This window comes from Mirounga angustirostris, unplaced genomic scaffold (genome assembly GCF_029215605.1).
Source record: "Mirounga angustirostris isolate CCGP_5_RB_7025 unplaced genomic scaffold, mMirAng1.0.hap1 SCAF_17, whole genome shotgun sequence".
Lineage (NCBI taxonomy): Eukaryota > Metazoa > Chordata > Mammalia > Carnivora > Phocidae > Mirounga > Mirounga angustirostris.
In genome coordinates, this window is record NW_026991725.1 from 47083501 (window position 1) to 47203029 (window position 119529).

At 58.0% G+C, this 119529-nt stretch overlaps 11 protein-coding genes across 33 annotated transcripts; 3 read left to right on the top strand and 8 right to left on the bottom strand.

The window, feature by feature from the left end:
- Positions 1-13063: 13063 nt before the first annotated feature.
- ASGR1 (asialoglycoprotein receptor 1) lies at positions 13064-20123 on the bottom strand. Of its 2 annotated transcripts, XM_064582629.1 has the most exons (9): positions 18834-20101; positions 17122-17211; positions 15995-16111; positions 15745-15840; positions 15588-15659; positions 15407-15493; positions 15168-15319; positions 14983-15089; positions 13066-14885 (listed from the first exon to the last, which is right to left on the bottom strand). In XM_064582629.1, exons 1-9 carry the CDS (start codon positions 18892-18894, stop codon positions 14729-14731), a joined length of 939 nt encoding a protein of 312 aa, XP_064438699.1. In that variant the 5' UTR covers positions 18895-20101; the 3' UTR covers positions 13066-14728. The 2 variants fall into 2 exon arrangements, with proteins under 2 accessions (XP_064438698.1, XP_064438699.1); XM_064582628.1 differs by having other exon boundaries at positions 13064-14885; positions 15168-15493; positions 17122-20123.
- On the bottom strand, positions 17141-48647 carry DLG4 (discs large MAGUK scaffold protein 4). 13 transcript variants are annotated; one of them, XR_010408485.1, is made up of 23 exons: positions 47765-48647; positions 47469-47567; positions 47178-47218; positions 38327-38491; positions 34918-34972; positions 34723-34781; positions 34406-34530; positions 34138-34307; positions 33879-34015; positions 33585-33729; positions 31208-31503; positions 31011-31113; positions 30771-30885; positions 29523-29699; positions 29294-29330; positions 29178-29205; positions 29001-29048; positions 28775-28876; positions 28301-28473; positions 27271-27380; positions 26647-26738; positions 24023-24120; positions 17141-17211 (listed from the first exon to the last, which is right to left on the bottom strand). XR_010408485.1 is itself a non-coding variant. In XM_064582582.1 (22 exons), exons 1-22 carry the CDS (start codon positions 47781-47783, stop codon positions 24080-24082), a joined length of 2337 nt encoding a protein of 778 aa, XP_064438652.1. In that variant the 5' UTR covers positions 47784-48647; the 3' UTR covers positions 23354-24079. The 13 variants fall into 13 exon arrangements, 11 of the variants coding, with proteins under 11 accessions (XP_064438652.1, XP_045745970.1, XP_045745968.2 ...); XM_064582582.1 differs by lacking the exon at positions 17141-17211 and having other exon boundaries at positions 23354-24120; XM_045890012.3 differs by lacking the exons at positions 17141-17211; positions 24023-24120 and adding an exon at positions 25461-26431 and having other exon boundaries at positions 34723-34773; positions 34919-34972; positions 38426-38491.
- A 132-nt stretch (positions 48648-48779) lies between these two features.
- Positions 48780-54227, top strand: ACADVL (acyl-CoA dehydrogenase very long chain). 4 transcript variants are annotated; one of them, XM_045890003.3, is made up of 20 exons: positions 48781-48940; positions 49027-49102; positions 49369-49434; positions 49523-49595; positions 49699-49763; positions 49875-50009; positions 50449-50593; positions 50851-50980; positions 51086-51211; positions 51569-51767; positions 51942-52046; positions 52472-52558; positions 52643-52705; positions 52806-52907; positions 52978-53075; positions 53162-53234; positions 53342-53414; positions 53505-53577; positions 53690-53765; positions 53840-54227. In XM_045890003.3, exons 1-20 carry the CDS (start codon positions 48879-48881, stop codon positions 53978-53980), a joined length of 1968 nt encoding a protein of 655 aa, XP_045745959.1. In that variant the 5' UTR covers positions 48781-48878; the 3' UTR covers positions 53981-54227. The 4 variants fall into 4 exon arrangements, with proteins under 4 accessions (XP_045745958.1, XP_045745957.1, XP_045745956.1 ...); XM_045890002.3 differs by having other exon boundaries at positions 48780-48940; positions 50851-51211; XM_045890001.3 differs by having other exon boundaries at positions 48780-48940; positions 51569-52046.
- Positions 54163-61574, bottom strand: DVL2 (dishevelled segment polarity protein 2). The gene is given in 16 exon segments (XM_045890005.3): positions 54163-55113; positions 55230-55445; positions 55725-55904; positions 56041-56172; positions 56284-56412; positions 56581-56648; positions 57163-57239; positions 57317-57456; positions 57534-57603; positions 57747-57837; positions 57946-58081; positions 58201-58310; positions 58433-58506; positions 58508-58579; positions 58868-58937; positions 61107-61574. Coding segments are annotated over 16 exon segments (2205 nt in total). The 5' UTR covers positions 61301-61574; the 3' UTR covers positions 54163-54667.
- Positions 61575-62055: 481 nt separating this feature from the next.
- On the bottom strand, positions 62056-66383 carry PHF23 (PHD finger protein 23). Of its 2 annotated transcripts, none has more exons than XM_045890056.3 (5): positions 66165-66383; positions 64568-64599; positions 64301-64393; positions 62960-63797; positions 62056-62858 (listed from the first exon to the last, which is right to left on the bottom strand). In XM_045890056.3, exons 1-5 carry the CDS (start codon positions 66196-66198, stop codon positions 62644-62646), a joined length of 1212 nt encoding a protein of 403 aa, XP_045746012.1. In that variant the 5' UTR covers positions 66199-66383; the 3' UTR covers positions 62056-62643. The 2 variants fall into 2 exon arrangements, with proteins under 2 accessions (XP_045746012.1, XP_064438682.1); XM_064582612.1 differs by lacking the exon at positions 66165-66383 and adding an exon at positions 65187-65234.
- Positions 66384-67297: 914 nt separating this feature from the next.
- GABARAP (GABA type A receptor-associated protein) lies at positions 67298-69854 on the bottom strand. The gene is made up of 4 exons (XM_045890129.3): positions 69146-69854; positions 68491-68569; positions 68242-68360; positions 67298-67788 (listed from the first exon to the last, which is right to left on the bottom strand). The coding sequence occupies exons 1-4, from the start codon at positions 69233-69235 to the stop codon at positions 67723-67725; spliced, it is 354 nt and encodes a 117-aa protein (XP_045746085.1). The 5' UTR covers positions 69236-69854; the 3' UTR covers positions 67298-67722.
- A 625-nt stretch (positions 69855-70479) lies between these two features.
- Positions 70480-76860, bottom strand: CTDNEP1 (CTD nuclear envelope phosphatase 1). 3 transcript variants are annotated; one of them, XR_010408514.1, is made up of 9 exons: positions 75965-76860; positions 73661-73926; positions 73310-73376; positions 73103-73221; positions 72829-72900; positions 72310-72426; positions 71965-72076; positions 71453-71808; positions 70480-71149 (listed from the first exon to the last, which is right to left on the bottom strand). XR_010408514.1 is itself a non-coding variant. In XM_064582643.1 (9 exons), exons 2-9 carry the CDS (start codon positions 73763-73765, stop codon positions 71089-71091), a joined length of 738 nt encoding a protein of 245 aa, XP_064438713.1. In that variant the 5' UTR covers positions 73766-73926; positions 75965-76851; the 3' UTR covers positions 70480-71088. The 3 variants fall into 3 exon arrangements, 2 of the variants coding, with proteins under 2 accessions (XP_064438713.1, XP_045746051.1); XM_064582643.1 differs by having other exon boundaries at positions 71453-71537; positions 75965-76851; XM_045890095.3 differs by lacking the exon at positions 73661-73926 and having other exon boundaries at positions 71453-71537; positions 75965-76849.
- A 300-nt stretch (positions 76861-77160) lies between these two features.
- ELP5 (elongator acetyltransferase complex subunit 5) lies at positions 77161-84279 on the top strand. Its single transcript, XM_045890048.3, has 8 exons — positions 77161-77333; positions 77458-77518; positions 77613-77693; positions 79389-79609; positions 80716-80897; positions 81393-81488; positions 81584-81684; positions 82295-84279. Exons 1-8 carry the CDS (start codon positions 77291-77293, stop codon positions 82407-82409), a joined length of 900 nt encoding a protein of 299 aa, XP_045746004.1. The 5' UTR covers positions 77161-77290; the 3' UTR covers positions 82410-84279.
- On the bottom strand, positions 83152-89870 carry CLDN7 (claudin 7). The gene is made up of 4 exons (XM_045890115.2): positions 84692-89870; positions 83585-83749; positions 83412-83496; positions 83152-83314 (listed from the first exon to the last, which is right to left on the bottom strand). Exons 1-4 carry the CDS (start codon positions 84912-84914, stop codon positions 83152-83154), a joined length of 636 nt encoding a protein of 211 aa, XP_045746071.1. The 5' UTR covers positions 84915-89870.
- An 8044-nt stretch (positions 89871-97914) lies between these two features.
- On the top strand, positions 97915-104114 carry SLC2A4 (solute carrier family 2 member 4). Of its 3 annotated transcripts, none has more exons than XM_045890033.3 (11): positions 97916-98186; positions 99504-99620; positions 99734-99906; positions 99998-100122; positions 100238-100353; positions 100452-100614; positions 100708-100895; positions 101025-101129; positions 101233-101334; positions 102201-102404; positions 102855-103913. In XM_045890033.3, the coding sequence occupies exons 1-11, from the start codon at positions 98154-98156 to the stop codon at positions 103056-103058; spliced, it is 1530 nt and encodes a 509-aa protein (XP_045745989.1). In that variant the 5' UTR covers positions 97916-98153; the 3' UTR covers positions 103059-103913. The 3 variants fall into 3 exon arrangements, with proteins under 3 accessions (XP_054367090.1, XP_045745989.1, XP_045745988.1); XM_045890032.3 differs by lacking the exon at positions 97916-98186 and adding an exon at positions 98357-98519 and having other exon boundaries at positions 102855-104114; XM_054511115.2 differs by lacking the exon at positions 99734-99906 and having other exon boundaries at positions 97915-98186.
- A 229-nt stretch (positions 104115-104343) lies between these two features.
- Positions 104344-110059, bottom strand: YBX2 (Y-box binding protein 2). 2 transcript variants are annotated; one of them, XM_064582615.1, is made up of 9 exons: positions 109722-110059; positions 109042-109105; positions 107612-107645; positions 106636-106725; positions 105856-106140; positions 105603-105703; positions 105163-105376; positions 104818-104902; positions 104344-104720 (listed from the first exon to the last, which is right to left on the bottom strand). In XM_064582615.1, exons 1-8 carry the CDS (start codon positions 109996-109998, stop codon positions 104852-104854), a joined length of 1116 nt encoding a protein of 371 aa, XP_064438685.1. In that variant the 5' UTR covers positions 109999-110059; the 3' UTR covers positions 104344-104720; positions 104818-104851. The 2 variants fall into 2 exon arrangements, with proteins under 2 accessions (XP_064438685.1, XP_045746013.1); XM_045890057.3 differs by having other exon boundaries at positions 105199-105376; positions 109722-110054.
- Positions 110060-119529: the final 9470 nt, after the last annotated feature.

Here is a 119529-nt window from a genome sequence, read left to right on the forward strand (position 1 = left end):
GGAGTCTGCTTCTCCCTCTGACCCTCCTCCCTCTCATGCTCTCTGTCTCTCATTCTCTCTCTCGCAAATAAAAAATTAAAAAAAAAATTATTAAAACATTTTATTTTTTTATTTATTGTGAGAAAGAGAGAGAGAGAGTGTGTGTGGGCACAGGGGGAGGAGCAGAGGGAGAGGAAAAGAAGACGACTCTCTGCTGAGTGGGGAGCCCAACCCGGGGCTCCCCTCAACTGTGGGATTTTTTGTGGGACCCCAAGCCCCCAAAAGAGGCAGCCCCTACCTCCTCTTGCCATGCCCCCATTTCCCTTTCTCCTAACCCCAGGTTCGGCCTTGTCCGATTTTGGAGTCTGTGCATAGGTCTAGTTTCCAGTTTCACTGAAAATGGAATTTCTTTCTTTCTTTCTTTCTTTCTTTCTTTCTTTCTTTCTTTCTTTCTTTCTTTCTTTCTTTCTTTCCTTCCTTCCTTCCTTCCTTCCTTCCTTCCTTCCTTCCTTCCTTCCTTCCTTTCTTTCTTTTTTTCTTTCTTTCTCCTTACTCCTTCTAATATGCCTTACGGGCCACGAGTTTAAAGCCGATTTATGCAGATGTGTTCCTGTTGGGGACGTGAAGATGTTCACAGGACTGCAGGCTCTGTGACTGTAGGCTTGCGGACAGGTGGGCCTGGGGGTGCAGCCCCAACAGGCAGAGGACAGGGAGGGTGTGGGAGGGTCCTAGCCGCCTGCAGTTCCTGCCAGGAGTGTCAGAGATCAGCTCCCTCCCTGCCCTGCCCGGTTTGGTTTTATGAGTCAATAAATTCTTGTTGCTTCTGTCACCCCCCACCAACCCCCCACCCCCCCGGGGAGTTCTGACTAATGCAGGAAGTAGCCACACTCTCCGGTAACCTTGTCCTTGTGTGCCTGGCTTCTCCAGGTCCCGCTGCCCCAGCCTGGCACCTAACACAACACTCTTGTCCCACAACAGGGGCTGAAAATAGGCCTTTGCGAGGGGCTAGCATTACACAGGCAGGAGGTGAGGACCGGCCGGCCAGCCAGCCAGCCGCTGAGCCTGCCCTCCCCACCATGTCTTCCGGCCCTGTGCTCCCTCCCATCCACAACATCATTTCCAGGCGGGCTGTGGTTCCCAAGGCTGCATCCGTGCTCTCAGAGGGACCTGCGGGCCGCAGCGCTGGGCCTGCAGAAAAGGGATTTCAGGGGCACCTGGCTGGCTCAGTCGGACAAGCGTCTGCCTTCGGCTCGGGTCATGATCCTGGGGTCCTGGGATCGAGTCCCGCATGGGGCTCCCAGCTCAGCGGGGAGCCTGCTTCTCCCTCTCCCTCGGCTCCTCCCCACCGCTAGTTCTCTGTCTCAAATAAATAAATAAAGTCTTTAAAAATAAATAAATAAATTCGCCAGTAGAATGAGCCTGCACAAAACCCTAAGCCCCCACCCTTGACCCCGATAAAATCCCCTGGCCGTGCCTGCTCTCACTGCATCTGCCGCCTTGCTGCATGGCCCCAGGCATGCTGTGTAGTCTCCGGGTCTTTTGTAAGCAATAAATCTTTGTTTTTTTAAGGTTTCCTGATGGTTGTTGCCGAAGGGCATCTTGAAATCATAGCAAGAACCGCGATGGTCGGTCCAGTCATAACACCGGTCTGAAAAGGGGAAGCCATCGATAACTGTAGCGGGATGTCCAGAGGGGGCGTGACTCGGGAGGGAGAGGACGCACGTGGGTGGGTGCAGAGGACAGCCCCGCCCCGGAGCGTGCTGGTGGGTGACAAGGGAAGGACAGTGCGACAGAGCCGTGGGAGCCCCTGCGATGTCCCTGAGAGCCGAGCTCCCGCACATGGCCGGGACCAGTCGGGGAGCCTCTGGAGGAAGACTTGAACCGCTGGGCCTTGCAGATTTGCTAAGAAGCAATGGTTCCCCGGGGCAGGAATCCAGGCCCTCTGCAGAAGCGTGACCTCCTGGCCATGCTCCAGGCGCATCCCCGGGATGGCAGGTGGGTTTAATTTTCCAGGCGGGTGGAAAGTTGCCTACAAGAGCTGTGGGAGGCAGGTTTGTTTCTCCTTCAGTTTGCCGTTCTCACTGGCTACGTCCAAGCTCACCGTCAGTGAGCAGAGGACACACGGAAAATCCCTAAAAGCAACCGGTTACTTAACGAAGTCAAGAGCAAAACTGAGGAGGTGGCTCCATGCGTGAGGACCAGCGTCCCAGTGACTGGGGGATTTTTACAGAGGCTGTGGGCTGGGCGCGGCATCCCAAGGGGGACAGTTTCAGGTCCGTCATTCCTGGGTGGGTTTTCCCCTTTCCTCTTTCGTCAGGAGGTGTCACGTTCTTCCAACCAGCAGCCTGCTCACTCATGAGACACGGCCTCTCCCTCTCTCCCCCAGCCCTCCTCCCTGCCGTGGCAGGTGGAATGGCTTCCTGTAGGCATTGGTGGGTACCGGTGAACCACTGTAGCCCTAAGATGCACTCGATGGTGACAGAAGAGATGACAGACGTGCCATAGACCCTCTTTGCTTCTGCCGGCACACCCCTGGCCCCCTGGCCTGGCTAATCTGCAAGAACGTTTCTTCTCCCCCGAATGAGACAGTCATGACAAGCTGTCGCAGGTCTTCTCCCCACGGAGGCTGAGTGGATCCTCAAAGGCTGCCCCAGACTGTTGATTTGGAAAAGAAGGAGCAAGTGCATACGGGCTTTGCTGTGATTACCTCGTGGGGACGCGCTGAGTGCGTTTGCCTTTAAGGATGACGTAGCTCAGTGTCTCGGTGCCTCCCTTCCTTTCCTGTTGGTTCGAGATTACAGAAAGGGCTCTGTGTACCTGTTATTATCCTGCTGAAAATGGCAGCTTAAGCACCAGGATTGAAAAATCTGAATATAGAATACATTTATGCTACAGGCATGCACTGGGCTGAGGATACTGGTTCAGTGGAAGGGGGTTAGGGAAAACCAACCGGGAGGAATACTTGATTAACAGACTTCCTGAATCCTGTCGAGGCATTAAGATATAATCCGTGGGGTATTTTCCACCATACAGGTGGAGTGCATTCCACGGCATTTCAAAAGAGTTTATTTATGATCAAACGTGTGACTTCGGGGGCGAGAGGCAGCTCTCTGGTTTTTATTTCATAGAAAAGGTTTTCAGCTTTGAAATTGGAAGTGTTCTTCACCTCCTATTAAAACATTAGTGGTAGGGAGGCCTGGGTGGCTCAGTCAGTTGAGCTTTTGCCTCCAGCTCAGGTCATGATCTCAGGTCCTGGGATCGAGTCCCCGCACTGGGCTCCCTGCTCAGCGGGGCGTCCGCTTCTCCCTCTCCCTCGCCCCCCCCCACCCCGCCCCGCTCGTGCTCGCTTGCTCTCTCTCTCTCAAATAAATAAATCAAATATTTTACAAAAAAAAAGAAAGAAATGTCTCATTTGATCCAGACTTTTTGAGAAGTATCGTTCTAGCCATTCAGAATCGAGAAAGATAGCACATAAGGAATAAACGATTCCCATCATCCAATCTTTTTTTAATTTGACGAGGTCAGTGAATGAGATAGCAACTGTCTCACCGCCATGTACTACACCTGTTCTTCTCTGATTTGCAACTCGTCCTTCATTGTTAAAGGAAAACTCTCGTTTCCTCTACTCGCAGCACTTCTGACACCAAGTGTAGGCGGTGGGGGGGAGGTTCCCACACCAACCAATTTTCCAACTCTGCAGACACCAACTGAGCATCCTACAGTTCCATTATGACCCTAACTACCCAGAGTTAGTGCAGACCCCATCGGTAAAGTGCTCCGTCCCACGAGACTGCCTTCCCTCGACTTCGGCTGCCATTTGCAGTCCCAGATTGTCACTTGCACTTGTGACCAATCAGCTATAAATCAGGTGTGCCCACGACCCCCTCTTCGGATTTGATAGTTTGCTCTAATGTCTCACAACACTCAGGGAAACACTCACACGTATAAAGGATATGATTAAGGACACACATGAACAGCCAGAGGAAGAGGTATATGAGGAGAAGTCCAGAAAGGTTGCAAGCGCAGGTGTTTGGAGTGGGGCCATTCTCCTGGCATGTGAATGTGTTCGCGGACACAGAAGCTCTCTGAACCCCATAGTGTAGAGATTAGAGATTTTTACGGAGGCTTCATCACATAGGCATGATCAATTATTAACTCAATCTCCAGACCCTCTCCCCTGCATGGAGGATGGGGGTGAGCTGAAAGTCCCGAGCTTCTAAACATGGCTTGGTTTTGGGAGTGACCAGCTACCAATGTGAAACTCTCCAGGAGACCACAAGGCCACCTCCTTAAGAGCAAAAGATGCTCCTATTGCCCAAGAAATGCCAAAGGATTTAGGAGCTTGGTGTCAGGAACTGGGGACAGAGACCAAATATCTATTTCTGATTATGTTCCAACTAGCCACTAAATTCTTATCTATATTTTTGATGTAATAGATATCTGCTGTATGGTTGGCCCGCGCCCACCTCCAACCCCATCCCCCCAGGTCGCCATATTTCCATGATCTCTCCCTCTCCCTTCCATGTTCACTCTAGCAGCCACCATGACATGACCTTGTCCTTGGCTCCAGTTTATTGGCCCAGTGTTAGCTGACCCGGAGAGAGGCAATCAGTGTCTTCCGTCCATGGGAGTTTGGAGAAGGGGAGAGAGGAAGAGAGAGACAGAAGGAGAGGCTATGAGACCCAGGGTTTTGGAGGCTGGGAACTGAAGCACGGAGAAGCCCGTCTGCAACAAGAGAACACAATGAGCTGGAGCCCCAGAAGGAGTAGAGCTGATACCCACAGAGAACTTCTGGGTGGGCCTGCAGGGCACCAGCCCCCTTGTGGACTCATGAGGCCCAGCTGCCCCAGAGAGCCCATGAGCTACTCCACCATCCTGAGATGCTCCTTTCTTTGCTTGAGCTGGTTCCCCCTGGATTTCTGTCACAAACAAAACAGTCCCTGTTAACTCTCTGCATCCAGTTCTAGTCTGTTCCACGTCACTGATCCATCTGCTCATTCCTGAGGCCAGGAATGCTTTCATTATCTCCTTTATATTTTAATATGTGATAGGATAATCCCCCCCGCCCCATTACTGTTCTTAAAATTTTCTGCTGGCTATTCTCACACATTTTGTTCTTCCCGATAAATTTAGAATCCTGGGGCACCTGGGTGGCTCAGTCGGTTAAGCGACTGCCTTCGGCTCAGGTCATGATCCTGGAGTCCCGGGATCGAGTCCCGCATCGGGCTCCCTGCTCGGCAGGGAGTCTGCTTCTCCCTCTGACCCTCGCCCCTCTCATGCTCTCTCTCTCTCTCATTAAAAAAATTTAGAATCCTGGTGTCCAATTCCAAAAAAGGAGAAAAAAAATTGCATAGGAATTTTGATTCAGATAACCTTGAACTCGCAGATTAACCTAGGGAGAAGAGACAGGGCCGCACTACTGGGCTCGTCCAGTCCAGGGCCAGCAGGGGCCCGGGGCCAGCACGCACCCAGCCCGGAGCCGCTGCGGAGCTCGGAGCTCGCCCGCGCGGGGAACGGGGCTGCGGGGGGACCGCTCCCGCGCTCGCCCCACGGCTCCGTGCGCCTGGAGACGCCCGCCAGCCCCCGGCCTGCCTCCCTTTATTCCCGAAAACCGTTAGCTTGAGGTAGCAGAGGAGCATGAAGCAGTGGCTGGGAAGGAGCCAGGGGATCCAGCGGGGATTTTTTTGGATGGGAGAGTCTTTGAACTTGGAAAAGATGCATGGGGGTGGGGTGGGGGGTGGGGAGAGGCTGAATACACTGGAGAAAAGCAACAATCTCTGGGTGCGAGTGAAGGAAATATATAGAACTCGTGGGCGTTTTTTGGGGGGGGGAAGCTACAGAGATGGGATTATATTGTATATATTATGTTGCAGACTGAATCTTTTAAGCTTAGTTCCTTTAAGCCCCTAAAAGCATAATCCTCCCCTCCGCACTCCAAGTATGACCACCCCACCCGTCTGCAGCGCCCACTGAAGACTCCACGGCTGGGAGAGAGGAGTCAGCTACTCGGAGGGGGGCGGGAGCGAGGATGCCCCTTTGGCTCCTTGTGCCCCGAGTTTGCACATAATGAAGGATTCCCTAAAACAGAGATGACAAATATTTACTATGATATCCTCTTTCTCTGTTGGGTTTTTTTTTTTTTCCTTGTTATTTTGTGGGAGTTCTTTATATTCTGGACATCAATTACTTGTTACAAATGTTGCAAATAGTGCATCCAAGTCTTCTGCTTGTTTCTAACTTTAGTGACGTCAGCCTTTTATTTTTAAGATTTATTTATTTTAGAGAGAGCAAGCATGGGGGGAGGGGGGGGTGTGGGCAGAGGGAGAGAATCTCAAGCAGACTCCCCGCTAAGCCCGGAGGCCAAAGGAGGCTCAATCTCACCACCCTGAGATCACGACCTAGGTGGAAACCAAGAGTCCGTCGCTCAACCGACTCAGCCACCCAGGCGGTGGCTGTCCCTCTTTTTTTTTTTTTTTTTTTTAAGATTTCATTTATTTTTAAGTAATCCCTACACCCAACGTGGGCTGGAACTCACAACCCCGAGATCAAGAGTCACATGCTCCTCCCACTGAGCCACCGGGTGCCCCCGAATCTGTCCCTCTTTTCTGTAGAAACAAAATCTGACTCCCCCGTACTGCACTTTTAACAACTCTATTATGTCCTATTTTTCAGTTAAGTCCTATCTTTAGGCCCTGCCATTTTTGATTCTGCTCTAGTGAACAAAGTATGTCCAGGAGTTGAGAGACTAGCATGATGAACACCCACAAGGCGCCACTCACCTCAACAATTATCCACGTGTGGCCAGACGTGTCTTCTGCGCCACCCCACCTCCCCGCCCCCCACCCCACCCCGCTCATTTAGTTCAGAGCAAATCCCAGGCACACCATTTCGCCTGGAAGTATTTTGGCATATGTATTTCTAAAATAGAGACTCTTGTTCTTAATGAACCACAATACTATTATCAGACCAGAAATCATTGACAATAATGCCTTATCTAGTTAGCAGTGCAATTCACCTGACTTTCCCATAATGTCTTTTTACAACTGGCTTGTTCAAATCAGGATCCAAAGTCCCCGCACTGCATGTACTGGGTATGTCTCTTAAGGCCCTTTTAATGAAAAATTCTCCCCCCTCTCGGTTTTTTTCCCCCCCTGCTCATTTACTTGTTGAATAAATCAGACATGGGCTTAATAAAATCTTCCACCTCCAGGATTTAAGGGAATGCACGCCTGTGTGCGCGTTCCCTGCCCCGCTGAACTTCCTCTAAACCGGTAGTTAGTGCTAGGAGTTCAATCGGATTCAGGTTCAAGGTTCCCTTAGAAGAACATTTCACAGGTGATGCTGGGTGGCCCCCACTGCATCAAAATGGGACATGCCTAATGTCTGCAAATTAAAAAAAAAAAAACTGACCTTCTCCTTTCTAATATTTTTATTCTTATTACTCACTCTGGATCCACCTCCGAAGTAGCCCAGATGGTCTGGGTCCTGGCTCCAGTGGATTGTTCTCATCTCTCCGCGTTAAGGGTCCTGGCGGCGTGCAGGTTTTGGGGTACTTACACACTTTTCCTTCTGGACCAGACGTGAGGTTGCAGCTTCCTGCCCTCAGCTAAGCCACACTCTCAGCTCCAGTCTGTACCAGGCTGTCCTCACGTCTTGATGTTTCACTTCCCTCTGGTTGCACCTCCTCTTCTCCTCCCTTCCTCAAGCTCGAATGGGTTTCACGTGTCCTTGAAAACTTATGGCTCCTTGAAAATCATGTAGTGCTGCTGTGGGTGTAGGCTGTTGCTTTTTTATCGATGTGACTGTGTGCTGGGCTGCATTCTGGTTTTTTGCTTTTTTTTCCATTCAGTGCTGATTTGAGGGCTCTCCAACATTGCTTGGGCATACATGTGGTCACTGTTCATTTTTTCCATGAAATATACTTTTGTTCTTTTTTTCCAGCTTTTTTGAGGTATGACTGGCGAATAAAAATGATCTGTTTCGGTGGTACAGTGTCTTTTAAGGGGGCAGTGTGATGACTTCATACACATGTAAGTCATGAAATGATCCCAACGATCAAGTTAATTAACACCTTCATCACCTCACATGGTTACCGTTTGTGTGTGTGTGAAAAGAACACTTGAGATCTGCTCTCTTAGCAAATTTCAAGCATATGGCACAGTATTATTAACTATAATCACCATGCTGTACATTAGGGACCCAGAACCATCCATCTTATAACTGAAACTTTGTACTCTTCGACGGGCATCTCCCCATTCCCCAGCCCACCCCCAGCCCCTGGCAACCACCATTCCACCCTCTGCTCCTATTAGTTTGACTTTTTAAAATTTGTCCTTCCCTGTCTGGCTTCTTTCACTTAATACAATGCCCTCCGGGTTCATCCAGGTTGTTGCAAATGGCAGGAGTTCCTTCTTTCTTTTGTGGCTGAATGATATTCCCTGTGGTGTGTGCATCCCACATTCTCTTTATCAGCTCATCCGCCGATGGACACTTAAGGTTGTTTCCATGTCTTGGCTATTGTGAATAACGTTGCAGTTAACGTGGGGGTGCAGAGAGCTTCTTGAGATTCCTTCAGATAAATGCCCGGAAGTGGATTGTGGGAGCACATGGTAGTTCTAGGGTTAAATGTCTGAGGAGTCTCCATGCTCTTTGCCAACTGGCTGCGCCATTGGTCACCATCTCCAGATGCTGGGCAATATTCCATCAGGCACACCCCCCACATTACACTCTGGGCAGACACGTAGGGCACCTCCAGTCCCTGTGACCCAATGGCACTGCCATAATCATCTTCGTGGTGTCCCGGAATGGAGGGACATCTGGTATGTTTGCCCAGAAGTAGAATTGCAGGGATCAAGGCAGATATGCATTCCTGATTCCGCTAAATACCTTGCAGAATGGCTCTTCGGATGCATGCTCCCAGCAGCAGTGCCTAAGGTTCTCACTTCCCCACATCCTTGCCAGCACTTGACTTCGGCTCTTTTTTGTCACTCGGATGGCTGTCAAGCGAGGGCTCATTGATGGTTTACGTTACACGACATTACATTAGACTCAGGAGTTCCTTCCCTGTGGACGGCATCTTTATATCCTTTGCTACTGCTGAAATTTGCCCTCGGCCTCCGGGCTCCTTCTCCGCTGGGTGTCTGCCCTTCTCCACACCGCCGTTCTTTGGCCTCGGAGGCTGAGCTGTTTGGCTGCATCAGATCTCTCCCTTGCCACCTGGCTTCCGGTGGCAGCAGGAAATCTGAGCGAGGAAGAGGGGGGAAGTGAGGATATTGACTCTTCCAGGTCCTTCCCTGCCGACCAGCTGGGAGCTAGCTGCCTCCGGGAACCGAAAGTCACAACGGACTGACAGACGCAGCTCCTGTTGGGGGAAAGGGGGGGTCTCTCCATGCAGCTTTCTCTCTTCTTGGGTTCCTGGAGGTGCTAACAACTGCCCCCTGTGGGATACCTGGGTCCCTGTCCTATTTCTTGTGGCTTCCCTAATCTTGCTCATCCTTCGTAAATCATTGTTTATTAAAACATCCTCCAGGGGCGCCTGGCTGGCTCGGTCGTGGAGCGTGCAACTCTTGATCTCAGGTTTGTGGGTTCGAACCCCATGTTGGGTGTAGAGATTAGAGATCACTTAAAAATAAAATCTTAAAAAAAAAAAAAAATCCCCCAGGACGCCTGGGTGGCTCAGTCCTTTGAGCGTCTGCCTTCGGCTCCGGTCATGATCCCAGGGTCCTGGGATTGAGTCCTGTGTGGCTGGGGGGGGGGGGGGGGGCTTGCTCTGCGGGGAGCCTGCTTCTCCCTCGCCTGCTGCTCCCCCTGCTTGTGCTCTCTCGCTCTCTCTCTTTGGCAAATACATGGATAAAATCTTTTTTAAAAAAATCTTCCAATTAGCCATTTCATGTATGCTGTCTGTTTCTTGCTGGGTACCTGATAACACCATCACTGAGCTGAAATTTTTCATTTTCATGCAGTCAATTTCACTAAAATTTTTTTGGCTTTTGGGTATTTGCTTTAGAGGTCTTATTTATGAAGTCCTTCTGTACCCCTAGATAACAAGACTATCCTTCCTTCTTTTTTTTTCTTTTTTTCTATTACTTCTGTACTGTACTTTTATCTTTTCTATTTAGATCTTGAATCTATCCAGCATCCACCTTTGTATGTGATGTTAGGTATGATGAGTGGGGAAACAAAGGCAGAAGAAGAAATTATTAAATTTCCTTACTATTTACAGCCCATTGACAAGTCTTAAAACAGGCAGAGTGACCTTCCTCTAGAGATTCAGCTGCCTCGATGTTGACACTTTGCTAAGGGCAAAAGGCAATCTTAGCCCAACCCCCAGGATCCTCTAAGTCTACTTTAACATATAAAAATTCCTTTGGAAACTTCCTTTATCTCTACCCCCCAGGATACAACTTGGCAATCACCCCCCAAGCATATGACCCACGATAGACATCTGAAGGGGCTCGTGACTCAGGTTTTATGAGAGGTCGGTCATAAATGACCTTTTCCCAACAATAGCCAGCCCCCTCAGGGTCCTGGAAACCTTGCTTCCAAATTCCTTAGAGACCTAACACTACCCCTAACCCCTCCCAACTTGAAAGTTTATAATGGGCCACTCCTCATGACCCCGGCTGCTCTTTTCTGCCCACGGGTCCTGGCACCATGCTTTAATAAAACCACCTTTTTGCACCAAAGAAATCTCAAGAATTCTTTCTTGGGCGTTGGCTTTGAACATTAACGTCTTTCCTACATCAAGACACGGATTTTTTTTCCCTTCATGTGGAAAACCAGCTTTCCCAGCATCCTTCCTCCACCAATTTGAGGTGTCCATTTACTGTATATTAAGTTCTAATTTGTGCATATTCTGTCTCTGAGCTCCATCTTCCATACCACTGGTCTGTTTTGGTATTGTTACCATATCGTTTTTACGACTATGCCTTTGTAATATGTTCTAATGTCTGGTAAGTCTGGCTTCCCTTTCTCCTGATTTTTGCTTCCTTTTTTCCCCAAATTGATTTTTATCTTTCTCTCTCTATATATATATATTTTTATTTTTATTTTAAGTAATCTCTACACCCCCACTTTCTATATTTTTGAAAAAGATTAAGTTGCTTTTACAAATCCAACTGAAATGTGTATGTTATTGCATGGAATTTATATATTACCTTGGAAAGAATTTTATTTTTGTCTTGTATATTCTTTGTAGATTGAAGTGTTGATAGCTGACCAATGCACCTGCCAAAGCTTCTTGTTAGGTCTAATTGTTTGTTGATGGTGTTGACTTTCCGGGTAAATGATCGTGTTGTGTTATCTCTTCCTTTCCAATTCTTACACCTCCAATGCCTTTTCCTGCTTTCTGCAGTTTGGTCAGGATCCCCTGATGGTTGTAAAACAACAGCACTAATAATAGTGGGGAATAAACTTCTAATTGACCCCAATCCGCAGTCTCCCCCTTACGGTACACCAGGAGTCAGCAAACGTTTTCTGCAAAGAGTCAGACAGCAAATATTTTTGGCTTTGCTGACTTTGTCCTAACTACTCAATTCTACCTCTAGCCTGAAAGCAATCACAAGCAGTATGTAAACAAATGAGCATGGCATGTTCCAATAAAACTTTATTTACATTCGAGTCCCAGTGGAGTCACCAAAAAAACAAAACAAAACAAACACCTTTATTTACAGGGGCGCCTGGGTGGCTCAGTAGTTAAGCATCTGCCTTTGGCTCAGGTCATGATCCCAGGGTCCTGGGGTCCAGCCCCACATCGGGCTCTCTGCTCTGCCGGGAGCCTGCTTCTCCCTCTCCTGCTCCCCCTGCTTGTGCTCGCTCGCGCTCTCTCGCTCAAATAAATAAATAAGGTGTTTACCTTAATTTACAAAAACATGTGAGGGCCACCATTTGCTGATTCCTGTGCCACATCAGTAAAATCCCCTTGCTTTTAGCTGAAATCTGACCCCCTGGAGTATAGAGTCCACTTCTCAGCCCCATTTGGGGCTGTTGCCTTGGGACCAGTTCTCATCGAAGAGATGCAAGCTGAAGTGCTTCCAGAAGTGTCCTCACAGAGAGGTACTTTTCTCTGACTCTTTTCTCCTTTCTCTTGCCTGAAAGGTGTCGTGGCTGGAGCGGGGCAGACGTCTTGGAAGACTGACAGAATCTATATAGTGAGATTGTAGCTCAACAAAAAGAAGTAACTGAGGTCCTAAAAAAGGTTGCCAAGCGCTTTTTCCACATTATGCAATTTTGTTCTTTTGTACTCCATTGGTCTTCTGTAATCCCTAAGTCTATTTTATTAATAGATTTTTATTTTAAACCATCTCTTAATTCTTTCTTTTTCCAAGTTTTTATTTAAATTCCAGCTAGTTAACATATAGTGCAGTATTAGTCTCAGGTGTAGAATTTAGTGATTCATCCCTTCCATACAACACCTGGGCTCATCACAAGTGCCCTCCTTAATCCCCAACACCTGTTTCACCCATTCCCACCCACCCCGCCCACCCCCACCCCCACCCCCGCGTGACCATCAGTTTCTTCTCTGAAGTTCAGAGTCTGGTTCTTGGTTTGTCTCTTTTTGTTTTCCCTTTGCTCATTTGTTCCATTTCTAAATTCTACATATGAATGAAATCATTTGGTATTTGTCTTTCTTTGACAAACATGTGTTTTTGTTTTTATTTATTTGAGAGAGAGAGTGAGAGAGAGAGAGCACAAGATGGGGGAGGGTCAGAGGGAGGAGCAGACTCTCGGCTGAGCAGGGAGCCCGATGCGGGACTCGATCCCGGGACTCCGGGATCATGACCTGAGCTGAAGGCAGTCGCTTAACCAACTGAGCCACCCAGGCACCCCAAACATGTTTTGTTTTAAGATTTTGTTTATGTGGGGCACCCACTCCCCCTGCTTGTGTTCCCTCTCTCACTCTCTCTGTCAGATAAATAAATGAAATCTTTAAAAAAAAAAAAAAAGATTTTGTTTTTTTATCTGACAGAGAGAGAGCACAAGCAGGGGGAACAGCAGAGGGAGAGGGAGAAGCAGACTCCACGCTGAGCAGGGAGCCCGATGCGGGGCTCTACCCCAGGACCCCCGGATCGTGACCTGAGCCGAAGGCAGCCGCTTAACTAACTGAGCCAACCAGGCGCTCCTATTTATTTATGGGGGGGGAGGGGCAGGAGGGAAGGGGAGAGAATCTCAAGCAGACTCCCCACTGAGCAAAGAGCCTGATGTGGGGCTTGATCTCATGACCCCAAGATCATGATCTGAGCTGAAATTAAGAGTCAGACGCTTAACCAACTGAGCCACCTAGCCTCCCCAACGTATTTTTTTAATACATCATTTGATTGGGTTTGCTAATGACTTATATAGGAATTTTATCTTTCTGGTCCTTATAGTGGAAATCTCTATTCAAAATTTGTTAAAACTCGCTTGATGGCCCAGTATTTGCTCATTTTTTTAAATGTCCCAGTGTACTCGAATAGAATACATACACTGTGGTTGATGATTTGTTAATAAATCCCTGCTTTCTATTCTGAGGGGTTTTGTTCTTTTTCAAGTCCCTTGAGTTGAAACTTAGCTTATTTCCATTCAACCTTGTTTTTTATTTTTTTATTTTTATTTTTTAGATTTATTTATTTATTTGAGACAGAGAGAATGAGAGAGAGAGAGCACATGAGAGGGGGGAAGGTCAGAGGGAGAAGCAGGCTCCCTGCCGAGCAGGGAGCCCGATGCGGGACTCGATCCCGGGACTCCAGGATCATGACCTGAGCCGAAGGCAGTCACTTAACCAACTGAGCCACCCAGGCGCCCCAACCTTGTATTTTAACAAATGTACTTCAGTCTATATACCTTTCCTCCCGAGAACTGCTTTAGACCATCCCACAATCTCAGTATGTAGTGCTCTGCTCGTTCATTTCTCAATTACCTGACTGCTTCACTTTTATTTTCTCTTATAGTCAAAGTTATCTGGAAAGATGGTGAGCCCTTCATATGCTGATAGATCTGTCTCTGTCTCCACTTTTGTGTTCATTCAATGTTTGCTGATAATCTAGTGAGTGTCTGCAAAGTCTTAATCTGTTCGTTCCCGCGAACTCCCATTCTGGGTTGTGGATTCCGTTTATTTGGGGGCTTCTCTGCCTCGCTCCTGGTTTTCTGGCTTTCTTTGCAGGTTTAGCGGTTCTCGGTGGTAGGCTCATCTTCATGTTCACTGTATTTGTTGCCTGTCTGTGGATACTACCTCTGTCCACTGTAATGCACGCAGCGGACATCAGTGAGTTTCATTCAAAGCCTCTGAAGCACTGGACACATCGGGGTGACTCTGGTCCTAGGGGAACTGCTGCAGGTGCGGCGGTCCCCAGCAACGGGACACCTTTACCGGGGAGACTCAGAACAGGAGCCCTAACTCCCATCCCTGTAAGCACCAAAGCCCATGGGGTTCTCACCGGGCCCCGCGGCCTGCCCCAGGCTTCCCACCAACCAGCCCACTCCCGATTCCTAATGCCCAATAACCAGACAACGCATGGCCCATTTAGAGTATTTCTGGTCTTTTTACTCTAAAAAAGGATGACCATACGCTGCAGGCTGCAGCAGGTGACAGGGACTTCGATCTCCCCGCCCCGCCAAACGCGATCGTACGTTCCTCAGACGGCGTCTTTCCCCTTCCCTCAAAACCCTGGATGAGCCATCCCGAGACAGTGGAGGAGCACCCCCGCCCCCGACGGGAGGGTCACGGGGCAGGTGGAGGCACGGAGGAAATAAATTAGGGGAGAGGAGGCTCCTAGCGGGCCGGCTCGCGCGCGGTCTCGCACACCCAGCGGTAGGGTCTCTGGCACACGTCGTCGTTCCAGCGGCCGTCGTCGGTGAAATGCGCGCAGTCCTCGCCTCCCCCGAGCCCGTGGCCGTACCAGTCGTCCGGCTGCTCGGGCCTCCAGTTCCTGCGGAGACGAGCGGATGGGCGCCCCACCGCCCCCCCCCGGCACCCCCCGGCCCCCCCCGGCCGAGCCCCGGGGCCCCGGGGGCGCGCACACTCACTTGAAGCTCGTCTCGTAGTCCGTCCCGTCCACCCACTTCCAGAGCCCACTCTGGTCGGTGAGGCCCATCCAGGTGTTCACAGGACCCATGTGGTGCTGGACAAACTTCTGGGGGCAGGGGAGGGGTGGTGAGCGCTCCCCGGAGCCGCCAGCCCCGCCCCTGCGCGCCAGCCCCCGGGCGCTCACCTGCTCCTCCCAGGAGCCCACCACCACCAGGTGCGCGCCCTCCAGCTGGCAGTACCGGTCCGCCTCGGCCCAGGACTTCCCGGAGCGGGAGAACCAGTAGCAGCTGCCCCCGTGCTCCAGCCAGTTGACCGGGCAGCAGGCCCTCGCCGAGCCTGGGGGGCCGGGGAGGGCGGGGGCGCTCAGGAGCGGCCGGCGGGGCGGGGGGCGGCCGCGCGCGCGCGCCCCCGCCTCCCCCTCACCGTTGCCGTGGAGCACGGCCATCTGACAGCTCAGGCTTCGCAGGTCCGACACGAACTGCTTCACGTGCAACAGCAGGCCCGCGTGATCTGGGGGGCGGGGGCGGGGGTCACTCGCGCGCGCCGCCACACCCCTGGGTTTGGCCCGAGGGGCCCCGCGCAGCACACCCGCGGGGTCTCTGACCTTCGCTCAGGTCCTGCTTCTGTTTCTCCAGCTGGGACTCCAGCGACTTCATCTTTCTGCCCACACTTCCTCCTGGGGGAGACACCTGCTCAGCGGCCCCCCCCCCCGCATCCCTAGCGTTCCACGGCCCCCCAGCCCCAGCCCCAGGCCCCCTCACCCTGGCTGCTCAGGGCCTTGACCTCGACCTCGGCGCTCGCTGTTAAGTTGCTGAAGGTCTCTCTCAGGGCCTGCAGCTCCGCCTGCAGCCTGGAGTCTGGGCGGGGGAGGGGGAGACGGTGTGCAGTGGGCAGAAGGAGGGGGCCGCGTCCGCCGTCGCGGAAGTCAGCCCTCTCCCACCCCTGCCCACCCCCCCCCCCGCCCCAGCCCCCGGCGCGGCTCCCCTCCCAGCCCACTCCCAGGGCACCCACTCTGGGATCCGATGACACAGACAACCACCAGCAGCAGGAGGCCGAGGCCCAGGGAGAGCCGCAGGAGGCAGGGTCCGGAGCAGAGCCGCCGGAACAGCGGCTGCGAGGCGGGTGGCCCTAGCAAGAGGGGGGGGCATCGCGGTCTCAGGGACACAGGGGCAGCCGGGCAGCTCTGGGGCCGCCGGACGACAGCGGGCTAAGGCTCCTCTCCTGGACGAGGAGGAACCATAGGGATTAAGAAGTCCGGGTGGTTGGGGACCCTGAGCGGCCAGGGGCAGCTGGAGGGGGGCCCCCAGCTTGGCCCCGCCCCAGCCCGCGCGGGCCCTGAGCCTCTGCTGACACCTAGTGTCCGGCCTGTGTCACAGACGCTGATGAGTCTCTTCGAGCCTAGAGCTTGCCGGCCGCAGCCCGAGGAGTGGGTGGGAGGACGGGGTCGCTGCCCCCAGCCCACCCCAGAAAGGGGAGGAAAGGGGAGGAGGTTTCTTCCTCTCCCCATGAACCCCACTGCCCTGGCTGGGCGCAGGGACAGAAGACCGAGCAGCCAGAGCCCCCCGAGTTGCCCCCACCTGCAACCCTCCCCCTACACCCATCCCCAAGGCCCCTCCTGCTCAGCCCAAACAGCATCCCTGCTCGCAGGAGAAAGAAGGGGGGCTTGTTTCTGTTGGATAGGGGCCTCATCTTCCTTGGATACTTGGTCCCTTGGCCTCCTCACCGAAGTCTGACCCCTTGACCAAATGGCCCCGGGCACCTGGGGCACTCACGCTCATACACACTCACACACGGGGCCAAGCCTCACCAGGTGTTCGAGGGAAGAAGGGGGACCTAACACTTCCCGGTCACTCCTGGGCCCCTGGATCCGCACCCCCCCCCCAAGCTCCTGAGCAGTGGGCATCGTGCGTGGCAAGGCTCAGGAGGCCTGCGGAGGCCTGGGAGTCCAGTCACAGAGAAAGGGGCTCCAGCCCCACAGCCTCCACGTCCCCCAAGAGGGGACGGCTCAGACCATCTCCTGGTGAGTGGGGCAGACCCAGGGACAGGGGCAGGGTCACAGGAGGAAGGGGGAGCTGAGGCAAGGGTTCAAGAGCCACCTCACGCTCACTTTTCAGAACTGGAAGGAAGCGTCCCCTTACCTTGTCGGAGCTGATGGTCATTGTCCTCGTTGTCCAGATGCTGAAGATCTTGATAGTCATTTGTCATGGTAGGGTTGGCTGGACCTGGGCCTGGGACAAGGCTGGGGTTAGGGCTGAGGCTGGGGCCCAACGGAGCCAGGCTGTGGGGTCCAGTCCGTTTCTAAGCGATTGGTGGCTATAGGAAAACATTCTTTCTCCCATTCGCTCCCAGGCCTGACATCCAGACTTCTTCCTCTGAAGTTTTCCTGCCCAGCACCCCCCGCTCCACTCGTCAGTCCCGGTCCCCTGCCCTTCCTCCCCTTTTACTTGCTGACGGTCTTGAGGTTGGTTCCTGGATCCCTCAATGCTGTGCAGATCCTAGGCTAAGAAGGGGGCTGAAGCCTGGAGGCTTGGGATGCACGGACAGCCCTGGACGGTGGGAGGGGAGGGAGCAGGGTCCATACGAGGGCCCTGAGCGCTGCGTGTCTGCGTCTGCCTGTGCGTGTGCGTGTGTGTGTGCGCGTGTGTCCCAACACTCGGAACCTGGCATCCCCAGTGCCCGGGACTTTGGACAGTAAACAGAGGTGAAAAAGGATTTGGAACTCAGGGGATGTGTGGAGTGGGAGTGGGGGATGGGTCGCCCCTGCTTTCCTCCCCAGGGAGGGGGAGTCGCCTGGTCTGTCCCTCTCCCCCTCACGCCCCTGCCAGTCACCCCACTAATCTCTGCAGGATTTGGGATGGGGAGCCAGTCCAGAAGGCGCCCTGGGAGCATGCACCCTGCCTCCTTTCACTTCCTGCTGCTAAATTTCTCAGAATTGTTGGTGTTTCCAAATATCCCTGACCAGGAAGAGGGGGCCTCACGCTCTGCTCTTGCCCAATCCGGGCTCTGACCCTGGCATCTGAGCCTGGGCCCCAGCCTCCCGTGGAGGCTCAGCGGCCAGGCTCTCCAGGCTCTCGGGCTTGGGGCTCGCTGGCTTCACTCTCCCAGGGAGCAAAGTCCTCCAGGCAGCATGGGGGTGGTGCGGGGAGAGACAGGTGAGCAGTTTTTTCCCACCCCAGCTGGGATTGGTGCCAACAAGCTCCCATCGGCTCCTACTGTGTGCCCAAGGCTTCTCATCAGGGAACTCCTCTCATGAACCCCAGAGCTTAGTCCCATTTGCAGATGAGGGAACAGGCCCAGCAGGTAAGAGCTTACCCAGGGTTATAAAGTGCAAGGAGGAGCAGAGGGAGGTCTAGAATGTAAGCCTTCCGGCTCCAGGAACTGTGCTCTGTCCCCAAGCCACACCCAGAACCGGGATCCCATGCCATCACCACGGCGGGGCCCTGGGCTCTGCGAGAAGCTAAAGCGCAGACCCTCACAGCCCCACGGGGGTTTCAGGGAGGAGTGTGTTGGTTTGAATTATGCTAAACTGGGAATTGGGCAATAGTAAAGATGTTAATTAGTCTCGCTTTAGGCCCCACATGAGAGGGTGTGCAAACCTTATGTTACAGTCATTTCAGTGACAGAACTAGACTTTATTATGAGAGTTTCACATTATATGAGACCTTAGGAATGTGGTCCTTGCATGAAATATGAAAGGCCTGGGCGCACCCTCATCTGTCTGTGTCCTGAAAAGCCCCCTGTTGTTTGCACGCACTGGGACTGTGGCCAGTCATCTTGGGGACTGTGGGGCTGTGAGTTTAGCATCCTCTGATATCATCACTCGCAATCTGGTTAATTCAGGCAAACAAACCTATGCTGCTTTGAGCACAATAGTAGTTAGTTTTGCAGAAGCAGTGACTGGCGTTAAGCATCTGCCTTCAGCTCAGGTCATGATCCCGGGGTCCTGGGATGGAGCCCCGCATCGGGCTCCCTGCTCCGCGGGAAGCCTGCTTCTCCCTCTCCTATTCCTCCTGCTTGTATTCCCTCTCTCGCTGTGTCTCTGTCAAATAAATAAATAAAATCTTTAAAAAAAAAAAAAAAGAAGAAGAAGAAGCAGTGACTGGGAGGTAGCACAAGAGGGCTTCTGGGTAACGGAAACACTCAGCTTCTCGATCTGGACCCCGGTTGCATGGGCGTGTTCCATTTGTGAAACTGAAGAAAGCTGTGCACTTCGGATTTATGCCTTCCTCTGTTTGCATGTTACACTGGAATACGATGTTCCTGAAATCTGGTTTTTACCTGTAACCACGAACCCCAAACCCACTGATAAGGGAGCAGGATGCAGATCGGAGCTGACAAATGCTCTCCAAAGCCAATAGCTTTAGAATGGGAGTCTGAGGTGATAAAACAACGTGAAGAAAGCCAGACAAACATGATACACTGACCGACCGGGCCACTAATTTACAAGTGAGTCTCCTGCAAAATACCAGAGACAGTCCGAAGAAACGAAAAAGTAGCCAGAGAGAAAACGACGCCACAATGGTGGTGTGTTTATGCTGAGAACTCACCCACCCCTTACATTTATTCCTTTAATAATACATATCTTGGGGGCACCTGGCTGGCTCAGTCGGTAGAGCCTGCGAATTTGATCTCAGGGTCGTGAGTTCGAGCCCCATGTTGGGCGTGGAGCCTACTTTAAAAAAGGAGAATATACATCTTAAATTATGCTAGGTCTTCAGGGACATAGAGCCTCACGTGTTAATTCTCTACTGCTGAGTAACTAAGTATCACAAACTTAGTGGCTTAAAACACAGTCCAACTGGGTCCTCTGCTCTGGAGAGATCAAGGTGCTGGCAGGACTGTTTTGGTTAATGGAGGCGAAGGAGAAAAAGAACATGCTTCTAACATGTTCAGGTGGCTGACAGAGCCCAGTTCCTTGCAGCTGTAGGACTGAGGTCCCCCCTTCCTTGCTGGCTGTGGGCCAGGGGCTGCCCTCCTCCCCTGCGGGCCACCCACGCTCCTTGTCACGTGACCCCTCCATCTTCAAAGTCAGCGGCAGCACGTGGAATCTTTCTTCTGCTTCAGATCTGACTTCCTCTACGCTTTTATTTTTTTTATTTTTATAAAGATTTTATTTATTTATTTATTTCAAAGAGAGAGTGAGCACAAGCATGAGCTGGGGGAGGGGCAGAGGGAGAAGCAGACTTCCCGCTGAGCAGGGAGCCCATGTGGGACTCAATCCCAGGACCCTGGGACCATGACCTGAGCCGAAGGCAGACGCCTAACCAACTGAACCACCCAGGCGCCCCTCCTCTATGCTTTTAAAGGGGCCCGTGTGATTAGATTAGGTCCACTTGGAAAATCTTTTCTTAAGGCCATCATATGGTCATATATAAGGTCAACTACCTATAACATAACACAATCATGAGAGTGATAGCTCATCGTTATCCAGGTTCCAGGGATGACAGCGTGGGATCTTGGGGGCCACCCTTAGAGCTCTGCCGACCAAACTTCACAGAGTGACCCCACCCCCTCTGAGTACACTTCCCTGCGGGTTGTGGAGCTCATGCAGAGAGCAGTCCAGGGAGGCTGGGCCGGGAACCTGGCACTCCCACCTCCTGCACAATCAAGAAAGGCTCTGGAAAGGAGCTCTATCAGGTCAGCCTATAAAAGCAGGTAGGATTTCATCAGCAGTAATGAGCAAGTGACCCCAGGTAGAGGAGAGAGCAGTCCAAGAGATACGACCTGAGAGGGAGTGGAGGCCACCCAGAGAGCCTTGGATCTCAGGTGGCTGATCTGGGAATGTTATTCGGAAGCTCAGCGTCTCCAATGTGGGGAACGTGAACCCCAGGGGGTCACAAGATCATCCACTGGGAGTGTGGCAAGAAAATATTAGCAAGCCACTTATATACATTTGTATCCTTAGTCTTCAGACTTATACTCCTGTTAGTGACTTGTTGCAACAAGGTGGTCCCTTCACAAGCTAGCAACTTAAAACATCTCGCTCTGCTCCTGAGGGCCAGGAATCTGGATAGAGCTGAGCCCCTTGGCTCTGGGGCGGGTCTCTCATGAGGTTGGAGGCCAGATGCCATCACGCCTACTTTCCTTTGAAGACTTGGACCAAGGCTGCAGAACCCCCTGCAAGGTGACTCCCCACAGCTCCTCACCACGTGGGCCACCCCGCAGGGCTGCTGGGTGTCCTGACAACAGGGCAGCTGGCTGCCCCCAGAGCCAGGGATTCAGGGAGCCCAAGACAAGAGCCACAATTTCTTCCCCTCAGAGTTAACTCTCCATCATTTCCACAGTATCCTTGTGGTGACCCGGGTCAGCCCCGTGCAGTGCAGAAGGCATGGCTCAAGGGTGTGAATGCTGGGAGGTGAGAATAATTGGAGGCTGGCAACATGTCTAGAATTAGTAAATGGGTGACTATATATTGGGGGACGTGCTCGACAACATTTTACAGATGGGGCACCTGAACAACAAAGTTTCAGACCCTGGCTGCAGGCTCCAAGACCCATGAAGAGTTGCAGGCAAGGCAACTTGCCTCAGGTGTGGCCCTGCAATGAAGCGTGCCCCATGAGACACGGTGGGAAGGAAGAAGCCAGGACAGTCCCTGCTGATGAAGGAAGCAGAATAAAGATCCCCAGCACGACCGGTCCAACGGGCCCGGGACTGAGCCCAAGCGCCAGGCTCAGACTGCCAGGGAGAGAGGGGGAAAGGCCTCCAATCATGGGGTGAGTCAGAAGAAGGAAGTGCTTCGGGGCAGGGGGGACGCCCCAGAGAAGAGAGGGAAGGAAGGGCGCTGAAAGCTGGGGGATCCCCAGGAAGGGTGTCAGGGCAGGGAAGCCGAGCAGCAGAATGAGAGCCGCTCTGAGATCTGAGCTCACCTCGCCCTTATCTGGAGAGGGGCTTTAAGGCCCAGCTCAGAGTTAGTGCCGAGGTTAAATGAGAGGATGGGTGAAAAGCGCTTAGCACAGGGCCTGGGACGCACTAGATGCTCCGCATATGCTAGCAATCTGGATTCTTATCACTAGCAGCGCAGCCAGCCGCAGCCGAGAGAGTGGGGCTAGCCCCCCAGGGCCTGTGAATGCGGGCAAGGAGGAAGGCTGGGGTCAGGACAGCCGAGCACATCTGTCCCCATCTCTGGGAGGGTGGTCAGCAACTCCCCTGGGGCAGAGCTGGGGCCTGGCGTGTTGGCTGAGTGTGCAGAAGACGTGGGTGCTGAGCCCCCTCAGCCTCCGCCTACCCCCTCGCAGAGCACTTTCAGGTTTGGGATGAGCCTCCCTGGCCCTTGCCCCCGGCCCCCTGGGGTCTGGACTGCCACTCACATTCTCTGGCTGCAAAGTCAGCACCTGGAAAGCCTCTCGAAGAGGTGACTGAGCTAATGAACAGAAGGCTCAGTGCTGACTTTCCAAAGAGGGTGCCCCGTGGCTCCCCAAATCTAGGAGAAGCTGAGCAAGGCCCAGGTGGAGATGAAGCGGGAGAGGTTAAGGGAGTGGTGCGCGGGGTTGGGGGCTCAGTCCTGGGAGCCCCCACAAGGGAAGAAGTTCCCCCCATAGCCCCTGCTGCTGGGTGAGAACTTTCTCCGCTCTGGCTTCTCAGTGTTGGGCCAGCCAGGATTCTGGGACCCGGGACCCGGTGCACATTTTCCCACCTTTTATTTAGAGGTGTACGTTTAGAAACAATTACAACGCCCCGTTTGCGCGTCTGGGTGGCTCAGTTGGTTAAGTGACTGCCATCGATCGGCTCAGGACTGGAATCCCAGGATGGAGTCGGGCATCGGGCTCCCTGCTCAGCAGGGAGTCTGCCTCTCCCTCTGACCCTCCCCTCCTTGTGCTCTCCCTCGCTCTCATTCTCTCTCTAATTAAAAAACAGTAATAATAATCTTAAAAAAATAAATAAATAAAACGCCCCGTCTCCAGGTTTTATTTAACTGAAGAACAGACCACGAGGCCAACGGCGATCATGGTCCCCACTTCCCAGCCGGGGCAGGGCTGTGTGCCGAGGACCTTGGGTGCGCCGCGCCTTTATTCCTCGCGGCAACCCAGCGAGGTCGGCGGCGGTTCCCGCTTTGAGCTCGAGAAGCCGAGGCTCACACAAGCTGCGCTCTGAGCCCGGCCCCAGCGCCCGGCCACCTCCCGTCCTCGCCGCGCGGCGCCGCCCGCCCGGCTCTCTAGCGCCCCCTGCCGCGCCTTCGCGCCACGTGCAGGGCAGCCCCGCCGCGCCCACCTGCCGCGCGCCGCCCGCTTTGCAGGGCACCTTCTATCAGACCCACGAACCGCTCGCTTCTCTGACCCCCCTCGCCTCTGTTGCCTTCCCCCCGGCCCGCTCCACCCCGGTGACCTCCTTGTGTCCTCCGGCACCCCCAGCTCCTTCCCGCCTCGTCCTTCCTCGCACTCTCCAGCCGGCACCCCAGCCGCCCCGCGCTTCCTCACCCTGCGGGCCCGTAATTCAAGTGCTGCTCCACGGAGACGCCTCCCTGAGCACCCCGTCTACACCAGCAAAGACGCGCACGGCACCGCACGGCCGCTGTCTTTGCTGGCTAGGGCCATCATCATTTTTGTGATCTGCATTCCTGCGCTTCCTGTGCTCTGCCGTCCCCACTGCGAGGACCCCAGGGTCCCGGAGGGCCAGGATATTGCACTCGCAGCACTTCAAACGCTGCTTGGCACCCAGGGAGAGCCAAATAAGTACTTGCTGAAAGAAATCGAGGGGGAGTGAAGAAGAGGAGCCAGGATTGGAACCCCAGTCTGCTTGGGAATCCAGTGCGCCTATCCACTCAAACATACGGTCTCCTTAGCCGGCCAGGGAAGAGCTCTTTATAGATTTGGAAGAACACACCACAAACTGCCAAAGCGCTTCCCTCTGAGGAGTATGTGGAATGAGATGGGGAGGGAACTTCTTTTTTTTTTTTTAACCATATGCATTTCTATATTTATTTGAATTTTTATAAGGTACATGTATTCCTTTCAGAATCTAAAAAGTGATGCATGCAGAATTAGGTGATTCTAACCCCTTCTCAGTGAACTCTCCTTAACCCCTTAGATCCAGACACGTTACCTTGCACACACCTTCCTCAGCTCACAGATTTCTCCCTCCGGCCGATGGCAGAGAACATCAGCACAGCCTCAAACCATCTGCTCCTACGCAGAACCAAGCTAAAAGAAGGATTATTTGAGAAACGTCCTTGGAAGCAATGCTTCTGCACCCAGCAAAACATCAGAGTCACCTGGGAGGTTTCCTGAAATGCAGACCCCCGGGGGCCTACCCCCAGGAGTCAGTGGGCTGGGTTGTTTAGAGCCCTGCACATTAGTTCGTGTGGGGCGATCCACGGACAGGACCACTGTCCTAGATCTCTAGCACGCTCCTTGGATCAGCTTAGGCCCTGGGGTGGATCTTTTTCGTCCAACTCGTAACTTCTGCACTGTTCCGGGCTTAACCATCTCAACTCTTAGCACCCTCCACCTCAGCCTCCCCCCTTGGGGCCCCTGAATCAGAGGGAGCCAGCAATGGTTCATGGATGCTGCAGCTGAGGTCTTCCCCGCAGGGGCCTATCAAGCATATGAACAGCGGCAGAAGAAAAGCCAGGAACCGATACCCTACACAGGAGCATCTGAGAAGCTTCAGCGAGGCTTAGGGTCAGGAAAATCTGACTCCCTAAAAGAACCAGAGTTTTTTTGCTCCTTTATAAGAAAGAACTAGGTAGGGGTGCCTGGGTGGCTCAGTTGGTTAAGCGACTGCCTTCGGCTCAGGTCATGATCCCGGAGTCCTGGGATCGAGTCCCACATCGGGCTCCCGGCTCAGCGGGGAGCCTGCTTCTCCCTCTGACCCTATCCCCTCTCATGCTGTTTCTCTCTCTCTCTCTCAAATAAATAAATAAATAAAATCTTTAAAAAAAAAGAAAGAACTAGGTAATGGACCGTTTCCTTTTTTGCCCTGTCTACCAGGAAGCTCAGAGAGCATATTTCCCCTCATAGCTACTGCATCTGTTTTGTTTTGTTTTGTTTAAATCTTTGGTATTGAGGTTCTATTCTCCTACCCTGATTATTGGCAAAGCTGCTTCGAATCTTTCTATAGAGATGAGACATAAAGAAATCTAGTAACGGCATTTCTTATCAACCAAATCTCTGTAAACCTCACTGCCAGAGCCCAGCTCTGTCCACAACTCTATGAACCTGAACCAAGAAAGTTTCTTCTATATTTTCCTTTCGAGAGCGTCATGCTACCCCAGACGGCCCAGAGGAGTGATCAGGGCTGGGCCAAGTTTGCAGGGACCCTATACCGGTCTGGTGTCTTTCTGGGTCAGTGACTTTGGACAGTGCCTCCAGCCCTTCCCAGGCCCATACTTCACTACTGACTCAGGGTCCCTGGTTTCAGGTTCCCTCCGAGACCCCTTTCAGGGCACTCTCCCCTTTCCGGGCTGGCGTGAAGAAGGATCTGACTACCAGGCCCATCCCTACGCTCCCACCCTGACTCCCTCCTCACCCACGTCCCAAATAACCAGGCCACACACCAGGTTTCAAGTATCTGTCTCTTCCTTTCACTCTCTCAAAAAAAATAATAAATAAATTGCAGAAGGCGGCAGCATTTCCAGTCTTCCCCTGGCTCCCAGATGCCCGACCCCCAACCCCTGCCCCCCCCCCCTCCCTCCCACGCTCCCACTCCCTAGACCCATCCCTCCCCTTTCCCCCCAAAAAAATAAAATAAAATAAAATAAAAAATAAATCCCAGGAAAAAAAAAAAGCCACAGTTAGACCTTCCACTCATGCAAACCAGCAAAGAAAAAAGGTGGGGGGCGTGTGGAAGGCAGGGGGCCCACAGCAGGGTCCCCCCACTTATCCCCCCAAAAAACCACCTTTGAGAAGAAAAAAAAAGGGAAAAAATAAATGCTAAACCAAGGGACCTGGGGAGTTCTGACGGGGGCAGGGGGGCCCCAGGCCTTGCCTCAGGAGAGAGAGGAGGCCTGTGGCCCTGCGTCCCTGCATTGGGGTGCTCCTTGAGGGGGCCCTGACTTCTGGAATGTGTGTGGGAGAAGGTAGGGGAGGGCAGGCGGCCCCTGCTGGGCTTGTGTGTGCGTTGGGGGTGGGCAGGGGCTCAGGTCCTCAGGAGCACGGGCTCGGGACCAGGAGCCCGGCTCCCCACCCCAGACCCCAGGTTCCTGGGGTTCTGGAGCCCAGTTCTGGGGTGCGGGGATACATGCAGGGGAGTGTCCCCCCTCCAGGGCTGGATCCAGTTAGAAAGGAAATAAATAAGAAGGGACGGGAGGGAGGCTAGGGGGCGCGAAGGGCTTGGGCAATTCAGTCCAGACCAAGGGGCCCGCATGAGGGAGGCGGGGCGAGTCCAGGCCACGCCAGGGCGGGAGTCAGAGTCTCTCTCGGGCCGGGACCCAGATGTAGGGGCCTGAGAGGTCCTCGATGACACGCTTCACCTTGTGGTAGATCTCCTCAAAGCTGTCGCCCTCCACGATGGCTGGGGGCGGGGGGAGCAGGCAGTGAGGCTGGACGCCCTCCGAAGAGAGCGGCGTGGGCCCAGAGCATGGGGTAGCTTTGCCTCAGACTCCAGGCCAAGAGCTGCGGGGCCGCACCCACCCAACGAGGGCCTCTTTCCAATCCATCCACCCGGCGCAGCCCCTCGGCAGAACCTGAGCGGGCGGGCGGCGGGGGGGGGGTGCACGGCGGTCTCACCTGAGAAGCACTCTGTGAATTCCTGCTCCAGCTTGGTGGCTCTGTCGAAGGCTTTGCGGGCTTGCTCCTCTGTGATCCGCTTATTGATCTCTCTGTGGACAGCGAGAGAGATGCGCACCTGAGTGTGGGTCCCGCCCCACCTTTTACCTCCTCCGTCCAGGGACCCGACGTGGTCACACTATTTTCTCATTTGGAGCATGTAGCAGAACACACAATTCCCGATGTCCTCCGGGGTCGCGATGACCACCCCCCACCCCATGACCCACCCCAGCCGGGTGTGGCCACTCCGGGGACCTCTCCAGAGCCTCATCCTTCCAGCCTTCAGCCCCAGTGAAGGCACCAGACTCTAACTCCCAACAGCCCGAAGGCCCTGGCTCGTCCCAGCAGGTGTATGCCCCAGGGGCTGCTGGGAGTGGCAATGCTGCTCAGCCGAAGGCTGGAGAGGAAGGGAAAGGCCTGGGATTCCCTGCATCCTCTGGGCTCCAGCTCCAGGGGCAGACCCCCCTCGAGGGCTGCTGGAGCTGCTGTCCCAGGTTCTGAGGGGAGAGTTCAGCAGAGGCCTTCTGAGGCCCCGGGCCACAGGTGTGGGGGGCTAAAGGGGAGGCCCCCTGGGACCATACTCACAGCACATTCTCCAGGGAGCGGGGGCGGATGAAGATGGCGATAGGGTGCAGGTGGGCCGCCTGCAGCCGCCGCACGGCATTGGCCGAGACATCGAGGATGCAGTGCTTCCCCTGGGGGCAGGCAGGGTGGGCGGAGGGGCACCGGCAGGTGGCGGGCAAGGACAGACAAGAGGTACCGGGACAGGACACAGGATGTGGAAAAGTGGGGGATGGGAGGTTGGCCAAAGGGGCAGCGACATGGATGTGAAAAGACAGGTGAGCAGGGAGTCAAGGTGGGAAGGGAGTACAGACAGAGCGAAAGACAGAGAGAAAAAGGAAGGGGCAGACGGAGAGCAAAGGGAGAAGCCAGCACAGGAGGAGGGGGTTGGAGGGAACGAGGGAGGGGTGAGGGACAGGCAGGATGGGGGCCCAGAAGATGGGACAGAGCAAGGCCAGAGGGGCGGCAGTGAGCAGAGAGGGAGTGTGGAGGGCAGGAGCAGGAGAAAGGAAGGGGAATGGAGAGAGGAAGTAGGATGGGGGGGCAGACAGAGGACAGACAGATGGAAGAAACAAGGAGAGACAGGTGGGAGAGAGGAGAGGCAGATGGAGAAAGGAGCCATGGAGGGAGAGAGGGCAGGGTGGGGAGGGGGGGAAAGGAGGAGGCCGAGGAGCAGGAGAGGGGGGTGCAGACCCCCGGGAACAGGCCAAGGCAAAGGGCCACAGGGGGGCGGGACAGAGGGAGGGACCAAGTCGGGGAGGCCAAGCCACCAAGGGCAAGGCCAGGGGAAGAGAGGAGAAACGGGGCAAGGAGGAGGGAAGGGGAGAGGAGGGGACAGATGGTGGCGAGGAGTTTGGGGTCAGGCAGCGAGCGAGGGAGGGTGGCAGGGGGAGCAGGCGGTCAGACAGAGTTGCCCAAGAGGAGAAGGAGGCCGAGGAGGGAGTGGAGACCCAGCAGGGAAAGAGACAGAGAGAGAGAGAGTTAGAGAGAGCTAGGGAAGGCCATGGGGTGGGGAGAGGGGAGGAGGAAGAGGCCGGGCGCCCGCAGGTCCTACCTGCTCGGCCACCTCCCGCACGGACTGGACGCTCGTCCCATACAGATGGCTGTTGTACTGGCCGGCCTCGATGAACTTGTGCGCCTGGATGTCCTTCTCCATTTTCTCCCGGGAGGACACGAAGTGGTAGTCCCGGCCATCTATCTCGTACTCCCGCTTGGGCCGCGTCGTGTCTGCCAAGAAGTCAACCCACCCCCCGAAGATCTAACCACCATCCCTCCAGCGGAAAGCCTGTTTCTTCGTGGAAGGCGGCTGCTGGGGAGACCAGGACTGCGGGGGGAGGGCAGCACTGCCGCCCCCAGCCCCCCTCCCCGGGGCCCCCCTCCCCGGTCCCCGACCTGGGAGCATGAGGGCAGCTGAGAAGCACCCCTTCTCTGAGAACCCCGGTGTCCTCCTGCACCCCGGCCCCTGCGGCCACTCTGCCTGAGGTCCGGCTGGGCCCCGCCCCCACCACCCCGGGGCCCCGGCACTCACGGGGAACACAGGATCCGAACTTGTCGGGGAACTCGGAGAGCAGGTCATCATTGGCTCGGTCCTTAGTGGGCCCAAGGATGATGATGGGGCGAGCGTAGTGCACTGCGGACAGAGAGCCAGCTCAGGCGGACCGCGGGGCGGGAGCGGCCAGGGCGGGGGGCGGGGGGCGGGGGGGGGGGGGTGCCGGCGCCCTCCCCCCTACCCGAGCAGCAGGGCTGGGACTTACCTTCCATCTGCGTCACCGTCTCGTAGCTCAGAACGGAGTCTTCTCGACCTAGTGGGAGGCAGGGCATCTGCGAAGGGCTCTGAGACAGGGGACTCGGGGCCCCGTGTCGCCTTCCTGAGGCTATCAAGAGAAGCTCAGGGCCCCCTCACCCTGGGCTGCCAAACTGACCCTACCTACCCTGTGATCCAGAGCTGGAGCCCCAATCCTGCGAAGGGAGAACAGGCCACGTGGTTGGCAGAGTGCCGCCCCGTGAGGCCCCCGCTCCTCCCCCCCAGCTCACTCCCCCCACCTACCTTGGCCTTTAACCTCGACCACTCGCGTCGTTCAACCCTGTGGTGGACATGGAGGGATGGGAGGGTAGGGAGATGGCTGGCGAGAGGCCCTGCTCCAAAGGCTCACGGGAGGGACAGTGCGCGGCGGACAGAGGCCGCGCCCTCGAGGCTGCCCCCCCCCCCCCCGCCCCCACCACCTCTGGGACCTGAGTGCCTGCGGCAGGAGGGCTACGGGCCCCGGGAGCCTCACCGCCGTTTGCTGGGGATGAAGCCGATGTCATCCGTCTCGCTGTCGGAGTGGACCCGCCGCGCCTGCCACCACTCCTCATCGCTGGCGTCGATCACATGCAGCACGTCCCCGAAGCGGAAGCTCAGGGCCTGGCTCAGGAAGCCGCAGTCCTTGGTCTTGTCATAGTCAAACAGGGCCCTGGAGGGCGGGCGGGCGGCCAGCGGTCAGAGAGCCTGCCCAGGCCCCCAGACCAGGGGTGTGCAGCCGAGCGCAGGGGCTGATGGCCCTCCGACGGCGGGGGCGGGGACGGACTGCGAGGAACCCACAAACTGCGTGGGGACGCTGGTCCGCACAGGGCCCTGGAGGGCGGGCAGGCGGCCAGCGGTCAGCGGTCAGAGACCCCGCCCGGGCCCCCAGACCAGGGGTGTGCAGCCGAGCGCGGGGGCTGACGGCCCTCCGACGGCGGGGGCGGGGACGGACTGCGAGGAACCCACAAACTGCGTGGGGACGGCGGTCCGCAGCTCGCATGCGCGGGACAGCCACAGGGGTGAGGGAGAAAAAGACCAAATTCCTGTCAGGCCGAGGGAAGGAGGACCACTGAGGCAGCCACGGGACTAAAGGGGAGACAGTCTGGGACCCGCCTGGGGGTGCCGGGGAGCCCACTGGCGGCCAGCAGGGAGGGGAGGGCCGAGCCAGACCCGCCTGGAGGCAGGAGTCCGAGCGGACCGGGCGCCAGGTGGCGAGCGAGGAGCATCGGTTCAGCTAGCCCGGGGGCACGGGGACAGCGGGGACAGCGGGGAGCCCAGTTTGGGCATGCGGAGTGTGAGATGCCCGTGGGACATCCCAGGGGGCAGGTCCTGAAAACAGATGGCCAGAAATGCAGGTCCGGATCTGCGGGAAGAGGTCAGGCCAGGGCGGACAGCGCTGAGCACGGCGGTAGAGCCGCGGCCGGGGAGGGGGGCGGCCGGGGAAGGGGGCAGCCGTGCGCGCCGCCGGAGGGCTGGGGAGCCAGGAGCCACGGCGCCCACGAGGCCCCTGCGCGGCCAGCCAGTGACCTCCGCGTCCCCGAGCTGTGGAGGTCCCGGGGTGACCAGGGGCCCGAAGGCAGCAGGGTACTTGGCTCTGAGGCTATGTTCCAGCTGCTACGGGGTCATCTCAAACCGCTAACGTATGCAGGGCAGTGGCAGGCCTGGGTGGGGAGCGGGAGGCAGGCAGGGGAGGGGGGAAGAGCTGAGAAGCAGAAGGAGCCCGGCCGGCGAAGCATCGGACCTGATGTAGAAACCCCGTTTGGGGTTGCTCCGCAGGGAGGCAGTCCCTGAGCCCAGGCTGCTGTTCATGAGCTGTTCCCGAAGGTCGTGGATCTTGGCCTCGAATCGGCTGTACTCTGGGAGAGGACAAGAAGGTTCCCGCGTGCCGGCCGGGCCCACCGCCGCCCCCCTCGCCCCGCGGAAGCCACCAGATCCGAGGACCATCCTCGGCCGGCACGATGGGGAGCCTGCGGCCTGGTACCTTCTGGTTTATACTGAGCGATGATGGTGACCGTCTGCCCCGCGTTCTTCAAGGCAATGGCAGCCTGCTCGTGGCTGGCGCTGCGGAGGTCGACACCGTTCACCTGGAGAGAGGGCAGAGGCTGAGTGGCCGCGGATGGGGACCAGGCTCTGCCCTGAGGGGAGGGAGGGCATGGGCAGAGGCTGGCCTTCCCTCACCGAGAGGATCTGGTCCCCCTTCCGCAGCTCCCCGCTGAGGTCTGCCGGGCCGCCGGCCAGGATAAAGGAGATGAAGATGCCCTCACCATCCTCGCCACCCACAATGTTGAAGCCCAGGCCCGTGGAGCCCCGGTGGATCACGATCCGCCGCGGTTCCCGGGGCACGTCTTCCTCCCCCAGCAGGTCCTTGGCCACCGGGGAGTAGCGCCGAGGGGACGTCGGGGTCATGGCTGTGGGGTAGTCGGTCCCCAGGTAACTGCTGTGACTAATCTCATTGTCCAGGTGCTGGGAATAAGCTGGAAGAAGATGTGGGAGGAGGCATGAGACCGAGCATCGTGAAGGGCAACGCCCAGCACCCCACCTTCTCCCTAGGCAACCAGGAGAGCAGGCTCAGGGCAAGGAGACATGATGTTGCCTGATGGTAGGGCGGGGTGAAGGGGGGGCGCCCCATCCCAGCAACGTTGGGGGGCAGGAATTCATGTCCTGGGTGTGCCTGGGGTGGTCGAGGGGAATATGAATACCAGGCTTTGGGGGTTTTCTTTGTGGTTCTGTTTCTCAAATCTCTTAATCTATAAAATTCCTCTCTCTCTTTCTCTCGCTCCCTTTTTTTCCTCCTCTTGGCCATCCAGCGGTTGGGAAAACTAGGTCATTTGTCTAATAGACTTTCCCACTTTCTATTAGGCAGATTCTAATGGGGAAACCACTGCTAGCATCTTTAATGGTGTTAACATATTCCTCTGTTTCTCCTGTAAACTGGTAACTGGTTCTAGAGACTTCGTCAGACTCAAGTTCAATTCTTTTTTTGGCACAAATACTTCGTAGCCCATGCGGTAGAAATACACAGTTATGCAACGGGAGGCAAGACTATCTGGTCGTCTTAGGTGAGAACGACTGACAGGTTCAGGTGTGGTCAGCTGACCCCCCATTATTATGCTCCCCACCAGCCTTTCACCCAAGAGCTTTAGAGGCCACTGAGGACCATTGCCTGGTTCTGATATTTCACTGGGGACTGCAAAATAGGATATTCTATATACATATATATATATATTTTTTTTTTTTTTGAGGAAGGAGCACTTATCAATAGGAATTATCCTACAAAGAACCTTTCCTTGGGGCGCCTGGCTGGCTCAGTCGGTAGACCGTGGGACTCTTGATCTAGGGGTTGTGAGTTCGAGCCCCACATTGCATGTAGAGCCTACTAAAAAATAAATAAAAATTAAAAAATGGGCGCTTGGGTGGCTCAGTTGGTTAAGCATCTGCCTTTGGCTCAGGTCATGATCTCCAGGGTCCTGGGCTGGAGCCCCACATTGGGCTCCCTGCTTGGCTTCTGTCTCTCTCTCTCTCTCTCAAGTAAATAAATAAGAATGTAAAAAATATATATAATAAAAAAATAAAAATAAAAAGAACTTTGCCACATCAACCATTTGGTAACTCTGAGGTGTGGTTTGTACAGGAAAGCGAGCATAAAAACCTCACTTTCCCTGCATTTGCCAGGTGTCCTAATGAATCCAAGGATGCCCACTTATTCTTAAGCATCATTATGATCTCATAGACTTTCACATAGTTAATGAGTTTTGACTGACTATCCAGTAGGAGCCCCTCCTGGGTCGTTAACACCACCTGGCAATCTTGGATCTCCTCACCACTTTCTGGGCCAAGATTTAGAATTGGCCCCTTCTCCAAGGAGCCTCGATCCACTTGGTACGATAACTACCTTTTATCACGTGAAGGAAAACTTCTGTGTTCCTGGTTTACTATGTTTTCACGTGAAAACAGAAGTTGAATTTCCTCAATGTCTTTCCCAACATCTAGTTAAAACGAGCTTACGATTTTAGTCTCTCAATTGTTCAATACAACAAATCATATTGAAAAGTTTCCCAATACAAAACCACCTTCAGTTTTTCCGAAACAAACCCTACTCTGGATCAATATTACTCACCCCCAACCTGCCACTGTGTTTGGTCTACAACTATGTCACTACAAACTTCCACGTCTCTACTCAGAAGCAAAATGGGGCCTATGCTTTGCTTTTCTTATGTTACCTTCGTGACCGTTTGAAATGCCCTCATACGACGAAACATGAACTTTTTTTTATCCTTTCTCTTGCTCAGAAGGAGCGTAGGAATTATCTATTCCTTGAAGATTTGAAAAAAATGAGCCGCAAAACCATCTGGGCCTTGGGCCTTCTGGGGAAGAGACTACTGACAATCTTTTCTAGGTCTTCCGCGGCGACTGATATTCCATCTATTCTCCAACCACAGAACAGGAGAGATGGTTCCTATTTGGTGGCAAGTATTGGAAGAAGAGCAGTCACCGGGGTGGCCCGGGGGTCACTGGGATGGGGCACGGGGAGCTTTGAGGGTTGGAGGGCGCTCACAGGTCGTGATGTCTGGGGGAGCGTAGCTGTCACTCAGGTAGGCATTGCTGGGCTTGGCCACCTTCAGGTAGACCACGTCATACGTGTTCTTCAGGGCTGCCACGGCGTCCTCATGCATGACGTCCTCCAGCCCCACGCTGTTGACCTGGGGCCAAGGAAGGAGAGAGCTTAGACGGAGCCAGAAACAGCGCCAAGACAGATGCACCGTGGGAATGGTGATGCGGAAGGCGGGGCCTGCCCAGGGCCAGGAGGCGAGCCCCAGGTGCGGGCTGGAAGAGGGATGGGGGTCCTCACCGCTAGAATCTTGTCCCCGATCTGCAGCCTCCCGTCCTTGTGGGCGGCACCCCCTTCGATGATCTTCGTCACATAGATGCTGTTATCTCCAGGGATGTGCTGGTTCCCTACACCCCCTGCGATGCTGAAGCCAAGACCTGGATGGAGGGCAGGGCAGAGGTGGGCGCCCCAGTGCCCGGTGGCTGGGGAGCAGGCTTCGGCGCGGGGGCCAGTTGGGGTGGGCGGGGCGGGGCGGGGCGAGACATGACTAGCTTACTACCTTTAGGGCCCTTGATGAGCTTGATCTCCATGAGTTTCTCAGCGGGGGGCTTCCGGCGCATGACATAGAGGCGGACAATGGAGCCCGCCTCCTTGAGGGCCTCTACTGCAGCCGAGTGGGTCACCTCCCGCACGTCCACTTCATTTACAAACAAGATGCTATCGTTGACCCTGGGGGCAGCAAGGTGGGCCTGAGCCAGGGGCTTCGTGCCGCCCTGGCCCTCCCTTTCCAGGGAACCGGCACCCTAACCCCTATCTCCTCTCCCCACCTGAGGCGGCCATCCTGGGCTGCAGCCCCGCCAGGAATGATCTTGGTGATGAAGATGGATGGGTCGTCTCCAATGTGTGGGTTGTCAGTACCACCCGCGATGCTGAAGCCCAGACCTGAGTTGCCCTGGGCAGGAGGAGGGAAGGAGTGTCAGCCCTCCTCGCTGCCCGCGCAGGGCAAGGTGACTGTGGAGGGCGCTGGGGTTGGGGAGCCGCGACCAGAGCAGGAAGGGGCAAGGCTAAGAGACGGGCCACAGGCACAGAGAGGAGCACTGACAGGGAGGCGTGGGGGCGACCTCAGAGTGGGGAGCCTGCTCACCCTTTCCAGTGTGATCTCCTCGTATTCCATCTCCCCCTCCGTCCCGTTCACCTGCAACTCCAGCACGGACCAGAAACACAAAAACAGTGAGACAGACACCCCTGCCTGAGACCCGGCCCCCACCCTGTGCTGGGGCCCAGGCCCTCCCTCTCTCCCTCCTGCCTTCGGCAACGGCCCCAAAATCTAAACAACTCACATATCCTGGGGCTTCTAGGGTGTCTGTGTTGACAATCACAGGAGGAGAGTTGGCCTGTGAAGGGGAAAGGAGATGAAGAGCTGCCTGAGCCTAGGCTCAAGAGGAAGCCCGTCGTCCTCAGGGCGTCCCACCAGCCTGGTCACCCCTTCAGCCTCTTAACCAAGCCCGCTCCTGAGGCCTCCAAGGACCCAGCTCAACCTCCATCACAAACATGCACGCACCTGTGCCAAGCCCTACCTCGGCCCGGCCCAGGCCCCCTGCACGTGGAAGGAGTGTCTGAGAGAGCGGGGAGGGAGGGAGAGACGGCCAGATGGGGGAGCAGCAGATGGTGAGGGGGGGCCGGCGAAGGGGGGAGCTTCTCACGGGATGTAACACCTCAGGGTGCGAGTGCCTTACGTACTACGCACATACACCCCAGTGCTTCCGTGTCCACCAGGTCCGGCCCCCCACCCCCGACCCCCCACCCCCGTCCCCGTCGGCTTGTCTACACCCAGAAACCTTGACACCCCTCCCTCAGATCTGCCCCTCACCTTCACACACATTTGTCCTAAACCCTGGGTCCCCGGAATGCGGGGTTCCCCCAGCGGCAGGCCCCTCCCTCCCTCTCCCCCACCCGCCGGCCAATCCGCCCCTTCCTCTGAGGCCTGTTGCCTAGCAACGGTATCTAAGCCCAGCCAAGGCCTGGGGAGACCCACCTCCAGAAGGCCCTGTCGCCAGGACAACGGGAGGGGGGAGAGGGGCGTGGCCTAGGGGCGACCAGACTCCCGAAGGCAGAAGAGATCCGCTAGCCCCGCCCCTCCTGCCCTGGGCCCCGCCCCCCGATGGCCCTGCGAGAGCGGTCCAGGCTGAAGAGGTTGGCGGGCGCAGCGCATCCTGGAGAGCCCCTTTGGCCCTCCCTACGCCCCTCACCCTACGCAGGGCACGGGACGTCAGGAAGGGGGAGTGGTGAAGGACATCCGGGTCCTATCTTCTCATCTACTCCCCCCAGCCCACTTCTTGCGGTAAAGGGTTAAAGTGGGGCGTGCCCAGGTCCTGACGTCAGTCGCCTCGACGCAGCAGGGTCTCTAGACTCCGGGGCGGGGCCAGCTTTCGGCCGGTCCTAGGGGCTTCCCCAGTTGCCAGGGCAACCGAAGCCCCGTCTCCATGGCAATGGGGTAGGCGGCCAAGAGCTTCCTTCCGGGGTCCCCCACCTATCTCCTCCTTAAACAAATATTTATTTAGAGCCTACCAAGCGCAAGGCACTCATCCCGGGTTCCCCAGACTCTTTGCTTTCCCCCTCCGAAAGGGCCCCTCCTCCCTCCTACTGCTGTTTCTCAACACTACACATTACTTCTCAACTCTGTCACAGATTTCATTTCATACCCATAAATCTATTAACACCACCAACCTCCGACCCTTCAAATCTCAGCAAACGCTGTTATTCAACCAATGGCCACTGACTGCCCAAATCTCATCCACGTGGCCGTTCTCCATCCCACAGCCCATCCTCAATCCCCACCCCACCCTTAGCCTAGAGCCTCCTTCCCTGGGAGCCTCCTCCTCAACTACCTTCATATGCTTCCCATCCCTCTCTCTACAGCATCCCACACCCTCCACCCGTATCCCTGTCCCACCCTACAGTTTCCACCTTTTAACCCAGCCCTGATCCTCATCCTCATCCCCGTCCAGTCCGTATCCCCCACTCCAGCCCCGATCCCCCTCAGCGTCCATCCTAAGTTCTGACTTCCTAGAGATCAGCACCACTCTCCCTTATCCCAGCCTCAAACCCCCCAGATTCTGTCCCCAAATCAGAGTCGTTCGTTCTCAATTCCACCCCCCCCATCTCCTCTGGTAATCGAGGCTTCTCTTGTCCCCCAGGTCAGGCCTGGTCCCCAGACGTTGCCTGGCTGGCTCAGGGCCTCCAGCACTCTACCCTCCGCTTCCCTTGCTTCCAGAGCCCCGATCCCAACACTCACTAGCCTGAGCCCACTACCACCTCACACACCTCCCTCTCCCATGTCCCCTCCCCAGGGACTTCATGGCCCCATCCCGCCAAGAGCATGTCCAGTCGGCCTTCCTCCTCTCCCTGGTCCACAGGACACTCCGTGCTGTCTCCTCTCCTCCAGGGCCTTACTTCTGTTCCCCTCCATCAGCTCTTCCTGGGTCCTGACTTCACAGCCTTGCCCGGTCCGTCCCTGGCCCTGGGGCCTCTGACCCTTTCGTGGCCCTCCATTTTGCTCCAGCCCAGAATGGTCTTCCCTTCCCTCGGAACCGCTCTTCCTCACCCCAGAACGTACCGCTGCCCCCTCCCTGCCTCCTCATCCCCAGGCTCAGAAACCTCCTCCAGGTCTCCTCTGGTGAAATGTCAGCAGCCTCCCCCCTTCCCAGGGCATCCCTCAGGATTCTGGAATCCCACCCCTGCCTGTCACAGCCTGCCTGGGGTCTTCCTTCCTCCCCATCGTGTGCCCCCCAGGAAAGGAGGCTGAAGGGGAGCACAGTGGGCCGGAGAAGGGGAGGTCTCAGAAACAGGTCTCCCCGGGATGGGAGATGGAAAACACAGTGCGAGCACAGAGGAGGAGGGGAAGGAAACAGGCAGTGGCAATAATGGGGGGACAGGAGGGACCCGAAGAAGAAAAGCTCGGTGGGGGGAGGACGAGAGAGAGGTGTGGCTGGGAAGCAGAGAAGGGAGGAGGAGGGAAGGGTAGCTGCGAGAGGGAGAGCCGGCAGCCCGACCAGGAGGGCTGAGCAGCGCGGAGGGCCTGAGCTGGGGCTCGGGGAGGGAGCAGGAGAGAGCGTGGGAGGAAGAGAGAGACAGCATCCAGAATCAGCAGCCAGCCAGCGGGAGGGAAAGGCAGGGAGGAGGGGAGCAGAGGCTGGGGCCGGGGACCGAGACAGAAAGGCCCCACGACTGGGAGTCTCCGACCAGACAGATGGAAAGGGCTGGAGACGTGGGGACACGGAGAGCCAGGCCCAGAGGCCGGACGTGGAGGGAGGAGGGGGACAAGGGACTAGAGCAAATGAGGGCAGCAGGAGCTGGGAACAGAGCTCAGGACACAGAAAACGGAAACGGAGGTGGGGGTGTGTGAGGGAATGAAGACGGCCTGGCGTGGGGAGCATCCTGGGGGTGCACCCATCTCAGCACACGTGCGTGCAGGTACGCGCGCGCGCACACGCACACACACACACCCAGGCTTTAGGCTCCACACCCACTGTCACTTGTCTGGCCTCTGTGTCTCCTCGGTGGGAACGAGGTGTCTCCGCCCCCCCCCCCGCCCGAGCGCCCCCTCTCCAGGCCCCAGGAGCCCAAGGCCCAGGCGCCCCGTCCCAGCCTCCTCCCACTATGGCTCTCGCCCTACCGGCCCGTGGGGGTGGTTGCCGCTCCGAGGCTCCGCGGGCCGCACTGGGGAGGGGGCCGCCTGAGTCTCCTACCTTGAGGGGGGAGAGGTGGGCGTGGCCCACGACCCCGTGGACGGCCTCGAGGTGGGACAAGTTCCTCTCCGCCACGTGCACCAGCTCGGGGGCGTTTACCTGGTTGGGGAGGTGGGCCGGGCTGTGCTCCAGAGGGGGCGTGTCTTCATCTTGGTAGCGGTATTTCTGGGGATGGGGACGGAGGCGTCACTGGGGCCGGCCCAGGGCCTCGAGCTCCAGGCTGTCCGCCCGGCCGCCTCCTCTCCCCCCCTCCTCCCCCGCCCCCAGTGCAGTGCGGAAGGCCCCGGGGCCAGACCAGTTCCTCCCCTCCCTCTCCCCCAGCCCCCCTCCCGCCTAGGCCGCCACCTCCCGGCTCGTCCCAAATCATCCCAGCCCCTCCCCCAACGCCCCACGTCCCAGGCCCCGGCCTTCCCCCCCGGCACACCCCCTCCTCCGGCCTCCGTTTCTCCCGCCCCGCCCAGGCCTTCAGCTTCAAGCCCCTGTCACATCATCGCCGGCCCTCTGACACTCCGTACCCCCCATTGTCGATGCCCGTCCCCAACTTCTCTGCTTCCCTCGTCATCTTCACCCCACTCCCCAGGTTTGCAAGCTCCCTCCTCCATACTCCAACCGCAGCACTCCCCCCACCCTATCTCACTCCCACCTGCCCTCCCGGCCTCAGTCTCCCCACGGCAGCCTCTACCCCGAGAGCACCCGGCTCTCCGGCACCAACATGCCAGAGGCAGGGACCGCAGTCAGGCCCTTCGACTGGCAGGTACTTGGCATCAGCCCCCCAGGCAGGACGAAGCTGAACTCGTCCAGCTCTTCTTCCACTGGCCCCGCTGGTTCCCAAGTGGTCCACAAAGGGGCCCCCGGGCATCTGGCTCCTTCCCTACAAATGCCCACAGCCCAGCCAGCTAATCGGATACACTAGAAGGGGACGGAGAAGGAAGGGGGAGGAAGGGAGGCAGCAGGGCTCAGGAGGGGGGCAGGGATGGGGGTCGGTTCCAGGTTGGCTGACTGGGGAAGGGGGTAGAGCACAGAGTCTCAGAGTCCATTCCCGGTCTCCCTCTGGCTTTTAGGGGTGTGAAACCCAACATGACCCCTGACTCCCTTCCCAACTGACCACCAGCCATCTCACGGGGCCTCCCATGCTAGCCTGACAAGGACACCAGTAAATGAGATTAACTAGGGCCAGAGAGAGAGGAAAAGGGCAGCTGGAGACGGCAGTGAAGGGCCTCCCGCAATGAAGGGCCTCCCACACCGGCCTCTGCCCTCACACTACTCCCCTCCTCAGGAGCCAGCCCCCCCAGAAGCAGACCCTCCCAAACTGCAAGTTCAGGGAAGGAAGAGGAGAGTACCAAAGGCAGGGCTCCCTCAGAGACTAGAGAAGACAGAAGACACCCCCCCCCCCACACACACACACCACCGGACACATAGGTAAAGAGAGAAGGCAGAAATCCCCTCTCAAAAAAGCATCCGAGAAGCTGAGTCCCCCAACACTGGGAGGGCAACAGTTGCAAGATCCAACTGGAGAAAGCTTATCAAGGTCAATGCCCGATGCCAGAGTAGGATCCTGAAAATTCGGAGGATGTAACCCAAGTTTGGCTGTAGCTAAGGGGGCAGCAAGAGAACGGGTGGGAAATGGGGCTGGTGACACGAAGCCTCTCCCGCCCAGGACAGAGGGATGAGGGGCAAGAAGAGCCTCTAAGAAGGAAAATAGGGGCTCATCAAGATACACTCAGTTTCAAGACCATGGGCACAAAAAGTAGAGAAGAAGGAAAAGGGGGGGGCGCAGAATAAGCTAAATAGTCCCCCCCCAAAAGGCTGGGCCATCTTGGATAACAGAATCCCATGACCTGAAAGGGGTTGTTCACTCCACACCCTGAAACGGGGGTCTGCAGCCTGGACAGCGCCCCAGAACTGGGGGTCTGGGGGGAGGGAAGGAAGCAGCTTCCCCTCTACTTCCCAAGAGTCCCACACCCTGCGTGGTCATGAGGCAGGGCCCAGGGTGGCAGTTTCTAGTTTCTCCCAGTCTGGGGGAGGGTTCAAACCCACTGCCCCTCCCTCTTCAGCCCACCCCACAGAGAAAAATCCCTGAATCTGATGAAGCAATGTCAGGGTGCAAAGAAAGAAAATGGAATCGCAGACATTCATCGTTCATGCTAGAGAGGAAATGAAGGTAAATTTTTCTCACAGTAAGACTGCAGACACCTCTCCCTGCCCCACCCCCATGGGGGGGCTGTCTAGTTCTCAGGAAAGACTCCCCCGCATTAGAAGACAATGTGAGGGAAATGGGGCACAAGGGAAGGGTACCAAAGTTCCCAGAATGTGGCTGAAGGAGGTTAGGGCCTATGTTCAGTCCTGGGAAATTTTCGGAGAACTGTACATGTAGTAAGGGGAGGTGGGGTAAAGAACCGTCTGGAGGAGTGGGGGTGGGGGAGAGTAATTCCCAAATTGCGAACTGGGAGGTGGGGGTCCGGGTCAGCACCTCTCGGTCCCAGATTACAGGACCACTAAAGCACGACAGGCAGGAAAGGAGGATGCCCTCTTTTACCCTACTGGGGCTCTGGGCCCGAACGGCGACAGCTCAGATGCCACTGGGACCAAGTCTGAACCCCCAATACATTAGGGCATGGGCAAGTAAAAGGCCTGGGGATCGCTGTTGTTCCTTCCCCCTTGGCCCTCTCATCACTGAGCCCCAGCTGCACAGAACGACCTGGAACGAGGCTTGCACCCCCAAAAGAGGGGTGTGAGTGAAAGTGGGGATGTTGATAAGAGGGGCGACCCCCTGCGCCTGTCCGCGAGACACTGCAACCCAGAGACCCCGCGCCAAGCAGAAGGAAGAGCGACAGCACTTGAAGCTTGCACCCTGAGATTTGGGGGGTCCGGGAAGAGGGGAGCGGGGCCGGAGCCCGTACCGCGGCACGTACCACGCAGAGACACATGGAGGCGAATCTGTTCCGAGCCGACATGGAGAAGGGGAGGGGGACTGAGGGGAGGGGGCGGGTGGGAGAGCAAGGGTCCCAGGGTTGGGGGAGGGGGAGGGGCAGAGGGGCGGGGGCTGCGGCGGACGCGGCGACTGGAGGCTGCGGCCGGAGGGGGGGGACGGCGCCTGCGCAGTGCGGGAGAGCGTCACGATGGGAGCGAGGGGGTGAGGGGAGACCCTCTTAGCCATCAACTTCCCAGGTTCCAGCTGTTTCTTTGTGGACTTCACCTTCCACCGCATACTCCTATTCCGACCCCTCTACAGATTTACCGATTTACAGCTGTAGTTCTCACCTAATCTCCTGCCCCTAAAATCACTAGGCCCCTAACTACTCCCAAACCTCACTGGACCACTCATCTCCCCCGGACTCCCAAGGTGCGGGAAGGAAGAAGCACTTCTCTCTCACTGCAGAGGGACCCCCCCCCCCCCCACACACACAAAGGATCTAAAATGCCTCCCACAAGCCCCTCCCCAAAGATCGTTAATGCAGACAGCATCCCCTCAGATGCCAAGACATCTCCTATTCTAATAAGCAGTCCGGCCCCACCTGATAGCCAGGCAATGCTTTTCAAGCGTCCCCTCAACTTAAACTGCCCTTTAAGTCATCCCTTTTAAAATCATATCCCCTAATCCGCCCACAGAGACCTTGAAATTAGTGCAAATATTACCCTTGCTCTAATGTAAACATTCAAATAAGCAGTCTTCAAATTCGTTTGGGGTCCCCTGTCCAAATCCTTGCATCTAATAAGATACTCCTGATTTTCCAGTAGGCCCGCCGCGGGTACCACCAGAGGTTTGGCTCAGTGGAAAGAGCATGCAACTCTTGATCGTGGAGTCGTGAGTTCGAGCCCCAGATTGGGAGTAAAGATTACATAAATAAATAAATAAACTTAAAAAAAGAAAAACTTAAAATATATATATATATATATCACCAGACCCCAATTTCTGGAGTACTTAATGTATCTTAAAGCTGACCGTCCAAATTCAATTGCAGTCTCTTCTATCTATTCCCAAACCTTTAGAATAAGAAATACTTCCCTACCCCTTTTCTTCACTCCTCATGTTCATACATTACTCCTTTTTCTGGCTGCCCTTCCTACATCTCACCATCACCTTCATGAATCTGAATTCCAACTTTGTTAGAAGAGTGCTCCCAAATATAACTATCTCCCCCACATCCAAGCCTCAAAAAATATTCACCTAAAGTAAGATCTGGCCTGCAACTGGCAGTGACCCACAAATCTTCCAGAACACCTCAAAACGACTGCCTCTGAGGTTTGCATTTTCCCCAAACAACTGACCCTGAAAGCATCTCTCCCAAATGTTCTCCCATCAAACGCCCACCTTCCCAGCTCTTAGAGCCCAGTGAGCAGCCTCCTCAAATTTGCCTCTCGGACATCTCTATAATGCCCACACAGGGCAGAGAGGACGGACTGCCCTAGAACCTCGCCTATGTCCCTCCCTTCCCTTCCCGTTGATCGGAATCTGATGGGTGCGCCCCCGAGATGACCCCTAATGCCCTAGTTTCATATCTGGATGGAATGCTCGGATCCTCAGAGGGAGCCCAAGCGGAAAGGAGCTGAACTCGAAATTCCTTCTAGAACAGAAAATGCACAGGCCCTAGTTCTCCACCAGTGGGCGCTGTGGCCCCTTAAGACCCTCCCCCATCCCCCATTTCCTTTTTCCCTCCATTTTCCGTTTCCCTGTTGCCTGGCAACGCAGCAATCAAGGCCTTTGCTGTCGCCTAGCAACCGTCTCCCTGGAACATAGAGCTGAGGTAGGAGGTTGTGGTCTGATGAAATGTGAACAGGCCTCCATCTTAGGAAAACTGAGACGTCAGATCGCCCAACCCTCGGATTCTCCTTCCCAAAGACCCCCCCGCACCCCGCAGTTCCTTAGACAACAGGCCCCCCAAACCCCGTCTCCTCTGGGCACATGGGACCACGCCACGCCCCTGCCGGGTCAGCCCCGCCCCCACTTCGGGCCGGTCACCCGGCCCTCAGGCCCCGCCCCTTCCCGAGGGTTGCGGCCCGTCTCCCTCGATAGAGTAAGCCAGACCCCACCCACCTGCCTCAGGAGACCACGCCCCCGTCCACTTCCCGCCCATTCGCTCCCCCGGCCTCGCCCACACGGTCCCTCCGCCGCGCCCCTGTCCGCCAATGAACGAGGCCGCTGGACACCCTGCCCCGCCCCCGGCATCTCGGCTGGGCCCAATAAGGACCACCCGGAGGGTTTAACCGCTTCGCCTCCGGGGCTCCAGCCCAATACCCCCGGTCTTTCCCCGCTCTCCCCCCTCCCCCACCTGTTCTGCTCCGCCCTCCGACACCCGCGCCCGGCCCTCAAGTCCGCCACGCAACTTCAGTCGTCGCCGGTTGCCATGGCAACGGCGGCAGCAGCGCGGGGAGAAGGGGGAGGGCCGGGGGCGGAGTGGGAGAAAGCGATTCTCAGAGACAGACACGGGCAGAGACCCCGGCGCGGAGTAAGCCTAAGTGATCGCTCGGAAGGCAAGAGTTAGCGCAAAGCACAGGGCCTGGCGCAGGGCAGGCCTTCCACAAGTGTTCCCCAAATTACTGCGGCAGGAATCTAAATATAGGCAATGAAAGATGGAGGACACCCAAACGGGGCTGGGAAGCTCAACGACCGCAAAGCCTGAGCACCCCCTACCCCGCCCAGCATGTTGGGGGCGGGGGGCGCTGCGGGGGTAGAGGGGGAGGGGGAGGGGGAAACAAGTGCCTCGTGCCCCCTGCTGGCTCCTCCTGGGCTACCCTCCGCTGCCCTGGATAGACAGGAACCACAACTCCCAACAGCCCCACGGACAGCAACCCTCTTACACCGAGGGCTCTTGTGCCTCAAGGCCTTATGGGAGTTGGAGTCCTCGTCCTCCCGAGACTGACAAGTTTTCCGGCCAAGGAATGTGGCAAGCCTGGGTCTCCTCCACGCCTCTGTAAAACCCCAAATGCATGACTGATCCTCTCTGCGCAAGGCTCCTTCCCTCGGGGATGCTCACCCTGGGCTCCATCGAAGAAGTAGGAGTCTGGATGGGAGACGAATAAGCTCCCCCTCCCAGAATAGCTTGCCACGCAAGCCCCTCACCCTCGCTGGCACATGTGTGTTCACATGTTGGAAGCAGAGCCCACACATTCCAACTGGCTTTCTGGGTACACCTGAACACAAGAGACCACAGCCAGGGAACCTAAGGCTGAGGGGCGGGCTAAGGGCAGGAGATAGGGGAAGCAAAGGATCAGACAGACATTAAGGACACCAGGCCAGAGTAAGTGAGGCGCAAAAATCCCCTGAAACTCCAGGGAATGGGGAAAGCAGCAGCATGGGAGAAAGCCTGGAGCCCACAGAACTTGGGGGGGGGGGACAAGCAAGTAGCTCTGGAGAGGGTGTGGGGACTCAGGACCTGAAGGTCCTCGGGGTCCAGTCTCTTGCATCCATTGCTCACACGTGCACGATGCATGTGTACACACATGTGTGAGTTTGTGGCAGGGAACATGTGTGTCCTCAGCTCCCTCCCCTGAGAAGCTGCAGTTCCCACTAAATATAACCCCCTCCCCAGCCTGTGACTCACCCGGACCCCGCCTCCCCGGCCCCCACTTCCTGTCCCACCCCCCAACCCCCAGCTGCCTGCCACCCGCCCAAGCCTCCCTCCACACACCAGGCATCCAGCTTGCCAGTCCCAGAGTCTCACAGCCAAGACCTAGGTATTCTGCATCCCACCAGGAGCTTGCCTGTGCTCCCCATCCAAGATCTGCCCTTTCCAAGGCTCCAACCACAGGGACACCCTCGTCCAGTCCTCGACCGCTGCCAGCCCTGCCCTCCTCCAACTCCTTTCCACCCCGGTAACCTGAAATCCAGGTGTCCTCCCCCACCTTGATCCCAAGAGTCAGGGGTAAGAGGAACATTCTCCTCCATCTGCTCTTCTCCCTCTTCCTCAACAGGGGTGGATACAGTGTGGGAGGAGACAGGGATATTGAGCACCTGCCTGGGCCACCCCCAAATTCTGCACCACCCACCTGGTCCCCCTCCTCAAATCCCCCGTCTCCCCCGAAAGCGCTCATCCTCCTCCTCCTCAGGGTCTGGCAACCTCCGCTGCTGCAAGCTTCTCCCTCCCATGGGAGTACCCCAAATCCTCACCTCACCTGGTCCATTCCCTCAGGTGATCCTATGTCAGGCCCTAGCCCTCTGACAACTCCCAACAGTCCCCATTCTATAAGATTGAACCCTAAATGACCAGCTCCCTGTAATTGAGCATACCCCCAAATGTCTCTACCACGAGATGCTTGTTCTATAGGCTGAAGGCCCACCCCTTCTCTGCCCGCTGACACCCCCAGACCAGCCAGGCACTCACAACCAATAACCGTCTACCCCCATGCCAAGAGCCCCCTGAAATTGGACGAGACACCTAGAAGCCAGTTTGTCCCCCAGGAGGGTAGAGAACCCCCCTCACACAGTCCACCTTCTAATGTACAAGAGCAAGACTCCCCTGTCAGCCAGGCTTCTTCTTAAATAAGTCTCCCTCAAACATCGTTGGTGAACCCCAAAACCCATTAGCCCCCCCAAACCACAAAACAGCCCAAATTTTCCATTTCTCTACAGGTACAAAGGGCTCACTCCAGGGGGCACCTGTGGCCAAACCCAGCATTATCTCAGATGTGAACCCCAAAACTAAATCATGACCCCCAAATACATCTTCTGATGCTGTCACTCCAGGGCCCCCAGCCCGAGATGAGGCCTGCCTAACCCCTCCCCACAAACTCATGCCCTCCTCCCAGTGTATAGCCCCCCCATCATGCTTACCTTGGTTGTCACTATACAGAGACAGTCCATGTTGGGGGGGCTGGCCGCGGCGGCGGGTAAGGGGCTCTGACTTCATCGGAGTTTCGTTCCTCCCCTCCGTGGGTTCTCACCCCTCCCCCCTCCGCACCCCACTTTTGCAGGGGGGGCCAGGATGGGGGGAGGGGTGAGAGGGGAAAGAGGGGGTTGGAGAAGGGAAGGGGAGGGGAACGTGGGAGGGAGGGGAAGGGGGCCCTAAAAGGGGGTCCCCAGTGGAGGGGAGGGGGCTTGGGGAGCACACCCCGATTCTCAGGAGGGGCGGGGGCACCGGGGGCTGGCAGCCCCGGAGTTCGGGGGCTGGGGCATGAGCTGGGGTGGGGGAGGGGAACCGGATTTCGGGGAGCCCCGGGGTAGGGGAGGGTCTTGCCTAACGGCCAGGGGCTAGGGGCCGTGGCGGGGGGAGTGGGGTGGGGGGGTCGGAGGCGGCAGCGGCCGAGGGAGCCGTGGAGCCGAGGAGGGAAGGGGAGAGAGGAGGAGAGAGGAAGCAGGGGGAGGGAGGGAGGGAGCGAGGAGCGCGGATGGGGGGGTGCCTTGGCCGAGTTAACTGCTTCGGTGCTGGCAGGAGCCCGGATAACGGGAGAGGAGGGAAGTGCAGCAGCAGAGGGCCCCTGAGGCAAAGATGGAGGCCTGGCCAGGCACCAGCGCACGGAACAGAGACCAGGAGGATGGCTTCAGTTTCTCAGGGCAGCGAGCACCCCGAAGTGGGGCCGGGAGCACCCATGCTCCTTTCAGTACTGGGGGGGGAGGGGGCCTGGCAGGGGGCAGGGCCTGAGGGAGGGGGGCTGGCAGGAGGGGATCCCCGGGCGGGGGGCGAGTTCTCCCTCAGGAAGCCTGAAAAGTAATTCGGTCCTGGACTCTTTAGTGCCTGAAACTGGGGCCCAGGAAAGCGGGGGGAAGCAGGAGGAAGAAGGGGCTACAGGACGGGGGTGGGGGAGAGGAGACTCAGGAGTGTGTCCCCAGGGCCCCCAAGTCGTCAATGTGAGCTCAGCTGTCCAGCCCTGCCTGCCCGCTCCCTGAGGAAGCGGCCCCACCTCACCCCCTTACCTGGCTCTCCGAGATGGAAGCCTCATAAAAGTCCAGGATGTCTGTCACCAGAACAGAGCTGAGTTACCCTCCCCCACCCCTGCCGCCCTGGCCACCCCTGCCACCATCTCGCCTCCTGGTGTCTGGTAAGGGAGGAGCTCCTCCAGCCAGGGCGGCTGGATCCTGATGGAGGACGGTCAGGACGACTGACCCCTGCTTGGACTCCTGCTTGCCCCCAAGTTCGGTCACTGCCCTAGCAGGCCCAGGCCAGCCCTTGCCACCACTGCCCCTCAGAAAATTGGGGCTACTCACCCAGCAAGGCCTGGAAGAGGTCACTGTGCAGCACGGTGAGGAGAGGGGGTGCCCATCGCAACAGTGGGGGGGCCAGGAGCCAGAGGGCTGAGCGGGGAGCTGGTGAAATGCAAGTGAGGGAGGAGGGGGTCAAGGAAGAGACAGGGGGACCAGCACATTCATCTTCCCCAGCCTGTGCCCTCTCGCCCCAGAGTCTATGGGAAGGTTCAGGAGAAGGGTCCCCGAATCCCAACCCCCAGCCCACCCCACTCCGCTCAGCCCCCAGGCCTTTCCTCCACGGGACTCTTGAGTTTCACCTCTGGGTCTCTCGGACATCTCTCCCCTCTGACTTTAATCTCCCTAATCCGCAGGGTTGGAGCTGAGCTGCTTCCCCACCCAGTTCTAGCTGTTAGCTGAAGTGGGCAGTCCCATCCTTCCCCTGGCTCCTCGCACGCTGGCCTCTCTCCCCAAAGCCAGGGGTGAGTTTGCTATACTTCCCAGAGGAACTGGGGACGGGGGCCACCCCCAAGGAGGCTCCTGCAGCCCCAAAGGAAAAGCAGGTGAGCCCAGATCTCTCCTGGGTGTGTCCCCAGTAAGGATGGCAGGGCAGAGGTATAAATTACCTGGGATTCCTTGACCTAGGGGTAGAGAAGTAGGTGTGTGTGTGAAGGGGGGGTGGGGGGGGGGATGAGAATTCCTACAGTTCCTCTCAGGCTGGGAAGAATCCAGTATGTCAGAGATCTAGCCTAAGCACAGAGTCTTAGGAAGGAACAAGGGCACAGAGAGACGTACAGGAAGATCTCAAAGGCCCTAAAGGGGAGGCAGTGAATTTGAGGAGGGGAGCAGGGTCTCCTGTGAAAATTCAGGTGTTTCCAAAGTTAGTGACACCTCCTAGGTCTCAGAAGAATATGCTTGGGTCCCCCCTCCCCACCATGTCCCTCCTCTTCGTGTTGATGGAGACGAATTTCACAAGGGACCCCGAAGGGTTGTCTTTCCCTCCTTCTGCCTCTGGCGTTTATCTTACACTCCTTTCTTCCCACCTATCCCTGAACAACTCCACCTGGGAAGTCCTCCTTTTGGTCTACCCTCCACCCTTCTGGCTGCAGTCGCCTAAGCTCCTCCCTCTTCCGCCCCAGCCTATTCCATCACCCCTTCCGAAGGCTACACTCTAGTTCGGACGCGCGCGATGAAGGCGTTTGGGGGAGACGGGGACGTTTGGAGATCGCTCTAGGTCAACCAGAATGCAGGGGCGAGGGGGCGCCCCGGAACTACATCTCCCAGCATGCCCGGGAGACCGGAAGCCCCGCCCACCCGCCTCCCGGTGCATTGTGGACGATGAGTCAAGACAGGACGGGGGCTGCCAGACTTCAGTAGACGGGCCGACCGCGGTAGGTCCGCGCTCGAGTCAGCGGCGGCCGGAGCGGCTCGGAGATGCAGGCGGCACGGATGGCCCCGAGCGTGGGGCGGCAGCTGAGGAGGTTGGGGGTCGGAAGGTGCGTGCTGGACAGGAGGGATGGGGCGGGGGCGGGTGGCAGCGGGCCTGGGGACCGGGCCAGGACTGAGCCCCCTCTCCCCCCAGCTCGCGGCCCCGTGCGCCCGTGTGGCAGCCCCCGCCCGGCCCGGCCCGCCGACCCTATGCCAGCGGGGCCGCTCAGGTGAGTGACGGCGGCCTGGGAGTGGGGGGTCCGCCTGGGCTTCCCCTTCCCCGCCGCCGGCAGGGGTCTCCCTCTCCGTCCCGGGCACCTGCCTCCCGGCCTGGCACCGAGAAAGTAGGGGAAAGGGCAGGCCAGGGTGCCCTGATGTCGGAACTAGGGGAAAGGTCGCCGCAGCCGTCCTCCGCCGCTCCCCAGCTCTTCCGCTGGGCTCTCCTCGGCTCTTCGGAAGCCCTTTCCCCGGCCTCGCTAACTATCCCTTTCCCCAGGCGGTTCTGGAGAAGTCCGATTCCTCCACCCCCGAGGCTTCGACCAGGGAGAAGCAGGCCAAGGCGGTATGTGGCCTCCGGGCCGGGAGGAGCTAGGCCAGGGGTTCACCCTCCCCAGCAGACAGCTCCCTGAAACCGCCTTCTCCCTGTGCAGGAATCGAAGTCCTTTGCTGTGGGGATGTTCAAGGGCCAGCTCACCACCGACCAGGTGTTCCCCTACCCGTCTGGTAAGGGGTAGTCAGAGCTGGGTGGGGCGGGGCAGCGTCCCTCGCCGGCCCAGTGACCTGACCAGCCTGTTCCCCGCCTCCCCCCCCCCCCCCCCCCCCCCAGTGCTCAACGAGGAGCAGACACAGTTTCTCAAAGAGCTGGTGGGGCCGGTGTCCCGTTTCTTTGAGGTGAGGAATGACTTGGGTGGGGGAATACAGGGCTTTGGTCCCTGATGGGGTGGGAGCAGTGTTGAACAGCTTAAAGGGAGCCTGGATGGCAGCATCCTGTGCCTTCTCCAGGAGGTGAACGATCCTGCCAAGAATGACATGATGGAGAAGGTGGAGGAGACCACCATGCAGGGCCTCAAGGAGCTGGGGGCCTTTGGTCTGCAAGTGCCCAGCGAACTGGGTGGTGTGGGCCTCTGCAACACGCAGGTGAGGGAGGTCGTCGCCCCCCCCCCCCCGCCCCGCCCCGTTGCCAGCATCCCAGTCTACTGCAACTTTGTGGATTAAGCTCCTTTCTTACCTGACCCAGGATCCAGGTTTGTGAAGTAACCGCCCTTGTGGCCTCTCGGATGGTGACTACCAGTCCACACACATTGTTCCAACAAACCGTTTCCAGACGTACACCTTTCCATACACCAAACTATGTGCTTCCTTTAGGGCCACGGACCTCACCTAAGTTCACAAGTCCCAATGGGAGGGACTGACAAATAGGGTAGGAAGCTCCCTACCAGGGTCCCTCTCTGCCATGGGGACATTTCTTCTCTCCAGTCACCGTGTGGGAATGCCCTGCCCTGTTGACTGCACTTTCCTGCTAAGGCCCCCACGGGGCAGCCAGTAACAGCCCCAGAGGCCTGCTTTCCTCCCGCAGTACGCCCGCTTGGTGGAGATCGTTGGCACGCATGACCTTGGCGTGGGCATCACCCTGGGGGCCCATCAGAGCATCGGCTTCAAAGGCATCCTCCTCTTTGGCACAAAGGCCCAGAAAGAAAAATACCTCCCCAAACTGGCATCTGGTGAGGCAGCCCCAGGAGACCCAGGGGGGACTGGGGGTGTCCTGGGCTTGGTACAAATGAGGCTGGTGGTACGGAGGTCACCGCTTAGCTGGGCGCGTCGGTTGGGGGAGATTCTGGGAAGGCTTCAGTGTGCTGGTGGGGAAACGTGAACCTGACTGTGGCTAGAAGCATCGAGGCTGCCTGTGGGCAGGGTGGGGACAGTGAGGGGCCTCTGATGCCCATTGGGACCCAGTTTAAAGGCGCTCTCTCCCCAACAGGGGAAACCATAGCTGCTTTCTGTCTAACCGAGACCTCCAGTGGGTCCGACGCAGCCTCCATCCGAACTTCAGCCGTGCCCAGCCCCTGTGGGAAATATTATACCCTCAATGGAAGCAAGCTTTGGATCAGGCAATCCTCCCCCACCCCCTGCCTTTGTCTCTTCTCCACCTCTTCCCAGTTTCAGGCCCCACTGCTCTGTCCCCCGCACCCTGACTGCCCCTCATTTTTCCATAGTAACGGGGGCCTGGCAGATATATTCACGGTCTTTGCCAAGACACCAGTCACAGACGCAGCCACGGGGGCCGTGAAGGAGAAGATCACAGCTTTCGTGGTGGAGCGGAGCTTTGGAGGTGTCACCCAGTGAGTGGGTTTGGGGAGAAGATGGAAGCGGAGCCAGGCTGGGGCACAGCACTGTGGTCCAGGGCAGATGGTGTCCCAGGTCACCCTGGGGATGTGTGCAAAACCCAGAGCAGCCGGATGGCATGTTCTCTTTGGGATTAAGCTGCACGGAACTCGTATAAAGCTTGGCTCCTGCAGCCAGTGAGCCGAGCATCTGGTAGGCTAGAGAACCAGCTGTGCTCATCCTCCAAGCATGCCGGCCCTGCCGCCTACACCTTCTCCCGTGCTGGCAGCCGCAGTAACCCCCGGCTCCCACAAAGTGACCCCCGCCCCACGGCAGCCTGCCGAGCACACCTCTGCTTCTTTGCCCTGTCACAGCGGGCCCCCCGAGAAGAAGATGGGCATCAAGGCCTCGAACACGGCAGAGGTGCACTTTGACGAGGTACACGTGCCGTCGGAGAATGTGCTGGGCGAGGTGGGGGCCGGCTTCAAGGTTGCCATGCACATCCTCAACAACGGAAGGTTCGGCATGGCCGCGGCCCTCGCGGGCACCATGAGGGGCATCATTGCTAAGGCGGTGAGTGCCCTGCTTGAGCTCCAGCTGGCCGGAAGCAAGGTCGCCCTGTCCCCCTTCCCCGGGGGGGGGGGCTGTCCCTCCCCTCCCCCTGGGCTCGGGTCTCCGTGCAGCCTGTCCCTCTCCTGGCGGGGAGAAACTGCAGAACCCCACTGCGACACACGGGCTCTCCTCCAGGTGGACCATGCTGCTAATCGTACCCAGTTTGGGGAGAAAATTCACAACTTTGGGCTGATCCAGGAGAAGCTGGCCCGGATGGCTGTGCTGCAGTACGTGACTGAGGTGAGGGTCCGCCCACAGCCCGAGCCCCGAGCCCCAGGCCCCGGGCCCTCCTCCTAGCCGGTAGGACTACAACTCCCAGCAGCACCTGGGGCAGTGGGTCTCCAGCTTTACACCAATGCCCTAGGGGATGCGGGGAGGCGTGGTCAGCGCCGAAGGGCGAGGGCCGAGTCGTCGTTCTTCGGAGGTCCCTGAAGCTGATCCCACCTGCGCCCCCACCTACCTCTTCTCCTCTTCCAAACAAGTGCAGTACCTAGAAGCCCCCAGTGGGCTGGCTCAGGGGACCAAGTACGTGCCTGACAGGTGGAGCTAGGTGGTGAAGGCAAGGGCCTCGAGGGTAGGGCAGACCTGGTCTTGGGAGCTCTGGGCGATCGGGGTGAGTCTGACACCATCCTTTTCCTTCCCACGCCCCAACCGTGCAACCTCAGTCCATGGCTTACATGGTGAGTGCCAACATGGACCAGGGAGCCACGGACTTCCAGATCGAGGCCGCCATCAGTAAAATCTTTGGCTCGGTGAGGTCCCCGGCCTATAGGGCGGGAGAGCCCAGGGTGGGAGCCTGGCTCTACGACCCATCTTACGTGGTTCTCGGTCCCCAGGAGGCGGCCTGGAAGGTGACCGATGAGTGCATCCAGATCATGGGCGGCATGGGCTTCATGAAGGTACGGGATGGTGCTCTGCCTGGGGCGGCCGCCGCGGTAACAGGAGGGGCGGGCGGGCGCCACTCAGCAAGGCCGTGTGTTCTGGCTTCCCCCATGGCAGGAGCCTGGGGTAGAGCGCGTTCTCCGAGACCTTCGCATTTTCCGGATCTTCGAGGGGACCAACGACATTCTCCGGCTCTTTGTGGCTCTGCAGGGCTGTATGGTAAGAGGGAACTCGGGGAGGAAGGAGGGAGAAGAGCACATCTTGACTCTTAGGCTCTTCTCCCACGCAGGACAAAGGAAAGGAACTTTCTGGACTTGGCAGTGCTCTAAAGAATCCCTTTGGGAATGCCGGCCTCCTGCTAGGAGAGGCAGGCAAACAGCTGAGGAGGTAAGCCTGAGTGGGGCCGGGCCGGGGCCGGGCCAGGGCGGGCTGGGGGGTGGTGACTAACCGGTCACATTCCCCCTTCCTCGAAGGCGGGCAGGGCTGGGCAGTGGCCTGAGTCTCAGTGCTGTCATCCACCAGGAGCTGAATCGGAGTGGAGAGCTGGTAAGCACTCGGGGGACGGGGGGGGGGAATGGGGGGGACGGCAGCCCGTGTCGGGGGGCAGGTGCGGCTGGGCCCTCTGAGCTCTGGTGCCTTCCCTCTCTGTTCAGACAGTGAAGGCTCTGGAGCAGTTTGCCGCTGTGGTCGAGGCCAAGCTAATAAAACACAAGAAGGGAATTGTCAGTGAGTGAGCCCTGCCCCGTCCCCTCCTTTCCCTCCTCCCCCAGCCCCCCCCACCTTTCACCCGCCGACCCCGGCCCGTCTACCTGACAGATGAACAGTTCGTGCTGCAGCGTCTGGCCGACAGTGCCATTGACCTCTACGCCATGGTGGTAGTTCTGTCCAGGTGCGGCAGTGGCTGGGGCGGGGGAGGTGGCCCAGGCAGCGGCGGTGGGGGGTGGGGGTGCCCGGGCCAGGCTCATGGCCCAGGTTTGTTTGCCCTTCCTGCTTGGCGCCAGGGCCTCAAGATCCCTGAGCGAGGGCCACCCTACAGCCCAGCATGAGAAGATGCTCTGTGACAGCTGGTGTATCGAGGTGAGATTCGGGGTCACCCAGGGCAGGCGGGGGGTGCAAGGCGCGGGCCTGAACCCCCCCTCCTGTGTCCCCAGGCGGCGGCCCGGGTCCGGAAGAACATGACCGCCCTGCAGTCTGACCCACAACAACAGGAGCTGTTCCGTAACTTCAAGAGCATCTCCACGGCCTTGGTGGAGCGAGGCGGCATGGTCACCAGCAACCCCCTGGGCTTCTGACTGCTGCCCGCCGCCAGGGCCTGGCCCGTGCCTTCTCAAGCCCAGCGCCCCCCACAGGCCCTGGTTCTGCCTTAAAGAGGGCCTGGCCCAGGGCCCCGCTGCTCTCACGGCCTCGCTCTGCCGGGCCTCCTCTTGGCCTCGCTGCCTGCCTCCCTCCCAAAGAAAGGAGCCAGAGGCGTGGGGAGTTTGCCCCTATTGTTTTATTTGGTTTTATACAAGTGACTAAATAAATAGAGTAACAAAAGCAGCTACGTGGGCCCCCAATACCGAACACCCCAGCTTCCTCTGACTGCTGGCTAGGGTGCCCACCCCCTTCCTCCTCCCAGCGTACCACTGCCCGCCCCCCACCCTGCCCAGGACACAGCTGACGCCCAGGGCGGGCACAGCAGGAGGTCACATTGTGGGGTTAGAAGAAGGGGCCCGGGAGACAGGGATTCTTCATATAAAAAAGGGAAGCGTCTACTGAAAAAATAGTCCAAAAAATGTACGAAAGTCTATTTCAACCCCCCCCAAAGGCTTATAAAAACAGTAAAGCTAAAAATAACCAAAGGTCCCTTACACACCCCCGAGGGCAGGGGAGGGACCAGGCACTGCCCGTGAGTCACGGTGGCAAGCCCCTCAGCCGGCAGGGGCCCTCGGCCAGGAGGGGTCAGACAGGACGGGCCGAGGAAGGAGATCCTGTGCGCTCTACATAACATCCACAAAGAACTCACTGGGGTTGCCCATAGCCATGTGGAAGCTTTGGCGGCTCGCTGTCAGCTCTGGGGGCACAGAGCCCAGGTCTCTGACCGGAGGGGCCCCCGGGGGCTGCACGGCTGGAGGGACAGGGGGTGGAGGCGGGGGCATCATGACCACCATCATGGGATTGTAGGGGAGGGCCATCCCCGGGGGCGGTCCGTAGGGATGGAGCCCAGGGTGGGCTCGGAGGTTGGGAGCACCCCCTGCCGAGCCCCTGGAAGGGGGAGGGCCCCCGTCAGCCCCGCCGGGATCCCCGCCCCGCCGGAGGCTGCCCCCGCGGCTGGAGGGCTCAGACTCACTGCCGCTGCCGGACTTGGACTCGGGGGCCCGCTCATCAGGCCTCCCTGGGCGCCCTGCCCCCCCATCGCTTCGCGTCGACCCACTGCTCCGGCTCCCTGTGGGGGGGTGGGGGGTGCGGCCACCTGAGCCCTGACCCTGCATCCCTCGGCCTCCCCGGCGCCCCCCCGGGGGCCGTCCCCAGGCGCAGTACTGGCGTGGGACAGTGACTCACCCTCGCTGTGCTGGCTGCTGGCGCTGCCCCCCCCGTAGGTGTAGGACGAGAGCTCGTGGTAGGGCGGCGGCTGGGGGCTGTACGGGTGGGGGGCCGGGTACTGGTATGAGAAGGTGGGCAGCAGGGGCCAGGGGGTGGCCCCGGGCAGAGGGGCCAAGGTGTCCTGGTCCGACGCCCCGCTCGAGCCGTCGTCGTTCAGGGACAGGCTGACGAGGTCTGGAACGCAGCAGAGGAGCGAGAGTCACTGCTTCGGAGGCGCCTTTTCCCCAGAACCATCCATGAGGGGGGCGAAGACGAGGGCCTCCGACAGGAAACTCCCCGTGGGCCCCCGCCGCCAGGGCACGGCTCGCCCACGGAGCACGGCCGGGTGCCGTCAGCCAGGGCAGGGCCTGACACAGGACACGCTGCGCGACCGTCCACGGCGGCCCCGGCTGGCTTCTGGGCTAGGGGTGCGGCTGGAGGGGCAGGATGGGGCGGTGGGGACAAGAGACTCACAGCTCTCGCAGCCGCCGCTGAGGTCCCCGAAGACGTAATAGCACTGCTCGGAGAAGGTGATCTTGTTCACGGTGTGCCGGATGAGGCCCGCCTTGAGCAGCCCGCTCGCGTACTTGCGGGCCTCCCGCCGCTCGGGAAAGCCTTCCACGTGATGGTAGAGCCAGTCGACCACGTCCGAGCCTGGGAGCGCCCGAGCAGAGAAGCGCTCAGCTCCTCCTCCCGGACTCCTGCCTCACCCCTGCCTGCGCCGTTCCCAGCTGGGGCCTCCTCCGGCCCCCGCTCCTTCCCATACCACCCGTCCAGGACCCAGCCATACCCAGAAAGGCATTAGGGATGGTGATCTTGAGCCACATGCGGTCCCGAACTTCCAGCCCAGACTCTGGAGCTGCCATGGCCTTGGTCACAGATGCCATGTCCGTGTGGATGGAAAGACCCCGGCCTTCACAGCCTGTGCGGAAAGAAACGGGTCTGAGGTAGGGCCCACTGCCAAGCAGCGGCGGGCACAGCTCCGGTGAGAGGCCTTCCGGGGAGGGAACAGTAAGGTGGGCTGGAGGCTCACCCTCAGGCAGAGAGGACCCCGACGTCATGGTGCTCATGGACGAGGAGCCGGGATAGGCCGGGAAGGTGCCGGTCAGCGCGGCGGAGTGGGACACCCAGGCGGCAGGGTCGATGGGCTGGATGGGCTCGTCTGGGACAGAGAAGGCCCCTGCGACGATCATTTCCCTGCCGCTCCCTGACTGACTCCCATCCCACCTCTGCCCTGACCCTCCTCCAGCCCTTCCTGCCGCCTGGAGGCCCAATCCCGGCTCCCCAGTCTCCTGACCCCTCCCCAGTCTCCTGCCCCCGCAGCACTCACTTCGAGGAAGAGTGAAATAGGCCTGGGGAGAGGGATCCCAGCACTTGGCCACCGTCAGCACGATGGGGCTGTGGGGAGGGTGGAAGCAGTCACGCGGGGTGGTGCAGGGGAGGCGGGGCGGGCCTTGGGAGGGCGGAGGGCAGAGAACTAGGACAGAGCAGAGACCGCAGACGGGGCTGGGCTGCAGGGCTGAGGCGGGGAGGCTCTGGCGCAGGGGACCCACTGACAGCGACAACTCTAGAAACGCCGCCGACAGGTGCGAAGGAACACACGGTCAGGGTCCCTCCGGAGCCGGTCCGGGAACAGGGACGCTAAGCCACGCCGTTCGCGGATGGGGACGGGGACGGGGACGGACATGTGCACGCACACCACACCCGGGGGTAAGACCGCGCAGACACAGAGCGACGGACGAGGGCAGCGAGAGCGGGGAGGGGACTTCGGAGGCATGCAGGTGGGGGTCTCGCGGGCACGCCCTCGCCCCGTGGGCATCGGTCACGTTACGCGGCCGTGCCCCGCACGCTCCCCAGACCCGCGTGGCCGCGGGCCGGGGCGGCAGACGAGAGGACGGGGCCGCCGGCTCACCCGGGCTTGTGCACGATGTCCCGCAGGACCCGGACTGCGTCGTCGTTGCTCATGTTCTCAAAGTTCATGTCGTTCACCTGGAAGCCGGGCCGGCGGGTCAGGGGCGGCCGCCCGGGGCGCACACCCCGCCGCCCACGGTCCCAGGGCAGCCCACCTGCAGCAGCATGTCGCCCGGCTCGATGCGCCCGTCGGCCGCCACGGCACCCCCCTTCATGATGGAGCCAATGTAGATGCCGCCGTCACCCCGCTCGTTGCTCTGGCCCACGATGGAGATGCCCAGGAAGTTGTACTTCTCTGCGGAGGGCGCGCACATGACGAGGGGAAGCCCGCCCGGCGCGCGACAACCCCCCCGGCCCCGCGCCCCCTCGTACCCATGTTCAGCGTGACGGTGATGATGTTGAGAGACATGGTGGAATCGGTGACGCTGCTAAAGGACGAGGCCTGTGGGGGACACGGGGAAGGAGCTGGGCTGCCTCCGAGGACCCGGGGCCGAGCCCCAGAGTCTCACTTCCTGTGCCCCGGGCCCCCTAAGCCCGGGCCCCCAGCTTCTCCAAGGTCCAGCTGTCCCGCGACAAGCCCCTCACCCTCTCCAGGCGCGGCGGCCGCTGTTTCCTCCGCCGCCGGTGGCGCTTGAGGAGGCGGGAGGCACTGCTCTGCTCTGTGGAGCTGCTGAACCTGTCAGGAGGTCGGGAAGGGGAGCTCACAGGCAGACGAGGTTGGGGGGCGCCCGGCAGAGGGATGGGAGGCGCGGCTGCGGGCGGGAAGCGAAGGGGGGGGCCGTACCTGCTCATGGTGTCGTCCTCGTCTGAGTCCCCCAGGCTGGTGCTCTCCAGCTCGCTGGTCATGAGGGTGGAGGAGCTCTCATAGCCAGCCAGGTGGCGCTCCAGCCTTGAGGGGCCACTGGGCCTGTGGCCCCCCGCTGCGTGCGAACGGGACCCTCAGGAGCCCAGGCCTCGGGCTGCTTCCCCTCGTCGCGCCTCGGGCCGAGCCCTCGCCCTCCCCAGCCCCGGCGCACCCTCGGGGGCCTGCCCCCCTCACCGCCGTGCTCACTGCTGTCTCTCCTGCGAGGCCGTTCCCGCCGCACAGACACTACCGACTCTGTCTCGGTCTCAGGCTCCAGGTTTTCCCGGCTGCTGGACACATTAGGGCTGGGTGGGCAGAGACGTGTCAGGGGGACGGGACTTCAAGTCCTCAACTGTCCCCCCCTCCCCGGGGGCTTGAGTCCCCTCCTCACCTCCCTCCCCTGGACTCAAGAATCCCAAAGACTCACTGGAAGGACGGAGGCCTGGAGTCCCCAATGCCGCTGGTCCTCTCCGGGGGCAACGGGGGTAACGGTGGGGGGGGGTGGCGCCAGTTCGGGCCGAGGCTCGTGGGCTGGGGGAGCCATCTCAGGTTGGGGGTTATCTGACGACACCAGCTGGAAAGAGGCAATGACAAAACCCGGCTCAAGCAGGAAGGGAGGCATCTGAGGTGGGAGTAAAGGAAGGGACTCGGGGAGAGGACAGGGTCTGAGCAAGCCCACGGCCGGCGGAAAGCACCGAAAAAGCAGGAGCGAGCAACAGAGGCTCCAGAAGAAGGCTGAGCAGCTCCAGCTGGCTCTCCGAGCCGGTGAGGCAGCAAGGAGCCAGGGCCTCCAGCTCCTGGGCAGGGGGCACACTGAGGCTCAGAGGAGTCCGGCGGCTGCAGGGGGGACGGGGGCGCTCACCCAGGACACCACCCTTCCGTTGAAGCAGGGCAGGCGGGCGTTGTCATCCGAAATCTCCTCCTTCACCACCCTGCCGAGAGACAGCGAGACAGCATGAAGGCCAGTGAGAATGGCCTAGCGCCCCCCACAGGCACCCCCGTTCGAGGCTTCTCCCGATCTTCGTCCAGGTCAAGGACGCTGACTTTCCTGCACCTTGACCAAGTCCTCGTCCCTGACGCTGAAATGCTTCTTCGCTCTCACACCTAGGAGTTTCCAAATTCGCCCCCTTTCCTTCCTTCTCCTCCTCTCCCCAACTCATCCTCAGGTTTTTACATTGCTCCAAAGGTTTCCTGAGTCTCAGTCAAACCTCTCACTCCAATCTCAAAGGCCGTCCCATCCCCTCTGGTGACCCCAGCTGCCCCAGATGTCTGTCTAACCTTAGGAGCTCTGCCAGCACCTCCCCCAACCTCCACCCTGCTCCTCACACGCCACCGTCCCTAGTCCCCGAAGCCTTTGGTCCGGAGTCTGTAGTCTCATGCTTTCCTTCGTTTTCTGTACCTCACTCCCAGAAAGCTATCCAAATGCGCCACCTTTCCCCACGTACAAATACCCGTTAGACCGAAGAATAGTACTTGCTCACAAGGCTGAGCACTCCCAAGGAGAGGTGAAGCCCAGTTTCCCATTCCCCTGTGGCTCATCTGGCACCGAATTCTACACTAAGCAGCCCAGCCTTGGGGTCATCTCTCCCACGGGTTCCTTGGGATGGATGGGACTTGCCCCTTCTTCTCAACCACCACGAGAAATCATGGATGCCTATTCTGTTCAACACTGTATCCTAGTCACACAGCAAGGAACCTCATGCTTAGGGAGCATGAACAAGTATCTGTTAAATAAACATATGAACTATGAGATTCTCTACCCTGAACAGACTCTCTCTCTTTCACACAGACACATCCTCGCCTCCAAATTAGGACAGCCTGTCTGATTAACCCTTTAGTCTACTATGGTTCTAGGAGCCTGGATACATGAAAACTTAATCCCATCTGTTATCAATGGGGCAACTCAGCCCGATCACGACCACCACTCTGTCTCAGTACAACGCAGTATTCTTCGCTACGTAACCCAGCCTCGGCGTAGCCTAACCTGGAAAATTATTCTGAGTGATCTCACTTACAGACCAGTCAGACTCAATACTAGTCGCGATTACAACTCACCAAGAAATCACCGTGCGTCGCTTACCTATACTAAGCTTTTTCCGCAAACTGTGTCCATTTCACGGATTATGCCGCTAACAAACAGAAAAACCTTGATCTAACTCCCAGGTAACTCCCAAGACAGTCCCACTTTCCCAACGTCCAACAATCTCTCAGTAGAGGCCAGTCCATTCCACTATCCCAGACCCCGGACTGTCCCAGTCTAATCCAGCCGGCCTTCAAGGGCTGAGGCTGGCTACCCAGAGAGCTCAGGCTCGAAAACTAGGAAGACATTTATTGTTCAAAGTTCTAGTCTAGCCCAGAATGACCCAAATTACTCCAGGATAGCCCAACATGTTCTAACAACAGCCTAGAGTGTCCCATCATGCAGCTGTCTCTACCAATATAGACATTATCCCAATACAGCTGTCTACACTGGCAGAGCCCCCAAAAGCCGGGTCTGCCCCTCTACAGAGTGTCTCCATAAAAACTAGGCCCCAGCAGAAACTAAGATCAGCCAATCCCACCCAGTAGAGACCAGAACCACCGAAGTTTTCCCAGGATAGCCCAATCTACTTCAAAGCAGCCTAGAACATCCCAATACACCATTCTCTGCGTTCGGACGGACCAGAATGTCCCCAAACAATCCCATCTGCTGTACTCTAGCCCAGAATATCCCCAGGTACCCCGACCCAGCTCAGTCTACACCAGGAGATTCCACAACACCCCTCAGAGCCCGTGTGCTACAGGACTGCTCCGAATGCACCAGACCACCGAGATTATCCCCAAATCAACCAGTGCACCCCACTCCGTTCCAGTATAGCCTAATCTTCCCTAATCTGGTTTAGCACAGCCCGCTGCGTCGTCCTACAGCTCCGTGCGCCTCAATCTGTCCAAGCATAACCTTGCCCGTCCTGGGATACCCAATCTAAGGCCAGCATAATACAGTCTGCTGCACCAGAGCCCAGAAAACGCCAGCATGGCCCAGAGCAGACCTGTGCCCCTCCACAGTGCCCAATCCACCCCAGCGCGGCCACCATCGGTTCCAACCTAGGCCTCGCGCTCACCCGAAATCCTGATCCATAGACTTGAAAAAGTACTTAGCGCCCGCGGGCCGCTGCAGGACGCTCTTGAAATCGCCGAGGGTGATGCGCTCGGCGGGAACGGGGATCTTCACCAGGTAGGGGGTCTCTTCTTCATCCAGGTGGTAGATCACCTTGGTCTCCCCGACACCGCCGCCCCCCGCGCCGCTGCCCGCCATGGTCTCGCCCGCGCGCTCCCGGGCTCTGCCGCCCACCCAACGGGGCGAAGCGCCCCCGCCGCGCCTGCGCACACGCGCACCCCGCCGCGCGAGCGCGGACAGGACCGGCCGGCGCAGGAGAGGTGCGGAGGGGTCAGCGGGGTGGCGGTCGACGGAAAGGGGGCGCGGGCCGTGCCGCTCGACCCGATGCCGCGGATCCTGCCGCCGCCGCCGCGCGCCGCCGCCGCCGCCGTCGCGGGCGCCCTTCAACACCCCGCCCACCTCTCCTCATGTCACGTGGCCCGAGTCGGCCCGCCCTGTCACGTGACTCCCCGCGGTCACGTGACCGCCGCGGCTCCTCCCCAGCGCCCCCGCCACGTGATCGTTGCTTTCAGCAACGGTCTCCCAACCCTCGACGGCCCCGCCCCCAAATGTGTCCCCACCCGCGTCCTCCGGGTACCCCGGCGAAGCTGGCCCCGGCCCTAGGGGGCTGGCGGCCGGCTCCCACCCCGCTCTGCTCCACCCAGGCGGGGGGCTCGAAGCAACGCCGATCCCCCTGGAGCAGTGCGTGTTGGGGGACAGGCTGGGGGCGGTGGGGGTCCTGGGCCGGGGGCAAGCCAACTGAGGCCGCGAGGCTGGGGGGGCGGGGCGGGGCGGGAGGAGGTGCAGAGCCCGGTGGTTTTCCGCTCGGACTCCGGAGGTGGGCTTCAGTCTTCTGGCCGGCCTGTCCACCGCCTCCCTCCTAAGCAGGACAGTCAGTGAGGGCTATAAACACAAAAGAGCCCACTCTGCTTTATTTACAACACGCAGGCTGTCTGTACAAACAGCTGGCCAATATTATTAAAAACAAAAGAGGTGAGCGAGCGGATCGTCACCTTTCTGTTTTCCTTCCTCCCTCGGCCAGACCCTGGTTGGTACTCCACCTCTGAGCTGCCCTGCCCGAAAGGGGAAGTCCAAAATTAAAAATACAACCGGTGTAGAATAAATGGGGAGATAAAAGAAAAGATGAGGAAGGGGAGTGCTCTATTTACACTAGAGTTTTATAGACAACTGCCCCATTCCACCCCAGCTCCAACCCTGGCCCAGAAAGTGAGGGGCGGCAGGTCTAAGGGACAGAGATTAAGTGTCTAGGGACCCAGACAGCCTCCCACCCCCAGCTGTAATGGGTCCATGTTCAAGTCCACAAGGTGGGAAGGAAAGGTTAAGGTTGGACCGTGAGCCATTCATCCCAAACCAGCCTCCCTTGGGAATTCCTGCCTTGAAGTGGGACAATGATCCAAGCTCCAGGGGATAGGCTGAGGACCCTGAGGCTCAGTTCCCAAGTCACGTTGTCATTTGGAAGTCCCAGCCTGGAGACGGCGGTGTCAGGGCTCTCCAGATTTGGGAGGCCCCCCTAACCGCCGGGCCTCTGGCCGCAGTTCCTTGCATTTCTGGCAGTAAAAGAAGTCAGGGACGTTGGTCTTCTTGATCTTAGCACAGGAGAGGTGGATCCAGGTCCCACACAGGCTGCACTCAATCATGGGCCGCCCTGCAAAGGGCTTTCGGCAGTAACATGTGATCAGGTCCCATGAGTCATCACCTGGGGAAAGAAGGTTTGGTTGGCGTTCTGCCTGAGCGCTTGGGTCCACAACAGCCCAAGCCCATCCTCCAGCTAACCCTGGGCAGCCCCAGACCTCTCACCTGATTCTACCATGATGTCCTCATCCATGACCCGCATCTCGCCTTCACTCGAGCTGGCGTCTCCATCTTGGCTCGTTTCAGTGCTGCCCACTTCCTTGCTCTCGCTGTCAGTGGGAGGGGCTCCTTCAGGGTGCACTGCAGCAGGGGGCCTAGGAGCCTCGGGGGGTGTTGGCAGCACAGGGGCTGGGGCTTCACCCCCTACCACTGCTGCCATGTCTTCCTCCTCCTCCTCTTCCTCTTCTTCCTCCTCCTCTTCAGAGTCTGTATCACTGGGGGGTGCCCGGGGAGGCCCAGGAGGTGGGAGTCTATCCCCCCGATCTGCCTTTTTCAACTTCCGTTTCTTGCTCTTTTTAATTCGAGACCTCTTTTCCCCATCCCCAGGAGCTGGCCGAGGCCTCCGAAGCGCCCCAAAGCCAGCCCCCCCTCCTGGCCCCAACTTTCGGTTCTTTCGGTCCTTCTTCCGAGGAGGTTGGGAGAGGTCCCCCTGGGAAAGGGGTACTGGGGTGAGAGCAGCAGGGGGCCGGGAGGCATGGGTCAGGGATGTGGGGGACAGTGGAGATGCCATTTTGGGCCCATCTAGATCAAAGAGAGAGTCCTTGAGCTTCATCTTCTCAAGCAGGGTTGCACTGTCAGGGGCCTGCAGACGAGAAAAAGTGGACCTCGGGGGTCCTGGCTGAGTGGGACCTGCTTGAGCCGCCCTTCTCTTGGATGATTTTGCTTTCTTAACAAAGGTCTGGATGGTTCGGAGGTCTGAGGGGGCCGAGTCCCAGCCGTCACTGTCGGCCGCGCTCTCGCCACGCAATGGAGAACTGGAGCCAGAGGCTGGCCAGTCACTTTCCTTGAAAGGGGACAGACCAGGGTCAGCAGGCGGCCCGGTGGCATCCCAGCCCCTCTACGAACCCAGCTTGAAAACCAGGGACAAGATCTACCTGGATATATCCTGCCCAGACCACCCAAAAATCACTACACTCAGAATTGTCCCCTCCCCGATTCCCCTCAGCATCTCCTCTTACAAACTTCCCTGTTGCCTCTGCCCTCAGGTTCTGGCCATCTCCCCAGTCCCGCCTGCCTCACAGCACTGTCTCCCCCAGACCAGAGCCCTATTTCTTTATGTCTGTTTTCCTCCAGTGCATTGAGAAGCACCTTCCATGAACACCCCCAGGCCATTCACTGCTGCTCAAGCCACCCCAAGGGACTAGTGTTCCCACCAGTTTCCAATTTCCCTGCTCTGCCCCATCACATCTGATAGGTTTCTCCTATAAAGTACCGCGGTCCCCTTTGCTCCACACCCCTCTACGGCCTAGGACCCCACCGTCAAGCTGGCCGTCCTCCAGACCCTACCTCTTTGCTCGGGGGGATGTAACCGGCATAGGCCAAGACAAAACTGCAGAATTTGTTGAAATCCTCAATTGTTCTCCGACGCTTCTCTGGTGGCTGAAAGGAAACATGTATCGCAAGGAATTGAAGAGGGGCATTCCCATTGAAGAGGGGCATTCCCGAAGGTATACTCCCCTGAGTGAGGGATCTAGAAAAGGCCAGAGGAGGAAAGAGGGGAGGGGGAGGGCATCCGGCAGTAATACTAGGCTGCAAAGGTAAGGGAAAGCTCACCTGAGTTTCTGGCTTCAGGGTCGGAGGTGGATCTGTGAAAGCAATAAAAGCTGAGTCAAGGCACCAGCAAAGAATCTGTGCGAAACCCCACCTCTAAATCTCGGAGGTCCCAAGCGAACCCCTCTCCCCTCAGGTCCCCCAGCCAGGCCAGCAGGTCCCCAGCTGTGCTGGACCCGCCCCTGCTCCCCCTTCCGCCCTGCGAGGGGCGGAGCCAGGGCGCGGCGCCCTCTCAGGCCTCGCTATAGCGCTCCCCTTCCCCCCACCGGAGGCCTGGCGCCCCGCCCCCCCAACTCACGGTTTCTCTAGACTCCAGTCTACTCGATCTCTTGGCGCCCCACCCCGCCATACCGCTCCCCGGACCGAGCTCGGGCGGCCGCCTGCCCCTGTCCTTCACACGCGCCCAGGGCCCCGAGTTCCTACCCGGTCGCGATCTACCGCCCGGGGCCCTCGGAGACCGCACACGCAGCCCGCCGGCCCCCAGGGTCCAGGATGACCACGCTGAACCGCTCCCCGCCCTCCGGCCCCTTCTACTCGAGCACGAGGCCCGGCGCGCCCCTCACCCCCACCCTAAACACACACAGGCACACACATCCAACGCCACTTCGCGGCTGGGACAGACCAGAGAGCTCTAACCCGGACGCGGCCCCACCTGCCCCCCCCATATCGCGCTCCCCACAATTTCGCCGTCCCTCCGCCCCCATCCGGGGCTTTGGCCCCTCCCCGTCTCGAGCTCCTCGGGCTCCCCGCCGGGCCCCCGGGCCCAGTTCCGAGCCCTCCGGCCGCCGCCCCCCCCCTCCGCCCCCGGACTCACCACCAAGTGACTAGGCTGCGGACCCCTAAACTCTAGCCCCCCCCCGCCCACCGGCTACTCTCTCTCTCTACGGCAACCCCCGCTGCCGCCGCCGCTGCCCCCCTCGCCCTCCGCAACTCCCAGGCTCCAGCCCTCGCCGACCAACACCCCCCCCGCAACTCGCCGGTCTCAACCCCCCCACACCCCGCCCCACCGCCCCTACAACTACCCGCCTCTCCTCGCTCCCCAGCTCTCTCTCCCCACAACTACCCGCCCTGTACAGGTCTCTCTACCGCAGACAATACCCAGACCCCCTCTTCTCCCCACAACTATCTGCCCACCCCTCCAACAATCACCGGGCTATCTCCGGCGGCAACTACCCGGAGCTCCACCGCCACAAACTCCCCCGCCTCGGCGAACTACAGGGCTCCTCACTCCGTCCTCGTCTACATCCTCCCTCCTCAACAACTCTCCGGCTCCCAGATTCCCCCGGCCTCCCAGCCTCAGGGCCCCAACGTGCTGGAGGCCCTTACGGCCCCTAACCCCCGGAGCTCCGGGGCTCCAGCTCCCACTCCCCACCCCCCCACACACATTCACGGTGTCTGATCTCCAACTACCCCCAGCCCAGTCTCCCGCTCCTCTTTCACCAAGATCTCTCAACTCGTCGCTCTCCCACCTCCAGGGGCAGGCCCCCGACCCCCTCCCCGCGCTCCCCCGCTGGGCTCCGGGGCTCGACCTCCAAGTTTGCCAATTGATTCCTCCCCCGCCCCCCACCGGCTCAGCGCTCCGTGCCGGTCGAGAGCTCACCTTCGGGACTGGGCTCCGCCATGGCTTCCAGCATCGCCCCCTCCCCTCCTCCCGGTCCGGCGCCCCCCTCCCCTGAGCCGGGGATCCCGGTGCCGCCTCCGGTGCTCGGTGCTCCTACTGCCTCGCTCCACAGAGGTGTCTGCCTCGGCCCGGTTATGACTCGAGTCCGCTAGCCGCTGCCGCCACCTCCCTCTACCCCTGCCTCCCGCACTCCCGGACCGGGCCCCCTCCCCCCGCGCCGCCGGCCGCCTGCTCCCTCCTCCTCCTCTCTCCTCCCTCCCTCCTCCTCTCTCCCTCCTCCCTTCGCGGGTGCCGACGCGCAATGCATCAAGGGGCTTGTAGTCCGTCCGGGGGCAGCGGAAAGGGGACTGCATAGGCCTCCGGAACTTCAGTTCCCAGCAAGCCGAGGAAGAGCGCAGGCGCACTAAACCGCTCCCCTCCCCCGGGGAGTGGCGGGGAGATTGGGAGCGGAGGGTAGAGCGGAAGAGCGCGCGCAGGCTCCTGGGAAATGTAGGCTGGGCGGGACTAAGAAAGAAGGAAAAGAAGGGATTAGAACTCTCGGCCACCATACTGCCTCATTCTGCGGCTTCTTTCTCCCCGCGGGGGACCGCCCCACTTCCGGCCAGACGGAGAAGGGGTTGCTGGGGGATGAAGTTCTCCCGATAATAATGGCTCCCTCCTCCCCGTCTTCTCCCTCCCTTGAATTCTACCCACCGCCACAAAGTCTGGCCAAGTGAGACGCAACCGAGGACGGAGTCCTCTGACCAGTTCCCACGCACGAAAAGCTCTTCCTGAATCCAAAGGCCATTACAAACTTGGATGTACTTCTCTAAAGCAGGTACTTTCAAACTTTCTCCCCAGGAACCCAAGGTAAAAAACAAAACAAAACAAACCACTGTATTTTTTACATCGGGCCCCAATACACACGTCTATAAAACTAAAGTTTCACAAAAAGACACTCGGAGTATTCCATCACAACAAAAACTTTTTTTTTTTTTTTTTTTGCGCAAGGAAAAACCCAACATCAACAGAATGAACCAAAATATATTACTACCCCTCCAACCTCCACTTTCCCCACCAGAGGACAACTAAAAAGAAAAAGAGGGCAGGAAGCAACACAAAGCAAATTCCAGTTCAGCTTGGTGGTTTCCTCTTTATTGATGTGCCTCCTACCTTCCCCCCACAATTTCAGTCCCTTCCATCTACCCCCAAAAAAGAAAGTAGTGAAAGGAAGGGAATGTTGGGGTTCTGAGCCCCTTGGGCAGTTAGAAAGGGAACAGAAACCAAAACAATCGCTGGATGTGACAGACTGACAATCGAGAAGTCTAAAGCAGAGTGGGAAGGGTGGTAAGAGAAAGGGGAAAAAGGAGAGGTCCAAGAGGTCACCTCCCCCACGAGCCCTCCTGCTAAGAGGGGCTGGAAGAGAGCCTCAAACATTAGGAAGTGCAGGTCCTGAAGAAGGGAGGTGGTGGTTGAGCCCGGAGGAGGAGGAGGTCAAGGAAGGGGGGGCCACCTCTCTCTTTGTAGAACGGGACCCCCCACCTCAGGGGGAGCAGCTTCACAGACCATAGACACTTTCATCACTGTAGGCGATGTATAGAAAGAAGTCTTCTTCATGGTGTTCCTGGGGCAGAGGCAGAAAATGACGGCTCAGACATCTGGGCTGTAGTTCCTTGACCCACCCATTGCCCAGACCCATTCTTCAAAAGCCCTTTTTTCTGAAGAGCCCCCAAACACTCATGCCCTGACTCACTCCCTCACTTGTTCCAGGCCTTAGCAGCCAAGTAGTATTAGCCCTAGCAACAGTCCTGGGCAAAAAGATCTCAGACTGTTCTCTGCTGCTCTGGGAGGGGGGGAAACTGGAGAAGAGTGAGGGTCAGAACTGAGCTCCACTGTTCCCTCCCTCCTCTCTACTCCTACTGCCCTTGTCCAAACCTTCAACCCCTTGTCCAAACCAACTACCCCAAAATCTTGAGGCCAAAGATAAAACTGAGAGCTAAACAAGCCAGCTAGTCCGAGAACTGCTGACCTGAAACTCTCTTCCTCCAAAGCCCTGACCCCTCTCCAGTCACCGTACCTGGTATAGCTGACCCATTGTGGCACTGGTGGGTGGAATGACATTGTTGACAAAGAAAAACAAGGCATCCTCAGCTCGGAGATGAATTCGCTTCCGGATCAAGAAGTAGAACTGACCAACTGCCAAAGAGACAAGGTACGATAAAGTCCCAAATGGCCTCAAAACAACAGTCCCTGTGTGGAGCCTCTTCCCACAGAGACTGCACTCCCACCGCAGGAAGCAAACCTGGGTAGCCCGACACGTCCCCACCTGTGAGATCAGAAGGCACCAGGTATTTCTTTTTGTCCAGGTCTCCTATCCGAGCTTTGGGAGCCTTTTCTACTATCACCTGATAAAGAGAAGATGAAAATTAGGAAACACTGGGTGGACAGCCCCACCATTACACCTGTCAAGAACTCAAGAAACAAAATTCTTAGCACCCAAGCCCTTTCGACTCCTTTTTCTTTGTCTGGGAACACGCGGTGCAGCCTCGAGTAGAGATCCTGACCCCACTGCGTAGGACTCGCCTAAACATCCAGGATCCCCAAGTAGGGCGTCATAATAAACAAGTCTCTTAATCAGGCAGGGATGACTCGACTGGGCCGACCAGAGCGTCCACCTCAAAACCCCAGCTCGCTGGGGGGGGGGATGGCCATGTGAAGCTCAGACTGTCAAACTCCCTGCAGCCTCCCACACCACTCCCCACGTCTCTCCCTGCCATCCACGTCCCCTCACCCCCCGCTCTCCCGCTGCCCCGCTCCACTCAACCTCGGGTCCCAGCCACAGCAGCTTCGGGCGGCTCCCAACCCCGCCTCGGCCGGCAGCCCGACGCCCACGCTGCCCACGCTGCCCGGCCGGACCCCAACCCCGGGCTGCGGCGTCAGCGCCAGCGCCCCGCGCCCTCGGCCCTGGCTACTGTCCTCACCGGAACCCGGTCCGGGTATTTCTTTCGGATCTTCTCGCCCTCAGAGCGGCGTTTCTCGAACGGATGCTCCTCCTTATACACGAACTTCATCCTCCCGGGAACCGGGCTGGACCGGGCTGGGCTGAGGGAACCCGGGGGGGCCGGGACGGGGGGCGGCGGCGACGGCGGCGACGCGCGGGCGGACTCAGCGGAGCGATCCCGGGACTTGCGCCACTTCCCTATTCACCAACCCCGCCCCCGACCATCCGAGGCCGCCCCGCCCGCTACGTTACGCCACGAGCGCAGCGGCCCGGACGCAGCCGGCGTAGCACCACCTACTGACCGCCCCCCTCACGCCGTCTACGTAATCGCTTTGGAATCAACTTGCGGGCTACGCAGGCGACGTAGCAAAGGTGGTTGGCTTGGGCTATGGTCGAAAATAACTGAAAGCCCACGTTCCGACCTCCCCCCGCCAGGCTGGAGACCAAAAGGGCCAGAAGCTGCTAATTATAATTTGAGGCTTGGTTTTCCGAAAGTTCTTTTCGGAAACGAGGTGAAGGGGGGGAAGGCAGAGGTAAGCGTAAGGACAGCTATTCACGAAACGCGTTGGTACGCCGAAGGCGGCAGCTGACACCAAAACAAAGTAGTGCCCAAACGGAGGAGCCGGGTGTGCGGAAAGGAAGGAGGGCAGAAAGGAAATACATATTCGGAGAAACGCAGGGAACGCTTAGGTTCCGAGCAGGAGTGGACCAATAGGGACCGGAGAGGAGGCCCGAAAGGTAGGGACTACGTCAGCGCGGAGGAACACTCCACCGCCGTGCTGCGACAAATCATGTGATCTCGAGAAGGGCGGAGCGTCACGTGGCGGCCGCGGGAAGTAGAGCCGGCCGCGGGGAGGGAGGGGGCGCCGGGGGCGGGGCGGGGCGGGGCGGGGGGCGGAGCCGGCGGGGAGGCGGGCGCGGCCCCGGAGGGCTGGGGCGCCCTGCGGCGGCGGCCGCCTGCCCTGTCCACGTCGGTCCCCCGGCGAAGTCCCGCCCCTCCGGTTTGTGGCCCAGCTTTCTCCTCGCTTCGCACCGCTGTGTCCCACTGCCCTGCCGCTCAGGTTCCCTCGGGACACACGGCTGTCCTCTCACTCCCCAGCAGGGCACCCATCCCGTGGCTGAGACCCTTCCCGCCAAAGCACCGGAGGTCGAGGTTCCCTGCTCCTTCCCCCAAAGCCAGCAGCATCTCTCCCCGACCCTCAGCCCGCCTGGCCCTCCTGCCGCGGCCTCTCCCTTCTGCTCAGGGGACAGGGTGGATGTGAACAAAGGCTCCTCCCCTCATTTCCCAACCCAGAGAGAAGGACCTAGGGCAGCTTTGGTTTCCAAAGTTGTAATGCATGGTTTAAAAGAGAGGAAGGAAAAAAAAAAGAGAGAGAGAGAGAAAGCTGGTTACAGGTCTAAGGGAATCTAGGAAGAAGGGAAAATAGAGGGATAAGTGGGGGGCGGGGAGGGAAGGGACAAGTTTGGGGAAAATCCAGTGGCCCAAAAATCCCAGTTTCCCACCCACAGCCCAGCCCTTGGAGTGAAGAATTAGATCAGTTTTGTACAAGAGTTTTTAAAAAATCAAATCACAACAAAGCTCGCTTGGCTTTTCTTTGAGCCTCCCGGATTACCGAACATCTGTGTGTCATTCTGGCCGGTCCTGTCTCTCCACCAGACAGTTTCGGCTCTCCTAGGCCTCCGCTTATGTCCCAGTCTGGGGTTTCCGGGGAGCACGAACTCGACGTTCGAGTGAGGCTGCTTCAGAGTCCGGCCCACGTGTCCATCCAGACTCCACAGGGAGTGCAGGGCTCCCAGGGCAGAGAGGGACGGGAGGGACAGACCCTGCCCACACAGTCCTCACCGCTGGACAGGGCAGCAGACGGCACCGCGAGGGCTCACCCCCGTCCCCCCCACCCTGGCTCAGGTGGGGGGAGAGCGCTGTCACCAGAGCCTGTGTTGGTGAAGGTTTCGGCTCAGCACAGAACGGACGTCAGCGGTGAACCTGGGACGAAAAGAACTTGAACTGGTAGAGTCCTTACGGTTGATATCCTCACAACACTAGTCGTAGGTGGCCTCATTGGAGATGTGGGGCAGAAATGATCACCATTTTGACATGAAACAGAGGCCCGGTTTGCCCAAAACCCCACTGGCTAAAAGTGATGAGCTTTACTGTAAGAAGGCCTGGGTTCAAATGCTAAGTTCTTAAGGGAAAAGAGAGAAATAAGTCAAACAGGACACACTTTTATTCCCTCGTGGGATCCCCCACCTCCTTTCCTCAGAAATCTAAGTGTCTAACTTCCCTTACCTGAGCGCATCCAGCATCGGAAGCAGGTTGAGAAGGGCGGTGTCGCTGGGGTCACTGAACCACGATTTGATGGGGATGGCGTTGTCTAGGGCGGGTAAAAATTAATGCGCATGAGGAAAAAGAGAGTTCAACAGACAGGCTGATTTTTCTTTTATTTGGGGACGGGGATCGTTACTTTAAAATATGTTCCTCTCCCCGACCCACCCAAACCCAGCAACCTAAGTAAAACCTTCTGGATTCATCCTCCAAAATAAAATCAACTTTTAGTCACCGTACTTCATGTTAGCGTGAAGCTCCTAGGCAAAGTCATTACCACTGTGCTTCACCTGAAGCAAATTTAGTCGGAGAAATGTGATCTACGAAATGGACGTGGGAGGGAGGAGAATGTCTCACATGAAAAGAGAAACACCTTGCATCCTGACCCACAGTAAACCAGGCATCCCAGCTCCAGGCTTTCAGAATCCCTCCTCAGAACTTCCTGGTCCTGCCAGACCCGCCACCTTCTCCCATACCTGGGTGGCTCCTGTAAGCCCCTGGGGAGTTATCCAGGATCACGATGCTGGAGAGGTCGCTGTGGACCACAGAGAGGTCCTTGATGTAGCTGCCCAGTTCCAAAGTGCAGTGCTGGAAGGTAGGGTGAGCTGGGCATCAAGAGGAGACTCGTCCCTGTGACCGCAGCCCGGTCCCAACGATGCCTACGGGCAGCCAACTCCCACCACGGGGGTCATGCGATACGCCTCCCCTCACCCCCCAGACCCCCAGAGGGTCCCATTCCAGGGCAGCTGCCTCAAACTCAGATCCCTCCCTGGTGGCCTGCCTCCCAAGCTTCCTCTTTGTTCTGCAGGGCAGCCCCTTACCTGTCTGTAGTATCTCCTCTTGAGAATACTCCTGCTATTATCCAGTTTATCTGCCACAGCGGAACCGTAAATCTCCATGCTTGCTGTGAACACCACCAGGTCGTACCACTGACTCACCTGAAATTGAGCGGGGGAGAGGCAGGTGTTAGAAGAGGTGACCGTTCCTCTAGACACACGGTTCTCTTTCGCTAGGACTCCAGCCCAGTCCTTCTGGCCTCTCAGCAACAACAAAGGTCTCTGAAGGCCCCCAAACTCAGAGTCTTAGGCACCACACACCCTTAAGATTCAGAGCTGCAAGAACAAACGAGCAGGCAGCCCGTGGAAGAATGGAATTACATCAGCACATGAACCCAAACTACCGAAAGCCATCCCTGCTCTGGCTGTCCCACAACCTCCCCTCTCCAAAACCGCCCGTACCCATTTCCTCCTCAGCCCCTACTTCCACCGAGTCGTCTAAATTCCCAGAGCCCTGAAACCATTCCTTCCTCACAGAGCTCCCCTTAACTTCTGCGAACTCACCACTTCTAAGAAGAAATCCACATGGGGCCTCTTATGTACAAAAAACCGGACGGGATGTTTGTCTATTACCACCTGTAGATCAACAGGGAAAGGCTGGGGGCTGTCCTGAGCACCAGAGCACAGGCCGAAAGGACACCCCCGCCCTCCCACTGCCCGCTCCCCTCCTTGAGACTGCCACAGGTGCCGGAGGATGGGGGACAGGGACACGACGCTCTGGGATTGGGAAAGGAAGTCCGGGTGGGAGCCGAGTAAGACATGACCATCCCCCACACACCTTGAGGATGAAGTCAGGAGGCGTTCCAGGCCGGACAGTGGGCCTCAGGACCCCATCGTGATGGGAGTGGATAAGTGTCTCATCCAGATCCAGCACCAGGATCTTCCTCTTCACCTGACCTGAACCACAACCAATACCAATCAACCTCCAGCCCACATCTTAAACCCTGCCTCACCTTAAAGGAGTCTTTCCAGCCAGCACACTCACCTAGCCGATTCCGGGACACAGGAGATAAGGGAAGAATATCATATCGAACAGTCTGGTACTGAATTATCTAAAAATAGCAAGAGAGGGGATCAGAACCCTTGACAAGGAGATCTTGACAAGAAACACTGTATGCCGAGGTAAATGCAGAATATTTCACTGAACCCTCAAAACCCCAGCAAGAATGATATAAGAATAATACGCTATCATCATCTCTAAACAACGAAGAGCCCAAGACTTAGCCAGGACCACGTAAGACCACACAGCTAGGAGTTTTCTTATTTGGTTGTCTGTCCCCCTAGTTAAAATGAAAACTCGGCGAGAGCATGCATGTCGTCTCGATCACGGCTGTACCCCAAGAACTGTCACAGGCCGCTCAGTCAGTATCCGGGTCGATGTGGTGGTGGCGCCAGGTTGGTTCCTGTGCCGTCCGACCCAAGCACCTGCCCTCTTGACCATGATCCTGTCTCGTGTGCCACGACCAAGAAATGCATGGCCTTCCGCACGTCCACCCCAAGGACCCTTTGTGACAAGTCCCCATCACCTCCCTTTGGGAACTGAGAGCCTCAGATTCCTTCGTGGGCTGAGAGGAGGAGTCAGGAGAGGAGGTCCTTGGTTACCTAAGGGGAAGGGAGGATGAGGGAATCCAGGGGTTGTCAGGTCAGCTAAGTTCCTCTGGCTGGCGGCCACCAGGCCTATTTTAACCAGCCACCTGTCCGCTTCTGTCTCTACCAGCCAAGTCACAAGTGGCAGAGAACCTCAGCCCTCTGACCTGCCTCCTTATTCCGGTACCCAGAGCAGGGCACACACGGCACTGGAAAGCCCCACCCGCGGGGATGACTGATAGGGTGCTGGGAAGGCCAGGGTGAAGTAAGGGCCGTGAGGGAGGTGAGGAAGGGACAAGGACATCACCACCTCAACCTTCCAGCTTCTCCAGGTCTCCTCTAGAGGCTCCTATTTCTAGCACCCAGATCTCTCCCATGCAAGCCTGGCGATCCCTTCCTCTGCTCTTTTCTTCTCAGCACAGACAAATGCTCTTCAGTCCATCCCTAGGCCCCAGCCTCACCAGAACCAGGCTCCCCCCTTGCAAACCACAGGGCCCCTCTCCCCCTAATGCCAAGGCATCTGCATCTGCCCTTCTTTTCTCCCTGGGCAGGGATGAGGGCAGGGACGAGGGCCGCGACAGCTCGGGTGTCCTGCCCTATCTCGGGTTGCACATGCTGGGCATGTAGGGAATGCTCCCAGCATCTGCCAGAAAGGGGGTGGGGTGGGGGGTTGGGGGAGAAACCAGACTGGAAGAGAAGGAAGGGAAGACAAAAGGCTGTGGGGTGAGTGCTGCCCAGAGAAGAGCAATTTTGCAAGTAACTAGCATCTGGTCTGGAGCACTACTCCCTGCACCCAGAACAGAAATTTGGCGGGGGATGGGGTGTGCACAGAGCAAGGCCAGGCAGAGGGGACAGGAGTTAACATGCAAAGAAAACCCCAGGAGCCAGCCCCACACACATCTCAGCATCTCTGACCCCAAATTCTTCTTGGCTGCTAAGGTGTTTGAGGGAACTAGCCCTGCCTACAACTATGACCACCCAGAAACAATTCTCACCCTAAATCAGGAAGTGGTAGAGGAGACACCGAATTCGAGGCCAGGCCCACTCCCCCCAGTCAGTATGTCAACACCACCACCACCACCACCACCACCCAGGGCCCTCTGGAAATTTTCTGGCCGAAGCAGGCCCTGGCTGCTTTTACTCTTCCAAGTTTTATTGAGGGACGTCAAAGAGGACAGACCAGAGAACTTCTGCACCTCAGCGCACTGAATTCTCCCCAGACTCCTTTCAGAGGACTCTCCCCAGTGGTGAGAACACAAGAGCACATTCATTAAATGATGTTAGCCTACGGAGCTTTGACCTTGGAGAAAAGCTCTGGGGAGGGAACCCGGAGATACTTGGGCACTTCACTGCCCAGTGTCCCTCACCGTGCTGGGGTTTCCTGGAGAGGCACGCGTGCCCCCCAGTTCAAGTCCACAACGACAGGCGCCCATCTTCCCACAGAGACACCCTTCCCTCAAGCCCAACGTGAAAGCATCTTTCTTAGTCCCAGGGTCTCAATAAATCCAGACACCCACACTCTGAAATAAGTTTCCAGGGCGTTTGTGGAGGAGTCCCCTTAATGCAAACCGCAGGGGTTTCTTCTTCACACCCAAGGCTTTTCCCAAGTTCCCATCCTTGTTTGTCACATACGCTCTCCCACCCACCCCTACCCTTGACACACAAGCCCGGCTCTTTCTTGTTACGAGACCCGATACCCACGGAGGGTCTTCCACAAGCTCACGTCGGCAGGGCTGGTGCTATCAAACAGGTGTTCCCTCCTCTAGGTTTCTTTAACAACAACTCCCGCTTTCTTAAACGGCGCCCCACCCACCACCCCAGCCCCCAAGAGTTGCCAAATCCTGTCCCCGCTAGGCCCCCATCTCGGTTCTACTGCAAGGGTCTCCCCCCTCCCCATTCCACCCCATGCCCAGCTAAGGGTGCCCCAATTCTCCAACGGGAAAAGCCGCCGCCAGGACTCTGTTCCGAAGCCCAAGCAGAGGCCCGACACTTCCCAAAAGCCCGTGAGCACCGCTGACCTGGGTTCCCACCACCAGCGCCCACCCCGGCTCACCGTGCGGATCTGCCTCCGCAAAAGGTAAATGAAGAAGCTCCAGAGCTTGGCGGCGAAGGCCACGAACGTGCGCAGCCCCAGCAGACACTGCGTCCGCATCATCCCGATGACCCCGGCACCGCCGGCCCCGGGGCCCCCGCGGCCCAGCTCCGCCAGCCCCCCGGGGGCAGCCCCCCGCCGCCGGGAGGGGGAACGGGGGCCCCGAGTGGCAGGAAAGGCTGCAGAGAGGGACGCGGAGCGGGCGGCTCAGAAAGCCACCCCCGGCGAGGGGAAAGCCCAGCGGAACCGGGAGCTGGGGGACAGGCGTGGGCAGCCCGCGGGGGCCCACATGGGCGGGGAGTGGCACCGACGGCTTCGCGGAGGTTGCGGGCCGAGACGGGTCGGGCTAGGACGGGGTCCTCCGAGACCAGGAGGGAAGGGGATGGAGAATTGGGGGAGGGGGCGGTGGGGGAGGGGGCCAGGGAGGAGGGAGGGAGGGAGGGAAAAGGGAGGGGGGAGGGGAAGGGGGAAGCGGAGGGTGGCCCGCTGCGCAGGCGCGGTAGGGGGCTGCCCGAGGGAAAGGGCGGGCGGGGGCCGCGGCGCGCGAAGGGCCGCGGCGGCGGCGGCGGCGGCGGCGGCGGCGAACGGGCCGGCTGAGCCAGGGAGCGGGGAAGGAGGGGGAGGGGGGGCCGAAGGGCGCGGACGGCTGGGCCGGAGCGGCCTCCCCCTCCCCGAAGCCGGAGGTGCCTTAGCCGCTGGGGAGCGGGGCTGCAGCCTCTGCAGCTGGATTTCCCACTCTGACAGGCGCCATTTTACCGCCCTCAGAGCTCCCTCCTCTCTTCCCCCCCCTTCCCCTCTGACACTGTTTCCGGTGGTGACGTGTATTCGCTTCACCGGGACTAAAGCTCCCCCTCCCCGGTCTGTGGGGGCGGGTAAGGAAAGCCGAGCGAGCGCCCAACAAGGCCGCAGTATCGCGCAAGCGCGGAAGGGGGCGGCGGGGCGGGGCCTGCGGGCGGGGCGGAGTGACGCCGCCCGCCGCCGGGATTCGGGCCGTCGGACGGGCTCGTGCTGCCTCCTCCCCCTCCCACCGATAACTGCCCCAACGGCTCTTCCGGCCCTAGGCGTGGAGAAAAGGTCGGGCTTCTGTGCTCCGAGGCTCGGAAGGGGCCCCCTCCGCGTGGGCCCCTCCCTGGGATATTGAACATAATCACCTCTCATTCCGGGCTAGAGCGGGTCTCAGCGGTGGGAGGATTCGTGGGTGCCCCGCCCCTTTCCCTCGGAGGGGGCGGGGCGGCGGCCCGTGACGCCATCAGCGGGCGCCGGAGGAGGGGCCGTCGCGGATTAGAGATGGAGTCGCTGCTGGCTCTGGGCGGCCTGGTGCTGCTGCGGGGTGAGGGCCAGAGGCACGGGGGAGGAAGAGCCGTGTGTGCCACGCGAGGGGTGGCCTCCAGGGGCTCGCGAGGACGGGAAGCTCCGCGTTCTCACGCTGGTTCTCCGTCCCTCACTCTCCCCAGACTCCGTGCAGTGGGAGGGGCGCAGTCTCTTGAAGGCGCTCATCAAGAAGGCTGCGCTGTGGTGAGTACCCGCCAGCTTCTCCCCGAGGTCCCCGGGGCGGAGGTGGGGGGGAAGCCCGGGCCCGACTCTGTGACACGCTCCATCTCTGCCTTAGTGGGGAGCGGGTCCACATCCTGGGCTGCGAGGTGAGCGAGGACGAGTTCCGTGAAGGTTTCGACTCCAGTGTCAACAGCCGGTAAGTTGGGGGAGAGTGCATTGGGTGTGGGGCCTCTAGGGAGATTGGCCTGCAGCAGCAAGCGCACAGCCTGGGGTGTGGTAGCCGCTCTTCGGATATTCAGGGAACGGATGTGGGTCTTTGCGGAGGCGAAAATCCGTAAGAGATGAGCAGCGGTGAGTGTCTGGAGAATCCCAAGCACAGACCGTAGAAGGTGAGAGCGAGAGCATGATAAAAGGCCGGTGGTGTAGTTAGCAGCAGCAGCAGATGTTTCCCGAGTGGTGCCTAATGCGTGTCATTCCCTGGAAGGATGGAGAAGAGGACATGACGCGTGGTTCCTGCTGGTGGAACAGCTTAGAGAAGATCAAGAACCCGAGAATCAAGTCACATGGCACTAACTGCTGTTAAAATAGTACAGGCAAGGGGGGCGCCTGGGTGGCTCAGTTGGTTAAGCGACTGCCTTCAGCTCAGGTCATGATCCTGGAGTCCCGGGATTGAGTCCCGCATCGGGCTCCCCGCTCTGCAGGGAGTCTGCTCCTCCCTCTGACCCTCCCCCCTCTCATGTGCGCTCTCTCTCTCTCTCTCTCAGATAAATAAATAAAAATCTTAAAAAAAAAATAGTACAGGCAAGGGAGTCTGGCATGGGTTAGAAGTCCTGGGATAGGATTCAGTTGTTCCCGATACCTCCTTTTCTGTCTTTTGCTTCTCTCTTTTTTTTTTTTTTTTTAAAGATTTTGTTTATTTATTTGAGAGAGAGAATGAGAGAGAGAGCAGGAGGGGGGGGAGGGTCAGAGGGAGAAGCAGACTCCCCGCCGAGCAGGGAGCCCGATGTGGGACTCGATCCCGGGACTCCAGGATCATGACCTGAGCCGAAGGCAGTCGCCCAACCTACTGAGCCACCCAGGCGCCCTCTTTTGTTTCTCTTATAAATGCCATCTTAACATACCCTATCGCAAGCTCTGATACAAAGTTAGGGCTGAGCAGATAGATGGGTAGTTGTTTTAAAGATCAAGCAGTTGGTATTCCTATGCTACAATTAAAGAAACTGAGTCTTAGATTAAGTAATTTACCAGTTAGGTGACCTTGGGTAAGTAGTAAAGCCAAGCTTGGAGCTCAGGGCTTTCTGACACCAAAGTCTGTGTTTTCAGTCACTATATTCCATCTCTCAGTATTACCTTTCACTAATGTTTAGTATATTAAATGAGAAGAATAGAGCTCCAGGGGCACCTGGGTGGCTCAGTCGGTTAAGCGGCTGCCTTCGGCTCAGGTCATGATCCTGGAGTCCTGGGATCGAGCCCCGCGTTGGGCTCCCTGCTCAGCGGGAAGCCTGCTTCTCCCTCTCCCACTCCCCCTGCTTGTGTTCCCTCTCTCGCTGTATCTCTCTCCGTCAAATAAATAAATAAAATCTTTAAATTAAAAAAAAGGTAAAATCTTTGGGCCCCTGGGTGGCTCAGTCGTTGGGCGTCTGCCTTCGGCTCAGGTCATGATCCTGGAGTCCTGGGATCGAGCCCCACGTCGGGCTCCCTGCTCAGCGGGGAGTCTGCTTCTCCCTCTGCCTCTCTGCCTACTTGTGCTCTCTATCTGTCAAATAAATAAATAAAATCTTTAAAAAAAATTAAAAAAAAAAAGAAGAATAGAGCCCCAGAGATCACAGGGTAAAGTTCAAGATTGAGGAGAGGGGGCAGTGTTAAGTTGTCTCCCGTTTTCTCTTTGCAGGCTGATTTACCATGACCTCTTCAGAGATCCTCTCAGCTGGTCACAGACTGGGGAAGCCCTTCCAGGGGGACCCCTGGGAGCCTTGCAAGCCATGTGCAGGAGGACAGATCCTGGTCCTTTCACCATCGCTCTCGATTCACTGAGCTGGCTGCTGCTGCACCTTCCCTGTACTGCCCTCTGCCAGGCGCTCTGTGCCTTGAGCCATCAACACTCCCGCCCTGGTGACACTTCCCTTTGTTCTTCTCATACGCTTTCCCCTGCCAAGGAACAAGCCCCTTTCCAGCCTAAGAAAAAACATACTAGAGATCTCCAGTTGTGCCTTATTCCATATCTTTAACGTTTATTCTCATTCTTGACTTTTCCATGATGTCATCTATTAGTCACTTTATTGTTTCTTTTCCAAGTTCATTCTTACTTGTTGGTTTCATTCGTGCACTCAACGGCTAAGAATTGTGCAATGTGTCAGGCACAATTCTAGATGATGGGAAGGTAAAGACTAATTCTAGTCAGATTTTTGTTCAAAGTCCCGTAAAGGACACAGATAAATAAGCAATTACAAGGTAGTCTGATAACAGTAGTAGTAATAAAGGAACAGGCACAGAGCGCCTTAAGCGGAGTTTGCTAGGCACATTTGGGCAGACCAGGGGCCCTGGGACTAGCCCTGAAGTGTGCTGTGGGTGCTACAGTGGACTCTGGAATCAGACACCCAGCTTTGTGTTCAGGTGTTTGATCTCTCAGTATTTCGGTTTACTCTATACAAGCAGGAAGGGGGGGAGTGGGGTGAATGGATAACGGTAGGATGAACCATTTAGAATCCTGTTTTGGTAGGTCAGATACACATACGTGTCAAGTAACAGCAATTTCATGTGGTTCGGCCTAAAAATGCTGGCCTTCGTAAGGACTGAAACGTGAAAGGATTTGGTGCAGTGCCTAACGCCTTGTCAATACGCCCAGAAAGGGAGAGGGAAAGTTGAGGGAACCAAAGGCATTGAGTGGGATCACAGTGTAAAGGTCCCAAACCTGCAAGGAGTTCAGCGTGTAAGAGACGAAGCTGGAAACTAGGCGGAGAGCAGATGAGGAAGGGGTTGATTCCATCTGTTGGGCAGTGAGGAAGGAGCTCCTGAGGACTGAAGTCCGACTGGACCGTGTTCAGATTCACAGTAACGAGGTGAGGGCCGAAGCAGGCTCCAGAGCTGTCAGACCAGCCGAGGGAGGTCAGGACCAGCAGAGCCCGTGATGGAATGTGGCCTCACCTCGCGTGCTCCTCCTCTGCTCTTCAAGCCCAGGCCTCCATCCTGAGTGTGCCCCACCCTCCTTGTCCCTCCAGGTGGCAGCTGCCTGGCCGAGCCTGTGCGAGTGCTAGGCCTGCTGCATGAAGAGCTCCATGGCCCAGGCCCCCTGGGAGCCCTGAGCAGCCTGGCCCAGACCGAAGTGACCCTGAGCGGGGCAATGGGCCAGGCTTCGGCCCACATCCTCTCTCGGAGGCCCCGACAGCGCCCAGCCCATCAGGTCAGGAGAACCCCCCCAGGGAAGCATGGGAGGTCGAGCGCAAGTAAGAAGGGGAGTAAGAGAGCTGATGTGAGGGAACGCTTCCCCGTGTGTCGTCATTTCCCTCACTGAATCTTCACGGCTACCCCGTGAGGTGGATGGTTTCATTATCCCCATTGAGCGGCTTGGGGAAGGTTACCCAGGGTTCCGGAGAGTGAGTGGTAGAGCCAGGATTTGAACTCAAGATTGCCTGACTTGGATCCCGTGAGCTTAAGTGGGAGGAGGTGTCATCTTCCAAGAAATGGCAAAGGACAAAAGCCTGGGAGCGGTTCCTGGGGGAGAAGGAACGGGTCCTGATGGAGACGTTTGAGGAAGAGCTGAGGAGGGAGGAGCAGGAGCTGCAGGCGGCCCATTCCGTAGTTGCCCCGGGGGCCAGGGCGGTTCGGTCCGAGTTCTCCCTGGTTTGCTCTGTAAGATGGAAAACACCTTTCTGTTCTTACTCTTTCTTCTCCGCAGACTCAGTGGTTTTCCATCCTGCCCGACTTCAGCCTGGATCTCCAGGGGGGACCCCCGCTAGAGTCCCAGCCCCACCCAGATCCTCACACCCCCCCGGTATCTAAGGGTGCCGGTGCCAGAACAAGGGAATGGAGGGTGGGGTCGGGGATTCCAGCCATGAGGCAAAGGGGCAGCATCCTTTGTACCTTCAGGTGGACCCCACAGCTCATGTGACCTTTAACCTTCACCTGTCCAAGAAAGAGAGAGAAGCCAAAGACAGCCTGACGCTGCCCTTCCAGTTCAGCTCTGAAAAGTAAGGTTGGGGGTGAGGTGCCTGGGTTCTTGAGTAGAGCCCAGCGTCTGGGCCTGGGATGGGAGTGATAGCAGGTTATTGGTTAACCTCCCAGACTTTATAGGGGCTGAAGTCTGCCTCCAAAGACAAGTCTGGGGAGTGGTTCTCTATCCACTCATTCTCCCAACAAGGCAAAAGATTCTTTATGTCTCTTTTCTCTCCAGTAGAGCCTTGGGTCACAGAGCAATCTGGGTCCCGGCTGAGCCAGCCCATACCCTGGGGAAGTGGCCCTACCAATCTCTAGGCAACAGTGCTGGGAGGCCAGGAAGCTAGATGGGTGTGGCGGGCAGGTTAATAACGGCTTCAGTATATGCCTGTTGTTCTCTGCCCAGTGTGTGGGTGGGTGAAGCAAGACTGTGGCAGGATCCTTGCCCTCAAGCTGCTAAGAACGTGAGGTGTCATTAGGAGAGCAGTTCTAAGCGTTTCTATTCCAGTACCAAGTGGTGCTTGCATACCAACTAAACAGGGAGGTCAGAGAAAGAGACTCGGACCAAGAAGAAAGAGTATGCAGCACACATGATTCCTCCCCTCCCCGCCCCCCAGCACCAACTCTCCCCTTCTCCCTTCTCAGACAGCAGGCTCTACTGCGTCCTGGGCCTGGCCAGGCCACCAGCCACATCTTCTATGAGCCAGATGCATATGATGACCTGGACCAAGACGACCCAGATGATGACCTGGATGTTTGACTGGCCTGGAATTGGAAGGGAGGAGAAAGACCTTGGACCCATAACCATCCTCCCATTGTTTGCATTGGCCTTGCCCTGTCCCTGCCCCCACCTTTGTTCTCGGGTCTGCAGAGGCCCTGCCCCAAGACCTCTGAGTCAGAGTAGCTTCCCATCTGGACAGAATGTGGGAAAGGGTCATTAGGGCAAGGTGCCTAATAAAGTCTTTACTTTTCTACGGAAAGGAACTGGGGTAGCTAAGCAAGAGTTGGCAGCAGAAGGGACTGAAGAAGGGGAAGAGGTAGGGAAACCAGGCACTTGAGTCTGTTAAGAGTCAGTGGTCAGAGTTGGGGCCTGAATGACAAGGAATGGTGGCACAGGGGGAGCCTTGCACACCATTGGTGCTCAATACATGCTCTGTTTCAAGCCGAAGCAGGTGCATTTAAAGGTTCCAGGTTCCCTGCAGGGATTTGGGTTGGAACAAAGCAAAGGCCCTGAAGGGGAAAAAAAGAAGCCTACTTTTTTCCAAAACATACTTTTTTATTACTGTACAAAAAGCACATCCAATCCCCCTCTTTTGTCTCCCTCACCCCTCCTCCCCTCCCCCCACCCCCACCCCCACCCCGGGGGAACTGTACATGGTACACCTGGCTGGGGTGACGAGGCTTCTGCCCCACAGCCCGCCCACCGGCTAAGATCTGCCCCAGGTCATTTCAGGTACCTAACCACACCAGAGGCTGCCAGGCTGGGGCAGGGGGGTCCCAGCTCACACATACTCCTTGGCAGAGTTGGGCTTAGGGTAGGAGCGGGGTGCACGGTACCCGGTTTTGCCCTCACTCCCAGGACAGGAGCAAGAGAGCAGGGCACCTCCCAGGATGACCAGAGCAGACCCTGCCCAGCCAACGAAGATGGCAGGACCAAACTCGTACCTATGGGGAGAGAGGGTTGGGGTCAGAAACCCTGCCGTTCCTGACGCCAGGAATCCAGACCTGGCGTCCCCTTAGGAGGCAGGGCTCCCGTACTTACTTAAGATTCATGGGGACCAGTGCGCTATAAAAGTCTGTGACAATCTGGTGGCCGTACCAGGAACAAGCTACCAAGGCAGCAAGACCTGGAGACAGGATGGTTAAGATGTATTAGGAGACCCCCAAACCAGCACCTTGCACACCTTCACTCCCAGACGCAGGGGGAGGGCTCACCTGACACGATGAAAATGAAGCCTCCGGTCATGGCTATCCGGGCCTTCTTCACCTTGTCGTCGCCCCCGCAGTTTGTGCACTTCATGCCCGTGGTGGCCACGAACATGGCCAGGAAGCCCAGCACCAGGGATACCACCATCAGGGCTCGGGTGGCCTGCAGGGCCGCTGCGGGGAAGGGGGAAGGACGCCCTCATTGCTGGACGTGCGGACGGCTCCGGCCTTCGAGTCGCCGTCGGCCGCTGGCCCGGGGCCCCTTGGGCGCCCAAGTCCCGGCCGCAGCGGGTGGATCCCGCCCCTCCCGGCTCCGCGGCCTTCCCGCCCCGCCCTCTCTCGGCCCTGAGACCCGCCCGGGGCGCAAGGGTTTCGATGAAACTGCCCGGGGGAGGAGGGTAAGGGGGCCGGAGTGCCCGCGCTGGGCCGCACGGCCCGGCCCACGGCCCAGCGCTGACCCCGCTATCGTGGCCACCGGGTTTGTGGCTTCGGCTAATCGGCCGATAAGATTACAGGCCGCAGGGGCGCCTGGGTGGCTCAGTTGGTTAGGCGACTGCCTTGGGCTCAGGTCGTGATCCTGGAGTCCCGGGATCGAGTCCCGCATCGGGCTCCCTGCTCGGCGGGGAGTCTGCTTCTCCCTCTGACCCTCCCCACTCTCATGCTCTCTCTCAAATAAATAAATAAAATCTTAAAAAAAAAAAAAAGATTACAGGCCACAGCCCGCGGCCCACGTCTGACGGAGCGCATGGCTCCTCGGCCGACCCCCACCCTCCGCCCGCGCCGCCTTTTGTCCGGGAGAAAGGGCGGGAGTCGGAGGCCGCCACCTGCGCGCCCCGGCGGGGGGAGGAGAGCGCTGGAGGGGGTTGGGCCGCCGGGCGCGGCGGCGGCGGTGGGGGGGGAAGGGAGCCCAGCCGGCCGGGGCGCGGGCCGACGTGCGGCCGCTGGAACCCGGCCCGCGGCCCTCCCCGTGCCCCTGCCCGGCCGCTTCCGCTTCCTCCGCCCCGCCTGCTCCCCGGCAACCCCGGGCGTCGGGCGGTGGGGCCCGGCGCCCTGCCCCGCTCCCCGCCCTCAGCCCTCAGCCCGGGCGCGTCCGCCCCGTCGACCCCGCGGCCTTACCCGACAGCGCGAGCACCGAGTCGTACGACTTGCAGCTCATCAGGCCCGTGCTCTGCATGATGCAGTCCATCCAGAGCCCCTTGTACATGGCCTGGGCCGTGATGATGTTGTCGCCCGCGTACGAGCTCATCTGCCACTGCGGGATGGCGGTGCACGCCACCAGGGCCACCCAGCCCAGCAGGGCCATGGCGAAGCCCAGCAGCTGCAGGCCCGAATTGGCCATGTCTGCCCTCGGAAAAGATTGGGGACGCCGGGCGGGCGACCCTGCGGTAAAGCAAAGCTTGGGGAGGTCAGCCCCTCAAAAAAAAACTTGCAGTGGCGTCTTAAAGTCACCCAAAGAGAAGTTTTTGGGTCAGGTGATTCCAAATCTTTTTGTCCCCCGAAGAAAACACAAATCGATCCGTCCGGCGGGTCAAGGGTCTTCACAGCTCAAGGAACAGGTGCCGCCCGAGGACTGGTGGTCGAAGAAGCGATCGGCGAAGACAAGGCGGTCCCCTCCGGCGCTCCCGGCGACCCTAGCCAAACAAAAGGCGGAGGGGCAGTATACGCGCGCGGTCCTGGGGGCTGAGGGTCCCCAAAGTACCCTGGGCTGTCGGCCCGAGGCTGCCGAGCGAGAGACGTTGCTCAGCCGTGAGCGGGCAGATGCGGGCAGACAGGTGCGGCGCACCTGAGTATTTGTAGGGCGTCAGGGGCGCGCCCCCGCGGGCCCCGGGAGCGCGGGGCGGGCCGGACCCGAGGGGCGGCCGAGAGTGACCTGACGTCACCGAAGGGACACTCACCTGAGCCGGAAGTCCTGGCCCAGGTGAAGAGGAAGAAACCTGAGCGTCAGGGTCACACCCCTTCTCCTGCCCGGCTGGGACTGCAGGTGGGGAGGAGGTGGAAGCTTCTCCGGAGTTCCAAGCTCAGAGTCGGCCCCTCTAGACTGGACTTCCCTCAGGCACAGGGTGCCCCCTCACCTCTCCCCAGCAGGTGCGCCTGGGATACTGCGGAACCAGGGCTCGGGGGACGCCCCGGGCCCCTTGTCTCCGCCTCCCCACCCTCCCACCCGCAGGGACTCTTGGTTTCTACTCCAGGCGCTCTTTGTCCCGCCCTACTTTCGCCCCCACCCTCTGCTCGTGTTCCCCCCGCCCCCAGTTGACTATCCTAACCGTCCCCAGCTTCAGGAACCCTAGCTCCGATCCCTCAGAACTCCCGCACTTAGCAGCCTCCTTGGAGTCTCCATTCCCAGAACCACGGTCCTGCGGCCTCTGTCGCTTCCCACTCCTATACTGCCCTCCACCTGCGAGCCGGCTTCCAGGCATCGTGCCCCAACACCCCCACCTTCTTGGCTCTCCATTCCAGTCCCTATCCCTGCCATAACCTAATGCCTGGGCCCTTGGTGTCCCACCTCCCGGCCATCACTATCCCCCCCTGCCTCAAGCCTCCTTCCTAGCAAAGGGACGAAAACACTGAGGCCAGAAGTCAGCAGAGGGTGGGGAGCAGGGTAAGGCCTCGGTCAGATTCTTGGCCACACCCTTCATTCCCCTCCCCTGGAATCTTTCCAGACCTGTCCTCCACTTTCTCACTTCCCCGTCCCTCCAGCCATGCACACATTTCCCTTTCCTTCCTGAACCTGGACCTGACTCTGTGTGCTGTCCTCCCTAACGTCCCCTCCTGGGTGGCCTTGGGTTCAGCCCTCAGACTCCCACGTGGCCCTTGGGCTTCTGCTCTCACTCTGCCCAGACTGTTGCCCGGGACTCCCCGTGCACATCTCTTCCAAGCGTCTCCATTCACTCATCCCTCCCTCACCTTGTGTCTTCTCCCCTTCCTGCCTTTTCCACATCCCATTGCACTCCCCTCCCTCTGAGTCTACCTTCCAGCCCCTTCTCTGCCCCGGGAGCCCAGCGGCATCATATCCGTGTCCCCTTGCCCACAGTCCTTCCGACCCACCTCTCCTACACTCTCCGACTCACACCTTCCCATCTTCCTCTCCATTTCTCTCTCCTTTTCCCCCCAACTCTCTCCCATTTCTCACTTTTCTGCCCCCTCTCAACCGTTTCTCTGTAAGCCTCTCCTTTTATGCAGCAAAAATATTAAAGGGCCCTGGTACTAAGCTAATTACCCTGCTCTTTTAATGAGACTTTAAAGGATTATCTGTTATTTGTTTTTATTTTTCTATTTTTTTTTATTAATGGTGAGTTGGGTTTTTTTGTTGTTTTAAGGTGCTTTCCAGCTCCAAAATTTTATGTTTCTCATTACTGCAGTCTATCCAGCTTGTCTCCAAGCTCATTGCCACTACTCAGGCCGACCCACCAGCACTTCCTCTGCCTGCACACACCTGCCTCCAAACCCACATCCCTGCTTCCCTGCTTGTCCCTTTTAAAATCCGTTCTCCGGAAGTCAACTCTTGTTTGTTTGTTTCAAGCTTAGGTCTTGTTACTTTCTGTTTAAACTCCTTAAAATCTTCCAGGGGCGCCTGGGTGGCTCAGTCGGTTAAGCGTCTGCCTTGGGCTCAGGTCATGATCCCGGGGTCCTGGGATCGAGTCCCACATCGGGCTCCCTGCTCGGCGGGGGGGCCTGCTTCTCCCTCTCCCACTCCCCCTGCTTGTGCTCTCTCGCTCTGTCTCTCTCAAATAAATAAAATCTTAGAAAAAAATAAAATAAAATCCTTAAAATCTTCCAATGTCACACCTCTTCTCTTGTTCCACTGGATTTGGCAAATAGATGCCATATTGTGACTTACCGAACTATGCCTCGGCCCCACTGGCCTTCTCTCTGCTCCACCAGATGCCCTTCACACACTCTGTTCCCCACGCCTGGATGCTGTCCTCCATGCACCGCCACCCGCCATCCTCTACCCGGCTAACCCACTGGTCCCTCGGTGACCAGCTCAAATATCACCTTTCCTGGGAAGCCTGGCCTGACCACCCCACCCTACACTGAGTCATATCACCGGCTGAATGCTCACTCACCGCTACTTGAGCTTTAACTTGCAAAGTTCTTATCAGAGTTTCAAACTATTTACTCTGCGTGATTATTTATTCAATGTCAGGCTCCCACTGTAGATGCGTCCTGGTTTATCGCCAATAAATATTTGATGAACCCGTGAAGAAACTACAAATAAACAATATTTTCATTCACTTGTTCAACAGATATTTCCTGCGTGCCTAGGTAACGTACCAGGCCCCATGCTCGACGCTTGAGACGGCTGTAACAGGACAGATGAGAACACTGCACTTTTTTTTTTTTTTTAAAGATTTTATCCATTTATTTGACAGAGAGACACAGCGAGAGAGGGAACACAAGGAGGGGGAGTGGGAGAGGGAGAAGCAGGCTTCCCACCGAGCAGGGAGCCCGATGTGGGGCTCGATCCCAGGACCCTGGGATCATGACCTGAGCCGAAGGCAGACGCTTAACGACTGAGCCACCCAGGCACCCCAAACATCTGCCTTTGGCGCAGGTCATGGAGCCTGACAGATGTTGAAGTCGACAACAGTGATGATGGGAAGAGAAGATGGGGAAGATGATGAGCCAGGTGGTAAAGTTATCAGTGAATGCGGGTGAGAGGCCAAGCAGCAAGACCCTAGCAACAATTAGAGGTGGTGGGTGATGCACTTCCAGACATGAACTTCAAAGGAGCAGAGGATTTTGAAGGAGGAAGGAAGAATCATGGTCTAGACTGGGCGAGGGGGGCGGGGGAGCGCAATACCCCCCGCTCCGGACCCTGAAGCATGTGAAATAAGACCAAAAATCAGCTTCTATTAAGAGACCTCCTGGGGAAGTGTGTCCTCCAAGACAGCCGGGTTTCAGTAAGGTCTAGGAAAGGAGCCTTCAGAGAAGTACCTTGGCGTAGAAGAAGAGTTTGAAAGACTAGGTCTGGCTGGAAGACTGGGTTAGTTGAGGGGATATACACCACAGCATGGGGGTGAGGGGTAAAGGGACAAGGGAAGGAATCTGGCATGGGAAACCAACCTACTTGTTTGTTTCTATGGGAAAATGTGTTCTAGCTCTGAAAAACTGATAAATAAGTGAACTTTGGAAACTTGCGATATTATTTTAATAGTATCCATTGTTACTCAAGAACTAATTATTATACTGGTCGCTGATTATTATTTTACTGATCAGACCTAGAGGTTGTAGACCCAAGGCAGATAAAATATTGCAGGTTTCAACTCCATCTCATTCGGGAATTTACTCTTGGGTCTCAGTCTGTCTCATCTGCAAAATATGAGCGATAATATTTTGACATTTAGGAAAGAGGAAGGTGGGCCAGATGATCTGCTATGGTTCAGCCCGGAGGGCATGTTTGAGATACAGATCTGGAGAAGGAGTGAAAAGGTGAGCAGCTCACGTTATAAGGCTAGGGTAATCTTGCCTCTGCAGTCAATTAAGGATAATATAAGAGAAACACTGGGGTGCCTGGCTGGCTTAGTCAATAGAGCATGTGACTCTTGATCTCAGGGTTGTGAGTTCGAGTTCCATATTGTGTGTAGAGATTACTTAAATAAACAAAACTTAAAAAAATAATAATAAAGTGTCATCACAAACAAGGACAGGTTCTCCCAGGAACGCAAGTGCTTCAGGATTAGAAAATCCATCCATTTTGGGCGCCTGGGTGGCTCAGTCAGTTAAGCGGCTGCCTTCAGCTCAGGTCATGATCTCGGCGTCCTGGGATCAAGTCCCACGTAGGGCTCCCTGCTCAGCGGGGAGTCCGCTTCTCCCTCTGCCCCTCCCCCTGCTTGTACTCTCTCTCTGTCTCTCTCGCAAAAATAAATAAGCGGAATCTTTAAACAAAAGAAAAGAAAATCCCTCCATTTTAATCCACCACATTAATTGACCAAAGAAATAAAATTATATGGTTATCTCGGGCGCCTGGGTGGCTCAGTTGGTTAAGCTACTGCCTTCGGCTCAGGTCATGATCCTGGAGTCCCGGGATCGAGTCCCATATCAGGCTCCTTGCTCGGCAGGGGGTCTGCTTCTCCCTCTGACCCTCCCCCCTCTCATGTGCTCTCTCTATCTCATTCTCTCTCTCAAATAAATAAATAAAATCTTTAAAAAAAATTATATGGTTATCTCAACTGATAATTTTAAAAAGCATTTGATAAGGTTCAACACCTACTTATGATAAGAACCTTTAGCAAACAAAGATTAGAAAGGAAATGCTTACACCTAATGAAGAAGTATTAGGCTCATTTATTTTATGTTTTTTTCAAAGATTTTATTTATTTGACAGAGACACAGCGAGAGAGGGAACACAAGCAGTGGGAGTGGGAGAGGGAGAAGCAGGCTTCCCACAGAGCAGGGAGCCCGATGCGGGGCTCGATTCCAGGACCCCAGGATCATGCCCTGTGCCAAAGGCAGCCGCTTAACCAACTGAGCCACCCAGGCGCCCCACAGTCCATTCTCTTAAGTGGGATGATATTATAAAGGTATCAGTTATCTCCAGAATAATCTATAATTTTATATATTACCAATACAAATCCAGCTTTTTTTTTTTTTTTAAGTAGGCTCCACGCCCAGCATGGAGCCTGACACGGGGCTTGAACTCATGACCGTGAGATCAAGACCTGAGTGAGATCAAGAGCCAGATGCTTAACCAACTGAGCCACCCAAGTGCCCCACAAATCCAATTTTTAAAAAATATCTCGATAACTTTACCCTCAAATTTGTATGGAGCAATAAAAGCCCACAAATGGTAAATCAACATTGAAAAGGAAGAGTCACAAGAGGGGTCTTGGGCTTCCAGAAATTTAAACTTGCTACAAAGCATCATGAAAAACAGCAACAATAACACTGTGGTATTCATTCAAGAATGGGGGGGATAAAATTAAAAAAAAAAAAGAACTCTTTCGGGGCGCCTGGGTGGCTCAGATGGTTAAGCGTCTGCCTTCAGCTCAGGTCATGATCCCGGGGTCCTGGGATCGAGCCCCGCATCGGGCTCCCTGCTCGGCGGGAAGCCTGCTTCTCCCTCTCCCACTCCCCCTGCTTGTGTTCCCTCTCTCGCTGTGTCTCTCTCTGTCAAATAAATAAATAAAATCTTTAAAGAAAAAAAAAAGAATGGGGGGAAACACTAATGGAACAGAGTAGGAGCTCAGAGACAGACACTTTATCAGAATTTGTGGTAAGTGCGGCTCAATAAGAGGAAAATAAATTGGATCCCTAACACCCCAAACAAGGAAGCAGTCCAGAAGGTTTTAAAAGTCCCACATATATGGGGCACCTGGGTGGCTCAGGCGTTAAATGTCTGCCTTGGGCTCAGGTCATGATCCCAGGGTCCTGGGATCGAGCCCCGCATCGGGCTCCCTGCTCGGTGGGGAGCCTGCTTCTCCCTCTCCCGCTCCCCCTGCTTCTGTTCCCTCTCTCACTGTGTCTCTCTCTGTCAAATAAATAAATAAAATCTTAAAAAAAAAAAAAAGTCCCACATATGGGGGCACCTGCCTGGCTCAGTCGGTAGAGCATGGGACTCCTGATCTTGATCTTGGGGTCGTGAGTTCAAGCCCCATGTGGGGCGTAGAGATTACTTAAAAATAAATAAATAAATAACCTGAATGTGAAGAATAAAACCACAGAGTTATTGGAATAAAATGCAAAAGAATAGTTTTGTGGTATAGAGATGGAAGAGAACATACGTAACTTCTCAAAATCATAAACCACAAAGGGGAAAATCTATTATTTTGACTACACCAAAATTAAGGATTTCTATTCAATCAAGTTCACCAAGGAATAATTAATGGTGATAGATGCTGACAGATGATAGAATGAGAGAAAGTATTTGCAATGTCCAAATCTGACAAAGAACTGATGTCATTTTTTATCTATTTATTTTTTATTTTTTATTTTTTTTTTAAGATTTTATTTATTTATTTGACAGAGAGAGACACAGCGAGAGAGGGAACACAAGCAGGGAGAGTGGGAGAGGGAGAAGCAGGCTTCCCGCGGAGCAGGGAGCCCGATACGGGGCTCGATCCCGGGACTCCAGGATCATGACCCGAGCTGAAGGCAGACGCTTAACGACTGAGCCACCCAGGCGCCCCTGAACTGATGTCATTTTTTAAAAAAACGTCTTGCCAGTGAACAAGAAAAACGCTCCAAGAGAAAACAAGCAGAGAATACAAGGAGGGAATTTACAAGAGAAGAAAGCCAGTGTTTCAAGTGTTTTAAGAGATTTTCCAAGCCATGAGTAATCAGACAAAACTGCATTAAGATACATCTTTCATCTATTGAACTGACAAATATTAGAAATCCAAATAAGTTTTCATTTATTGGATTAAAATCTCATATACTCCATTCCAGATTTCACTTTATTTTTTATTTTATTTATTTTATTTTTTGAGAGAGAGAGAGAGCATATGAGTGGTGGGGACTACAGGGAGAGGGAGAGAATCTTAGGCAGGCTCCAAGCTGAGCACAGAGCCCGACGCGGGGCTTGATATCATGACCCCAGCCAAAATCAAGAGTCAGACACTTAACCAACTGAGCCACCCAGGTGCCACATTCCAGATTTTATTTTATTATTTTTTTTAAGATTTTACTTATTTATTTATTTGAGAGAGAGAGAGAGAAACAGCATGAGAGGGGATAGGGTCAGAGGGAGAAGCAGACTCCCTGCCGAGCAGGGAGCCCAATGCGGGACTCGATCCCGGGACTCCAGGATCATGACCTGAGCCGAAGGCAGTCGCCCAACCAACTGAGCCACCCAGGCGCCCACATTCCAGATTTTAAAAGGCTGACCATGCTGAGTGTTAGTAAGGGTGTGGAGAAACTCAAGTCTCATACACTGCTGATGGGAATGTAAAATGGTACAACCACTTAGGAAAACAATTTCATACAAAGTTACAGACCCATCTGTAATATAATCCAGCTGTCTACTCCTAGGTATTTTCCAAGAGAAATGAAAGCACAGCATCCATACAAAGACTTGTGCATGAATGTTCCAGGCAGTGTTATTCATAATAGCCTAGAACTGGAAATAATCCAAATGCCCATCAACAGGTGAATGGGTAATCAAACTGATCACCATTGATAAATCAATAATTTTCAACAGTAAAAAGGAATGAACTCTTGATACACACAACAACATAGATGAGTTACGTAAAGTGAAAAAAGACAAAAAGAGCCCATGCTGGGGGTGCCTGGGTGGCTCAGTGGGTTGAGCAGCCCACTCTTGGTTTCGGCTTGGATCATGATCTCAGGGTCATGGGACTGAGTCCCACGTCAGGCTCCACCTTCGGCGGGGAGTCTGCTTGGGTTTCTCTCTTCCCTTCTGCCCCTCCCCCTGCTTGTGTTCGCAGGTGCTCTCTCGCTCTCTCTCTAAAATAAATAAATAAATCTTAAAAAAAAAAGAGTACATTCTGTATGTTTCCATTTGCATAAAATTCCAGAAAATGCAAAATGCTCTATGATGACAGACAGCACTGGTTGCCTAGGGTGTGGGTGGAAGGGCGGTAGGGAGGGGTTACAAAGAGGTACAAGGAAACTGGGGGATGATGGATATGTTCATTCGCTTGATGACTGGGACAGTTTCATGGGTGTATACATCTGTCAAAACTTACCAAATTGTGCATGTGAAATATGCTCAGTTTATTGTTTGTCAATAAAGCTGTTTAAAAAAACGCAAACAAAACAAAAAAAGTATTCGCTTCAATCTCCTGTAAGCACTGTCTGAGTGTTACATTATTCACCTTCTCATTTTACCGGGGAGGTAAAGAAGGCACAGAGGGTTTAGGTAACTTTCCCAAAGGGCACAGCATTAGTAAGTATCAGAACAGTGTGAGCCTGGAGTCCGTCCCCGTCACAGTCGCTGGGAGTCTGCCGAGGTAGAAGAACCGTGTCACGCTGCTGGTGGACCAGGAGACGGGGACAGTCGTTCTGCAGAGCAAGCTGGTAGTACTGAGTCAAATTCAGTGTAAGTATGCCCTGTGACTCAGAAATTCCGCTTCTGGGGATCGATAGAAATAATATCAGGCAGAGATGTATCTCCCAAAGAAGTTCTCGTAGGAGCCGGTAACACACCTCGTATGAAATGTGCATTGCCACGTTCCGCATCGCCCCCGGGGACTGCAGGTGATGTGGGTGCTCACCCAGTGGGATTGCGAGCAAAACGTGGTTTGAGCGATACTGTGGGGTACTGGGCAACAAATCTTTTTTTTTTTTTTTTAAGATTTTATTATTTATTTGACGGAGAGAGCTAGACATCGAGAGAGGGAACACAAGTGGGGGAGAGGGAGAAGCAGGCTTCCGGCTGAGCAGGGAGCCCGATGTGGGGCTCAATCCCAGGACCCTGAGATCATGACCTGAGCTAAAGGCAGACGCTTAAGGACAGAGCCACCCAGGTGCCCCCCCACCCACCCCGTGCAACAAATCTGATCATGACAAAGCACGAATAAGGTTTAAAAACAGAGTGTTTACTGACAATAAGTAGGACCAGAATGAAATATATGACACTATTTACATAAATTAGAAATGTTTGCACACGGGGCGCCTGGGTGGCTCAGTTGGTTTAGCAACTGCCTTCGGCTCAGGTCATGATCCTGGAGTCCCGGGATCGAGTCCCGCATCGGGCTCCCTGCTCTGCGGGGAGCCTGCTTCTCCCTCTGACCCTCCCCCCTCTCATGTACTCTCTCTCATTCTCGCTCTCTCAAATAAATAAATAAATCTTAAAAAAAAAGAAAAGAAATGTTTGCACACAAAACAACTGATTTTTTTTCAAAAGATTTATTTATTTATTTGAGAGGGGGGAGGGCAGACGGAGAGAGAGAGCGCGAGGGAGCATGAGTTGGGGGCAGGCGACAGAAGGAGAGGGAGAAGCAGGCTTCCCGCTGAGCAGGGAGCCCCATGTGGGACTTGATCCTAGAACCCTGAGATCGTGACCCGAGCTGAAATCAAGAGTCAGACGCTTCACTGATGGAATCACCCAGGTGCCCAAAAGCAAATGATGTTTTGCAAGAGCCCATTAAGTGCATTGGAATGGTTCCCTTTTGAGGGAGGTCAAGTGGGAAATGGGTATGGAAATGAGAAATAGTTTTTTTTGTTTGTTTTTTTGGGTTTTTTTTAAAGATTTTATTTATTTGTCAGAGAGAGAGAGATCACAAGCAGGGAGCAGTGGCAGGCAGGGCAGGTAGAGGGAGAAGCAGGTTCCCCGCCGAGCAAGGAGCCCAATGCGGGACTCCATCCCAGGACCCTGGGATCATGACCTGAGCCGAAGGCAGGCACTTAATGACTGAGCCACCCAGGCGTCCCAGTTTTTTTTTTTTTTTTTTAAAGTAAGCTCTATGTTCCACGTGGGTCTTGAACTCACAACCCCAAGATCAAGAGTAGCACACTCCACGGACTGAGCCAGGCAGGCGCCCCAAAAGAGAATCCTTTTTACGATAAAAATAAGGCATAGATCAATGAACACAATAAACACGTGTCGTTAATCAGTCCTCTGCACCGGAGACCCTGATCTACAGACAAAATGTGGAGGAGGCACAGACAGGGGCCCAGCATCGCTAGAGCTCAGGAAGCAAGGTTGCCTTCCAGAAGCTGGAGGCAAAGGGGGCCTGTGTAGTAGAAGCTAGAGGCAGTGTGTTTGTGGGGGTCCTCTGGTTTTCTCGGGCCCCCCGCCAATCTCTTACCTACCATGGGCTGAACCCAGCCAGAAGGCGGTAGTCACGAGCTTGGAAAACAAGCCTGCAGGGATTAACACCCCGTGGTAGAGGGCGGAGTGGAGGAAGGGCTATGACTGGTTCTATCAAATGGGCCAAGGATCGCCCAGCAAGATCCACACACACCCTCGGATCTCCGATGCAAGGTCCCTCCCCTCCCCCCCCATGTCATGTGCCTCTCCTTCCTATCCCATCTCCTATCAACAACCTCGTTCCCACCTTCCAGGCCCTTTCCCCTACTCCCTTCCCGCTCTCCTGATTTCTCGCTCGTCTCCTCTCCTACTTCCCCATCACTTTCTCCAGGCTCTTCAAAGTATCCTATCTTCTATATCCAGCTCTGACTTGCTTTCTGTGATTCCACTTTCCCTGGGGCTTAAAGCCCTAGAAGCATCACTGAGAAGCGTCAGAAACAAAGCACCTGAATGAGAGCAGGCATGCACCTGGATGGAACCCAGCCCTGAACTTCACCTGCTACACTGGCTTTTCATCTGCCCCCCCTTCCTGTGCCTCCTGTACCCCCTCTTTGCTCCTAGGCACCTTGCTTGGCTTTTCCCTTCTCTCTGCCCTCCTCCCCCGCCCCCGCCTTTGTAGGAGTCCAGCAGCTCTGGTTCTCCCTTTATCTTCCTGATTGGTCCTTCCCTGCCTCAGTCAATGTCTTCTGCTCCTTTGGGACTCCTCTCAACGTTCAGCTCCTAGCTCTTCATCGGCACCCCCTTAGTCAGACAGGTGGAGCCATTCAGCCAAGAGCTCTCTCCTTCGTGATTGCTCCCCAACCTGCACTCTTGGCTATAAGGACCAGACCCTCATTGCATTCACTCAACATTTGCTGAGTGCCCAGCACTAGGCTGGGTGCTGGGGACATAGAGGGAAACAAGGTGAGCTTCTCCTCTCAAGGTTGAAGTACAGAGAAGAAATGGTGACAATCTGCTACACCGGGGACACGTGGCTCTCTTTGTTTTCCTGGAGGAAGTCAACAAAGGTTTCACAGAGGGGGTGAGCATTTTCTGAAGGGTGACTAGGAGTCCTCTGGCATTCCAGACAGCGGAGGCACCTTGTGCGTGTGTGTGTGGGGGGGGGGGGGTTAGGCATTGACTAGGCTGTGAGGATAAAGTCTAGAAGGTGAGACTGAAATGGGACAAGAAAGGCAGGAGGTTTTGTTCGCTCTGAAAAGAGGTCTGACCTCGACAGTGGGGGCAACAAAGAACCACCGACTTTTGGGGAGGGAGTGATGCAGTTGAACGTTTTTTACGTTGAACTCTGCCCCCCGCACAAGGAAAGTAAGAGGCAGGAGGTAATGATGTTCTGGACCAACGCGTCAGCCGTACAGGGGGAGAAAATCAGACGAATGTGAGTTGAGGAGGTCAACACACCAATGTCGGTAACTAACCGGGTAAAGGCGCGGCGGGGGTGGGGGGTGAAAGAGGGCAGGAATCGAGCGTGACCTCCAGGATCCTCAGGGGGCCAACGGGACCATCCACTGGGATGGGGAGGTTAGGAGGAAGGGCAGGTTTGGACATGCGGATCATGTGAGCTGCCCCGTGCCGGCGGGCGCCGAATCCTCGGATCCGGAGCTCCAGAACGAGGCCTGGGTTGGATGTAAGGACGCCTGACAGAGGTGGACCGTCGAGGGCCGGTGGGCCCGAGACGACTCCGCCCGGATCCGCTGCGGATCCTCGCTCTCCCTGCAGGTGGCACCACAGCCCAGCGCTTCCGAGGCCCGTTCGCGGCGCCGCGCCTTGCGCTCCGGCCCGCACGCGCCATCTCTTAGGTCGCGCCCTCCTCGCTGGGGTTGCAGACCCGGAGCGGCCTCCGGAGAGCGTGTCCAGGTCGTCCATGGGGCCAGCACATTCGTGGCAGCTCAGGGACCTCAGGCTGGTGGCGTGGTTGGTGTGACCAGCTGTCCCTCGGGCCGCATCCAGGAACCAGTGTGGGGAACGGGTGTAGGGTAAGGGCCACATGGGCAGTGCCCGGAGCACGGATGCACGGAAGGAGGACCACCAAGCCCAGACACCCAGGGCGCTAGGAACGGAACTTCCTGTGCCCCAGGGCCATCCCCGCGTGGGAAGCGTGTCTCGGAGCCTTTAAGGCTCCATCTCCCTGCCCTCCCCCGCCCAGGACAGGCCGGGACACCCGGGACCTGACATTTGGCGTCTCCCAACGTGGGAGCTAAAAATAGGCGCGGTGGGTTACTCCAGGCCATTGCTCCCCAGCCACCCGGCGCGCCCGCTCGCGCGCGGTCTCAGGCCGCCCGAGTTGTCTCCGGGGCCGAGCGTACCTGCCGCATCCCCTCCTCCCCGACCCCGCGGTCCCAACCCGCGGCGCCCGGCTTTCCAGTGCTTCCCCAGCCCCAAGCCGGGATGCGGGACCGAGTCCGCACACGAGGTGGGGCGGGGCCTCCTGGGTCCCGGGACCCTTTTTCCCAAACTTCGCGGCTGGAGGCGGGCGGGCACCCTCTGGGCGCGTCTCGCCGGGCACGCTGGGGGGGCGTGGCCTCGCCGGCCCGCCCGCTCCCCACTGCCAAATTCGAAACCCCAGGCTGAGGGAGGGGCGTGGCCTTCTGGGGTGTGCGGGCTCCTGGCCAATGGGTGCTGCGAAGGGCGTGGCCCGTGGGGGGCTCTTCGGGTCTCTCCCCCAAGCCGGGCTCCGCCAGATCCCCGAGAGCCCTGCCGCTCTCTGGATCCTTGGCTCGCGGCGGTGGGTCCCGCCAGGCTCGCCCTCCGCAAGTCGCCCCGGGACGCCCGCCGCCACCGCGCCCTCTGCCCGCCAGGCCGGGGCCGCTAACCCCCAGTCGCCTCCCTGTGAACTGCAGCTCCTGCGCCTCCGGTTCCTAAGACAAGATGCCGTCGGGCTTCCAACAGATCGGCTCGGAAGTAGGGTTCGGCATGCGGGGGCGGGACGGGGGCACAGGGCCCGCTCTTCTCCCGCTGGGGTCGCGGTTGGGGTCAGCTAGGGGGCGGTCCCTGCGCAGGCGCAGGGGGTGGGGGAGGTGGGGGCCTGGCTATTTATACCCGGGCCGGCCACCCCGTGACTGTGGGATTCCCATCCTTCTAAGAGGCTGAATGGGTCTGGGGGTGCCGTCCGGGGGCACGGGCCACCCCGGGGTTTCCCGAGTCCAGGGTTCGCCCCCTTCTCCAGGGCGCGGCGGGGCGCGCCGGGATCGCGGGACGCCCTGCCCCGGATCCAGTCCGAGAAAGCAGGTCCAGGCGAGTCTTGCCCTCCTGGAGCTGCCCGTGTGTCCCGGCTCGCGGGAAGTTTTTCGAGGAGCGGAGGCTCTCGTGGGCCGCCACCCCCACTCCTGGCCGTCCTCCAGGACGCTGAACTTTCCCTTGGCCCCACGGTTGGTGGAGGGGCTGAGGGGAATGTCAGCCCCCCCCCCCCCCAGCTCAGGTTTCCGCTTGGAGACAGTATGTGCCGCCAACAAGCGGCCACCGCCCCTCGCACCACCTTCCCGCCCCCGTTCCCCGGGCACGGCTCGCCCACGTAGGGGCCGGGCACGGCCCCCCGCCCTGCCCTGCGGCGGAGCCTAGGCTAGGGCGGGGAGGCCGGGGCGGAGACAGAGAAGGCCGTCCCGAGGGCCATATGCGGGGAGGAATGCCCGCGACGTCCTTTTTGGAATTGCCCTTCCTGAGCGTGCTGGGGCCTCCGGGAGCCTGCTGAGAGCACCCCCAGAGGGGAGGATAGGGGACCGAGGCTGATGATAAGGCTCTTGTCGGTTTATAAATCCAGCGCCGTCAGGAATCCCCATAGCATTTGGTTTTGATTTTCTCCCTTGCACGGCCAGGTGGGCAAAGCAGGCCGCATCACCCCTTTCTCCCCTAACCCAGAGGACACCTGGCTTCAGAGCCGGGAAGTGACTTGCCCAAGGTCACACAAATCTGAACTCAAGTCTTAAGGCCAAGCCTGTCCCAAGGTCACGGAGAAATGGTGAGGCCGACATCCTCAAACATTTCTCAGCTTGCTGGACGCAAACATCCAGTTTCTCCTTCATGCCCAGTTCCTGTGGGTTCTTCCTGCTCCTGTTTACACTGAGTTCCTTGCTCCATTCCTAATATGGCCCAGTTTCCCTCACCCAACATGTTGGATGGAACCCAGCATCTTCAGGCTCAGCTGGGCCCCGGGGCCCCTGGACGAAGGAAAGAAATCGTGATTGCATGTGACCCGCCTCCTCTCTGCTTCTGCCTGCCCAGGACGGGGAACCTCCTCAACAGAGAGTCACTGGCACCCTGATCCTTGCTGTCTTCTCGGCTGTGCTGGGCTCCCTGCAGTTTGGCTACAACCTTGGGGTCATCAATGCCCCGCAGAAGGTGAAGGGCCTGTGGTGGGCAGAGTGGGGGGCAGGGGGCAGCAGGGGAGAGCCGAGGGGGAAGTCTCTGCAGGCCGTCACTCCTCCACTGTCTCCCCCCGACACACACACCAGGTGATTGAACAGAGCTACAATGAGACGTGGTTGGGGAGGCAGGGGCCTGAGGGACCCAGCTCCATCCCACCAAGCACCCTCACCACCCTCTGGGCTCTCTCTGTGGCCATCTTTTCTGTGGGCGGCATGATCTCCTCCTTCCTCATCGGTGTCATCTCTCAGTGGCTGGGAAGGTATGGGGCTGGTGGGCAAGGGTTGGGGGGGAGGCAGGCAGGGGGCCGCCGCGTGGCACCCTAACTCTCGACCTCACTCTTTGCCTGGCAGGAAGAAGGCAATGCTGGTCAACAACGTCCTGGCGATGCTGGGGGGCGCCCTCATGGGCCTGGCCAACGTGGCCGCCTCCTACGAGATGCTCATTCTGGGGCGGTTCCTCATTGGCGCCTACTCAGGTACCTGCCTCGGGTGCCATGGCCCTGCCCAGCGCCCCGCTGCCCTCCACCAGCGCTGAGCTTGGGGGCGGGAGTGACCAGCTGCCCTCAGCCCTCTCTTCTTCCCTCTGCCCAGGGCTCACATCAGGGCTGGTGCCCATGTACGTGGGGGAGATCGCCCCCACTCACCTGCGGGGTGCCTTGGGGACGCTCAACCAGCTGGCCATCGTCATAGGCATTCTGATCGCCCAGGTGACTGGGCCTGGCCTTCCGGGTGGCTAGGCGGGCGGGTTGAGTGGGGCTCTGGGCTGAATGGCCGGCCCTCTTTCCTTCCCACCCTGCTGCCACAGGTGCTGGGCTTGGAGTCCATGCTGGGCACTGCCGCCCTCTGGCCCGTGCTCCTGGGCGTCACCGTGCTGCCCGCCCTCCTGCAGCTGGTCCTGCTGCCCTTCTGCCCAGAAAGCCCCCGCTACCTCTACATCATCCGGAACCTGGAGGGGCCCGCCAGAAAGAGTGAGCTACCCCCCCCACCTTGCCAGCACCTGCGGAGGGGGGGCCCTCCCCGTCCGCCCCCGTCCGCTCAGGCCTGACACTCGTCACCTCCAGGTCTGAAGCGCCTGACCGGCTGGGCTGACGTCTCTGGCGCCCTGGCCGAGCTGAAGGAGGAGAAGCGGCAGCTGGAGCGGGAGCGGCCGCTGTCCCTGCCCCAGCTCCTGGGCAGCCGCCCCCACCGGCAGCCCCTGGTCATCGCCGTCGTGCTGCAGCTGAGCCAGCAGCTGTCCGGCATCAATGCTGTACGTGGGCGGCAGCCTCGGCGGGGCAGGGGTGAGGGAGCAGCTCAGGAGGAGGCGAGCCGGCAGCCAGCCCCCTGTGGTCCGGTGCGGGGTCGGTCCGCAGCCCCTTTCCTTCTCCTCCCCTCGTAGGTGTTCTATTATTCAACCAGCATCTTCGAGACGGCGGGGGTCGGGCAGCCGGCCTACGCCACCATCGGTGCCGGTGTGGTCAACACCGTCTTCACCTTGGTCTCGGTAACTGCTGGCGCCCCCCATTGGCTTCCGCACCGCCCCCCGGAGCTCCCCCCCCACCTCCTGTGCCCGGAGGCCCTCCACCGAGCCCTGACTCTCCCTGCAGGTGTTCCTGGTGGAGCGGGCTGGGCGCCGGACGCTGCACCTCCTGGGCCTGGCCGGAATGTGTGGCTGCGCCATCCTGATGACTGTAGCTCTGCTGCTGCTGGTGAGGCCTGGGGGGGGGAGAGGGAGCCCAGCCTGCGCGCGCGCTCGTATGTGCGCGCGCATGTGCGTGCGTGTGCACGTGTATGCGCGCGCGCATGTGTGCGTGTGTGCATGTGTGCGTGCGTGTGTGCGCGCGTGTGCGTATGTGCGCGCGTGTGCACGTGTATGTGCGCGCGTGTGCGCGTGTGTATGTGCGTGCGTGTGCGGTGCGCGTGTATGTGCGCGCGCGTGCGTGCATGTGTATGTGTGCGCGCGTGCGTGTGCGCGTTTATGTGCGTGCGTGCGTGTATGTGCGCGCGCGCGCGCACGTGCGTGCATGTGTACGTGTGCGCGCGCGTGTGCATGTGTGCGTGTGCATGTGCGTGCGTGTGCGCGTGTGTATGTGCGTGCGTGTGTGTGCGGTGCGCGTGTATGTGCGCGCGCGTGCGTGCGTGTGTATGTGCGCACGTGTATGTGTGCACGCGTGCGTGTGCGCGTGTGTATGTGCGCACGTGCATGTGCGCATGTGTGTGCGTGCGCGCGCGCGCGCCATCCCAAGGGACCCGGGCTGCACCAGTTTCCCAGTCTGGGAGGAAGCTCCAGCACGACGACGGCCGCAGCCAGGAAGGAGGGCCCCCGCCCCTGCCCAGTCTCAGGAGCAGTGGGTCGTCAGGAGCCAGCTTTGGAAGCGGGAGCGAGTGGGCCATCCTAGCGGCCGAGGGGGCGTTCACGCCCCCGGGGCCCTGAGTAGGGCAGCGATAGGGCAGCGCGCCGTGCGCCCAGAGGCCTGCTCTGACCGCGGGTGGCGGCTCCTCCGTGCGCTGCTGGGAGGGGCGGCCTTCACTTCTCTGCCGCGCCTGAATTCCCTTCCCTCCCCGCCTGCGCCAGGAGCGCGTTCCCGCCATGAGCTACGTCTCCATCGTGGCCATCTTTGGCTTTGTGGCGTTCTTTGAGATCGGCCCGGGCCCCATCCCCTGGTTCATCGTGGCCGAGCTGTTCAGCCAGGGCCCCCGCCCAGCGGCCATGGCCGTGGCTGGCTTCTCCAACTGGACGTGCAACTTCGTCATCGGCATGGGTTTCCAGTATGTCGCGGTAGGTGCCCTGCGCCTCGTCCCCGCCTCCCACCCCCGCAGGCCGCTCTGAAGCGCCCATGCCCGTCTCCCACTTGCTTTCCCCGCTCCTGTCCGGGGGTCACTCTGGGCCACGTGGGAGCTGAAGGCCTGGGCTAACAGCAGAGCTGTCTTCCGAGCCAGCTGGGGCCTGACTTAGAGTTAAACGATCAGCGCGCGATCCTCCTGCGGACCACCGGTTGGAATCCGCTCTGAGCCGGGCGTACTGCCCTCAGGACGGGAGAGAGGGAGACATTGTGGGAGGTGGGGCACAGAGAATCTCTTCTTCACTCGTTCCTGGTCGGTTCCCTTGCCCCGCCACGGAGCCACCTGCGTCTGCATAGCCCCCCACCCGCCGGGGCCCTTCCTGCCCGGCTCCACCGAGACCACCCCAACCCCCGCCCGCCAACACGTCTTTCTCCACCTATCCCAGGAGGCTATGGGGCCCTACGTCTTCCTTCTGTTCGCCATCCTCCTGCTTGGCTTCTTTATCTTCACCTTCTTAAAAGTGCCTGAAACCCGAGGCCGGACGTTTGACCAGATCTCGGCCAACTTCCACCGGACGCCCTCCCTCTTAGAGCAGGAGGTGAAACCCAGCACGGAACTCGAGTACTTGGGGCCCGACGAGAACGACTGAGAGGCCAGGCAGAGGTGGGAGGGCTGTGCTCTCGCCCCTCTCCCCCCGCCCCGGAGACCCCTCCTCCCCTGTGCAGCACTCTTCCCTGTTACTTCCAGGGTGATGCCCCTGCGGCCTGGAAGAACTGGGAAGCTGGAGGGAAGGGTGGTCTGAGCGCCCCCTCAGTCCCCTCATGTGACTCTTGGATTATTTATGTGTTAGGCTGTGGCCATCAGGGTGAGCCGTTCTCCCGGCTCATCCCCTCCCTCCTCCATAGGCTGCCCCACCCCCACCCAGCCTCTGTTCCAGAATATTCTCTCACCCCTTGCTAGAGAAGAGGGGGGTGTGGGGAGGAGAGGCCCTGGGCTGACTTTTTAGTGGGTGGACGGAAGCAGGGAGCAGGACTGGAGCAGAGAAGTAGCTTCCTGTTACCTCGGACTCCTCCTACTCACTGGCACTTTCTCTGAATTCTTGCCACATAAACTCTGGGTGAAGGGGGTCCCATCTTGACCCCTCCCAGACGGAGGACACAGCCTCCCAAGGCCTGAGCTCAGCTCTCCTGGCAGGCTCAGCTCTCTCGCTCCATCTTCCAGGGCACGTGTGGTGAGAGGGACGGCTTCCCGAGGCTTCCAAGGGGGGGCCCCACTCCTGCCTCCTCTGCCCTCCTCAAGGGTGTTCTACCCACAAGCTTTTGACCAACTAAGGGAAAGAGGAGTTTGAAAGGCTGCCTGTAAACACGGGGTGGGAGGAGCCTTCAGATATTTTTGTATATGTTTGCAAAAGGGGTAGGAAGAAAAAACCAAAGGTCTGTTGTACTAAATGTATATATATATGTATATATAGAGAGAGATCCATACATAAAGTCACTGTATGCGATGCGCGTCCTGTTGTGGAGGCACCCGGGGCCGCTCCCTGTCCTCTCTGCGTCTCTGTCCCTCTCTCCACCCTGTCCTAGCTCAAGGCCCAAGAATCCTCTGGATGTGGTCACTCTGCCCACACTTAAGCTTCTAGTCATTGCTTTTTTTCTTTTTTTTTTTAAACTAAGCTCTGCACCCAGCGTGGGGCCTGAACACACGACCCCAAGATCAAGAGTGGCATGTTCTACCGCCTGAGCCAGCTGGGCGCCCCGGTCATTGCATTTATGAACAGTAAATGCTCAGTAAGTTGTAGCCCCCAGTGCTAGCCGCTGCCCTGGGCACTTCCCAGAACATTCCTGCAGGGGAGCAGTCAGCCCCAGGCTACGATGGGATAGGTGACTCACAGGGAGTCTCCAGTGACTCCACAGAAAAGACGCCGAGACCAAGACCACAGGGAAAGCCTGTTTTTGTTTTTACTGGAGGCTCAGGTGGCACATGACAGTTCATAAAATGGCTTCAGAGGTAGGGGCTAGAGGAGAGACCAAAAATAAACTGGGGTGGGAAAGAAAAACAACCAGGAGGAGGTGAGAGTTGGCTGGTTCCTTCTCAGCCTGATCCAGGGGAGGGACATGGTGCCTCTGAACAACAGGATGGATCCCTTCCTTCAGCCCTTGGTAGGGGACAGAGAAGAAGCAAACGGCTGTTGCTTCGGCCCTCCTGAGTCTCAAGGAAAAGGGGAAAGCCGATGTTTTGATGTCATGAGTCATGGGAAGGGGGGAGGGGTGCTGGGTGGGGTACAGGGCAGCTGGAAAAACTGGCAGACAACCTGCGTGAGAGAAAGACAGGGACAAATGGTGACCGCGACCCCTCCTCAGGCCCCAGCGCCCCACCTCCGGGGCTGCCCCCCGGGCGCAGCCGCTCACCAGATGGTAGCTCTGGGGGTCCTTCGTGTTGGAGTCACTCCAGTATGGTGGTGGGGGGGTCCCCACTGTTGATGGGGGCTGAGGTCTGGCGAGAACAGGGGCAGTCATTTGAGACCCTCTTATCCTTGAGAGCCCCCAACTTTAACCTTCTTCCACCTTTTTTCTTCCCATTCCTCCCACAAGCAGGGGCTGGGGCTTCCAAGCAGAGCGGGGGGGGGGGGTGCGGGGAAGGGCACCTGCCGGAGGTGGTGGACCCAGCAGCAGAAGTCTGGGCTCCCTGGTGTGTGTGTGGGGGGGGCAGGGGCAGAGAAGGGAAGGGAAACAGGCTGGGGCCTTTTCTCTTACCCCCCTAGCCCCCCACCAAGCAGCCCAGGTCCTCACCTCCGGGGCTGTGGGCTGCCTGGGTCCGGGGGGCTGCTGCCGCCGCCGCTGGAAGTAGGGGCGGTTTCGTGGGCGCTGAGGCTCAGGCCGGGACCCATCAGTGGGGCCTTGGCTGGGCTTGGTCTCGCCATCCCCACCTTCTGTGGTAGGCTGCTGGGGTGGCCTGGGGCGGAAAGGCCTGGGGAGACAAGTGGGGGACTTGTTTCGTCTCCCTCCCTCCCAGGGCTCCCCCAGCCCAGGGGAACCAGCCTGCTTTCCCACCCCCGCTGGGCATCACTGAGCTGCCCTGCCCCCCTCGCCACTAGCCTCAGGCTCCTCTTAGCAGCCTCGCTCTTCCCCTCCCTGCTCCCCCCAGACCAGTACCAGACAGGGAGGGGAAGACGGCCCCAGAAAGGGAGTCTTACCTTCGGTACCGAGGCCGGAATCTGGGAGGGGGGACACGCTCATCTCCCTGTTGGTCCCCCTCCAATGGGGCTGTCTCTTTGGGCTCTACCCCGTCGGTGCCCTAGGAACACACAAAGGCCTGGGGGGCGGGGAGGGACACCTGCCGCCCTGGGGCCCTTTCCGGCCCCCTTTCCGGCCCCCCTCCTCTTCCTCTGGAGACTCTGAGGTCTCCGTCCTCGCCGACGCCCCTCCCCACACGCCCAGGACCCCCACCTCTATAGGCTGCTGCTGGTTGGGGGGCCGAGGGCCTCGCACAAAGCGCCGTCGGTAGAAGAAGGGAGGTGGGCGCCGCCGCCTGGGCCTCTGTCCAGAGTCCTCGGCCCGCTCCCCTTCGCTGCCCGGTTCAGCCCCGCCTGACGGAGCCTCTGCCACCATGGGTGGCGGGGCAGCTGGACGAGGCCGCGGGATGAACCTGCGGAACCTGCGTCGATTGGGGGCATAGCGGCTGCCCTTCACTGGCACGCCCCCCGGCCCAGTTACGTTAGCAGCTTCCGCACCCTGGGGGTGAGGGAGACGGGGAGGACAGTGAGAGCTCGCCCCGGCTGCGCGCCCGACACCCCCAAACCTGCCTCCCCTTCTCCCAGCTAAATCCCCCTCTCCGGCTTCCCTGCAGCTCCTCCGGGCTGGGGTCTCCTACCCTCCCCCTGGGGCCCGGGCCTTCGTGTGGACCCTTCTAGGAGAGGCCTCCTCTGTAACTTGCCCCTCCCGAGTAGCTGCTACGGACCCTCTTGGGGTGGGGGGGGAAGGTGGGGGAGGAGGAGGGCGGGCTCAGGACACGTGGAGAACAGACTGGAAGTGCTTGGTGCGTAACGAAGAAACCCAGATGTTATTAAGAGGGACGTGTCTGTAGAACACCAGAGTGGCGAAGGCTACGCGTCCTCGGGAGAGCTCGGCCCCAATCCCAAGGCCCGGGCTAACTGGCCCGAGGAAGGGGGGCCTCGGGAGGGCCTCCCTCCTGCAGCCGGGCCACCCCTGCCCCGCCGCAGCCCGAACCTTCTCTCCCTCCACGACATCGAACTCCACTGTCTCCCCATCTCCGACGCTGCGCAGGAACTTCCTGGGGTTGTTTCTTTTAATGGCCGTCTGGCAGGGGAAAGGCCATGAGAAAGGTGAGGGCAGCAAGCCCGGAGTCTCCCTCACCCCTGCTGGGCCCGCCACCCCATTTCGTGCGGTTCACCATCCATCATCCGTGTGGCCGGGCCGGGCGGAGGGCGGAGCGCGGAGGCAGGCCAAGTTCAGTGGGGGAGAAGCCGAAAACCAGGCTCCTCCCAGCCCTCAGCACTGTCCATCCCCACGACACACTCCCTCCTCCCTTTCCCCTCTGGGATTTCCCAAAGGGAGGCCAGAAGCAGGAACTCAAAGCAAAACCAAAAGCTGAGACAGTGCTAAGTTGCCCAGTGGGCCAAATGCACCGCTGCTTACCTGAGAGCTCCTCCCCCCCAGCAGTGGTTCTCAACCTGCGGGCCCAGCCGCAGCACCTGGAGAGCTCCTGCAAACGGGTGCTGGGCTCCGCCCCCAAGCCCCACTGCTTCAGCAGGTCTGGGGGGAGCTGAGAATTGGCAGGCAGGTGATGCTGCTGAGCGGGGACCACACTTTGAGAACCACCGCACCCAAGTAGCTCTAGCCTGTGTCCTGTCCCTCAGAACACGGCCTAGGGTTCGTCCTTGTGTTAACAGGTCCTGATGTGGGGAGTGAGCACACCACGGCCGGGGGGCAACAAGCTCATTTCTCGCAGACAGCGGGACACACGTGGGGCCAATGGCGGTTAATACAGGCACCTGAGGCGAGGGGGAGGAGAGGGCCGTTTCCTGGTGGGCATGCTGTCGTGAGGGGAAAGGCAGGAGAAAGCTGCGTGCTGCTGAGGATTATGGCATAGGCCTTTCGAGAGAGAGAGAGAGAGAGAGAGAGAGAGAGAGAGAGAGAGAGAGAGGGTGGGTTCTTCCCCACCCCTCTCCCCCCTAGCTCTTACCTGGTGAACAAAGACATCCTCCTTGGTGTCATTCCTGCAGAACAGGAGGGGTTGTTAGGGGGGGGACCTTGGTGAGATCTCCCCAGCTGCCCATGCCCCAAAGCAGCAGGCCCATCCTCGCTGGCCTCCCCTGGCTCCTTGCAGGGGCTGGGGGGGGAGGGTGGGGAGAGATGGGGGGCCTGGGGAGTGACAAGAGCCAGAAGCTGGTATGAAGAGAAGTATGGCGAAAACCCTGAGCTTCCTAAGGGCAGAGGGGGAAGGCAAAGTCACCTTGAAGATGCCGGGCCAGCTCTTTACCTGCTGAGGACTCACCTCTCTGCCCCAGGGCACCTTAGAACCTGGCAGTGCTGAGTTTAACTATCTCTGGCCCCTGCCCCCAACCCCTATCATGGCTGGAAAATTCCTCTCCATGTCTTCCTTTCTATAGTCTAGAAGGAAAGAGAAAGTACGGACGGGGAAAGGAGCAGAAGGGGACAATGTGTCCAGAACCTGCTCTAAACATCCCCAAGACTTTATTCTCACCCTCAGCCCAGAGGTGAGCCCCAGGATCAGCCCCCCCCTCCAACATACCAAAGGACCAAGGGTGAGAAAGAAGAAAATATTTTACCATTTTCAATCACGACTTGCCTATTACCCCAGTTTATCTTAGCACCCCACGGCGGGGAGGGGGGGACGGATTTTCCTTCAGAACTTCCCAGGAGCCCTAAGTTTCCAGAATTAGAGAGGGATCCTTCCCTAGATCAAATGTTCTCACTTTAAAGCACTTGGATCTGCACAAAGGTCAGCCTGCTAAGAGGGAACTGGGGCCTCCCGGGAGGGCTGGGCTGGGCAGGGTGCCCGGGTTGGGGAAGGGCCCACTGGGGGAGACCTGGCTCTGCTCAGAATCCGCCTCGACAGCCCCTCCGCAGTCGCGGGAGGGCTGGGGCTGTCCAACTGAAGGAAAGCAGCAGCCTCTGCCGGGGCTGGCTTCCTTCCCCAACCCGCCCCTCCAGCCTCCGTCCCGTCAGGGTCAGGTGAGGGGATTCAAATGAGCCAGCAGCCCTCTAAGGGAGATGAGTCAGGGGAGTGCTCCTCCAGCCGCCCGAGACAGGAAATGAGTGAGGATTCCAGCCCCGAGCCTTGGGGCGCACACAGGAGGTACATTCTGCCCCAAAGGCAAACTAAACCACAAGGTGAGACAGACAAGGTGGGCAGCTCAGAGCCAGGTTTGCTAAGTTCCTAGATCATTAACTCTCTGCTGCCCTTGGAGATACGCAGGAGACTTCACCTTGCCCACATTTGTGCGGCGGCTAAAGACGTTCAATCAGCGTCAGCTGGACATTGCAACCACGTGCCTCAGCAGGGGGAGGGAGGAGGTCGGGAGGGTGTCCAGTCCCACAGGCCAGTTTGGAAGACACCCCTTCCACCCCCTCCCTGGGTTTCTCAGATACCTGTTGATGAATCCGTAACCATTCCGGACGTTGAACCATTTGACAGTGCCCAGGACTTGGATTGCTGCCAGGCAGAGATGCAGTGGGGTCAGTAAGATGGGGGGGAAGAGATGGAGTCGGGCTCAGTTTGGAGACACTCCAAATCCAGTCCACCTCCCTTTTACCTATTAAGCATAACCTCAAGCCACCGGTTTCGCCCAGTAGCTTCAAAGCATTCTTTCTGATCCCAGGTCCACCAAGTGGAAGCGCCCACACAGCGGTGCTCAGGCTGTCAAGAGCCTTCCAACTCTAAGTCAGTTTGCTCCTGGGCTACAAATCCAGGCCCTTCACCTAGAACCAGGTACTCACCCGGCCCACCAAGTCCTGCCCTCCCAACGTAAGGATTCCCAGTGCACCTGCTTCCCAGGCTGACCGAAGGCTGGGGCTAGGCCGAGTCTCCGCCGCGGGGGCGTGCCCAAGCGCCCAGCGGGACCTGCCCACCACGCCCCCCCAGCAGGGAAGGCGCGGCGGGATTTCCCACCAGGCGAACTCACTCGGGGCAGCTGCCCCCAGCCCAGCCAGCCCTTGGAGCCTCGGGGCCCGGCCGGCCTTCGGCTTCTCGGGACCGCGTGGGCTCCGCGATGCCCCTCCCCCAGCCCGTCGACCCCGTAGAGCCGCTCCGGCACGCGCCCGCCCCTCACCCAGCACCGGCTTGTCCGCCTGACTCCGGACCGGGGGCGCGGGGGTCCCCGACGCTGCCGTCGCGGGGTTGCCAGGGGTGCGGGGACCCGGCGCCGAGGGGGTCCCGGCAGCGGGGCCCGAGGCGGCTCCGACCCCGCCGCCGCCCGCCCCGCCGCCTGCTTTCTGCGGCTCCCCCGCGGGCACCGGTACCACCACCGCTACCACCCCTGCCGCCGTCGCGGGCACCGTCGCCGCGGGGGCCGCTGTCGCCACCGCTGCCGCCTCCGCCTCGCTCATCCCGCCGGGTCCGGTACCGGCCCCCGCCGCCGCCACCTCCTCCGCCTCCGCCGCCGCCGCCACCGCCCCGGCCCCTCCCCCTGGCTCGCGAACCCGCCGCCCCGCTCGGTCCTCGCGCCCCGAGCCTCGCCCGCACGCCGGCAGCGGGCCCGGGGCCAAGGCCAATCGCAGCCCGCAGCCGCGGCGCGCGCAGGCCCCGCCTCCCGGCCACAGGCCAATCGGAGAGGAGCAGCCCCCCGGCCCGCACGCCGGCCCCGCCTCCCGGACTTCGCGCGGAGGCCGAGGCCCCTGCTCAGCGCCCCGTAAGTACACCTGGGCCCCGCCCCGCGACCGTCACATGACCGCCGCCAGCCCGGCCTATTGGCCGACGGCCCCTTTCCCCTCCCCCTCCGCCCCTCTCCACCGGCCGCGGGAAATCAAACGGGCTGGTTGCGCCCCAACCGCCACCTGGCCTCTGCGCGCAGGGCGGGGCGGGGGGCGCAGCTCCAGGGTTGCCCCTGACGACCCGGGTGGGGGGCCGGCGCCGGCAGCCTCCGCTCGGGCTGGGGGCGGCACCGCTCCCCTCCGCCCTCGAGACGGCCGGGGCCCGCACACCGCCTCTCCCCGAGGGATGCCCCGCACGCCCCGGGCCGCGGACTCGCCCGCGCCGCACAAGGACGACTTTCGCAGCTCGCAGTTGCGCTCACTTTTGCTTTTAAGGTAGAATTCACAGAGCAAAATGCACAACTCCCCTTATCCGTGCGGCCAGCACCCCGGCCAAGGCTGTTTTGACCTCGCCCGAGGGAGGAAGTTCCCTCGAGCCCCTTCCAGGCACCCCCAGCCTCCCCGCGGACCCCACTGTTTCGGGGTCCCGCGCGCCCCGTCCAGCTCCCGGGCCGCTCGGTCCGCCTTCTTCCTTTCCCCCAACCGGCCAGGCCCTGCGGCCTCGCGGCCTTTGCACGGGCGCCTTCCTCCACCTAGAACTCCCCTCCGTGATTCTCAGGGTGACCTCCCTAGCCCATCATCCTTCATTTTTGTCCTGGCTGAGGACAAGAAGAGCGGAGCGGCTCCCGCACTTGCCCATTTATTCTGTCCCGCCCCCGCCCCGCGAGGCTGAACTGCACCGCGGTAAGGACTTGTCGGCCTGACTGACGCCCGCAGCAGCCGCTCACTATTTCTCGAAGAAATGCACGATCCCCATTCCGCAGATGGGAAGACTGAGGTCCCGGCGCGAGGCTTGCCCCAGATTTCAAGGGAGCCCGGGTGCTCGCCCCGAGCTGCAGTGTCCCTCCCGGACTAATGCGGCTCCAGAAGTCCCTCCCGAGGGCCGCCCCCAACCCCCGACCCCGGCGGCGCGTATTTTTAACCGGGACGCTGCGCCCCAGCCAGGCCTCGTGCCCGCACGCGCCGCGGGCCCCACGTGCGCGTCCCCAGTCCCGGGGTCCGCGCTCCAGCCGCGGCCAATCCCGGTGCCGGCGCGCCCTCTGCCGGCCGCTCCCGGAGGCGCCGGCTCCCTCGCGGTCCTGCCCCCTGCTCCCCCGCCCGCCCCACCGCTGCGGCCCTTGGCGAGGCGACGGTTCTCTCTGTCCCAGCGCCTCGGGCAGCGCGGACAGAAAAAGAGGGAAAAGTGAGCAAACGACTAAATCACCAGGCAAGGCCGTGAGGGATGCAGAAATGACTACCCTCCCTCGGACTGTTAAGGACCGAGGTACCTGTGTCCAGCCCCGAGCTCGAACAATGTAGAAGCGGGAGGGTAGGGCTGGGGCAAGGCAAGCGAGAGACCACGCAGGGCGGCCCCGGCAGCAGAGGGAGCGTACGGAAGGGGCAGAGGGAGTTCTGGCGTGGACTGGTTAACTGCGCTACGAGATGAGGCTCATAGGAAGGGGCAGCCCTGTCTGCAGTAAGGTTAAAAAGATGTCAGGAGACCCCAGGGTCAGGCTTCCTGAGAGCAGTCCTTACGGTCTCTGCTTCCTTGTCTTTCTTTCCCACCCTACCAACCCATATCTGGTCTCTCCCCTGCCACCCCACCGAGATGTCTTCGGCAACGGTCCACAAGCCCTTCCTAATCGAGTCCGTCACTGCATGAGGTTGGGTTCTCTTTCCTCTCGTCCAGACGAGTGTCCCTCTGGTGGTGTTGCCATGCCCCCAGGCCTCTCCTTCCGCGGCTTGTTCTCCTCCACCAGCCTCTGCCTTTTCTGGACTGTCTTCTCCTGCCACCTGCCTTCTGCAGGTCATTCTATTCATTATTCACTGCCCCCCCCCCCCCCCCCCCCAGTTTGGGCGGCCACCTGCCACGGTGCCTCTGAAGCCTGTGTGTCCAGCCCTGAGCACCTCCCACCTCCTACCAGACCGAGCCGGCTCTCTCTAGCTGATTGCTCCAGGCTTCTGAAACCTGACCTGACCAGCCCACGTATAAACTCCTCGTCCCCCACCCCCTCCTCGCTGAGCGACATCACCACGCACCCACAAGCAATCATTCTTTGGTGCCCATCACTCACTTGTAGAAGTTTCCCTCGGCTGCCCAGGTGTAGCACAGAGGTGAAGATGCGTGGTATCAAACCGAGATGCCGTCTGTGCCCCTTGATCCACATTCTCCCACCCCAACGCGACCCCCACCCCAACACACACACTTTCTCGCTGCCCAAACCAGGGTTTAGGTCTTGTCTCCTCTAGCACCTGCTCTCTCTTAGCTGCTCCAGAGAGCCTGCAGACCTACAGCCTTCCCCTCTGCTCCCTGTCCCCTCTTTCCGGGCTCGGCTAGCGCCGCCAGCTCCTTGACCTTTCCTCCGCATCTCCTATTACTTACCACCTCCTTCGGGAAACCTCCTCCTCGTCTTGTTTTTTTTTTTTAACTTCTTCATAATAAGAGTTAATATTCAGCACTTCGCTGCGTACCACACGCTGTGCTAATAGGTGCCCTCAATCATTAATTCCTCCCGACAACCCTGGGAAGTGGGTACTGTCATTATCCCCGTTCTCCGGATAAGGAAACTGAGGTGTAGGGGGGTTAAGCAACCAGCCCAAGACCACACGGCTGCGGAACAAGCCAAGCGGGGCTTCGAAAGCAGGGCGTCATCTTCGGAGTCACCAACCTCCTTCCGCTGTGCTGGGACCATACTGTTCCATCCCTTCTAGTTCTTCCCTTATGTCACGCTTTTCCTTCCAAACCAAATCTCTTGAAAACCTGTCTGCATCCCCCTGGGCTCTGCTTCTTCCCTTGGCCTGGCGTCCCACCTAGTTCAGTGGACACCTTTTTGTCCCTGTGTCTCCACCTCGGTCTTTGTGGCGGGTGCACCTGTAAACTGCCGTGGCTAGAGGCAGCCGTGGAGGAAGATTGCTGCCCCCCCCCCGCCCCCGCCCCGTGATGACAGGCAGAGGCCCAAGCCCCACAAGCTGCAAGGAGCTCCTGGGGCCATCAGCTGCTGGAAGAGGAAAGCCCATCTCCTGGCTTGGGAGAGAGGACAGCCCTGCCAACATCTGGATTTGACTTCCCTCCTACAGAACCGTAAGCAAAAATTTCTGTCTTTTTAAGCACCAAGCTGGTGGTACTTTGTTATGGCGGCCCCAGGGAACCAAGAGCCAGCCCAAACCCAGAGGACTCCCAGTCTGTGCCTCTGGCCTGGGTGCCCTGAGCTCCAGACCCGGGGTGGCCGGCTGCCAGCCACCAATCCCCAGGGTCCCCTGTCTTGGGAAAGGGCTCCACCATATCCAGGCCCAGAGGTATGAGCCCCACCGTCCCCACCAGTTCACACCATCGGCAGCCCTCCCCTGCATCGCCGAGATGGCCTCCCGCCTGCTTGCCTCCCCCTCCCTCAGGATTGCCCCTTTCCAGTCCATTTTGTGAGAAGTACCTCGCCAGCAAAGTAGCCTTCCAGACATCCTATCCTACCATCCTGCTTGATTGCCACTATAGTAATTATTCGTACCTGCTATTTCCTTGCTCGTATTTTCTTGTTTGTGATGTGTAAGCTTGAGATCTTGTCTGTCTCGTTCGCTGCTCTGTTCTCAGTGCCGAAAACTGTACCCAACCCCTTGCAGGTGACCGGTAAAGATTTGTAAATGAAGTAATGAAGACAGCCCAGAAACATCTTTCTGAAATGCATTTTTTTTTTTTCTGGCAATACTTAGGCACCTTCAAGGATTTATTTATTTGAGAGAGAGCGAGCATGAGTGGGAGAGGCAGACACAGAGGGAGAGAGAATCTCAAGCAGACTCTGCACTCAGCACAGAGCCCGACACAGGGCTTGATCTCAGGACACTGAGCTCAGGATCTGAGCTGAAACCAAGAGTCGACACTCAACCCACTGAGCCACCCAGGTGCCACGCCCTTCAATATACACATTCCCTATGGCCGGCAGTTCATCCACTGGGCACATGACCCAGAGAGGAGACAGGCATGGGAATGGGGAGGTGGGAAGTTAGAGGCAATCCGGGCATCCAGCACTGGGGGGAGGGATGGGGAAAGTGGAAGGTGCCCACCAGGGTGGCTCAGTCGGTGAAGCGTCTGCCTTCGGCTCAGGTCATGATCCCAGGGTCCTGGGATCGAGTCCCACATCGGGCTCCCCGCTCAGCGGGGAGTCTGCTCCTCCCTCTGCCTGCCTTCCCCCCTGCTTGTGTTCTCTCTCACTCTCTCTGTCTCTCTCAAATAAATAAAACCTTTAAAAAAAAAAAAAAAGAATATCTCAGGGGCATCTGGGTGGCGGAATCAGTTCAGCATCCAGCTCAGATCCTGATCTCAGGGTTATGGAATCAAGCCCCACATCAGGTTCTGCGCTCAGCGCGGGGTCGGCTTGGGATTCTCTCTCCCTCTCCCTCTGCCCTTCCCACTCGTGCTCTTCCTCTTTCTAAAATAAATACATAAGTTAATTAACTAATAAACATAAAAATATTTCAGGTAGTTTGCAGTAAAATGTGTATATCCATTTATCTCTTCCACAACATTTATTGAGCGCCTACTGTGTGCCAGATGCTATAAAAAGGTACTGTGGACACAGTAGTGAATAAGACACACGAGTTCCCTGCGCTCATACAACTCACATCCTAGTGAAGGGCCTGTGACGAAATGAGTAAACAGATGCACATGATAACTACAGAGAGAAGAGCAAGCCATAAAGGAAATGCCCAGACTGATGGGATAGAGAATAAGAGGATGGAAGGGGGTGAATCTGGAATCAGGCCGTCAGGAAGGCAGAACCAGGAGGCATGTCACAGTCTATGCTCTGACCTGAAGGAGAAGAGGCCCTTGAAACTGCTGGTGCAAAGGCCCTGAGGCAGAAAAGCCTGAGCCTATGGGAGAAAAAAGGTTTTTTTTGTTTTTTTTTAAAAGATTTTATTTATTTATTTGACAGAGAGGGACACAGTGAGAGAGGGAACACAAGCAGAGGGAGAGGGAGAGGGAGAAGCAGGCTTCCCACGGAGCAGGGAGCCCGATGTGGGGCTCGATCCCAGGACCCTGGGATCATGACCTGAGCCAAAGGCAGATGCTTAACGACTGAGCCATCCAGGCGCCCCAGAGAAAAAAGGTTTAGTGAACAAGGAGGCCGGTGGGGAAAGCAAAGCCCGAGCCACCAGCGCCGTGGAATCTGGATTTTATTCCAGGAGCGATAGGAATGCTTTGAGGGTTTTACAACGGGGACTGAGTCCTATGGCCTGATCTATTTTTTTTTTTTAATAAACTTTATTTTTTAAGGATTAGATTTTTGAGTGATCTGTACACCCAATGTGAGGCTCGAACTCACCGCCCCGAGATCAAGCGTCGTACGCTCTGCCGACTGAGCCCGCCGGGCGCCCCGTAAGATAAACTTTACTTACCAAAGCACTTTTGGGTTCACAGCAAAATTGAGTGGAAAACGCAGAGGTTTCTCATACACCCCTCCCCCGCCCCACACGCACAACCTCCCCAACTCCCTCTGCTTGTAACACATCCTTGGGCGTCTCTGGGGGAAGTAAACCGGAGGCAGGGGGCTGGATTAGTGTGGGGGCAGCGGGGGATGGAGAAAAGTGGACCGCTTTGAAGTATGTTCTGGAAATGTCTGCCGGACTTGGTGGTGGGCTGGATAGGGGGGCGAGGGGACGGGGATCAAGAAATCTGGGGTTTGAGCTCCAGCAAACCTGCGTGGATGGCGATGCTCCTTATTTCTCTGACAAACCCTAGAGGAGGGACCTCGCCGGGCGCTTGACGTGGGCTTGTTTGAAACATGGGCCAGGAGAGCTCGAGCTGGTGGTCGAACATGCGTCCCCAGCCCGGGAGAAAGCCAGGGCTGTGCTCAGATGGGATTTCTAGCCCTGGGTGGGGTGAGCCATCTAGGAAGTCGAGGGTGGCTCTCTCTGTTCTCACAGGTGGGAAAGCAGGACCAGAGAGGCTAAGGGACCGGGCCAAAGTTAGACAGTGAGTGACCCTGGCGTGGGAAAGGCCTGATGGGGTTTGGAGAGTGCAGAGGGCCCACAGGGGCTCTGGAGAGCAACAGTGGGGCGGGTAGGCCCCAAATCCAGGTGGAAACTTGTCCTGAACAGAGTTGGCCCTTGAATGATTGTCCAAAGCCCTTTACTGGGTTCCTCTCGGTAGACTCAATTGGTCCCAAAGGACTGACGCCATGGGTGGGCCTGAGGCTTCCCGGGCATGCTCCCTGGGGCAGTGAGGGTGGAGGGACGGTTTTCTGGGCAGGCGGGTCTTTGGGGCCTTTCAGATCAAACTCTGACATCACAGCTCCATCTGGGGAGCCGACGTAGCCCCTAAGATGGCCTGATCACATGCACGGAAGGAAGGGCTGACTTGGGGGACTTCCTCTTCCTCCGGGGGTGGAAGGAGGAGACATTGCCTCCTCTCCAAACGGGCAGGAGACTTGGGCCCCAAGCAGGGCCCCCCAATCCTCTTTCTTGTCCAAGTCCCGCCTTTGAGGCTGCTTTCCCTTTGGAGGGATTCGGATTTGGGGACTCCCACTCATCTCGGAGCTGTTCAGCCCCCTTTTCCTTCAAAGAATCGGATCCCCTATAACCACTGCGGGCTAACCTGCAGGGGAGAGGAGGCTGCCCGGGAGGGAGGAGGGCACGCAGGTCTTGGCCTGGTCCCTGGACGTCAGGACAAGGGGGTGCTGAAGCCTGCCCGCAGTTCGCTCTTTAACCTCTGGCTTCAAACCCCCATCTCCCTCTTTCACCCCACCCCCCCTTCTGGATTTCCCTCCAAGCTTCTGGATGTTTCTCCTGCTTGGCACCCTCCCCCCACCCCCCATCCATCCCTTCCATAAGCATTCAGAGCCAGCCACACGCCAAGCTCTGCAGCGGACGGACGCTGGGAGGCAAGGGCCCTAATGTCACAGCCGGCGGGGTAGACAGCCACGTGGGCTGTGGGACAAGAGCTGGGGGCGGGGGGGGGGCGCCTGGGTGGCTCAGTTGGTTAAGCGACTGCCTTCGGCTCAGGTCATGATCCTGGAGTCCCTGGATCGAGTCCCGCATCGGGCTCCCTGCTCGGTGGGGAGTCTGCTTCTCCCTCTGACCCTCTTCCCTCTCATTCTCTCTCTCAAATAAATAAATAAAATCTTTAAAAAAAAAAAAAAAGAGCTGGGGGGGGGGCGCTGTGGGCTGAGCCAGATCCCCGCTCTGGCCGGGTGGCAAGAAGGTGGACAGGAATGGAATTAGGATTGGGATTGAGCACCAGTGAACGGGCCTGGGACCAGAGACGTTAGAGTGGAGGCCCCCGTCTGCCCTTCGGAGCTTTCTCCTCTGAGCACAGACACCATCTGCTCCTTACCTCCCGTCTTCCATCTTGAGATACTCTTTTCCTGGGTCTGGACCAGCCCCGAAGGGTCGACACCCAGCCAACGTTTCTTTATCCCCTATACACAGAACTCCCAGACCCTCCCTCATCCTGCTGAGGGTCAGTCCTTCTCCAGGGCCCTCAGCTCTGACGTCTCCCTTGCCCAGAGGCCTGCAGGCTGCCCGGCTGGGCTGGGCCCCGTCTGAGGCTCACTCAGCCTCGGCTGTCCCTGCTGTGGGCTGTATCACTCTGCTCTGCCGTCGCCTGGCTACCTCTGAATTCCCTGGCCTGGCCACAGGGCCCGGCACCGAGCAAGCCCTCTGCAACCACCTGGGAGGGAATGAATGATCACCAGGAACACTCTAGACTCATTTGCCCCTGGTTCCTTGAGCTTCCTTTCTCAGCGAGCAGGGTCTATATTGTCCCCAGCCCCAGTCCCTACGCACTTGGTCTGGTTTCTACGAAACTTGCTGACTCCTTTCTCTAGCACCAAGTTCCACAAGGCCTCCTGGAATGCGGGATGAGGAGGACTTTGGGGTAGGGCTTTTCCCTCCAGGCCCAGAACCAAACCTTTCTCTTTCTTCCGCCCCTCCACCTTCTTTTTCTTAGCTTCCAAAGAGGCAAGGTCAACATCACAAAGATCCCCTAGGCATCTTCTCAGGAGCTCCTCCTACTCTCATACCAACTACCATTCATAAACCCATCACTCACTGGGGCTAGACAGGTACTGAGCACTCAGGCCAACAGTATATATTTGTTGATTATCTGATAATCTCCCACTCCCAACTGTGGGGCAATGGCCCCCACCCCAAAGCTCAGGTAGCTGGTAATTAACAGACTCAGCACATATTCATTGCAAGAATGGATGAGTAAGTGAATTCAGTCAAAGTTTCTGTTGGGACCCCAGCAGCTGGGTGCTATGAAAGCAGGTCCCAGAGCCCCTCGCCCAAAGGGTTACCCATTTGCCCATTCTCAAGGTTCATTTGGAGTGTTTGACTTTTATGCAAGCCCTTGAGGGTAAAAGGAAGAATACAATGGTCCCTGCCCAGATCCCTTGAACACAAATAAATGCTCATTGTGAAATATTTGTACCCCCAGGGAACCCCACCTCCACCCCAACCCTTCCCTGTTTTCTTTCTATATGGGAATTCTTTCTATTCATTGACTTAATTTACCTTCACATGCCACACAGAATCTGTTCACCGTGATCTCAGATGTATCATTTAAAAGGCATAGCAAAGAGTTTGTAGGAAAATATGGTAAAACATTAATAGCAGTTGCCTCTGGGTATTGGGTTTATGGTTCCTCTGTTTCTTATTTTCCAAAATGTTTTTACAGAAGAGTTCTATTTCATAATAAAAAAAATTTTGACAGAATCTTTTTCATCATTTCTTTTTTTTTTTTTTTTTGAGGATTTTATTTATTTATTTGACAGAGAGAGAGGGAACACAAGCAGGGGGAGCTGGAGAGGGAGATGCAGACTCCCCGCCGAGCAGGGAGCCCGACGCGGGGCTCGATACCAGGACCCTGGGATCATGACCTGAGCCGAAGGCAGACGCCCAATGACCAAGCCACCCAGGCGCCCCGTCTTTTTCATCATTCTCTTGACACACCTGGAGCCCCTTGCCCTTCTGTGAGAACAAGTCGTACTAAAAATAGAAGGTTTGTCCTCAATCCCAGTCCCACCCACCTTTCCAAGCCCAGCTTGGCTTGAGACTAACATGCACACTCCATCAGACTCTGAGCTGGCTTCCCAAGATCCTTAGGATCCCGGAATCTTTTTTTTTTTTTTAAGATTT

Coding starts and splice junctions, on each gene's coding strand:
- CLDN7 (XM_045890115.2), bottom strand. CDS start 84,914: ATGGCCAATTCGGGCCTGCAGCTGCTGGGCTTCGCCATGGCCCTGCTG. Junction 83,497..83,584: donor CTTCATTTTCATCGTGTCAG/GTGAGCCCTCCC, acceptor TCCTGTCTCCAG/GTCTTGCTGCCTTGGTAGCT. Junction 83,315..83,411: donor CTGGTCCCCATGAATCTTAA/GTAAGTACGGGA, acceptor CTCTCCCCATAG/GTACGAGTTTGGTCCTGCCA.
- ACADVL (XM_045890000.3), top strand. CDS start 48,879: ATGCAGGCGGCACGGATGGCCCCGAGCGTGGGGCGGCAGCTGAGGAGG. Junction 49,435..49,522: donor GGGAGAAGCAGGCCAAGGCG/GTATGTGGCCTC, acceptor CTCCCTGTGCAG/GAATCGAAGTCCTTTGCTGT. Junction 49,596..49,698: donor GGTGTTCCCCTACCCGTCTG/GTAAGGGGTAGT, acceptor CCCCCCCCCCAG/TGCTCAACGAGGAGCAGACA.
- ASGR1 (XM_064582628.1), bottom strand. CDS start 17,188: ATGACAAATGACTATCAAGATCTTCAGCATCTGGACAACGAGGACAAT. Junction 15,494..15,587: donor GAAGCAGGACCTGAGCGAAG/GTCAGAGACCCC, acceptor CCCGCCCCCCAG/ATCACGCGGGCCTGCTGTTG. Junction 14,886..14,982: donor GACTACGAGACGAGCTTCAA/GTGAGTGTGCGC, acceptor TCGTCTCCGCAG/GAACTGGAGGCCCGAGCAGC.
- DLG4 (XM_064582580.1), bottom strand. Junction 34,531..34,722: donor AGGAGATCACACTGGAAAGG/GTGAGCAGGCTC, acceptor CCTCCTGCCCAG/GGCAACTCAGGTCTGGGCTT. Junction 34,016..34,137: donor GCTCATCAAGGGCCCTAAAG/GTAGTAAGCTAG, acceptor CCCTCCATCCAG/GTCTTGGCTTCAGCATCGCA.
- ELP5 (XM_045890048.3), top strand. CDS start 77,291: ATGGAGTCGCTGCTGGCTCTGGGCGGCCTGGTGCTGCTGCGGG. Junction 79,610..80,715: donor CCATCAACACTCCCGCCCTG/GTGACACTTCCC, acceptor TTGTCCCTCCAG/GTGGCAGCTGCCTGGCCGAG. Junction 81,489..81,583: donor CAGATCCTCACACCCCCCCG/GTATCTAAGGGT, acceptor TTGTACCTTCAG/GTGGACCCCACAGCTCATGT.
- PHF23 (XM_064582612.1), bottom strand. CDS start 65,229: ATGGGGGGGGCAGGTGGGGCCGCGTCCGGGTTAGAGCTCTCTG. Junction 64,394..64,567: donor CCCTGAAGCCAGAAACTCAG/GTGAGCTTTCCC, acceptor GTTTCCTTTCAG/CCACCAGAGAAGCGTCGGAG. Junction 62,859..62,959: donor GGACATCATGGTAGAATCAG/GTGAGAGGTCTG, acceptor TTCTTTCCCCAG/GTGATGACTCATGGGACCTG.
- GABARAP (XM_045890129.3), bottom strand. CDS start 69,235: ATGAAGTTCGTGTATAAGGAGGAGCATCCGTTCGAGAAACGCCGCTCT. Junction 68,361..68,490: donor GGTGCCTTCTGATCTCACAG/GTGGGGACGTGT, acceptor TCTCTTTGGCAG/TTGGTCAGTTCTACTTCTTG. Junction 67,789..68,241: donor CAATGGGTCAGCTATACCAG/GTACGGTGACTG, acceptor CCTCTGCCCCAG/GAACACCATGAAGAAGACTT.
- SLC2A4 (XM_045890032.3), top strand. CDS start 98,376: ATGGGTCTGGGGGTGCCGTCCGGGGGCACGGGCCACCCCGGGGTTTCC. Junction 98,520..99,503: donor GTCCGAGAAAGCAGGTCCAG/GCGAGTCTTGCC, acceptor CTGCCTGCCCAG/GACGGGGAACCTCCTCAACA. Junction 100,615..100,707: donor GGAGGGGCCCGCCAGAAAGA/GTGAGCTACCCC, acceptor CGTCACCTCCAG/GTCTGAAGCGCCTGACCGGC.
- CTDNEP1 (XM_064582643.1), bottom strand. CDS start 73,765: ATGGTCAAGAGGGCAGGTGCTTGGGTCGGACGGCACAGGAACCAACCT. Junction 72,077..72,309: donor AGAGGAGATACTACAGACAG/GTAAGGGGCTGC, acceptor CCTACCTTCCAG/CACTGCACTTTGGAACTGGG. Junction 71,538..71,964: donor GGCTTACAGGAGCCACCCAG/GTATGGGAGAAG, acceptor TACCCGCCCTAG/ACAACGCCATCCCCATCAAA.
- YBX2 (XM_064582615.1), bottom strand. CDS start 109,998: ATGAGCGAGGCGGAGGCGGCAGCGGTGGCGACAGCGGCCCCCGCGGCG. Junction 105,377..105,602: donor TTCCGGCCTCGGTACCGAAG/GTAAGACTCCCT, acceptor TTGTCTCCCCAG/GCCTTTCCGCCCCAGGCCAC. Junction 104,903..105,162: donor CTTGGTGGGGGGCTAGGGGG/GTAAGAGAAAAG, acceptor TGTTCTCGCCAG/ACCTCAGCCCCCATCAACAG.